Source organism: Canis lupus, chromosome 14 (genome assembly GCF_048164855.1).
Source record: "Canis lupus baileyi chromosome 14, mCanLup2.hap1, whole genome shotgun sequence".
Lineage (NCBI taxonomy): Eukaryota > Metazoa > Chordata > Mammalia > Carnivora > Canidae > Canis > Canis lupus.
In genome coordinates this window covers 43,228,855-43,373,033 of record NC_132851.1, presented here as the reverse complement: position 1 = coordinate 43,373,033, position 144,179 = coordinate 43,228,855, and the positions used below count along the sequence as shown (strand labels likewise).

At 39.6% G+C, this 144,179-nt stretch overlaps 3 protein-coding genes and 1 pseudogene across 12 annotated transcripts; 3 read left to right on the top strand and 1 right to left on the bottom strand.

Moving 5' to 3' along the window:
- The first annotated feature begins 32,803 nt into the window (after positions 1-32,803).
- On the top strand, positions 32,804-57,702 carry GNPDA2 (glucosamine-6-phosphate deaminase 2). 2 transcript variants are annotated; one of them, XM_072774921.1, is made up of 7 exons: positions 32,804-32,961; positions 36,318-36,479; positions 39,809-39,910; positions 40,966-41,148; positions 46,485-46,669; positions 50,600-50,774; positions 56,387-57,702. In XM_072774921.1, exons 2-7 carry the CDS (start codon positions 36,356-36,358, stop codon positions 56,446-56,448), a joined length of 831 nt encoding a protein of 276 aa, XP_072631022.1. In that variant the 5' UTR covers positions 32,804-32,961; positions 36,318-36,355; the 3' UTR covers positions 56,449-57,702. The 2 variants fall into 2 exon arrangements, with proteins under 2 accessions (XP_072631022.1, XP_072631023.1); XM_072774922.1 differs by having other exon boundaries at positions 53,165-56,431.
- Positions 57,703-58,766: 1,064 nt separating this feature from the next.
- Positions 58,767-82,105, bottom strand: GUF1 (GTP binding elongation factor GUF1). The gene is made up of 17 exons (XM_072774920.1): positions 81,926-82,105; positions 81,045-81,156; positions 80,730-80,878; positions 80,183-80,263; positions 79,234-79,311; positions 78,191-78,274; positions 73,798-73,862; positions 73,102-73,305; positions 71,610-71,749; positions 70,328-70,451; positions 69,427-69,559; positions 68,474-68,617; positions 67,446-67,579; positions 64,193-64,294; positions 63,253-63,372; positions 61,383-61,419; positions 58,767-60,607 (listed from the first exon to the last, which is right to left on the bottom strand). Exons 1-17 carry the CDS (start codon positions 82,088-82,090, stop codon positions 60,470-60,472), a joined length of 2,010 nt encoding a protein of 669 aa, XP_072631021.1. The 5' UTR covers positions 82,091-82,105; the 3' UTR covers positions 58,767-60,469.
- Positions 82,106-82,711: 606 nt separating this feature from the next.
- On the top strand, positions 82,712-126,194 carry YIPF7 (Yip1 domain family member 7). 9 transcript variants are annotated; one of them, XM_072774915.1, is made up of 8 exons: positions 82,712-83,183; positions 84,680-84,911; positions 96,206-96,304; positions 101,651-101,767; positions 111,120-111,280; positions 117,871-118,016; positions 122,417-122,598; positions 125,696-126,194. In XM_072774915.1, the coding sequence occupies exons 4-8, from the start codon at positions 101,652-101,654 to the stop codon at positions 125,856-125,858; spliced, it is 768 nt and encodes a 255-aa protein (XP_072631016.1). In that variant the 5' UTR covers positions 82,712-83,183; positions 84,680-84,911; positions 96,206-96,304; position 101,651; the 3' UTR covers positions 125,859-126,194. The 9 variants fall into 9 exon arrangements, 8 of the variants coding, with proteins under 8 accessions (XP_072631016.1, XP_072631015.1, XP_072631014.1 ...); XM_072774914.1 differs by having other exon boundaries at positions 82,712-83,603; XM_072774913.1 differs by having other exon boundaries at positions 82,712-84,516.
- Positions 126,195-133,241: 7,047 nt separating this feature from the next.
- LOC140603539 (protein phosphatase 1 regulatory subunit 14B pseudogene) lies at positions 133,242-135,300 on the top strand (annotated as a pseudogene).
- The last annotated feature ends 8,879 nt before the right edge of the window (positions 135,301-144,179 follow it).

The window sequence follows — 144,179 nt, the reverse complement described above, 5'->3', positions numbered from 1 at the left end:
ATTAATTAATAATTATATTTTTATATTAAATTATTATTATTATTTTATTTTATACCTCCTCTAGAGATATAATAATTGCTATCTATGACGGAGTTAGTCATGCATTAGGTACTCTACTATTAACAAAACTGGAACCGCCTAGGGATTTATTTAAAAGGCTAAAATCATGATGAGAAAAGGGTTCATGGAATCAGAGACCTAAATGGGTATTATTAATATAATATATAAACATATTATAATAATTATTAACATAATAATTAATAATATATTGATATTAACTATTTTGATATTGTTATATATTATATTACAATGTTACTATATATTATTGTGTTATATTAACATATGATATAATGTTATTATTAATAACTTTCACTGTTCTTCAAGTTACCATCTCGGTGCTCATCTCTACCTCTACCCCATTTTAACTTAGGCTAAGACAAAAATCTCCTTCTCTGAAACATTCATGTGAAAAAAAAAAAAAATATATATATATATATCCCCATGTTCACTGCAGCATGATTTACAATTCGCAAGACATGGAAACAACATATGTGTCCATCAATGGATGAATGATAAAGAAAATATGTCATATATATATATCTTACTACAGTCATAAAAAAAAATTGAAATCTTGACATTTGTGACAACATGGATGGATCTCAAGAACATTATGCTGAAGGAAATAAATCAGAGAAAGACAAATACATGATCTTTCTTATATGTGAAATCTAAAAACGACAACAACAAAAATAAACTTATAGATACAGAAAACAGGTGGTTGCAAGAGACAGAGGGTGGAGGATGGGAGAAATCAGTGAACTATTTTTTTTTTTTTAGTTTAAATAAAATGAATAAATTCTTTGTTTAAAGTCTCCTTCTGGGTACTCCCATGATTCTCTGCATCCCCGATGAAAGCTCAGCACAGTTATCCTAAGGTATTACCCATTTGCCTTGCCCTCCCCCGCCAGGTCAGCACCACAAGCACACATAATACTAGATTGTGAGGGCCTTCAAAACATGGACTATATTTTTTCATGTCTGTAACCCAAAGATCAACACAGTCCTGGGCACATGTTAGATACTAAGTCGTGGATAGTGGATGGATGGACGGTGTCCTAATGAGCGAGGGCCCTCATAACAAAATACCACAGTCTGAGTGGCTTAAACAGTAGAACTTAATTTTCTCACCATTTTGGAGGCTTGAAATCCAAGATTAAGGTGTCAGCAGGTTTGTTTTCTTCTCATGCCTGTCTTCTTGGCTTGCAGGTGGTTATTCTCTTTTTATGTCCTCACATAGTTTTTCTTCTGTGCAAGATTTAGACGTATGTCCAAATTTCCTCTTCCTATAAAGACACCAGTCAAATTGGGTTAGAGCCCATCCTAATAAACTCATTTTGACTTAATCATGTCTCTAAAGGCTGAATCTCTGAATATAGCCACATTCTGAGCTACTAGGGGTTAGGGCTTCAACAGATGAACTTTGGTGGAGACACGCTTCAGCCCATAATCAATGGCACGGTAAGAACACCTACCAGTCCAGAGTCTCAAACACAAGAAAACATGGCAGAACAGAGGTCTGAACTGAACTTTAGCATAAAATGTAAGCTGAGTGTTAAAAAAAAAAAAAAAAGAGAGAGAGAGAAAAGGGAATATGAAATTTGGAGACTGAAGATCAGGGTTCACATCGTAGTCAGCTTACAAACTGGACAAAGCACTTGGATAAACCTGGATTGTGATTTCATGAACTAAAAAAAAGGGGTTGGTAATACTACTTGCTTTGCTTCACAGGGTTGTTATGAAAGTAAAATAAAATATGTGAAATTCTTGGGATCCCTGGGTGGTTCAGCCGGGTAAGTGTCTGTCTTCAGCTCATGATCTCAGAGTCCTGGAATCAAGTCCCGACTCAGGCTCCCTGCTCAGAGGGGAGCCTGCTTCTCCCTCTATCTCTGTGCCCCCCCCCCCACCTCATGCTCTCTCCCTCTCTCTCAAATAAATAAACAGTTTTAACAACGTGTGAAATTCTTTATGGAATTCTCTATAGACTTTCTACTACAAACACTAGTTTTTTGAGGTTTTGTTTTGTTTTTGGTTTTTTGGTTTTTGTTTTTTTTTTTTTTTTTTTTTTTTTTTTGCATCATTGACAGATCTTAGAAACAAGATCAGGGGATACCTGACTTAGAATTACTGCTGGAGACTGAAACAGCACCAAGCCTGAAGGTGAGGGATCAAGGGTCAGGGAATCTAAAAGTGAATCTTCCTTAACCAAAGGAATCTTGCAGCTCCTGGGCCAGGAATCTTTCATCCTTTGGATCAATTAGTTGGAAAAATAGGCATTAATAACATAAATTCTTTAGGCAAAACTGCTTAGAAGCATGTTAACCTGACCTAAAATGTGATAAAAAAAAAAGAATTTCCAAGGCATAGGTTCCCCTTTGTACTTTATATCGCTACAAAAGAATACTTCTCAAAACAGTACTTCATTCTGCTGTCATAAAATGTTCAATACAGCAACAACAACAAAAATAGTGCTTTTTCTGGTTGTTGCTGTCTTGTCTTTGTCTATCATGGTGATGAAAGAGCAAAAACAGTTTAGTTCCCTTTCATCCAAAATTTCAAATCCAGACAGAAACTGACAAGTATTTTTAAAAAGACAGGACTTAGAAAGAAATACTGAAATCATGGACATTTCCACCCTCATGTTAACAAAGGAAAAAGCTGAGAGAAGCTGGAGCAGGTCCCTAGCAGGTGAGGGATGGAGCGAGCCAGGCCCTCCTTCCCACGGAGTCCAGGGCACACGGGCCCATTCCTTACACCACGCCTCCCGGGGGCCCTGGGAAAGCATTCAGTCCCAAACTGCCTCAACCTGATGAAGCATTTTTAACTTCTAAAAATACATATCTGGGTATTTTGAGCATAATTACTAGTTATCTCTGAATAAAATCTCTAGAAAAATCATTGGCACTGTGGAATCCTTTAATTTACCAAGGATGGTATTTTAGTCTCTAGGAACCTCCATCTAAATTTAGTTTTTTTTCCTGCAGGAATGTTTCTTTAAAATGTAAACCCCATACTACAAGTTAGCCAATTACATCACTTCACCTTTTAGGCGGCTGATTTTTCCAAATATAGATAAATAGTGACTCCCAGTGGCAAAAACTTGTTAGTATCTGCAAACTAAACAAATAAAAATGGCATGCTCTCCTAGAACAATGTTGACTACTTGTGGAATGTTAGCGTCCAGTAAATATACCTTTATTAAAATAAAAAAAGAAAAAGACTGCATGATTCTCTCCTGAATTTTCATACAATATCTCTAATAAGGAGTGAAGTGTTATTGTCTAATTATTTTGCTGTTAAATGGTGCCGTTTAATTCTAAGACAGAGACACTTTTTTCACGTTCACTATATTCTAAAAATTAATTGGAAAATTGATTTAAAAGCTGTAAGTACGAACATGAACTTTTAAACTATGATCACAATAAAGTTTTTTTTTAAATAGCTGACCTTAAACTATATTTTAATGTTAGTGCAACTTCAGCAAAACCCAGACAGAACACGATCCATATATCTAGAAAATTGTCTCGTATGTATGTGTTCAGTGAGTGAGAGCCCAGTAGTGAATTCAACATTATTTCTGTGCTAAATAAATATTGCCATACAGGCTGAGCCTATGAAGACACCTCAAATTCTTGAATATTATAACACATATACTTTCCTTCGTAATGTGTAATAACTAAATGTAAACATTTAGTGTCTTTTCACACTTTTTTTGATTTTATAAGATAGCTCCAAAGTTTTCCACTTAAAAAGCTATAAAAATTGATTCTCTCTGGGGCACTTAACTGAAATAATATGATGATTCATATTTTTATATTTTTTTTAAGATTGTATTAATTTATTCATGAGAGAGGCAGAGACACAGGCAGAGGGAGAAGGAGGCTCCCTGCAGGGGACCCAATGAGGGACTCATCCCAGGACTCCGGGGTCACGCCCTGGGTCTAAGGCAGATGCTCAACCACTGAGCCACCCAGGCGTCCCGAGCTTCTATTTTCTAATAAGTCATTGTGTAAGACATTTTATATGGCTATTATTTCCATCACCAGCAGAAACCTTCATTTCTTTTCAGATTTATTTTCAACATAATAGAAATTCACTAAATCCTTGTGTGTGTGTGTGTGTGTGTGTGTGTGTGCGCACTGCATGCATACATTCATGCATATGGATAATTTGCAAATATCAAGGATCTTCTGTATTCTATAAAACTTTGAATTATTGCTGAGGTTTAAAGTATACATCAAAACATGCACATGAAAATGACACTGTCCCTGTGGTTAACAACAACTATGAACTCTCATTTAGAGTAACGGAGGTCTCAACGCACTTTGAAAGGGAACTCTTGGTAATATAAACATAAACTGATTTAGAGAAAAGCAAGCTAACATCATTTGAAGCTGAATATTTAAAATGTTTGCTCTGATGTCTATGAAACACAGAAAAACTAATTCTGATTTTGACAATAATTTGTTTACTCCATTTAGTTTGTAAGGACTCTTCAATTATCCAAATTATTTTGCTGTGTGTGGGAAGGGACAGGTCATTCACATGTGAGTATATTTTTATAAATTTAACAGAATTTTATTTCAGAAAATCTGACAAACTGCTACTTGGGATTTTTACTTTGGGACTTCTATTTCCAACTAAATGGTTTATTCATTGAGCTAATTATCATTAGAGTCACTTAGTTTCCCTGAGATGTTAGCATAACAAAAGGATGAACAAAATACATCAATGGTTGATTTAATTCTATGAATATATTTGGAATAAATTATCTCACTTTGGAAATTCTAATTTCCCCTATAGGACTAATACCCAATAAACAAGTCCTTGAATTTTATAACTGGCATATAGAATCAGAATACACAAATCTGTTGTTCTCCCATTTAACCTGAGACTATGAATACTACATACTGTTAAAGTAGGTTGATTAAATGCTTGTCAATGCAATATTATGTGGATTATAACTTTCTACTTGGGAGCATTTCCATGGTTAGCAATAACTAACCTGGATGCCCTGGAACATTCCCCTATATGATCAATGAAAAATTAATTAGAATGCTTATTAGTTTTGGGGTGCCTGGGTGGCTCAGTCAGTTAAGCATCTGACTTCATTTTGGCTCAGGTCATGATCTCAGGGTTCTGGAATCAAGCCCGCCTTGGGCTCTACTCTTAGCAGAGAATATGCTTGAGATTCTCTCTCTCTCTCTCTCTCTCTCTTTCTCTCTCTCTCCCTTTCTCTCTCTCTCAATCTGCCTCTGTACACACCCTCCTCAAATAAATAAATAAATCTCTTTAAAAATAAAGACTGTTTATTAGCTTTCTGTTACCTAGATAACAAAAACAGCAGTAACATGAGTAACCATGATAGTAACAGCAGCAACAGCAGCTTCCATTTATTGAGTGCTATGTGCTAGTCATTGTTTGAATGTCTTTCTGTTACTAGTCTTGGCTAACACAATCCTATGAGGTAAAGCAGAGGAAAAAGAAAATTCTTAGCAAGGTTATAGACCAAGGTCATATAAGTGTAAAGTGCTAAAGATTAGAAGTCAAAGGTCACAAAGGTATTTATGGATGTCATGAGTCTAAGTCATGCAGACAGTAAGTGGTAAAGATTATGTGTCCAAAGTCACATAGGCAATAAATGACAGAGGTTAGGTATTCAAGGTCAGATAGGTGGTCAGTGGTAGAGGCTGTAGGTCTGATAGGTCAAGATGACATGGGTGGTAAATAATCATGTTTCTGTAGCCTCCCTTCTCTCACTGGTAAACTGAGGGCTTTGGCCTGGGTGATTGTGGAGGACATTACTAGTTACTTGAAATTTATTTTTCCTTTTCTGTGTAGTCAGAGAGCTATCACTGACATGACTCCCTAACCAGTGCCCCTTGTAGACAGGTGTGGCCTACTGACCGATGTCACCAACGGAACGTCAGTAAAAGTGACACCACTTCCAGGTGTGGCCTACAAAACCCTGTACCGAGGGGGGAAAAATTAACTTTTATTTTCTTTAAGCCACTAAACTATTGTTAGTTCTCTCTGCTGCAGCAAACTTTACCTAAACTAATATGGTGAACATTCAGATACCTTAGATTCTGAAATTCTAAAATTTAATCAGAAAAATTAAAAGATGGTATATGCTATGCCCATAAATTTGAAAACAAACAAGTATTGATTTAAGAAACTAGGATCCCCAGCACTAGACTTCTTTTCCTCAGATGACTTACACATCACTTCCGAAAGTCACTTCCCTGGATTCTAATTGCTTTGTCTTTCTGTATATCATGGCGTTGCTAAATATCACATCCCCTTCATATTTCCCACTTAACATCCCCTATCATATTTTCCTAGACTTTTAATCCATACCATAACGTCAACTGCAAACTGTAATAAAGAGATCGTGCTATTTTCTACGGATAAGAAAATCCTGTCAGATCAATTTTCTAGCATTTGAAAAACTTTATGCTCAGAATCCATGACTAAATTGAAAGATATTTTTCCTTCTGTAATACCAATCACCTGAATTTTAATGAACATAAAAGAGGGCAAAACATTGTGAGAATAAATCAATTCTTTCCTTACCAGAATAGCAGCTTCCAATAAGTAGTACATGGAATAACTTATATTACGAAAAATATGTTTAATATTTTCTTGTTGAAAATAGTTCTGTGGAAATTATTTTAGGTTTGGCAAGAAAAGAGTACATTACAGAATAGTAGCAGTTTCATCATTAAATCTACAAGTATTTGGGAGTATCTGTGAGGTGCTCCCAGGGATCAATGTGTCACAAAGATGTATAAGGCGCTTAGAACAAAGCTGTAGGACTTATATGTCCTGGGTTCAAAATTTATTACAAAGCTACCATAATCAAAACAGTGTGATCCTAGTATAATGACAGACTGAGAAGCCAATGGAACAGAGAGCCCAGAAATAAACCCTAGCATATATATCTAAATGATTTTCAACAAGGAGGCCCAGACCATTCAATGGGGAAAGGGCAATATTTTCAAAAACTGGTTGGATATCCACATGCAAAAGAATGAAGTTGGACCCTCATCTGATAGCATGTACAAAAAAGTACCTTAGGATGTACCTAAACACAAGACCGTAAACTGTAAAACCCTTGGGGGTGGGGGGAGAACAGGGCAAAAGATACACAGAAATAGATCTGGTAATAATTTCTTGGATATAATGCCAAAGGCAGAGACAACAAAAGAAAAAAAATAGACTGGACTTTGTGAAAATTTTTAAATTCTGTGCATCAAAAGACACTATCAACAGAGACAAAGGACAACCCACAGAATGGGAGAAAACATTTGTAAGTCATATTTCTGATAAGGGAATTCATATCCAGAATAGAGAACTCCTAAAACTCAACAATTAAAAATAAATGATTCAATAAAGGGCAATAGACATTCAGGAGACAATTCATAAAAGGATAATAGAAAAAAAAAGGGTAATATTTCTCTAAAGATATACAGATGGCAATAAGCCCATGAAAATATACTTAATATCACTAAGCATTAGGTAAATGCAAATCAAAATTTCATTGAAATTCTACTTCATAGATACCACAATGTGACACAGCTTCACACCCATTAGGAGCGCCACTATTAAAACAAACAAACAAGCAAACAAACAAAAACAAGTAGTGTTGAGGATACAGAGAAATTAGAACCCTTGAACATCATTGGTGGGAATATAGAATGGTGCAAGTGCTGTGGAAACAGTGTGGTAAAAAGCTAGAAATATAATTACCATACTGCCTAGCAATTCTACTTCTAAGTATTTAACCGAAAGAAGCAAAAGTAGACTCAAAAAGAGATATCTGAGTACCCATGTTTATAAAGTGTTATTCACAACAGCGAAGCCGCAGACTCAACCCAAGTGTCTATTGATGGATAAATGGATAAGCAAGTGTTTTATATACACACAATGGAATATGTTTAAGTCTTAGGAAAGGAAGGCTAACATATGCCACGACATGGGGTGAAACTTGAAGACACTAAGTTAAAAAAACCAATCACCAAAAAAATATATATATAAATATTACATGCTTCCCTTTATATGAGGCACTTGTAGGAGTCAAAAATCAGGGACAGAAAGGAAATGATGGTTTCAGCTGTAGGAAGGGTTATGGGGAATTATTGTGTCATTGATATACAATCACACCTCTCTCCATTGAGATATATGATATTTGATTTACAAACAACGATTATTTTGGGGTGCTTTTTAAATTTTTAAATTTGTTTTAAAGATTTTATTATTTAAGAACGAGAGAGACAGAGAGAATGAGCAGAGAGGAGGCACAAAGCAAGAGGAAGAAGCAGGCTCCCTGCGGGGAGCCCGATGAGAGACTGGGTCCCAGGACCCCGGGATCATGACCTGAGCCAAAGGCAGACGCTCAACCACTGAGCCACCCAGGAGTCCCTCAAAGATCCTAAATTTTAAATTGTGCTTGTATTGTGCTTCTTTTGGCAGCGGATATACTGAAATTGTGCTTGTATTCATTCATAGTGGTTAAAGTAGCAGAAACCCTTCTATTCTGACCAAACTAGGCAATTTCTACGTGCCTTTGGAGTTGCCGGCTCCTGAAATTTGACTTCTTCCTGGGGTTGTAGTAATACCATCACCCTCCAAGTTCTTCAAGATCCATGTAGATCTGCAGTGTTACTCACACGAGCCATACCTCCACCCTGTGCCTCCATTCAGCCCGACCCCACTGGCGTCTTCAGCCCCAGTTACCTGCAATCATTCCAACAGCTCCCAGCTTTCCAGCGTGAGCATTTGGGAAACAGCAAATTAAAGCCTGATCAGTTTCTTCTGTTACTTCCTTTGTCTCCCTTTATAATGTCCTGAATCTGTAATCAGCATTTATAAGGTTCAGAATATATGTCAAATATTGTTCTGGATGATGGAGAAATAAGAAGACATAGGACACAATTTCTTCCCAAAAGACACCGACAGCCTGGAGCACATAAGCCAACACATGCCATACAAGAAGTATGGGCAGGATATTCAAGGGGCATAAATCATGGCATGACTGACTATACCAGCGGAGCCTAGAAAAGACTTTAAGGATGGCACTGCATAAGGAACATATTGGAAGAGCAGTAGTCATATGGGCAGAGAGGGGGACTGCAAGCAGGAGATAAGAGGGGCGGGGGCCAGGTACAGAAGAACTGAAGCAACGTGAATAAAAATATGGAGACTTTAAACAATATGGTACAAACTGGAAAAATTGAGGGCTTTGGCTGGCATTGTAAAGAAGTCATAGTGAAATATGACTTTAGAGAGAGAATAAAAGGGCCAGTTCCTACTAAGCAGTAAACATTGTAGTACAGACATTTGAGTAATTCTGATGCATCGGGTTCTATTCTAGACTCAACCTGCATAACCTCATTTGAGTCTCACAAAGCCCATCAGTTTGCTAGTATTCTTATTTGATTTCAAGCATGAGGAAACTGAGGCACAGAGTGGTCTAGTAACTTGTGGAAGGTCACAGAGCTAGAAAATGGAAGATTAAAGAAGTCTGACATGAAAAATTGACCTCTTAGAAGGTCATGACATGAAAATTGACTCCCTTCAGCAGTGTATATTACATTATATTGAAAATGATGGGCCAATAAAAGGATTTAAGAAGAATAATCCTATGACTATTCTAATAGTAGGATGATACAGGATTAAAATTGAGATAGACGGCAGTAAAGGAAAAAATGAAATGCGAAGAAATTATGTTAAGGAAGTAGAGCTATGATACTCAGAGACTGATTACTGCATAATTAGCCACTCGAAAATTTAATGGCTTAAAACAACAAGCATTCATTTAAATCATAAATTTATGGATTAGCTAACACCAGAAGGTTTTAAAGGGCCTTGCTCGTGTATCTAAGTCAACTGGCAGGTGAGGGGTAAGATCGTTATGCTAGTCTTGGCTGGGCTCTCATCTCTAGGGCCTCAGCTGGGATGAATCAGTAGATTCAGCCCCACTCCATGTGGTCCTTTGCCCCCCCCCCCCCCCCCCAGTGGCTAGCCCATGCTTGTTCTCAAGGCGGGAGAACAGAGGTCTTAGTGAGAATAGCAGAAGTATGCAAGGTTGCTTGATGCGTGGGCTTGGAAAGAGCTCCAACATCTATTAATCAAAATAAGTTTAAAGGCATTTCTCCAAAAATATACAAATGTACAAATGGCCAAAAGAACATGAAAAGAAAGATGCCAGGGTCATTAGCCATCAGGGAAAGGCGAATCGAAACCATAATGAGATACTGCTTCAAACCCACTAGTTAGGCTATGCTCAGTAAGACAGATCCTAACACGTGTTGGTGGGAATGTGGAGAAAGTGCAATTCTCATATACGGCAAGGGTGGGAATCTAAAATGGTAAACCACTTTAGAAAACCATCTGGCATCTCCTCAGAAAGTCAAACGCAGAGTTACCATATGACCCCGTGACATGAGTGTTCGTGGCAGTATTATTCGTAACAGCCAAAAAGTGGAAACACTCAAATAAATACCTACCAAATGACAAACAGACAAATAAAAAGTGGTAAACCTATACAACAGAATATGAGTTGGCAATGAAAAACAGCAACATCCTAAGACATCATGGACAACCTTCAAAACAGTATACGCCAAACCAAAGAAGCCAGACCCAGCAGACCACATGCTACGTGAGTCCATTTATATGGAATATCCAGAACAGGCAAAGCTATAAAGATAAAAGTCAGATTAGTGGTTGCCTAGCATCCAGGGGTTGGGGGGCTATGGGCAGTAAAGACAGTCACATGGCTACGTGAATATATTAAAAATTCTTGAATTGTACATTTTGAATGGTTGAATTTCATAATATGTAATTGTATCCCAATAAAGTTGTTAGGTTAAACAAGAAGATTTATTGTGCTCAAGACAAAGGGAAACTTGGATGACCTTGGAACTATAGATTTGCAAATATGTCTATTGTACTCGATACTAGAAAAAATTTCTATGCATAAAGTATAAATACGTGGAACAAGGGAAAATACATATTGTCATGTTTATTATATAATAAAGACTCTCTATCTATCACACATACACACATAAAAAATGTCATAGATTCAAGGAGAAAGGATGGCGATCCATCTCTTGATGGGAGAAGCTGCAAAGTCACCTTGTGGAGGGTATGGAGACAGAGAAGAGCGGATAATTGTGGGAAACAGAAGTGATGGGAAAGAGGGAAAGAGAAACTCAATGATGACTCCCTGGCTTCTTGCCTAAGAAACTGAGATGACAGTGGTGTCATCTATAGATGAAGCTAGTAGGACCCCCGCCCTGGTTTTCCCCAGAAAGTGAAGACAACATCCAGGCATGTTTCCAGGGGTCCGAAAGATAAATCCATACAAACAACAGAGTGAGAACGCCTGAGATACCAAGGTAAAATAGTCAACATAAGACTCAATTCTTTTTTTTTAAGAAGTTGTCATTGAAGAGTACATGTCGTATGATGGAGCAGCATGATCTACTGAACAGCGACAGGGTGTGTGGAAGCAGGCCCTGATTTCCTCTGAGGTCTGAGGCAATATGAAGTCCACTCACAGCTGCCAAATCCTACTTCTTGTGGGAATTCACCGAAATGAAACCATTGTCAGGGATGCTATATAAATAGGCTTTATATTCACTGAGTTCTGCTGTTTAAATAGAGTTAAAGGCCCTTCTAGGAATAGGAAAATTTCAGATGTGCTGTTATAGAAACGAGAGGAGTGGGTTGGGAGAGGGAAAGTCTTTGGGGCCAGGAAAACGGCTGAGGGCATTCTCTGTCGTGAACTAGGACACACTAGCACACAACAGAAAGGAAGGCATGGTTGTGGTCATGGGTCATAAACACTCACTTTTTTTTTTTTTTTTTAGCTCAAAGGAGACTTGTCATACTATCAATGATGTTTATGATTGAGGTTCATTTTTTTGTTTAAACACAATCTGCTTCTAATTCCTGATTCCAATGTTCAGTGCAAGTGTACCAGGAACGAATAAAAGAAACTCAGTTTTTTAACACCCTGGTATGTCAGGCTTTCCCCCAGCCTTGCCCCATTCCATATCTTGACCCATATTTCTCAATCCTCTCTTAAGTTTAGCCCATGCTGGTATCCAAGTGATCTACATCCTGTCCACAAATGTACCCTGTCCTCTCGTTTCTTCACCCTCACTCATCTCTGCCATCTGCCTATGCTTCTTCCTCATCATCTCAACTCTTCCAAGATCTTGCTTGTCATGACTTGCCATGACTAACACATGTTGGTGGTCATGGCAAGTCATGACTCCTAAACCAACCAATTCCGTAAGTCATGACTCCTAAACCAACCAATTCCAGAAATTTACTGTGATTTTTCTGTTTTCTGAACTTCCACCACATGGTACCTCACTCTTGTCACTTATTCCACTCTGCCTTCTTCTAAAGTTTTCATTTGTTGCTTAAGGTGGGGAATTGGAGGTAAGGGAAGCTTTCAGTTACAAGACAAATTCTGGGGGTGTGAGGTACGGTATGGTGACTATGATACCACAGGGAAATTAAGGATACTGCATCATATATTTTGAAGTCGCTGAGAGTGAATTTTAAAAGTTCTGACCACACACACCAAATTCACAACTATGCGAGGTGACAGGTGTGTTAACTAACCTTAATGTGCTAATCACTTTGCACCATATAAATATATCGTCATCATATTGTATCCCTTAAACGTATATACGATGTTATATGTCAATTATATTTCACTAGAGCTGGAGAAAACATTTTTAATGAAAAAATAAAAGGTTTTACCTGTTTTACCCACAATTTCCTTATACATTTCCTTTGGACACATGAATTCAATCTCTTTCAATATGGAATTGCCAGGAGTAGGAAGTAGAGGAATGAGTTTACAGCTTCCCTCTGCAAACAAAAAAAGTTCCATTTTTATCTGCTTTATGTAAAAGTCTATAGACTTCCACAGAATATAGCATTTGAAGAAAAGTTCCTGTCAATTTAAAAAATGTTCAAAACTTAGCGGCACCTGGGTGGCTCAGCTGGTGGAGCATCTGATTCTTGATTTCCTCTCAAGTCATGATCTCGGGGTTCTGAGATCAAGCCCTGCATTGGGCTCCAGCTGTCCATGGGGCCTGCTTGGGGTTCTCTCTCCTTCTCTTCCTGCCCTTACCCCTCCCACTTGCTCATTCTCTCTTTCTCTCTCTAAAAAAAAAATAATGATGTTCAAAAATTATACTTATTTTGGCATTCACCCCATTCCAAACATTATCCCTTTCTCTTGGTGGTGGGTAGCAATATATATGAGCTAAAATTCGTTAGATGATTAAAATTGTCCTCTCCCTGCCAAAAGGTGACAATAAAGGGATAACAAGTAAGCGAAAGCTCGCATCAAATCAACTGGCATAGATTATTGATTGCAAAATCATTTGCTAAAAAAAATAGAAGTGGCAAACCATCAGAAAAGCAAGTGCTTAAGGTAATTGCATGAGCTCAACTTGGGTCAAACAGTCATAGAAAAGCACGGTCAGAACTTCCTAAAATGATAGGAACTTCTTAAAATATGTAGCAACCTGGTAGGTGGCCAAATTTTAAATTGTAGTGCTTATTCATCCCTCAACTCCCTACCTAAGCAAACAACCATAACTATATGGTATGATCTTAGACCATTTTAGTCTATTTCTTTGCTTTACCCACCCTGGTAGGCAAAATAATGTGCCCCCAAAGATGTTCATATCCTTATCCCTAGGGCCTGGGAATTTGTTACATTAGATGGCAAGGGGGAGATACAGTTGTAGATAGATTTAAGATTGTCTTTTTAAAGATTTTATTTATTTATTCAGAGAGAGAGAGAGAGAGAGACATAGGCAGAGGGAGAAGCAGGCTCCAAGCAGGGAGCCCGACATGGGATTCGATCCTGGGACTCCAGGATCAGGCCCTGGCTGAAGGCGGCGCTAAACCACTGAGCACCCAGGCTGCCCAGATTTAAGATTGTTAATCAGCCAAAATTAGAATAAGGAAATTATACTGGTTATCCAGGTGGGTCAATGCAATCATAAGGGTCCCTCAAATGGGGAAGAGGGAAGCAGTGGAGTCAGAACCAAAGATCTGGCATCATGAAACTTTGCTGGCTTTGAAGACTGAAGGGGGCCAAGGGCTAAGGAATCCAGGAAGCCTCTAGAAGTTGAGAAACTCAAGAAAATAGATTTTCCTTTGGAACCTCCAAGGAGAAATGCAACCCTGTCAACACCTTAATTTTAAGCCCACGGGACCCACTTGAGCATTTGGAAGACCAGACCTGTAAGATAGTAAGTCTATGTTGTTTGAAGATATTAATTTTATGGTAATTTTTAACAGCAGCAATAGGAAACTAATATACCTACAAAAATAGTTTCAAACTTCCCCAAATGTCCAGAAGCTGCTCTCCTATCAAATATCCTTTCCTATTTCAACCACCTGTCAGCACTCCCAAACTATCTTTGTAAGATGATAATTATAATCTGATAAGGTAGTGATGTTTTCTATAAATTTCTTTGTCAAAACAATTACTTGGAAAGATATTACTGAAGACTTGATGAATATTTAAGTCATGATTATACAGCTATTTTAATTAATGTCATTTAGACACCAATTTAGTAGCAAAATATATTTTTAAATCCTCAAATAGCACACAACAATTTTTATGAGGTATTTTATTTCTGAGAAGACAAATCTGCTATTTGTGTTATGAGTTGATCTCTTCTTAAAAACAGACTACTTAAGAAAACTAGTCATTGCGTATTCGATTTTCCAATAATAGGTACATAAGTGACACATAAGAGAACAAGGAGAATAAAGGTGTTATCTCACTTCTAATGCAATTTCGCAAAGATAGTAAAAATGTGTTTAGATGCCTATGAAAGTCAAACACAACTGGGAATTGCAGAACTCAAATTAATATTCAGGGGTGTACAGATTGCTTCTGTTTAAAAAAATGCTTTCATTTCAGTACCTTTTAGAAAAGTATGAGACTCTTCTTATCTAAACAATGAAGAAATCGTTACTGGATAAGATTCGGCAATGTACTACCAACCTTTGTAAACCTCAGTTTTTTATATATGATTTTACCAGATTACTCTCCCTCCATGGGTTAGTTCTGAGGATCAGATGAGATAATGTATTTAAAACACCTTGTAACCTGCCAAATCACTTGTTTTCTCCTTAGTTTCTACTATAGGTCAGACACCAAAATAGCCACACAAATAAGAATTAAACAAGAGTACAATATAAGACACAGAATGCTATGAGGATCCATGTCTAACACAAATCAGAAGGGAGATGGTGAGGTATTTCCACTCCTAGGAAATCAGAGTACCTACTATTTGCCAGGCACTATGCATAATCCTAAATGTTTAATGCATGTTGTCTCATTTAACCCTCACAATAAACCAAGGAGACAGTGATTTTACTTGATAGATAGATATTTTACTTGATGAGAAAGATGATGCTTATATAAAGATATGCTAACTAATTTTTCCAAGGCCTGAGAAAAATAAGAAATAAAACCAAAGCTCATTCATTTTTTTCATGGATTTATTACTGAGCACCTACTTTGTGTGAGGCATGTTCCAGATCCTGAGGTTGCAGTACTGAAGACAACAGATAAAAATACCTACCTTTGAGAAACTTATATTCTAGAGAGGAATATAGAATATATGCAAAATATTTATATACATAATTTATAATAATTATTATATATTAATAATTATATTATATATTAATTATTATATATTATGTATTGTATTACATAATATTATTAATATTATATTATATATTAATATTATTATTAATTGCTGATTATATATATATATAAAACAGTAGATCATGACAATACCCACTAAAACAAGTGAAATATGGAAGTGAAATAGGAGGTGAGATTGAAATTTTAATGAAGATGGTTAGCAAACTCCTCATGTTGAACATGTTAAGTTTGATATACTTGATAGGCATCCAAGTGTATTTGTTAAGTAGGCGGTGAATGTATGAAGGAAGGTGACATTTGAATAATTGCTTAAAGGTAGTGGGAGAGTTAGACATGCAGACATTGAAGGGAAAAGTATTTGAGGAAGAATAAACAGCAGTCAGAAAAGTCCTGAGATGGGAGGTTGGTGCGGCTAAAGCCCAGCGAGAGAAGGGAAGAACAGCAGAAGGTGAGATATGGATGGTCATAGTGGAGGGGGGCAGCCCTTGTACTTCAGTCAGGTCTTTGGCATTTGCTCTTGATTAAGAAACAAAAACAAAAGGCAAACAAACCATTTGGGTTTTGATTCTAGGAGGACGTGCTTTAACAGGATCACTTTGGCTGCTAAGCCAAAAACAATCTGAAGAGAGGAAACAGGGAGACAGGTTAGAACACGTCTTCAGTAGCCTAGACCTTAGAATGTAGGGCCTCGGGTTAACAACAGAGTTACCCCAACATATTTGAAAGTAGAGTCAACGGGATTTGCAGATAGACTGAATTCAGGGTATAAGAAGAAGAGAGGAATCAAAAATGGCAGCAAGATTGGAAGCTTGAGCAGCCAAAAAGATAAACTGCCATTAATCTCTGGGAAGAGGAGGTTTGCTGGGAAATACCAGGAGCTTTGATTTGGATATGGGAAGTTTGATATCTTTATCAGATAATCATGAGTACTCGTGGAATAGGACGTGGGATATATCAGATTGTTGTTTACTGGAAAGACTCTGGGCTGGACAGGAAGATTTAGAAGCCATTGACATTAAAATGTAATTCCAGATCTGTTTGATTCCCAAACTCAGCTCCTAACAGTTGAGAACAGTTCTCCAGTGCATTCCTACAAGTCTCAGATTACCTTTTCAAGGATGTTTACACACCAAACATCCTCAGAAACTGGAGAGAGTGTCTCCCTTCAGGTTGAAAGGCTGATTTGTTTCCTGATCAAGATAATTAAGGTAACCTCTCCCTTGGAAGGAAAGACTGAACAGATTGGCTTGCAGCTTACAACTCCCTCATAAGACTGGTTTCCTAAACTCAGGGTTCCTCAGCTATGGTACAAACCCGTTGTGTGTGATGTCTACTAGGACCCACTCTGCATCATCCACAGATGATGAAGGGGAAACAAGAGGGACCAATGCAATCATAAAACTCATGCTGCCTGATGTCCCACGAGTAATAAACTATCTAGATCCACTTGAAACTCATTGCTTCTTTACTGACTAAATTTATGGAAATGTCTAGCAGCTGAAGTAGTAGCTGCTGCTTGGGGACTGTTTGACCACTTAACCATAACTACTATGTAAGAAAAACCATTGAAAATTTTGTAACAAGGGCAGAAGCATGATCTGACTTCAAGTTTGAAGATAAAATCCCTCTGATGCCAGAGGGAAAGTTGGACTGGAAAAGGAGAAATGAGTAGAAGAAGATAAACCAGTCAGATCAGACTGTTGTTGCAATAATCCACATAAGAAATGACAAAGGCCCAAACAAAGGTATTAACAAAGGGAACTGAAAAGAAAAGACAGATTTAAAAGATATTTTGGAACTAAAATCAATTGGCTTCCAAGTTGTGTCTTTACAACTTTTAAGTCAGAAAAAATTTAACTTTAGGTAAGAGAATTACTTGGGGTCACTTTCTTATAGGAGAAGAATGGAATGGAATGAAGAGTGTATCCTTGCTACGTCCCTGTCAGAACTGTTGACTTCTCTGTGCATTGTTCTCAAGCAACAGCCTACAGGACCACACCCTCAGACAACAATGTTCCTTATAGGAAGGATGGAAATGTCTTTCCCAGAAGCTTTGGGAAGGTTTCCCCTCATGTTGCATTAACCATATTAGACCAAATGCCCATGCCTTAAATGCACATAAAATTGAGAAAATGAAATCTAGCCCTTTCAGGTCTAGATTTGGTAATGGTACAGAGGTTCTAATAGCAGTGAAAAGATGGTTGGGACTGCCTGTTGGGAAGACAACCAATAGTGTCTCCCCGAGTAGCTGTGGAGGCAGAGAAAGAAGAGGTCAAAATAACTGCTTAGACAAGTGGCTTGGACCATTGTCCAGATGGCATTGACATTCACTGAGCTAAGCAATGCAAGAGGGGAAGAGAGCCAAAGAGGGAATCTTGGAAAGAGAAGCCCATTTGAGAAATTGAAAAGGAAAGACCATGAAGGTAATAAAGAAAATAGCAGAGGGGCGCCTGAGTGGCTCAGCCAGTTAAGCATCCAACTCTTGATTTTGGCTCAGGTCATGATCTCAGGGTTGTGAGATGGAGCCTACTTGACATTCTTTCTCTCTCTCTCCTGCTCCCTCTGCCCCACTCTCTCCTTCTCTGGATTAAAAAAAAAAAAAAAAAGGCAGGAGAGAGCAATATTTTAAGATGGATGAGAGGTCAGTGGTACTAAATGCTTCCCAGAAATCAAATAAGATGAAGAACACCCATCAATTTTAGCAACAAATATGTCACAGTAACAATTGCCAAGAAAGAAAAATAGATAGGGAAGCAGTTATAGATATATTTTTAAATTATTTGTTATGCTGTTTATTTTCTTATGAGGGCAATGTGAGCCCATAGGGGAAGAGCTGAAAGATAGGGGAGTAAGAATGATCAATAATGGTGATGCAGTGTGGTGGAAGGGGAGGAGGGCAGGGGGTAGGGGTGAATGGGTGACGGGCACTGAGGGGGGCACTTGACAGGATGAGCACTGGGTGTTATTCTGTATGTTGGCAAATTGAACACCAATAAAAAATAAGTTTATTATTAAAAAAAATGGTGATGCAATTGTACCTACAACTGCCAGGAAATAGCAGCACAGCCCTCAGACCTAGCACAGCCACCTACCAAGAATCTAGGATGGTCGGTAGAGCTCCTGCCTTCTCCCCACATGTAAAATATTGGGAGCCACTTCTCATTTCTAGCCTTTGGGGTCTTTTTATCGCTATTGTATATTCTAAAGAATAAATTTTCTTTATCAAGGTTAATTTTCTTACACTAATTTTCTTCGGTTTCCTGCTCACACAGATGGAGAGAAATAGAAGCACAATTCCTGTGGCAGTGATCTAAGACAGGAGAGTCCCAGTTCATGTGGAAAAGTGGCTGTTAGCGAAAAAAGATCCTAAAATTTTATATCACTCTATTTTCTCTTTTTCTTTTCCCATTCCCTGGTAAATCTTTTAAATGTCATAAATGAAAGTAGATAGTAAGTTGTATATTATAGCACATTTCAGTTTAATGCCTTTTTTAATAGTCTCTATTGTCTGTTATGGCTGTTCTGTAGAAGGCCGGCCGGAATGAACTACCGTCTATAAAGAACAATTGGAAAAACGAAAAAACAAAAAAATCCCACAGTTCATAAGAAAAGACTATACTAAGAGCACAGCCTGTTCTACTTCAGGTTCAATCATGCCCTCTTGTGTGTAAGTGTAGCACAGCAGCTCCCGTTTTGAAATACAGTGAAAACTAGCACCTACACTGTTCCAGGTTCTGTGCTGGGTGCTGGGGATACACCTGCGGGTAAGACCTACAAGGTCCTTATCTTCACGGAAATGATTTAGGACTTACTTTAGTTATCACAGAAGTTTAAATTCTTTTTGAAAATCTGCGTGCAAAGATTAAACATTTCATTATACGGTACAAATAGTTTTACCGGTTACAAAAGAAACAGTGTCAATAATTCCCTTAGTCTTATAAACCTAAACTATTGATTGTTTGCCCCTAAACTTTTCTCCCTAACTCCTCCTGGTAAAAATTTCATAATATGCTGATTTAGTATTACAGATATTATTTACAAAGATATAACCTTCAATAAAGTGCATTGTGATGTTTAATTTTAAAGCTCTTATTTAATCTCAGTGTTAGTTGTCACTGAGAAGCCTCCCAGGCTATAATTGCATAGTTTACACTCCCAGGAAAACTTTCTTTATTCAAATAGCAACAAGAGACAATGCTTTAGCCTACGTTATTAAAATTGAAATTTCCTAAATCTCATTATATGTTCTTACCATCTGCATTTTTATGATTCTTATCAAAAAAAAAATCTTGTGGAAAATCTCAGTGCTGATAAAAATGCCTCAAATTTTACTACCTGGTTTTTGTGGCTTTCAAAAAAAAAAAAGTTCTTGTTTTGATTTAAAGGAATGGCAAATCAGTTGTGATGGCCGATATTGATGACTTATTATGTAGCTCAGAGTGAACTTTTCTATAATGAATACAAATACAAGATATAAACCATGGTAGGCATATTTGGGAGAATTTGACTTTAATGAAATATCTAAATCAATACTTACCCATTCTAGCCTTTAATTACACAAAGACTATTGTTTCACCTATTATAGATCATCATGTGTTTCTTATCAGGAGATTGTGCAGTCATTCCTAAGTATGAAGACCCACGGAGTATTTCTCATTTAATCAATTGCCCAATCCCTCTTATTTTTACTATAAGAGTGTCTCTCATTCTCCTCTAGTATTTGGGGGGAGTATCCAGCTAAGGTTAGTCCTATGTGTAGAGACTTTAACTCCTCCTCTAAGTATATCAAATCCCAAATAAACCTCATTACTAGTTTAAAACACTAAGCCTGCTATGGACATGTAGCTTCAAATCAAGTTCCTCAGTCTCTCATTACAACTAAATGACTGATTCAAAACCCCACTTACATTAAAAATCCAAATGCCCCCATTGCCTTCTCAGACTGTATATCATATTTTCTCCAAGAGATGAATGATCTGAGCATTTTCCACTTTCCCCTAGGAATCCTTTTGCCCCATCTTAGAGTGTATATTTAAATATCTGGCTAAAATTATAAATGAAAGCTTGTCAAATTTTAATGCTCCTACAATGTCTGTTTTGTCTATGGAGGCCTAGGTCATGAACCAAGAACCTAAACTGACCAACGTTTACTCCTGTGTGATGCAAAAAAGGTAAGACAACATCTGAGGAATCATGAAACCCACCTCAGCAGATAGCTGCAATATCTGTATGAGCTCATGTTTGAGTGTGGAGGGATCCATACGTGATCACAGTCTATCTCTAATGCATTACAGCAGACGTGTATTAGTTAACAACTGCTCTAATGATGATGTGAAATAAGCCATCACCAACCTTTTTTTTAATATAAATTTATTTTTTATTGGTGTTCAATTTGCCAACATATAGAATAACACACAATGCTCATCCCATCAAGTGCCCACCTCAGTGCCCGTCACCCAGTCACCACCCCACCACCACCAAGCTTGATCATGATAGAAGGGGTGTAGGCCTAAGGAAAGAGAAAGAATTGAAGCCATTTCTGCAATCAGTATGCCACATGATGTCCAGTAATAATGACTATCAGATTATCTCCTTTGTGGATCAAATCAGATCTTACTTTTGCTTGTATTATAAACTCTAAAATTAAAACACACATGGAGGCATACACAAACTTTCGGGTCCCTCCCACCGACACTCAGCTCAATCATGCTAAGTTGGGATCCCTGGGTGGCACAGCAGTTTAGCGCCTGCCTTTGGCCCAGGGCGAGATCCTGGAGACCCGGGATCGAATCCCACGTCGGGCTCCCGGTGCATGGAGCCTGCTTCTCCCTCTGGCTATGTCTCTGCCTCTCTCTCTCTCTCTCTCTCTCTCTGTGTGACTATCATAAATAAATAAAAATTTTTAAAAAATCATGCTAAGTTGTTACAGAAAAAAGTCACTCAAGATTTAAACTCACTTTTCATATAAGGGCTTACAAATGTCTTCCTGTAATGTGACATATATCAAAAAAGATCAGGGACACCGGGGTGGCTCAGAGGTTGAGCATCTGCCTTCGGCTCAGGACATGATCCTGGGATCCGGGATCGAGTCCCACATTGTGCTCCCTGCATGGAGCCTGCTTATCCCTCTGCCTCTGTCTCTGTCTCTGTCTCTGTCTCACTGTTGTTCATGAATAAATAAGTAAATTCTCAAAAAAATAATAAAACAAAATTTTAAAAAAAAGAACATATACATACAGCACACCTAAGTAAATCCGAGGAGTTTTGAGGGCATCTATGTCAGGCTAGTGGAAAGTTGTATTAACTTCTTCATATTACATAATTCAGAAAAGAAAAATGATATGTAAAGTATTAAGAAAGCTGTTAAGTTTTGATTTGTACAAAACTTCCAAATAAAATATCTTTTATTTTTATTGGCTGAAAAATTTGAACTCATTTCCATGAACATAACATGTTTTTCTATTGACTTTTATGTTTGACATAGCTATAAGTAATCCCTGGTAAGTAAGGACTTCTGTTTTTTTTGTTTTGTTTTGTTTTGTTTTTTAAGATTTTATTTATTTGAGAGAGAGAATGAGTTGGGCGGGGTGTGCAGAGAGAGGAGCAGACTGCCCACTGAGCAGGAAGCCCGATGAAGGGCTAGATCCCAGGACCCTGAGACCATGACCTGAGAGCCTAAGGCAGCCACTCAACTGACTGAGCCACCCAGGTGCCCCTGATAAGGACTTCTTAATGAAGTCTCTTAGGTTGTAACATGGACGGGAGAAAATATATTACTTTTCCACTAACCACATCAACTCACTTCTCAGCACTGGACAGAATTGGGGTAGTAAAATTTCATTAAATGTTATTTTGAGGATCCAACCATTCTTTAAATCTAGCTGAGATGGAGTCAGGGAGATCTCATTCACCTTTCTGACTTAAATAAAAAATTGAACAAAATATATGAAACAACAACTCTCAAGAAACTGTACATTAGGCAGTGAAGGACAATGACCCCTGCATAATGGGGAATGAAAAGCAAGCCCTATGATTATCCCAGCTTAATGCCTAGAGAAAGTTCGACAATGTAGCAAGGGAACAGAACTAAGGTTGAGACCCACGGTTTCTCTGTGTTGAGGAAAGAAAGTTGGGAGTCCAAGAAGCCCTGGTACCACAGAACCGCAAGATTACAGACAACCTGAAAGATCTAAAGGGTGTTCCCCTGGAGGACTCAGCTAAGTACTGGTCAGTACAAACATAGTAGGAAACTACCTGCGGCTGAGAACCACCTGAAAGAATTAGAGGGAACCACACCTGAGGAGCACATAGGGACAGACATAGTTCCTGTTCCCACAACTAGAATAGAAACATCGTAATTCATGAGGTAACGTTATAATATTAACAATAAGGTTCTTGTTTTACAAGTAGGGGAAATTAGCTCTAGAAAAATCCCTACTCTATTCCCACCTTAGAAAGCCCAAAGGAAGCAAGCCATTTCGAAGTGGCTTAGCCATGTCCCAGAACAAATCTCAAGGATATTTTCAGAAAACAGTAATATCCAGCACACAAGAAAGTAAAATTCATGATGTGAAAGTCAAATAAAAATTACTAGGAATGCAAATAAGCTGGATAAGTTGAACCATAATGAGAAAAGATTCATCACCTGAAAGATAACCAGATACAACACAAAGTGATAAACGCAGACAAGGAAATTAAAGAAGTTATTATACTTATATTGCATATGTTCAAGAAGCTAAAGGAAAGATTGAAGATGTTAAGGAGAAACATGGACAATTAAAAAAAAAAAAACAAAAAAAACAAAAGTTTAGGGATGAAAACTATAATATCCAAACTAGGAAATATTCTGTATTTTGTTAGGTCATTATACATGTTTTAACAGATTTAAGAAGGTTAAAAACATATTAAGTATTTCTTCGAACCATAATGGAATAAAAAGTAGAAATCATAACAGAGGAAAAACACACAAATATGTGGACATTAAACAACACTCTCTTGAATAACAAGTCAAAAAAGAAGCAAAAGGAGAAATCAGAAAATATCTTGAGAAAAAATGAAAATGAAAACACAACACAACAACTTAAATGGGATGCAACAAAAATATTCCTAAGAAGGAAGTTTATAGCCATAAATGCCTACATTAGAAAAGAAGATGGGATTCCAGGGTGGCTCAGCAGTTGAACATCTGCCTTCGGCCCAGGGCGTGATCCTGGAGACCCGGGATCAAGTCCCACATTGGGCTCCCAGCATCGGGCTCCCCGCAGGGAGCCTGCTTCTTCCTCTGCCTGTGTCTCTGCCTCTATCTCGGCGTCTCTCATAAATAAATAAAAAATAAAATTTAAAAAAAATTAGAAAAGAAGAAAGGTCTCAAACAAACAACCTAACTTTACAGATCAAGGAACTAGGAAAAGAAGAAAAAATCAAGCACAAAGTTAGCAGAAGGAAGGAAATAATAAAGATTAGAGCAGAAATAAACAAAATAGACAATGGAAAACTATAGGCCAATATCCCTGATGAACACAGACGCAAAAACCTTCAACAAAATACTAGCAAAATGAATTGAGTAACATAATGAAAGGATCCTGTACCATGACCAAATGGTATTTATTCCTGAGATTCAAGGATGGTGCAACTTGGGACACCTGGATGGCTCAGTGAGCATCTGCCTTCTGCTCAGGGTGTGATCCCTACCCAGGGATAGAGTCTGGCTCCCCCCGGGGAGTCTGCTTCTCCCTCTGTCTGTGTCTCTGCCTCTCTCTCTGTGTCTCTCATGAATAAAGAAAATCTTGAAAAAAAAAACAAAAAGGATGGCACGACATGACTCAATCAACCAATGTAATATACATTAACAAGATAGAGGGTAAAAATCATGTGACCATCTTAATAGATACAGGAAAAGGTATTTGACAAAATTCTATACCCTTTCATGATAAAAACTCTCAACAAACTGGGTATAGAAAGAATTTACCTGAGCATAATAAAGGCCATATATGACAAGCCCAAAGCTAACATCATATTCAATGTGAAAGGCTGAAAGTTTTTTTCTAAGAAACAAAAGAAATATATCTACTTCTAAACATAATACTGGAAGTCCTAGCAAGAGCAATTAGGCAAGACAAGAAAAACAAATGAAAGGCATCCAAATTTTAAAGGAAAAGCAAATTATCCGTTTGCAGATTACCTCATTTTAAATGCAGAAAACCCTAAAGATCCCACAAACTGTTAGAACTAGTAGATGGATTCGGTAAAGTTGCAGGATATAATACCAATATATAAAATTTAGTTTCATTTCTTTACAGTAACAAAGAACTATCTACACAGGGAAATTAAGAAAACAATCACATTCACAATATTATCAAAAAGAATAAAATACTTAGGAATAAACTTAACCAAGCAGGTGAAAGAATACATTTTAAACTATAAAACATTGATGAAAGAAATTAAAGACCTGGAGGGTATTATGCTGAGTGAAATAAGTCAATCGGAGAAGGACAGACATTATATGGTCTCATTCATTTGGGGAATATAAAAATTAGTGAAAGGGAATAAAGGAAAAGGAGAGAAAATGGGTGAAAATATCAGTGAGGGTGACAAAACATGAGACTCCTAACTCTGGGAAATGAACAAGGGGCAGTGGAAGGGGAAGTGGGCGGGGGGTTGGGGTGACTGGGTGAGGGGCACTGAGGGGGGCACTTGATGGGATGAGCACTGGGTGTTATTCTATATGTTGGCAAATTGAACGCCAATAAAAAATTAAAAAAAAATTAAAGAAAACTAAATGGAAAGACATCTCATGTTAACGGATTGGAAGACTTAACATTGTTAAAATGTCCATACAACCCATAAGCAAATCTACAGGTTCAATGCTACTCCCCATCAAAATCTCAATGGCATTTTTTACAGAAATAGAAAAGACAATTCTAAAATTCATATTTAACCACAAACACTCCAAATAGCCAGAGTAATCAGAGAAAGAACGAACCCGGAGGCATCACACCTCCCAATTTCAAAATATAAAACTGTAGTAATTAAAACAGTATGGAGCTGGTATAAAGATAGATATATGGGCAAATGGAACAGAATAGAGTCGAGAAAAAAACAAACACATGCATACATCACACAGTCAACTGATCTTTGACAAGGGAACCAAAAATGCACAATGGGGAAAGGATAGTCTCTTCAACAAATGATGCTGAGAAAGCTGGATATCCACATGCAAAATAATGAAATTGGACACAACACTCAACTCCAAAGAGATTCGAGACTTAAATGTAAAACTGGAAATTATAAAACTCCTAGAAGAAAATATATGGGAAGAGTTTCTTGACATTAGTTTGACAATGATTTCTTGAATATACCGAAAGCACATGCAGAAAAACAGAATTAAACAAGCAGGAGTAGTAGGAGTTCCTTACACATTTTGGGTATTAGCCTCCTAGCAGCTATACGGTTTGCAAATATTTTCCCCCATATGTAGGTTGCCTTTTCATTCTGTTGAAACTGAAACTTTTGAACACGGTTGGTGTGAATGTAAAATAGTGCAGCCACTATGGAACACAGTATGGGGATTCTTCAAAAAAATTAAAATATATAAAACTACCATATAATCCAGCAATCTCATTTCTTGGATATATATCCCAAAGAACTGAAATCAGAATCTCAAAAAGATATCTGCAGTCCCATGTTGATCGCAGCACTCTTTAGAATACTCTGAATATGGAAACAACCTAAATATCCATCAGCAGATGCATGGATTAAAAATGTGATACAGGGCAGCCCTGGTGGCTCAGTGGTTTAGCGCCTGCCTTCAGCCCAGAGTGTGATCCTGGAGACCCCGGATGGAGTCCCACATCGGGCTCCCTGCATGGAGCCTGCTTCTCCCTCTGCCTGTGTCTCTGCCTCACTTTCTCTGTGTGTGTCTCTCATGAATAAATAAAATTTAAAAAAAACTTAAAAAAAATAAAATAAAAATGTGATACACACATACAAAGGAGTAACATTGAGTAATATGCCTCTGCAATGAACCTGGGGCACATGATGCTAAAAAATTTTTTAAAAAATAAGCCAGTCACGGAAGGACAAATAATGCATGATTCTACTTTATACGAGGCATCTAAAAATAGCCAAACTAAGAGTAGCAGAGAATAGGCTGTTGCTTGCCAAAGGCCAGGGATTGGAGAAAATGGCAATCTGTCGCTTAATGTACATAAGGTTTCAGTTATACAAGATAAATAAGTTCTAGAGATTTACTGGATAATATACTATTACGTTAACAAAACTGTACTATATGCTTAAAAAATTGTTAAGAGCGTAGATCTCATGTTAACTTCTAACCACACAGAGTAGGGGACAGGGAAGCAACTTTGGGAGGTGACAGGAATGTCTATTTCCTTGACTGTGATGGTGACTGTGATGGTGGTTTAATGGGCGTATGCACATGCCCAAACTTATCAAGCTGTATGCATGAAATATGGGCAGTTCTTATGTATCAATCATACTTCCATCAATCTAGGTTTTTTTTTTTTGTTTTTTTTTTTTTTGGAAAGAAACAAAGACATGGATAGGTTCCAAGTGAAGAGTGGAAAATATATATACCATTTGAAAACTAATCAAAAGTTAGAACGATGATAATAATATCAAAGAGATATCAGAGCAAAGAAGATTACTGAGGATAAAGAATGATAAAGTGGTCAAGTCACACTTTTCCCTGTAAGCATTTTCACCACGTAACTAATTGGCCACAGGCAGCTTTCCTATAAAAGATAATATCATAAAAAATAAAAAGGCATTCATTAAAAAAGACATAAACATAAAAAGAAGAATAACACACACACACACAAAAAAGAATGACAAAATTAAAAAGACTCCTGTGAAATACAAAACATTTGAATATATTTGAAACGTGTGTAATTCAGGTCAATGCTGTGCAAATAAAAGATTTTATTTTTGTGGATTGTAACTAAGCACTAGTCTTCCAAGTCTTTCATTCATAGTATTATTTATTTATTTATTTATTTATTTATTTATTTATTTATTTATTTATTTATTATTTGTTTATTATCTCCTCATTCAGCATCAAACTTGTCTTTTTTTGGCTCAAATTTCTGCCTTCATTAAGTGAGGTCTCCGTTTCCAAATGCTGAGATGCTTATTTGTAACTGAGTTTTGTATTGCATCGTGAAAGCCTCAGTGTTCTTGTTTGTTTTTGGCACATCGTCACATATCCACTGATGGATGTTCCAAAGGTCTAGGGAAAATGTGAGTTCAACACCCTGTGCCACCAAAAAAAAAAAAAAAAGAAAGAAAGAAAAAAACACTACGAGGGCTAAGATTTCTGTAATATAAAAATGTGCCAATGGAGAAATGAAACCTAACTTCAACCGGTTGATGAAACCAAACTGTCAACCAGTTTTCTTGTTGTTTTGACTTTTATAGAAAAATTACCTTATGGCCAATTAAATATGCAGCGGCAGACCTGGGTGGCTGGGTGGTTGAGCATCTGCCTTTGGCTCAGGTCGTGATCCCAGGGTCCTGGGATCGAGTCCCACATCGGGGAACCTGCTTCTCCCTCTGCCTCTGCCTCTCTCTCTCTCTCTGTGTCTCCCATGAATAAATAAATAAAATTTTCCAAAAAAGAAAGGAAGGAAGGAAGGAAGGAAGGAAGGAAGGAAGGAAGGAAGGAAGGAAGGAAGGAAGGAAGAAAGAAAAGAAAGAAAGAAAGAAAGAAAGAAAGAAAGAAAGAAAGAAAGAAAGAAAGAAAGAAAGAAAGAAAGAAAGAAAGAGAAAGAAAATGCTTGCGGCAGGTCTATGGAAAAGATGTTACTATGAAAATTCTGGACATATCTTCAAAGAAGCCACCAAAAATAAAAAAATAAAAATAAATAAAATAAAAAAACAAAGAAGCCACCAAAAGGCTTGTCTCTTATTTTGTCAAACTCAGAACTTTCATCTAGTGCTACAGCCAGCCCTGGGGAAAAGGAGCATTTGTCAAAAACTTCACAGTCAAGTGTTAGTCACTTCTGGTTGAGAGACGATGGCCAACCCAAATCTCTGCCCCGTTCAGGGGTGTCTCAGCAATGCAAGGTATATTTGACATTTAAAAATCAATCGCTGTGACTCGCTAACAGACTAAATGGAAAAACCAAACTATAATAGATGCAGGGAGTCTCTGATAAAACCTAAGGTCCATTCTTGCTTTTAAAAAAAATAATAAAAGTGATCACCCATTGGTGAAAGGTCTGATATTAGGGCTGGGGCAGGAAACATACAGAATGAGCCTAAAGTCTTTCTGCATCTGGGTCTCTGCTTCTATAATCCAATCCTCACCCATCTACCTCCTTCCTAAAACACAACCTGCTTAGTCTCTTGGCACGTTCAGCAAGTTTTTAAGTGGCTCCCCATTGCTGACAATAAAAGTCTTAAGTTCAACGCATCATCTAAAGGGGACTTCGTTTCACCTCTGGCTCTCTCTCTCTCCAGGTTCAATCTCTGCTAGTTTTTGAAATATATTGTACTCTTAGCTACACGGCAGCTGTTCAGAATGGGTGATGGGCACTGAGGGGGGCACTTGACGGGATGAGCACTGGATGTTATTCTGTGTGTTGGTAAATTGAACACCAATAGAAAATAAATTTATTATAAAAAAAAAGAATTCCATCTGCATACTTTTTCCTTTCCTGGCTGCATACTTTGTGCAAGCTATTTCCTGGGCGTAGAGGGCCCCCCCTCTGTATTCTCTTTCTCGAAAAAAATCCAGCTTACCGTGGTCCACTCCTGACCCACCTCCAATCTCTTGGGGTTTAGCTTTGTTTTGACAAACAAGTTGGATCATGGCACATACACCTGCTAAAACATCCTGGAGCAGCAGAAATCTCACAGGCCACGAATTCCAATACGTCATCTTATGTTTCTGTGATCGCTCTAGATCATTTCCATCTTTAATATTGGCTTTTACTGAAATCTTTCCCCCAGGCCCCATTCTCATGAGAGCAGGAACCTGCGGTCAATTATTTTCAGGTTCATCAAATTGTTTTAGAGTTTTCTCAGTCATCTCAAATATAAATCCTGCCCTTTCTGAGCATCTCCCCCCACCCACCCCCACCCCTTGCCTACCTTCGACTCAGAATGGAATCTAAGGTAGAGAGACTACTGGTGTTTGGAGGCACCAGTGGAGGCACCTCTACTGGTGCCATTTTCCCTTCCCTGCCATCCACTAAGATGATAGGCATCTCTTCATGCATATTTTGAGTCTCTGGCGCAGGGCCCCATTGGTATCTGCGGAAATATTTCTTGCCCACTGGTCTCCACTTGCATGCCCCATGCTGACTAAAACACCACCCCTGGTGCCTGTCAGCTACCTTCAGCTAGGTGGGCCCCTCAGGATGGCAGGGTATGACTGTTGTCTAATGCTTCTCTCAGTGCCCTGCGGTCGACAGGGGCTGTCATCAGGCATGTTTTCCTGTCACCCACACAGCCACCTCTATTACAGCGCTCCTATGCCACTGTGAATCGGTCACCTTCTCTGGGTGACAGCCTATTAAAACTTTTCTTCCAAACTGTCCATCCAAAGCCTTGGTCCGGATGACCTTTCTGTTAACCCTGCCATTCCTCGGGGCTTCATTTGGAGAAACGAGACACACGTCCTTTCTATGCTCAAATCATCTCCAGATTTAAAGGAAAACCTTAATTAGAGTCTTACGACTGAGAATAGTTGGCCTTTTTAGGATTTGCTGGGTGATTTCTATATCCCCACAAGATTTAGTTTACTGCAAGCAAGGACCGTGTGTCTTTTTTACTCATGTTGGTGTCTGGCACATAATAGGATCTTGGCAAGTATTTTTTGTTTTTTTTTTGTTTTTTTTTTTTGTTTTCTTTTTTTTGTTTTTGGCAAGTGTTTTTTGATTGGACAAATGAATAACTCACATGTCACTACCTTTGTCAAAAACAATTTTTCTGTTTAGTACTAGGTATTTTTCTTTTAAGGACAGTAACCCCTTGCTGTAATCACGGTGCAAAGAGAATGGCATATGGGTTGCAGGAGGTGAAAAAACGTCAGTCAACTTGAAAGAAGAGGAAGACAGGATATGATAAAGAGCAATGAAGGCAGATTAACCATAGTCAGTACTTGGAGTAGGGGCAGGACTTCTATTTCTAGTGTCAGAAACACAGAAAGAAGTAAAACCACTGGGCAAAAACACAAATATCCTTCTATGCTCCGATAATATCCCCTGCAAAGCTCTTTTTTATTAGCGTCGGGTCTTTTTGACCACGGTAGATGTATAATAGACCATTGTTAGGTGATAAGTCCTAACGCTGGGAAGGCATTAAAAATTGCTTTTGTAAAGTGAACTCAAGCCCTACAGTGCAAAGAAATCTTGTCCTCTAATCAGTTCAGGAGAAAAACGTGGCCCTGTGAAGTCTTATCATTGACAACGGATCATTCCACTCTTGCCTGAAAAATTCCAGAATCTGACCCCAAGAAATATCCAGGATTTACATCCCATGAGGGGAACTTCAAAGAAAGATTAAGGACGTAGCATTTTTCCATTTGCCTTAACCTTGTCGTGTTCAAGGAAATGGTACCTTGAGTCTGCTTGTCACCGCATGTTGGTGGCCAGATGGTATTGTTCCTAAATGCTGGTTTTCATGGGAACATTAGTGAGGCTGAACGACCCTTATTTGAGTGACTTTTTTTTTTTTTAAGATTTTATCTATTTATTCAGGAGACACAGAGAGAGAGAGAGGCAGAGACCCAGGCAGAGGGAGAAGCAGGCCCCATGCAGGGAGCCGGATGCCGGGACCTGAGGTCACGCCCTGGGCCCGAGGGCCCGCTGCTCTAACAAGCACCTCCCAGTCCTGCTTCCTTCCTCCCCCATCCCGAACAGGGATCTGTGCTGCCCGACTGGTGGCTGACTCTGCTTCCTCTACCTCTTCTGACAGTTGTTCCACACACGTCCCCGTCCTACCAAGTCCCGAGCCCGGGGCCAGCTGCCCCGAAACGCACGCACTGACCTATCAATCATCTTGAGTTGAGGCTAATTGAGGAAAACCCGGTGCGAGGATACTGAGACCCTCCTCGGTCACCCAGAAAGCAGGAAACCGAGGTGCCGTATGAAAGACGTCCTTCCCGGGCAGCCCGGGGGCCCGCAGGGTTAGCGCCGCCTTCGGCCCAGGGCGTGACCCCGGAGACCCGGGATCGAGCCCCACGTCGGGTCCCTGCATGGGGCCTGCTCCTCCCTCTACCTGGGGCTCCGCCTCTCTCTGTCTTTCATGCATAAATAAGTAAAATCTTAAAAAAGAAAAGAAAGACATCTGTGCTAGGAAAAGAGGTGCTTAGGTGGCTCGGTAGGCTAGGCCCCGACTCCTAATGGGGGGCGGGGGGGGGTCATGGTCTCCGGGTCCTGAGATGCAGCCCTGCCAGCGGCTCTGAGCTCAGCACCGATCCGCCTGGGGTTCTTTCCCTCTCCCCCTGCACCCCCTGCCGGTGTGCATGCTGTCAATCTTTCCAAAAAAAAAAAAAAAAACACCCTCTTATCATTAGAAATAGAGACTTTCAGGTTGAGAAAACTGTAGAAATCAGCCTGCTGCATTCCTGCTAACGTCCCTCTGCCCAAGCCCCCCCAGTAAACTCCCAAGGGCCGTCCGCCTTGTAATCCGGTGCCGACACCCTCCTTGTGTGCAGCTGCTTCGGGCCCCGCATCTCCGGGATGCCCTGCACCCTGCGCCCCGCCCCGGACCCCCCGGAGTCAGACCCTGAGCTGCGCGCGCCGCTGGGACCCCGACACGGACCAGCGGCCCCAGGTGATGCTTCCGCAGGTGCGCGGCCCCGCCCCGTGCCCGGCTCCGCCCCGCCCTCGCCCCGCACGCCCCGCCCCCGACCAGGCCCCGCCCCGCCCCCGCGCCGGCCCCGCCCCCGCCCCGCCCCGCCCCGCCCCGCACCGGCCCCCGGCAGCCTCTGAGGGCTGGTCCTCGCCGCGACCGCGAGCTGGAGCCGGTCCTCGGGCTGGGCCCGCGCATGCGCACCAGCCGCGGGCTGCGCCGCCTGCCCCGCGCGCCTCGGGCGGGAGCACATCCGGGTCTTCGGGCCTGGACGCCGCTCGCCGGCCGGGGTCGCTCGGGGTCGCCCGGCGCTGCAGGCCTCCGCGGTTCCCACGCGGGAAGTGCCGGGGGGTCGGCAGGTGAGGCCCGGGTCGGGGCCCGGCGGGGGGCGCGGGGGGCGCGGGGCGGGCCTGCGGGGGGGCTCGCTGCGGCGCTGTCGGGGATCGGCCGCCGCCGCCCTGGATGCGGGCCTTCCAGCGGCGGGGGGGGGGGGGGGGGGCGCTGCAGCCACCCAGACACCGCCAGGTCGGGGGCAGGGGGAGGAAAGGAAGCTCAGAGCTGCAGTTCTGCAAGTCGGGGTGCCCGCGTGGATCCCCTCGGCCGGGCGTGCAGCCCGAGTCGTGTGCAAGTTGGGGTGCCGTGTGCAAATTGGGGTGCCGTGTGCAAGTCGGGGTGCCCGCGTGGATCCCCCTGGGCCGAGCGTGCAGCCTGAGTCGTGTGCAAGTTGGGGTGCCGTGTGCAAGTTGGGGTGCCCGGGTGGATCCCCGAGTCGTGTGCACCTCGGGGTGCCCGCGTGGATTCCCCGAGTCGTGTGCAAGTCGGGGTGCCCTGTGGATCCCTCTGAGTCGTGTGCAAGTCGGGGTGCCCGTGTGGATCCCCGAGTCGTGTGCAAGTCGGGGTGCCCGTGTGGGTTCCTCTGAGTCGTGTGCAAGTCGGGGTGCCCGTGTGGATCCCCGAGTCGTGTGCAAGTCGGGGTGCCCGTGTGGGTCCCTCTGAGTCGTGTGCAAGTTGGGGTGCCCGTGTGGATCCCCGAGTCGTGTGCAAGTCGGGGTGCCCGTGTGGGTCCCTCTGAGTCGTGTGCAAGTCGGGGTGCCCGTGTGGATCCCCGAGTCGTGTGCAAGTTGGGGTGCCCTGTGGATCCCCCTGGGCCGAGGGTGCAGCCCGGGTCGTGTGCAAGTTGCCGTCCTGCTCTGAAGTCGTGGGGTCCGGGCGCAGCGGCGGGCACTGGAGTGAACGCGCGCCGGAGCAGGGTGCCGAGCTGGGTGACCGAGTGGGGCGCGGGGGGCGCGGTCACGGGTGGGTGCCGGCGGGGGGTGACGCCGGGGAACTGCCCGGGCCGCCCGCCCCGGCCTGCGTCTGCGAACACCGGCACACACTGGCAGGGACACGCTTTTGTGATCCGAGTGAACGGGCGCACGACATTCCGCTTTCCTGGGTGTGGGGCTGCGCCCCGCACCCGGGTCCGCAGGGGGCTCCCCTCGAGCCTGCCCGCACCTGCGCCAGGTGCCCAGGGCCTTGACCTGAACCCTGCGCACAGGCCCCTCCTAGCGGCGCCCCTATCCTAGTCATTCTTGTGACTGCAGAGCTTGGGTGCCTGGCCCAGGTGCGGCCCTCCCAGGTGTGTTGAGTTGGGAAAGGGACCTAATGTGGCCAGAACGGGAGACACTTGGAAGCCCTGATGTTTGGCCTCCCCACCCGACAGGGTTGGGTGGGGCTTGTTTGTTTGTTTGTTTGTTTTTCTTTGTACCAGTGATCAGGGCGCTGAATATTCTCGTGAGAAGTAAGCACATCTCTCAGGGACATGCCCTGTAGAAGCAGCTGCATCTGTTTTGCTGCCGGTTGTAGCGTTGAAATCCTTGCTGGCATTGGATCATTTAAATGAATTTAAATAGAGGCCAAAGTGCATTGTGTTGCAGTGAATTTGTGACTTGCTATGTAGGTTATTGTCTGGAAATGCCGTTTGTCTCCCGTTACTGTGCCAGACCCTAAGTCGTGATGGTCCTGACTTCTTAGGGTTTGGGCACCTGGGTGGCTCAGCCGGGCGCTTGAGCATCTGCCTTGTGCCCAGGTCATCACCCTGGAGTCTAGGATCAGGCCCCACACCAGGCTCCTTGCTCCGCAGCGGGTCTGCTTCTCCCTCTGCCTCTGCTCCCCCTGCCTGTCACCCCTCACCCCCTAAATCAAATACAATGTTGAAACATATTTTTTTAAAGATTTTATTTATTTATTCATGAGAGACACACAGAGAGAGGCAGAGACACAGGCAGAGGGAGAAGTAGGCTCCATGCAGGGAGCCCTATTTGGGACTTGATCCCAGGACCTCGGGGTCACGCCCTGGGCGGAAGGCAGGCGCTGAACCGCTGAGCCACCTGGGTTGCCCATGTTGAAACATTTTTAAAAAATAATAAAATAATTTCTTATTGTTATGCCTGAGTTCTAAATCATTATGTTCTCAAGGATATCAGTGAGGTTTCATATGTTCCTTGTAAGAAGACCTACAATTCCCATTAATGTCAGGAATTTGACTTATTTTTGCATGTAAAGTGTGGGAACTCAGGACTGCTGAAGCCATTTGTAAAAGGTTGGTGTGGGTGACAGATCCATTTAAATATGAAACTAAGAATTAAAACATGGGAATTAAGACCATAGAACACAATGTAAATGTTATGAATCTTGTCGATATAAAAGTAGTATATTTCACAGAAATCTGAGTTTACGAGACTTTATATCTTTTGTGGTAGTGGGTCAGTCCACATTGTCTGAAATGGAATCATAGTTTTTTAAAAGACTGATTTCTTAATATTAGTGCAATATTATGTCTTAACCTTAGAGTATGCTTTTTAGGAACTAAAACTGCTTTTTATGAATGATTTCTTTTTTTTTTTTTTTCCTTCAGAGGCTAGCAGTTTTAGTTCACTTTAAACTCAGGAAGAATAAATATTACGCTTTTTATTAAAAACAGCATGTCTGATATGATCTCATTGTTAAAAATGATTTCTATACATTGTTTTTATATGTGCACATTAGATAGACCTCTGGGATGTTGTATGCCTAAAAACAGTATTTTATTTATTTATTTATCAGTCTTTATTTTTGAGCGTAGAAATTTTGATTTTTTTCTTCCTATTATACCTTTCTGTATAAACTTTTAAGAAGTGCAAGTATCGTTTTTATAAAAACCCTTAACAAAGGGGAGGTCTGGTTTTTATAGTACTTATAGAGAGAGTTCTGGATTTCCATGACTAACCCAGAGGTGGGAAGTGATCCTTGCTACCAAACACTTGGATTCAAGATACGAAATCCTGCTTTGTTCGCCTTTAGGTTTATGTTGCTCCACGTACCGTCCCTGTCAAGACCGTGCAGTGCAGTGTGGTGTCTCACAAAGACTTTAAGGGTGCCTTGGTGTTACTTCTGGCTTTGTCGTTTAGTAACCGCGTGACCTCAAATTATGTGAGTCCTTCTCACCTACAACCGGGTGTTATATTTACTTCCGAAGACTGTTGTAGGCACTTGCATTACCTAGCCCGCTGCCCGGAGCCCGAGGGCTGTTCAAAAGAGGAAGGCCGTGACTGCCACTCTGAGAGTACAGCTTGCATTTGTGCGTGTGCGTGTCTTTGAGAAGTAACGTCCTTCTTGAAGTCATGAGTGTTCAGACACTTAGGTTTGCGTGTCTGTCCGTTACCTAACGCGCTCTGCAATGGAATCTTCTTCTCAGGTTTGAACCTCTTGTCCTGGAAGCTGTGCGTCCCCACAATGAGGCTTGTAATTCTTGACAACTATGACTTGGCCAGTGAGTGGGCGGCCAAATACATCTGTAACCGCATCATTCAGTTCAAACCTGGACAGGACAGGTATTTCACGTTGGGATTGCCAACAGGTAATACACCATTTTGTTTCCATTCTAGACACGTAAAGTCATGGGATGAGAGTTTCCCCTTTTTTCTTGCCACATCACTGATTGAGCATGTCCGTATATAGAGCCAGAAATGTCTATCTAGTGTGTACATTTCATTACTGTTTTCTTGTATTAAAATTGCAGATCAAAAATAAATAAATAAATAAAATAAATAAAATAAATAAAATAAATAAAAAATAAAATAAAATAAAATTGCAGATCACTTAACCAAATGTACAAGGAAATGTCCTAACTTAAGTTCTGGTCATAATATTTTTGTACCTTTTTCTAGCAGTCTTTTTTTTTTTTTAGGGATGCTACTTTCATTATTCATATAACTAGTTAGTAGATTAGCCTTCCTAATGATCAATAAGAGGTGCCTGACGTAGGTACTCTTGCCTTTTCATTTCACCTCCCCCGCCTCCTATGTTTTCATGATCTTACTAGCCCTTTACTATTTCTGTATTCATTTTCTTCTTTTAGAAATACTGTGAGTGAAAAATCAAAGACTGGTCTGTCTTCATAACAGAATAAACATAAGTGTGAATTGCATGTTTTAATGTACTTAGTTCCCTGTTAATTTTTTTCTTTAAAGTTAACCAACTGGCGTCCTTGATCTCATGGCACTTAATTTGATATTGTTGACTTGCCCAGGAAAGAGTATTGGACCTGGAATCAGAGCTGCCACTTTCTCGGTGATCGCAAGGCAGTTATTTATTCTACCTCCCTGATCTTTGGTTTCCTTACCTTTAAGAAGGATAAGGATAATGGTAGCTGATAATGTTGTTTGAGGCTCAAATAAGGCAATGTTTGTGCTACTCCTTTGTCTACTGTAAATACTGCATAAATTTAAGGTTCCCATAAGTGTATCTTATTCAAACAGTATTTTTTTTCTTCTGCTCCTACCCTCATATGTGCTAACGGCATAAAAACGACACACTTTTTTTCCACTGGTGTAATTTCCATAAAAGCTATTATTTAGCTCATCAAGTTGTTTGTTTGCTATTTTGCTTTTTGTCTTTTGGTCCAAGGAAGTAGATTTTTAAAAACTGTATGCGCCAGAAAATTGTATACACCAACAATTGTATACTGGCATCCTCAACACCCACATTTTGGAGACATGAGCCCCAGTGGTTGGACATAGTATCTCTGTATCACTTTGCCTGGGTTGCATCCAGGCTATGCTTTGATCATGCTCTTAAATATGATATAGAAATAAATAGTAATGTTAGTTTGGGAGCGGGAAATCTTCCCCCAGTCTGCAGGCAGTCCTAAACATGCTTTTGTGTGTTTAGATCTACAACTTTTGCTTTGTTTTTGGATAGTTTAGCTGCTAATAATATACCTGCCGATGGGGTATCTTGGAAGACCTTTGCTGGTTTTCCACTTTCCTCCTTCCTTGACCATTAACATGTTAACCATGCTCTCTCCTCTTCCTTGGTTTTGAGGGTTGCACATACACTTCTGCAACTGCATGTTGCATGCTATATTGTCCCTCCAACCAGGCACGGTTTCTGGGGAGTATCTGTTCCGTGTTTATTGACATGACCTTAACAAGCTTCACATGTAAGGGCCTGCATGCGTCCTTCCTCCCAAACTTACTCCCTGATTCCCTTAGTCTGAGGCACAATAGGAAAATTAGACTGCTTGTAGTTCAAACAATAGACCTGAACATGCTGGCTTTACTTACACTCACGTTGCTATAGTTCATATATACTGAAAACTATATGATCCTTGGAACCGAAAGGATCTCTCAGATCCCTGGCTCCTTAATCTTCAATCTTTTTGACCCGATCCTTTCATTCTCAAAATGGGAAAGATAATGCCAATTTCCCGAGGTTGTGACATTTACAGGAGCTAATGTGTAGAGATACCAGTGTAGCATCTGGCACCTGGGAAGCATACAGGTGTCATCTCTGCCCGCCGCCCCAATCTTATTTCTGTTCTCAACCACAACCCAACCCTAACTTTTACTATTGGAATCTACCCCTTTTTCAAGACTCAGTTGAAATGTCATCTTCATGAATCCTTCCTCCAACAAACTAGACTATACTCTTTTCTTCTTTGATTTACAACAGTTCTCCAGACTTTTTATAGGTTATTTACAATATTTTCCTTTGTTCCAGTTGTTTTATATTTGCCTATTCCTGTCCTGTGAGGTTTAAGGATAGAAACAGTTTTCATCTTTGTTTTATCTGAATCATACTGAGCACTTGGTAATAGCTATTACAGTAAATGAGTTTTACAAAGCAGATACTAAAATGAGGTTTCTTTAACCAGTGCACCATGTACTATATCTTTCATTATTTTATTTTCTTCAGTGACTTTGATTAAAAAGTAGAAAATGAATGTGGGTTTTGTTTTTTTTCTCATCACCATTGTGACTTCTCCCTTTTTTAAATCATATGTTCTTAAGTTGAAGGAGTCCCATAAATAGTATTCTTCGACATTGAAACAAACACAGATTTGTTTATGTTTCTAGAAAGGAAGAAGGAAAAGCACATTTGTCCATCTTTTGAACAGGTTTTATGTTAGTGGGCTATAGTTCTTTGAGATGGAATTGTTAAATTTGATGTATAAATTATTAATTGCAATTTAAAACGTTATGTTTGCTTTAACTTTAAGAAAATCTCTTAGTCTTCACTTCTCTGAACCAACATTTATTATTTATAGCCACTTGCATTATTCTTTCATCTCAAATGAAAGGCATTTAACTTTATACATTTTAGCAGATATATGCTGAAGATAACAGAAAATAAGAAACAGAATCTCCAGTTAAAATCATAAAGGCTAATGTTCCTCAATCAGTCCTTGCCAATTTCTGAGTCTATTTTGAAAGTAGAGGCGATATTTAAATTTAGCTCTGGTTTCCCTTTTGATTTCATTAAATCATCAACTTGACTTTTCTCTGTTATCACTTATATGATACAAATCCTTCTCTAAATCAGCTTTTTCTCAAAGGTGGGGTGTGCGTGTTTATTTTAATTCAAATGTGCTTTCTAGAAGTTTCTAATCTTAGAATATACAGCATTAATTCCAAATGCTAGACAACTTCTAGAATAATTTTCCAAACTATAATCTATTGACAGATTTCCAGTTTCATTCAACAAATTCTAAGAGTTCAAGGTATCTTGCAAATGTCTGTATAATTTGTAATACATGTGTTTATTGAATATGTATTTAAATTAATAATTGTTTCCCTAGTAAATTAGAAATAGAGAAGATCATTGAGAGTAAAGTAAATAGAAACATTTTTTTAAAAAATAGATTTTTCATGTTATATTAGAAAATGGAATCTCTATCTGTTTTAGGGAGTACACCTTTAGGATGTTATAAAAAACTAATAGAATATCACAAGAATGGAGACCTTTCTTTTAAATATGTGAAGACCTTTAACATGGATGAATATGTAGGTAAGCTATATTATTTGAATATATTATTTGGATATGTTATGTTTTAAATGAATATAGTTTAAGAATTAATATATTGTATTTATGTTTTGAATGTAGTAGGATTATTTTTAGAAGATAATGTACTGCCTTGTGATGAGAGTTGGGAGTTTATATTTAATAAAAATCTGTATTTTTGTGATGCTAGCACAATATAGTGGGAGGAATACGGGACTAGAAAACAGCTCTGTTCATTCTTGGGCTCGGCCAGTTACCAATCATGCAACTTTGAGCCAGTCCCTCAATTCTTATTTTTATTTTTTTCTTAAGGCAAAGTTAAAACTAGTGTGGTGGGGATAAATTGAGTACCACGTATGTAAAACTAATTAATAAAGATTTTTCAAATATAAGTGCATTTATATTTGTGGCTATGAAGCTATTAACATTATTGATTTCTAACTTAACAGGAAAGATCTGTGATGTGAATTAACTCTGTTTTAAACTTGGAACATAGGAATACATTTTTAACGGTAGCCTAAATGATAGCTAAACAATTTTTGTGATTCAGTATACTTTGCATGCATATAGGAAAAATGGAGAAACCTGGACCAACTTTTCAGATGTGTGGCTAATTAATTTATGTTGAGTTTAACACATATATCAGTTCCTTTGGTAAAATTTTTGTGTGTTTTAGAAGTGAAATATGATGATTGAATGCATGTGAACTAGACTTCTGTGTTTGAGTTCCAGTCTTTCTCTGAGAAATGTGACCTTAGGAAAGTTACTTAACTTTTCTGTGCTTTGTTGTTTATCTATAAAATGAGAATGATAAAAGTAATTCTGTAGATGTTGTATAAATTATTTGAATTAATGCATACATGTAAAGTGATTAAAATAACATCTGTCATATGAAGCATATATTCCACATAAAAATGCCTTGAAAAAAAATGCCTTGAAGTTGGATATGGAATTATAAAGGTTATATATTCGTAAATAGCATTTATGGCTTAATCGGGAAAGTAAACTTTGGATTTATTCCTGGAAATACTTAAATTTTTATTGATTAACTTTTTATTTAGGACTTCCCAGAAATCATCCTGAAAGCTACCATTCTTATATGTGGAATAACTTTTTTAAGCATATTGATATAGATCCTAATAATGCTCATATCCTTGATGGGAATGCTACAGATTTACAAGCAGAATGTGATGCTTTTGAAAAGAAAATAAAAGAAGCTGGAGGAATTGACCTTTTTGTTGGAGGTACGTAAAACATTTTGTCATTAATCTTTACCTTTGTTTAATATAGGGAACACCCGTAACTGTCTATATAATATCCATTTATTAAGCTACTGATTCTTATTTTACTTTATTTTCATCAAAAAAAATATTAAGATTACAAGTTAAAATTGTTTAAATTATGTCTTGAGAAGTAAGTTCTAATACCTGCTAAACTTTTATATTAATCTCTTTAGAATTAACAGTTTACCCACCTTACAAAATGACTGATGTTTCTTTTCCTAAATGATAATTCATATATTTTATGATTCCTTTAAAATCCTAACCCATCAAGAATTTCTTTACCAAATTACAAGGTTAAATCTCTAAAAGTTCGCATGAGGAACAGGTGGATTTTAGCATGTCAGTTAAGAATGATAAAGACTTATCATCACCCTGTAGTGAATGTGAACTAAGCTGTATAACTGTCTTCATAAACTCCACATGAATAAATGTTTAATTGGCTAAATTCCACATAAAATTTATGTATATCTGTAGGCACAGGTTCATAATGTACCATTGAAAATAGGAAGTTTATTTCTTTGTAATGACAACATGGTTTTCTGTCTTCATTATGAAGCCTCTGAAACAGCTGCTTAATTGCCCTAAGGATAGTATAGCATCAACTAAACTGAAACCAAACTTTGCTTTTTTGCCAGAAGTTTTAGTATTAAACTAAACGTACTAAAGCTCTAAGTTAAGTTCTCCAGATATATCTTATATTTGATTTAGTAAAAGACTGAAGACTGCTTAAAAGTACATGAGTTAGATGTTCAGGGGAGCTGTTTTGAAGCTACTTGATGGCTGAGGTGGCCCAGTATGGTTGTGGTGGTTGGTTGCCCTTGGGGAAAATTGGGTATTACATACGGTCAGACGTGAATTCACATTCTGTGTTGGTCACTTATCATCTGTATGACCTTGGGAAGTTTCTTTTGAAATCCAGTATAGCTATGTTATTTGTAAAAGAGGATTAATATTGACCATTCCAAAAATAGTGAGCATTAACCATGGTATAATGTATAAAATGCTTTGCACAGTGGCTGGTGTATAATTGGTACTCCATTAAGTGTTACTTCAGTCTTCCCTTTCTGAACTGTAGAATCTGAAATAATTGTTGCTTAGTTCATTGAATTTCCTGGGTTTTTTTTGTTTGTTTGTTTGTTTGTTTTTGTTTTTTTTGTTTGTTTTGTTTTTAACTGAACTATCTCTAATGGTATCCAGTGAGATTGAAATTTTCCCTTTGAGGAAATTTTTTTCTCTACCTCGCACTGCCAGTGTCATTTACTTTATTTTGTAGATAGGATGGTTTTTATCTCAGCAAGAATCTAAGCTAAGATACTTGGCCTCTCAAAATAGAAAGTTACCTGTGTTTTAAATAAAATTCGCTAATAATATTACTTCAGTATTCCTGGAAAACATTTGTATTACAATATTGTCCATATGGTTCAGTTCTGAGATAATTACTATTTGTACTTGCCCATATCAAGGGTATTTGAATCCATGTTTGGGAACATTTAAGGAACGCATTACCCATACATTCTCTAGATTTTCTAAACTCCATAGCAAAATCAAGTAAGATTATTACAATGTATACCTAATTACTGTAACGTAATTGTATCTAATGTATCTGTATTTCAGTTATATTGAGAAATATTTTCACTCATTACCATTATACAAAAAGGCATGGTGGTTATTAGACGTAGCCATTATTAAAAATGCCTTAATGAAAAATATCTTTTTTACTTCTTCATTTGAATGTCTTTTTTTTTTCTTTCCTGTTAATTTATTTGCCTTATATAAGAATCCTTGTGACAAATCCTTTGGGGATTCCATGCCAGAAAATAGAATTTGCAAGGGGGGTTGTTGGGGGGGTACCTAAGAACTCTTGAATTCCATTTTCTCCCTTTGTCTGCTTCCCAGAAAGTATTTACAGCTTAAGGTAATGTTGAAGCCTGACTATCCCTTATCATAGATTTCCCCTAGAACTTTCTTCTTTTCCTATAGCTTTAAGTCACTTTCCATTTCTTTTTAGCTAAAGTTTTTTGGTTTATTTCCTCACGATAGGTCGTCTTAGTTTTCCCTTTGAAACACATGAAGTACAAATTATAATTATTTATGTGTATCACTGACACTTACCACTAGAAAGAACTTTGCTTTGTCTTCTAACCAATTTTTGTCTTAAGGTTCCTGTAGACATCCTTCCCTGACCAAAAATAAATCAATTAAGACAATTTCCTTGCCTCTTCATTAACATCTTCACTGTAGTCATGTCATGCCATTTTATATTCACCGTCCAAAGGACATGATTAGCCTGTGTATCAGGGGAGAGGGGCTAGCTTATTGCATTTTCGCTGAACTTTCTCCTATTTGGGGTCCCCGTTATTGGATGTACACTCATGGAGGAATCTCATTTGATTCTTTTCCTTTGTTGATCTAGGTTTGTTATTGGATTTTTCAAGATGAGGCTTGGTATTTGGGTCTTATCACTTACCCTTCTTTTGTTCCAGGATTTGTTGGTTAATAAAAACACTAAGAACTGAGCCAAATGGGATCAAAATATCAGCCTTATTAAAGGTAAAGTTGGGTTAGAGATTTCAGGTTGGGCTTGAGGCCAAAATGGGGTTTCCTATTCCTCCCCTCTGAGCTGGAAAGAGTAGAAGGAGAAGAGCTCAAGACTATGAATCCGTCCTGTCTTACTCTGGGAAATAGAAGAATTCCCTTTTCTCAGTAGAAAAGAAAAAGGAAATATGTACTGCCAAAAGTTGTCATTCTTCCTGTGATGACAATTGTTAAGAGGAAGGGTAAATGTAACATGCAATCCCTGACCCAACCCCAGCAATAAAATATTCAAGTATGACAGTTTACAAATAAACTCTATAAAGATTTTACTAACTTTACCATTATTTTAAGGTACTGTTTTTAAAAAAATAAAGATAAGACAGCAGGGAAAACTTTAACCCTCTCCAGTAGTTACATGATTAGAATCTTTGGTTTGCAAGTAACTGTAATCTACTTTGGGACCAAAAGTGAATTAACTGGAATGATGCTGGGCTAACTCACAGAATTGTTAGAAGAACTGAAACAGCCAACTCTGTGGAAGAACAAGAACCAAGGAGCCTCAGTCTCCAACGCAGGAACCTACGGATGCTTTCCTGCTGTGCTGCCCTCAGATACCACAGCTGCAGATGCCTGCCTTCTTTTCTGCATCCCTGCTCGAGTTTCAGGATTTCTCTCAGGAAAGCTTGAGACAAGTATTTACCACTAGACCACACTCCTCCCGCCTCAGATACAGAGCAGACCAAGGCCCCCTAGTTGTGAGGGAAGCAGAGCGGGGCAGGAGGAGGAGAGGGAAACCATATCGAGCATACCAAAGAACAGTAGCCATTATTCGTTTATTGAGCCACTGGTTATTGAGGGCCTCCTGCGTGGCATGGATTGCTCTAAGAGGTAAGCGTAGAGTAATTAAGAGAAAGTCCTTATTCCAGTGAAATCTGCACTCTGCCCCACAGAACTGTGGGAACACAGGGAAGGCATGCAATCCAGACTCTGAGGTTTTAGAGATGTTTCCTAAGGGGGTGACTGATTAGTCTAGACTTCAAGACTGAATGAGGATTTGGCATGGTTTTTAGATTTCATGATTATTTCAATGAAAGTTTTGTAAAACTTTGTGAAACATTCTGAATGCTTTTAAAATAGTTTTATATCAGGAAGCTCAACCTCTGATGATTATTCACTGGGTGGGCGAGGGACTGCATTGACCTGTGCCGTCATGAACCGCTGCTGATACTTCCAGCCTTACTGTACACTTCTGGTGCACGTCACCAGGTAGAACGGAGGATCTTCCTATTTTTTCTGGAACTTGTACTTTCCTGGTTCCAGGCTTTCTTCTTTATACATACATAGAGAAATAAAATATTTGTACAGATTTATACTTAAGAGGAGAAACAATAGTTTTCTAAATCTAGCAAGAAATGCCCATCTATGATCTAAAGACTATATTTACAAGCGTATAAAAAATAAAAAAAAAAAATCCATACATAGTAAGCACAGGCTTTTTATGTCACCACATTAAAAGTTCCTAGAATGGGGTGCTTTGGTAGCTTATAATATGCTCCCCAAGATTTTCATTTCTCTTTTATTCCATCAAAACCAGGTTATTCTTTGTCATAGTTTGTTATGATCTGAGAGAAACTGGTTCAGAGTCAGTAAAAGACACATATCTGTCATTAAAGTAAATATATCAGTGTAACAGGTATTTTGACTCAGAACTTGTGGGTTTACTTTTTCATCGAGGTGGTCAGAGCTCTGGACTAGCTGGTAGGGCATACGTATGTAAGACTTGCTCTATTTATACCATAGAAAGTTTCTTCATTTTATGAAAAGGTTTGCTTCCAATTCCATTCAAATAAGGAATGTCATTTTTTTTTTTTTTTTACCTATATTCTTAGAGGCAGTCCTAGAATATCAGAGCTGGTAGTAGGTCTCCTTAAAGCAGTTTTTCCAGGTTGTGGTCGTCACCCATGAGTAGGTCACAAAATCAATATAGTCCTTCACATTCTGCATTTCCCTTTTGTAAGTTTTGCTAATGAAATAGAAAGGCTCCTCGCAGGGGTAGGTATTGTTTCATGCCGTTCTTGTCCTTAATTACGTTGTAGGTGTAGTTGTGTGTACTAGACTGCAGCGTCAGGTAGATCGCTTGCAGTAGGCCACGGCCAAAGGGTCTGAAGAAAACTACTGCCCTATACTGTCCAAGCTACAGGGAGGTCCACTAGGAATTGCACCCTGTAGACTAGGACCAAGTGAGAGAGTGTTGGCCATAAATACTGATGCGTAGGCATCCGAAGATTGGGGTTTGAGTCTTTTGTCTCTGTATTTAACTTAGTAAGCTTAAATTGTTACCTCGAATAGTCCTGTATTCTCCTTGCATGTCAGTCAGAGTTCCCTTTTGAGCTCACGAAAGCTTGAGGTGATGAGGGAAATAGATATTCCCAATAAGACTGTCTCACAAGATTGTTAAGTGTATGTGGTGTTGAGATGCGAAAAGGCTTTATCAACTGTAAAGCACGGTGCTAATATAAGCTAATATGCTAAATTTTACTGCTGTTGCGATCATGCTAGCGTAGTGCTGAGCATATGGAGAACCTTGGAATGCTCGTTGAATTGAAGACAGGAACAAATGTTTTAATGCAGGATTAGACGCCCGGTTATCAAAATAAACAAGGTGAGCCGTGTTTATGACTGTTTGCTCTTAAAAACAAGTTGAACCCTGAGAAATCTTATTTACTTTATGTGTCTATGTGTGTGTATACTTCTTTTAAAAGGAATCGGTCCAGATGGTCATATCGCTTTCAATGAGCCAGGATCCAGTTTAGTATCAAGGACAAGATTAAAGACTCTAGCAATGGACACCATTTTGGCAAATGCTAAATATTTTGATGGAGATTTATCGAAGGTGCCAACCATGGCTCTGACGGTTGGTGTGGGGACAGTGATGGACGCAAGAGAAGTAAGAATTCAGTATTCTTCGATGTCTATAGATTTTGGAGGAATTATGGCACCAAGTAATTTTGGTTACATCCTGTTCACAATGTAAATTGTTGTCTAGCTTTTAATGACCTATGTCAGTCTCACTGCCATGTTTAGAATCCAACCAAATTAAGGCTTTTGGGGCATATGTAAACTAGGAATTGTGCACCACCCCTTTGGGAACACTGCTACCTTTGCCTGTTCCTGCCTCACAATTTGAGTTCCTAAAATCCTACTGATCCGATGGTCTGTTTATAAGTGAAATAGGCTGGTGAAAGGTCTGTTCGAACAAAGATGCCATGCTGGTTAGCACTAAACTCTTTCGGGAGGCTCGGGATAATTTAGTGTAAAGTACATTAAAAGAAAATGTTTTATTAACTTAGAGAGAGAGAAAGAGAGCCCAAGCACGAGCTGGGGAGGAGCAGAGGGAGAGGGAGAAGCAGACCACCCGGTGAGCAGGGAGGGGGGCCTGACAACAGGGCTCGATCCCGGGGCTCTGGGATCATGACCCTTACCGAAAGCCGACTCCCAACCAGCTGAGCCACCCAGCGCCCCAGCACAGTGTACAATACTTCTTGACTGTGAGAGGGTAGCCAGTTTCTAGCAGAAAAAGAACCCATCTAAGTCCGGCTGGATGTGTCCCAAAATGGATGTACCTAAGAAGGCAGGGACTCCGAATAGCAGATCCTACCTAATTTTTAAATTTTTAATTGGGCTTTGATTTCCTTCCCTGAGAATAGCAGAACAAATTGCAGCCAGCTCATGATTCTGTGGTTCAGTTCTACAGAAACTTCCTTCCTGGTAACAAGATGGGGCAGGTTCGGAGGAAAGCAGACCGACAATACGTCTGGGCTGGGACACACAGATACAACTGTCATTCAAAATGTAGTTTTTTTTTCATCTAAAAATCATCCTTATGTGAAGAAAGAGCTTTGAAGGATTGAAATTCCATAGTAATTACATCGAAAAAAAGATTTTAGAGCCTGAAAAACTGAAAGTTCTGCAAATAGATTTGTTACATTTAACAAGATTTAAGTTGTGATAGAACAGGCTAATTGTTAGAATGAACGGTTACTCAGATCTGATTTTTTTTTCTTTTGGTCATTTTTTTCCAAAAAGATTTTGCGATGCTACTCACCTTAGAGTATTAGCTCCCGGCGTGACTACAGAGAAAACCATTATGGCAGAACTATTCTAGGACTTCATTGTTCTCCCAGGGGCCTTCGTGCTTTGATTTTTTTTTATAGCGTTGTTTTGACACAGGCATCACCCTCCATGGTCTTCGTTCTTTAACTGCGAGGAGCTTAACGTGTACAGATGTTCATTTGCCAGTGATTTTAACTGTGGCGTGAGCTGTTCTTCAACTTTAGTTTTATTAGGAACAAAGACAATAAAACCTGAAACAACGTGGGGAGATGCTCCTGTTAGGGGGAAGATGCACGTGAGTGGTTCGTGCATCAGGAAGCAGCTTCGTAATTAGGCGGCCCTGCTAGCGACCGGCCCTGAGGCCTTGGGAGTGACGCCTGGGAGTGTCACGGTTCCCCTGGGCTTGGGCATGGTCAGCCCGTAAGGAACCCCTTGGGTGGGCCCGAGGCCTCTGTGCTCCCGGGCCTCCCCCCGCCCCCCGAAACTCCCCTCCTTGACCGCACTCCCCATGGTCAGAGTGACTGTCTTCTGTTCTCTCAGACCACTCTGTTCTTTGCCTTTGTAGCACTTTCCACAGCTCCTGGTTGTTCTTGTAGGTGGACCGGTTTAACCTTACAGTCTACGCTGCCTGCACATAACAGGGGCTTACGAACTGCGGGGCGTAGTGTGAATGGACTATGTTGAGACGTCACGTTGGACACAGTTCTGTCCGCAGTTTGCTCATTTATTTGAACCAGCAAATCCGATTCTTGTCGACCTTTGGCTCTGCCAAAAGCTAAATGTACCTCCAAAGGATTACAGTTTTGTTTTTACTGAGGTATATTTAAAGGTGATATCATATATTTTAAAGGCAATTTTGAAAGAGAAAACAAATTGTTTTCCACTATTGCAACATCTTTAGAATTGCTTTATATAATTAAAATACTTTGGATACTTATTCCTAAGGTGACGTAGGAAAAAACCAATAAAATCTAAAAATCTGCTTTTGATTTTGCTACCTTACTGAAAGTCCCCAAAGTCGGGGGTGACCGCTTCATTTCTGACACGCAGCATCTTTCCAGGCCTGTCCTCCTGGGCCTCTTCATCATCTGCACTACGGACCCCCCCCCACCCCTCCCATCATAAAACTCTTGCCATTACTCCTCTTGCGGAGCTCAGCGTTCCTTCCCAGTCTGCCTCCCAAGCTGTTCTCCCTTCACCAGCCCTTTGAATATGGTTGTTCCCTCGGGTCTCAACCTGGAGGCGCACATGGTCTCAACCTCTGCAGTGCTTCTGGGGATGCCTTTTTTTTTTTTTTAAAGTTTTTTTTTTTTTTTAATTTTTATTTATTTATGATAGTCAGAGAGAGAGAGAAAGAGGCAGAGACATAGGCAGAGGGAGAAGCAGGCTCCATGCACCGGGAGCCGACGTGGGATTCGATCCCAGATCTCCAGGATCGCGCCCTGGGCCAAAGGCAGGCGCCAAACCGCTGCGCCACCCAGGGATCCCCTTTTTTTTTTTTTAATAAGTCAATAGCAGTCACTCTTTGGAGCATTCTTTCAGTAATCTTGTCACCATTCCAAAAAGATAAAGTACTCTCAGTACAGTGGTAATACCACGTATCTTGTGCTCTTCCTGAAGCTGCACACTGTGTATTTCCACCTTCCAGCTGAGATCTAGATACCTAAAGGCGTATCCAAAATTTATGGTGTCCAAAATTTAAATTTCTCTTTCCGCCAAATTTGCCTTTCTTCTGAATATTATCTCCCTTGGTGAATAGCGGCACTCACCATGAAAATTCTCTGAGCTTGATACATGTCATCATCAGTTTCTTCTCTACATCTAATCAGTCACCAAATCCCAGCCATTTAACAAATAACTTAGAGGCAAATAAGGATCCCACCCTGCATCACCACTGCCTGTTAGTCTATTATCAGTTTTTTCAAACATTATTGCAAACCCCTTCTAAATCATAAAAATGGTGAAGATTCATTCTGACACATACATTTATATTTGCAACATGTTCTTTGAATCATAGGCTATTAGGAACTTGGGACCAAGAGCTTGGATTTTCTATAGTTTGTAAGACTTGTGTGCTAAAAAAAAAAAAAAAAAAAAAAAAAGACTTGTGTGCTTTTTATTTTTTTATTTTTATTTGTTTATTTTCTATTTTATTTTATTTCTTTTTTGACTTGTGTGCTTTTTAAAGGGCGGTTCTTGCATTTAAGTAGATCCCTAATGCTTCTTTAAATCTAGTTTTTGTTTCAACTTTAGATAACAATCTGTTCAACAAAATAGTCTTAGGCTTCTTTCTTTTACTTTCACTGTACTATCTGTTGTATCGATTGTCTGGATTAGAGCAATTTGGTTTATCATTCCTGGTTATATATTCTTTGTTGACCTGCAGTTCTGCTTTTGCAAAACAGCCTTTTCTTTTTCTTCATTTTCCCGGGTCACTTCTGCACATCAGTATCTCATGTATTTTTTTTTTTTTTGTCTCATGTATTAATAAGTACACACGTTATGGAATATTCAGTAATACTCCATAACAAGATACTATTTTACTTTAAACCAGAGAGAGTTTCAATATATGCTTGCCTTTTACCTTGAAGAACAAAAATAAATACCTTGATCTGTGAAGAAATATGTAGCTATTCATTTTTATTTTACCTTCAGAGGAATATTGGTGCTAATAACATATTTTTTCTTAAAAAAAATGAAGCTTTTTAGTCATTTGAAACATGTTTTAAGAATTAACTAACATGTAATGGTCATGACTTTTCAGGTAATGATCCTCATAACAGGTGCACACAAGGCATTCGCTCTCTACAAAGCAATAGAAGAAGGAGTAAATCACATGTGGACCGTTTCTGCTTTCCAGCAGCATCCCCGAACTATCTTTGTGTGTGACGAAGATGCTACATTAGAATTAAGAGTTAAAACTGTGAAATACTTTAAAGGTGAGCATTGAAATTGCAGAAGCAGACGGTGAGAATGTCCCATTGTAGAGGATCGGTAAGACCTCATGAGACTATGGAGTGACATCCTGCCCTGCGCCTGTTGAAACCGGCATCTTGCCAACACAGTAGCCAGTTCTTTTTAAGGAATAGAAGCCTCCACCTCAGATAATGGTAGCTTTCAGAATAGTTTCCTATTATTTTCATGAAGAGAAAGTCTTCCGTTTTCAGTAAACAAGATTTTTCTTGAAATCCAAAATTTAATAAAATATTTTACTTTCATACTGTATATTCAAGATTAAATAGCCCAAAAGGAAACGTATATTTGTTCTTTCTGATTTTCTTGTCATGGTTCCCCTGTCCCACCTTCCTCACCAAGTTGGGTTAAAATCTCATCAGCAGATACATTGGGTTGCCCACTATATCATTGAATCTTCACGACTTCACATTATCTCCATATATCAGTTACAAGGGTTTGGTGTCAGCAGTTTGGAGTCTGCAGGTAAGCAGGGGTTTGGCTGACCAGCCTTCTGCACGTAGCTTTTCCTTGTGGCTCTTCGTGCAGTCTAGTTCAGTAATTCTTAAACCTTACCATACCAGGTTGTAAATAAAAAAAAAACCCACATGGTCTTGATGTAATGGGTGATTTAAGAGATTTTTCAAGGAAAATTTGACAATACCATTTGGAACCCATTCCCTGCTTAAGAGTGAATTCCACAGCTTTATAAATAGGTGCTTTATAAAGTACTTGTATTTTATATAGCAGATATGAAAATATTACATAACTGGTCTTTTATATATATTTATATATATATATATATATAGGTAATTCACAGGGTGGTATGTATACTGTTGATCTTACATGAATGATTTTGTATTTTTAATTTTTTTACTCTAGTTACTAGCTATTAATTTATATTAGAAAAAAATATACTGAACCAATCAAACCTGTATTCCAGGAATATTATTGTTTTAACAGGGTTAAAGAAGTTACCATATTTTATTGCTTCTAAGACACATCTTTTTTCACATCTATCTTGTCTGAAATTGGAATGTGTTTACATTATCTGTTATCTAGTAGCATTGTTTCTTAATGGTCCATAAAATACTGTGTGTTTTATATAGTTTTCAGTGTCTCATTCATGAAATAATTATATAAATTTAAGTTATAAGTCATTTTAAAGGAAATCTTTAACTCCTGTAAATGTGTGAATGTAGCAAAAATCTTGAAGATGATACACAAATGGTTGAGGTTTGATTAACAGTGAACGAGTTTGATGTATGTAGTTTTATATTTGCACTTAGTTGTGAGCATTTTCCTGTTTCACTATTCTTCAAGAGCATTTTTAATGGCTATATAAGTCAAGTAGATGTATCATAATTTACTTAAACCTTTCCCTTACTGTTAAATGCTTCGATTATGTCCAGTCATATTTTTATCAAAAATATTTTTTTTTCTTACCAAGCCATAAAAGTATCAAATTAAACTGAAATATTGGCAAGTTTTAAATAAGTTAACAGGTAAAAGAGAAATGTCTGTGATGAGTTGTGAATAAGACCCTTCCTATGGAGTTTTACCCATATATTCCCAAGGAGTCTTTCAGGTACATTACAAATACTAGACTCCTTGAACAAACTAATAGAAGGAATCCCCATTATCCACATATTTTATTTTATTTTTTAAAGATTGTATTTATTTACTCTTGAGAGACCCAGAGAGAGAGGCAGAGACCCAGGCAGAGGGAGACGCGGGTGCCCTGTGGGGAGCCCGATGCAGGACTCGATCCCAGGACCCCGGGGCACGCCCTGGGCCCGAGGCAGACGCTCCACCGCTGAGCCTCCCCGGCGCCCCATCCACATAGTTTAATGCCAGACATTCATTTAACTTTCCCATATTCTGGTACCAGCAATCCTCAGGTAAACCCCTGGTGCTCATCAGGATGTCCCTTTGGTTCCTGTCATAACATGTCTGCATTTCAGGGAAGTGACCGCTTCAGCTACACGGTAACAGCCGGTCCGCCGATGACCAGGCTCAGTTCTCCACGGCTTGTTCTTGGGGTGCGCAGGTCTCACCGCCCAGGGAGGCGGATGTTCTCGTAGTCCCATTTCCAGAGGCGTTCACAGGCCCAGTAGGGCCGCAGTCGCCAGGGCCGCAGGCTCCGCGCGGGCGGAGCTGGGGAGGGAGCCCGGGGGAGGGGAGGCCGCCTCTGGCCTCCCGGTGCTCGCTCAGGAGGAGGAAGGGACTCTGGCTAATGGTGGTTGAGCTTGTGTGGGTCGTTCTCACGCCGGGTAATTGCTGCCCGGGAGGCCCTAGGCAAAGGTTAAGGACAGCGTGAGACAGGAGGAGGGCAGGTGATTACATGTGCTTTGTTCTTTTTAATTCATCTGCCCAGATCTAAGCGGTTCTGAACTCTGTTGAGGTGTAGACCCTCCATGAGAGGAGCGCTGCTCTGCGGAGGCCGTTGTGTGTCCACTGTGGAGCTGCATGTATTCTGAAGAGGTTGGGGTGTCCGCCCCAGTCAGGGTGCCTCCCTTCAGGACGGAGGAAAGTGGAGCGGAGACGCTGTTCTGGGCCACGTGCAGCCCCCACTGACGGCAGGTGCTTCGCTTCAGGGTAGAGTCCTGACTGTTCTAAACCCGCTCGGCGACCGGCGCAGGGTCGTACCCACGGACTTACCTACCACTTCAGGATGCACTGGAGGCCGTGACCCCTGTAGTCCCCCAGGGTCTACTCACGTTCCTACCCTTTCTTCGGTCGTCCCTAAAAAGTGCATGAAAGGGCTCTAATTCTGTAGGTCCTGAACTGCACCTCAAACAGTAGAAGTCATTGGAAGTTCATTTCAGGATATACCTTTTGGAAGCTAGAAGTAAATCACAGGAAAGCAGCCTAATATTTCATGTTTTATTCGGATTTGTTTGATTTTGCTGATTTTATATAAAGCCTGTGTTTCACGTCCTTGAGAATATATTTTCAGGACCTCATCATCATGGTGAACATTTTTTTTTGTTTGTTTATTCCTTTGTAAGCCCTACTCCAGTAGCTTGAGACGGAGACCGAATGAGTTCAGATTGAGCCAAAACCTTAAAAGTGACGTTTAGGATCTATGACATTTAACATCTTCCAGCAACATGACAGGAAGTCTCCACATTTGAGTACTCAGAATTTATTTTTTTTTTTCTGTTAATGATTTAAGTAGCAATGTTTTGCTTCAATCGAATTCTTGTGTAAAAAATGTCAGTTTTACCTTAAGTCAATATAAATTCTTTATGTATCATCCAAAATGTAAGTAATAAAATTTTCAAAATAATTTCTAGTTTGGAAACAGCTTACATGTAAAAGTGACAGCCAATGTGTAAACTTGATAGAGTTGAATTTTTAATTATTCTGATGTTTTGTGTTTTCAAGCTCTAATGTATTATTTCCATGATCAGAGCTGTCAGCAAATGAGAGAGGAATTGTTTCAGGTAGAACGATCCTAATTCTAGAAGACGCAGGTCTTCTAAACCGAGTATCTAACATGACCATTGTGTGTGTCGTCCCCTCTCCTCCTGGGTGTCTCCAGTCCCCATTTTACTGCCCTACATACTGGTTGTTGAAATGGACCAGGCTTTTCAGTTAAATTCTGTTTTAAATAGTATTGGTTCTGTTCAGATGGATCATCTGGTAAATCATTTCCATTAGCAAGTATTTTTTTCTTTGCTATAAAAATTACCCTTAAATGTTTATTTTTGGTAAATATAAATTGTATTTTCCAGTTAGTGTCATTAGCCGAGAAAACAGGCTGAAGTGCCTTCAAGTACATAGTCTAACGTGGTGTCAGTTAAAGAAGTGTAAGAAGTATCTCTGTCTGAAAGTAGTTGACTCAGCATCATAAAAAGTGGACTGATTAAGTGATTTGAGAAACTTTCATGAAAATAAAAGCTTCACAAAGGGACTTAAGTTTTGCTCACTGCATTATTTCAGCATCTAGAAGTTTGCCTGGCACATTAGAGGCATTTGATAAATTGTGGGTAGTTGGACAGGTACGTGGATGAGAGAACAAAGGACTATGAAACCACCTGAGTCCACGCGCTGAATTATATACAGTCACCCTGTGGAGCCCAAAGGCTATTAAATAGTAGTTGAAGAAAACTTTTTGAGTTGAAAGGATGGAAAGCCCTAGAAAACAGATAGTAGCACTCAGGTTGGAAGGAAATAGCACAGGCAACATCACGGATGTAAGGAAGAGCGAACACAGGAGCAACAAAGTTCCTGTTAATAGACTAGAGAACAGTTAAAGTATATTGATAAAGTGGGGTTATGTTGTATTTTTTTAAGTTTATTTTTTTTTTTTTAAGTAATCTCTACACTCAACATGGGGCTTGAATTTACCAACCTTCAGGAGTGGCATGCTCTTCTGAGCCAGCAGGGCGACCCTGGGCTGCATTATACTTTTAAAAAGGGAACGTAGAAGTTAAGGTCAAAAAGGAAGACCAGGGGATCCCTGGGTGGCGCAGCAGTTTAGCGCCTGCCTTTGGCCCAGGGCGAGATCCTGGAGACCCGGGATCGAATCCCACATCGGGCTCCCAGTGCATGGAGCCTGCTTCTCCCTCTGCCTATGTCTCTGCCTCTCTCTCTGTGTGACTATTATAAATAAATAAAAATTAAAAAAAAAAAAAAAAAAGGAAGACCAGGAAAAAAAATAAAAGTAAGTAAGTAAATAAATAAATAAATAAATAGGAAAACCAGGGCTCCAATGTTGTGACTCTTCCCTTCTTTTGAGTCATGGACCATTATGAAAACCTGGTGAAGAGATGGTCCTCCGAACAAAACCCACACATGCACTCACACTTGCATACAGAACTTTGTATATTAATGCAGGAAATTCAAAGACTCCTTGAACCATCTCAAGTTCTATTCTATCCTAAGAGTTGAGGCTATATTTGATTTCTGCTTCCAGTTGTCATCACTTTGGGAGTCAGAAATGATCCAGTATTAACTTATTTGCATACTAAGTTTAACTCTTTTGTTATGTTTAAATATGGAGTGTTCAACTTTTTTAATGACACCTTGGTTTTTTTTTGTTTTTGCTTTTTTTGTTGTTGTTGTTGGTTGTTTTTAGCTTCCTTCAGTATAGTTTATTACCACCCCTGTTGTAAATACACGTCATTAGTAGTAAAAAATAATTGCCAGATGAATGGATAGGGTAATACTTTGGAGAACTAAAGCTACCTTAGTTTAACAACAGTTCTGAGACCCTGGGCTGGAGGCTGGAAGAGAAGTGCCAGAGGATCAAACTTAACCAACTCATAGATGTAATTAAAATATATTAACCAAGTCAGTATTCAAATTTATTATTTCGTTGAAGCTTTGAAGGGAAGAACTGCTTCTACTCTTTAGGGATCTCTACTCATTCTAGATCTACAGCTTCATAAATAATTACAAATTGCTATTTGCTAGGTAGTTACAGCTAAACATTATGAAACGTGTATCTGCATTTTTCAATAAAATTTATTTTCTATCAGATGGGAACCAATGTATTTATTGTATCTTATAAACTCTTCTATTTTCTAAGGTAAATGAGGTATAATTCAAAATTAAAAATAAAACTAGAATTGTGTTTTTCTTCTTTAAGGTTTAATGCATGTGCACAATAAACTTGTGGATCCACTATACAGTATGAAAGAAGGAAATTGAAGGAGATTGGAGCAAAACTCTGCTTGAATGAACAGAACACTTTTATAAGTAGTAGATGAATTTTCAGCTATGCAATATGCTAAAACATGGGAATTTTTTGAAGATCGTCATTTTTGAAGTCCAATATCTGTTAAACATTCCATATTTAGAATGTGTCCATTTTATACTAAGATTTAGGAGAAATAGTTGGCTCTCACAAACAGCTGTTTATTATAAAGTACAGAAGCCACAGAGCCACTCTGTAAAACATCACAGAAATGAAATGTTTAAAAGATTTCAAGTCATTTTACATACGAAGAATCTACACATCAAATATCGTTCGTATGAATCCGGTGGCTTTCTCAGAGTTTTATTTTTTAATTACATTAAGACACTCCAAGCCTTTCAGATATCTTAACAAGCATTGCAGACCTTTACTTTTGGAATGTAATCTTTGTATTTTCTGTACATTACACACAAGCTTTTCTGCACGTGGTTGCCTTAGTCATCTTTCTGCAGTAGCATCTGGACATCAAAAGTCCTGCTAGATATTGTTGGAACAGAAAATCTGAAGAGAGGACAGTGCCTAAAAGTACAGTTTACGTCCTTTGGGAAAGTCTGTATAAGTGCATGATTTTTGTGCACCACCTTCTTCTATAGCACTTTTTTACAAATGTGCTTTTATTTTTATTTAATGACTTGGGTTCATGCTTTTAATATAAGTATTTTGGCAATTATGAACTTTATACCTAGCAACACACTTAAATTCTTTTGAAGACAATTTTCTGATTGTTAAACTTCATAAATGATTAGCTTTATTCCTTATGTCTAAAAGGATTACATGAAGTATATATAAAAGGAATTACTGTAAACTTTGCCATTAACAACTTGCATCATTAAATTGCAAATAAGAGTATATTGTTTTCTATCTTTAACTCAAATAAAGCTTATAATAAACAAATGTTACCTAAATTTTATTTCCAGAAGTAAAAACGAATACATGTATCTGATATATTCCAACATTATTAGTAGTATTGATTCTGCATTTACTTTGTTTGTTGCCATCATGCATTTAGGAGATATAAGTTAAAAAGACAATAATTTTACCTATGATTTCTTAGACACTCCTTGGGCAGTAAAAAAATTCTCCCTTCAGCATATTTTGCATCTTACAAGCCCATCCAGAAGGATTACTTTAACTGAAATGTGATTGAAATGTATTTACAATTAAGTTCCTTGACATATTTAAATAACAAATAAAAATTAAAAATGAAACTGTTGGTATAAAATGTTCCTTTAATTCCAAATAATGTAGTTCTAATTGCCTGGTTATAAATGGTCTTTAAATGACTATTAAGTCATATCGTCTTCCAGTCACACAGCTGGTAATAAAGAACTGGCTACCGGGCAATGCCCTATTTATCTTAGGAAGTCACAGTGTGATCCTAAAAATGCTAAACATAACTTTTGGTGCATGATTCACTGTATTTCTGTGCTTTAAATGTGCTAGCTCAAACACAGTTGAGCAGATTTCCCATCACTACCCTTCATGTCAGGGGGCTAGTTGTAGGTCCAAGTGCCCGAGCTCCTCGGCAAACTGATCTCCGGTCACGCTAGTCCCTAGCTCAGAGGCTTCTGGATTTCCACACGGCAATGAAGCCTGGTAGCTAAGAACGGGTATGGTTTGGATTAAAAACAGCGAATCCCAGCTTTGTCAGTAACTGGCACTGGCCACGTGTTAAGTCTGCGCTGCCCGCCCAGGTGACAGATGGTGGTGGTACCTTGACGCCTGGGAGCTCAGGACGGCGGCTGTCACGTGGTATACACCCCAGAAGTGGTGGCTACTCGGGTCCTCGTGTAAATTACTGTAGTGTTGGCAAAAGTGTTAGTATTGGTCCTCGGGGAATATACTTAGCACACAACTCTAAATCATGAAAATCATCTGTCTGGGAGCGTGGTTCAGGGGGAGAACTTAAACTCCTACTACAAAGTCTGAAAACTACATTTATCACTACAAGTAAAACTGCTTCCTACAAAGTCAGGATAAAGGAAAGAGAACTAAATCTGTCCCAATTCTACACACGCTAATAGAGCACAAAGCTTTAACAGCAGAAACGTGGTCCATACTTAGTGCCAGGTACCAACTACAACCCTCTCCTGACAGTCACAGAACAGAACATCCTGTCTTAGACGTGATCTGTAAATGCTCTTCTGGTTTCAAATATACCACACAAAATACAAATATTGTTATGAAATCTCCTATTTTAACTATTACAGCTAGGGGGGGATAGGGAAGGTACCCGAGATCAGAGGTAGGATGAAATCACGGGTTAACACAATTTTTTTCAAAGATTTTATTTATTTATTTGACACAGCACGCGCACAAGCAGGGGGAGCGGCAGGGAGAGGGCGAAGCAGGCTCAGGGAGCCTGATGTGGAGCTTGATCCCGGGGTCCTGGGATCATGACCTGAGCTGAAGGCAGACACTTCACCACTTAACCACCACTCAGGAGCCCCTTCTGTACACAATTTTAAGTAAATCCCACTATCTTATAGTTACAATATTCACAATGTAATTACCTTTGTATAAAATGCATTGTAGGGAAGCCTGGGCGGCTCAGGGATTGAGCATCTGCTTTCGGCTCAGGGTGTGGTCCCAGGGACCTGGGATCGAGTCCCACATCCGGCTCCCTGTACAGAGCCTGCTTCTCCCTCTGCCTGTGTCTCTCACAAATATTTTTTTAAAAATGCATTGATAATCTTATCTCTAAAAGACATTTACTTAATTCATTCAAGGTAGAGGACAAAATTCAATGGCTAAATTACGTATCTTCTGGTAATACAACCTGCCATCTGGTTTGTTCACTAACCGGGTGAATGGAGTGAAGAGTACATACATGCTTTGAAACATGACAGCCATTTACGGGTTGTGTGATATCAAGTAACTTAATACTTAAAGCTCAGTCTCAATTACAACATCTGGAAATAATTATTAAACTGCCATTAATAACAGCTGCTGCTAATACCAGACACCTATCACTTTGCACCAAATGTACCTTAATTATCAAAATTAAGACAGCCCCTATCCTTAATTTAGATGTGAATATAATAAACTCTTTCAGACATTTATAAAAATTTAAACAAAAACTAGACAGCACATGTCCAGCTAGTATGGTATTTGACTTTAATAACTGACTCGTGAGGCACCTGGGGGGCTCAGTGGTTGAGCGTCTGCCTTCAGCCCAGCACGTGATCAGCCCGGGCGTGCCTCTCTGTGTCTCTCTGGAATAAAATCTTTAAAAAAAAATCACTGACTCCCTATAAATCTGATTTTATCCAGCTAACAACAAACTGATACTTAAGATGATTTTGAAAATACTTTATCTTAGGCTTGAACTAGATAGAATCTTAAGTATGCTGAGCCTCTTAGTGTAAGAAAAAAAATGTGTGAAAACAAAATAGTTAAAATTCACTCAGCACTTACTATTGTGTCATACTCTTCAGAGTATTTATTTTTTTAAAGATTTTATTTATCCATGAGAGACACAAAGAGAGACAAAGAGAGGGGGGGAGGGGGGCAGAGACACAGGCAGAGGGAGAAACAAGCTCCACGCAGGGATCCTGACGTGGGACTCGATCCCGGGTCTCCAGGATCAGGCCCTGGGCTGAAGGTGGCGCTAAACCACTGAGCCACCTGGGCTGCCCTCTTCTGAGTATTTTAAACATACTACCTGATACAATCTTCACAGCAGCCTTGGGAGGTAAATTACAGTATAATCCTGATTTCACTAAGGAGTAAAGTAATAATTTACCTTGGGGAGTGATTGGAATAGAAATTTAAAACCAGGCAATATGGTTTCAGAATCCAAGCTCATATCCTGCCACCTCTTCCTTTTCAAAGAGCTAATTGATTATTTAAACCTAAAAATACTGAAACCAACAAATTTTATACTTTTCATTCTGTTGTCAACATATAGATTACTAAGTAAAATGAAAAGATACACAAGTTTTAATTTATGAAAATTCATTTTTTTCCCCACAATTATTTATCAGATTGTGTTCTCAGGACTTTTATAAAAGCATCTTTTGGAACTTCAATGTTGCCAATTTTCCTCAGTTTTTTCTTTCCTTCTGCTTGTCTCTTCAAAAGTTTCATTTTTCGGGTAATATCACCACCATACTGAAAAATATTTTTAAAAATTGGAAGTCCAAATCACTCCACAGAAAATTAATCATGTAAGAGACATAATACGATTATAATGACCTTACAATTATTACCCACGAGGCAGACGTCTGCAAAGTCACCTTTCTAACCTCCTCCAGAGCAGATCATAATTTAACATCTTCTCAAAGAATGATAAAGACTTTTATTTTTTGGGTGGAGAGGTAGATCACGAGGAAACCCCATGACATGTTATCATGTCAAAAAGAATTATCAATCTTCTTACTGATTCCAGTCTTAAGATTCTGGATTATGTAGCTATAGACTAATAAACTCACACAGCCCTAAGTGTGCCAGTCCCTACAATAAAGATTTAGAAAAAGCATCTACCATTTATTTCTCATAAGTGAGTTAAGAACTATGAGACCACAAATTCAACAAAGCAACGTAGGAGAGGTGGATTTCAAACTGCCATACTCTTCACACTTAAGACACAGTCATTGTCTTCAAAATGTCTCCTCATAAATTACATCAATGACACATGTTATCCTGGTCGTAACCATTATACTTCACTGGGTAGTACTTCATATAAGGACATTTTTATAAAGATGGAAAAACAAGAATTTATCAAAATGAGTATGTTATCAGCCAAGCTGAGATTTACCTATTCAAAAGAAAACTAGAGATGAAATGGTTATTTAAAAAAAAAAAAAACATGGAAACCGATTTATTTATGCACCCTTTGATTTTAAACTCTTGAAATAAATATATTATTACAAAGTAGAATACATACACATTTTGCCAAAACGTTTTTCCTATAGGCTTTCACACTGTAAAAAAAAAAAAAAAAAGAGATTTACATAAAAATTACATAATTTCAACACTCTTTAAAAGAATTTTATTTTCAAAAACAATTTCCACTTTACTAAAGATTTAAATGATCATGCCATACTGAGTAAAACGGATATAAACAAATAATTAGGTAGCTCAAATGCTCTTGTATCTATTTTCATGTATTTGACATAAAAGAGAAAATGAATTCAACATGAATATCAACATAAATTTAAGAATAAAAAAAGGTCAAGGCTTGTGGGTAGTCTTGATTAGGCCAAATTCAATAGTATGATCTTAATTTTAAGAATTATACAAGGTCATGTCTGGCTCAGCCTAAAACTGTTCCTACCACTCACTACTACTTCCAAAAAGTTTAAACACGGTTATCATCACATTACCAGCTCTACCAAATATGCATTAAGACTGACTGGGAAAAAAAAAAAAAAAAAAAGACTGACTGGGAAATAATGTATTACTTTTGTAAAACCCTTTTCAGGGCATATGAAATAATTCTAACAAATCCACCAAGCAAATGCAAGCTAATCTATTTCTATGGGTGTTTCTAAGAAATTTGGAAGAAATTTGAAAAAAGTTCCTTTTATATGTATTCCATAAGAAAAGATAAAAATCTATTTTTTTTCTGTAAGGATTCTTCTACCTCCACACGCTGAGGTTAGAGTCATTTGCTACTTTCAACTGCACCTTCCAGGATGTTCCCTGGTGATCCGTTCCAGTCTGCCTAAGCTCTGGATATTCATGCAACTCAAAACCATTAACTAAAGCAAAATCGTGCTAAGAAATGAAAGTCACTGCAAACATAGGCATAAAATTTATTCCAAAACTATGTAAAAACGGTGGTTGTAATTTCACCGTTACTGATACGTGTAGGTTTGGGTTTAAACTACACTAAATGGCAGTTTCCAGCAAAGGAACACTTCCGACTTCCCAGAAATCAAGGAAACATGATACAAGGTATTTCCTGCACTTAACTGTTACCGGTAGAGCAGCTTGTGTTCTGATTTATACATATCACATCTCTCATAAAAAAGACCAGGGTCCTACTTGAATCAGCCTATCTTCTATTTCTACTATATGTCACACAATCAATGTACAATGCAAAGCTCAACATATTAGCATTCCTCTGCCCGTCATCTTTCCGATTTCTAATTTGGCTACTTCTGAGAAGTGATATTAAGTGCTTTAAGTAAAAATCGTAATTTAGGGGCCCTTGGATGGCTCAGCTGATCAAAAGTTAGGCTCAGGTCATGACCCTGGGGTCCTGCTCAGCGGGGAGCCTTTTCCTCTGCCTGAAGCTCTTCCAGCTTGTGCTCCCTCTCTGATAAACAAATAAAATCTTTAAAAAAAATAACTAATTTAGTTTTGTCTTTTGGAAGAGTAGCTCCAAAAGTTTTTTCTAAAGCTTAAAAAGTTTCAGTTGCTATTAGCTATACTTACCTAGGAAATTCAGTGGTCATGAAATAAAATGAGTGGAAATAAAGCAATTCTTCAAACCCATGTCCATTATATCAATAATTCTAAAAAATACCACTCAGTGTAATTTAAGTAAATAACAATTATTAAAATAATTTATATTTTAATATAAAATATTTTATATTTTAATATATTATTAAAATAACAGTGCAGTTTAAGTAAATAACAATTATCACTTAAGTGGAATTAAAATCAGATTAGTGTTTCTACAAGTAGGAATAAGGCTTAAACCAATGTGAAGTTAAATTTTTTAATATCACACTTCATAATATAGTTCTACTCCTATCATTTCCAACCATTTATTCTAAAACAGAAAACAAAAATAAATTTCAACTCACGTTTCTCTTGCAATGATTTTACTTCCAATAGCAGCTTGAATTGCTATCTCAAACAGCTGCCTAGGAAGAGAATCCTTAAGACGTTCACATATGACTTTGCCAACAGAGTGTGCTTTGTCTCTGAGAGAGAAAATGTAACTATTTACACATATCCTAAATACAAATATTTACAGTATTTTTCTAGTACATACACATAATAGATGTAAAGGTGATTTCTTAAAGAGGTTCAAATGGGAACTCAACTGCCATAAATATCCCTTACTTTGAATCATGACTTTTCTGATTGTAAAAATATACCTATTACAGGAAATGTAGGAAAACAAACCATTCTTGCTACCTTTCCCCTCACCATAGAAAGCCAATGTTAAACATTTTAGAATGTGTGTTAAACATATATATGTCCTTCCAGTTACTTTCCTGCATAAGTTTGTTATTTACAGTTTGAATCATAGCATATGTCTATTTTTTATTGAATAGGCATTTTAATGTCATTAATATTACTGTACAATATAATTTTAATACCTTAAGATTATTAAATAGGTGCTCCATTATTTATTTTTATCAATCTATTTGTTGAATATGTAGGATATTATATTTTTCATTATCAATTTATGAATATAAAATTTTTTTTTGTTTTCAATTTTAAATCTAACACAAAGTTTAAAACCATTTCTTCTACTTTGCCTTACCCTGATGTGGGAAACATTTCTTTCCATGACATTATTCTTTTTGGCTATTATAATTCTATTCTTTCATATTTAACAGTTTGGAAAGAGAAGCATGGGAAAAGAATGGAAGGAAAAACTAGCACAAGGAAATTTAATTACTTTTAAGTGTTTAAACTGTAGCTCTCAAATAAAAATAAGCAAGCAATGATTAAATAAAAACATGTCAAAACTGGTTCCTTTCACATTCCATGATTAGTTTCTATTCAACTTACTTGTGTACAATAGTCACTAGCTCCTCTACAATATTTCCATTCAGTAGAATATCCATTTTTACAAGCTCTGCAGTCTGGTAGCCTGCATCTTCATAATCAAAACTAACAAGGAAAAACATCCAAGTGATAGATAAACATACTTCCCAAGAGACTATTATTTTTCTTTGCAAAGTAGATTTTTTCTACCCATTCCCATACCCCCCCACCCAAAGATACAACTTTCTATCAAAATATTAAATATACATTTCACATGAACAGATCTAGATGACCACAGTGAGGAAGTCCCTCAACGTTTTACATTTATGAAATGAAAGGCAAAAGCAAGAGGAAAATAAAATGGTAAGCAAGTCTAGGAAAATGGGACACTGAAGACAAATGTCACCTTCTTCCCAATGTTTCCTCCCAAGAACTGGCGGGCTGTAGACAACAGCATATATTCATAGCTCATTCGCAGAGATTACGTGTGGGCTTCTGTTTAGCTTTCTATTACCAGTTAAATAAATACTATGCCCTGTTAAAGGGTCACTATAAATAAGACTTTCGGATTTCACCTACTACTCTTCAGTTTGAATCTTCACAGAGCTTTTTTGGGGATGAAATGAGTGAATACATGTAAAGCACTGAAACAGTACCTGATACAAAAAAAGTGTTCAGAACACAGCCTCACAAGCAAATAGCACTTCATTAGCATCAGCTATTAAACAATATAGTCAAAGCTTAGAATGCTAATCAAAACAGGTTTAACTTACAAAACTGAAGTCTAGTGAGAAGGAAAACTTCATGCTTACATGTTTTTTCAATTATGGATTAGACATGTATGGCCTAAATTGTCTTAAATTTTAAAACAAACTGATGCCAGAGCACCTGGGTGGCTCCGTGGTTGAGCAGCTGCCTTCAGCCCAGGTCGTGACCCCAGGGTCCTGGGATCGAGTCCCACATTGGAGCCTGTGTCTCCGTCTGACTCTGTCTCTGCCTCTCTGTTTCTCTCATGAATAAATAAAATATTTTTTAAAAAAAAGAACAACAAAAAAAAAAACCCTGATGCCTAGAGCTGGAAATGTTTGGTTTCTAAGCTTTTATAGCAGGAAGGTCACAAGTTGATACTAATACTCTTTAAAGCCAGCCTACCTAAAGTTTTGCTAAAATCCTTTCTTTCTTCCAACAAACATTAGAATTTACTATATGAAAGATATCTTAAGTACTACGCAGAACACGAAGATAAAATCTACACATAGGACCTAGATTTCACCTGTTGACAATGTTAAAATCTTGTGTGCTCCAAAATTTTAGAATTTCTTCACTCATTTTTTTCAAAGGAAACCATTATACAAATGTTGTCTGTGTTTCCAAGCTGGCTAAATGGAAACCTAAGCTCATTCAAAAGTTATTCATTCCAGTGTACAACACATTGAGGAATGCAGGAAACACATTTAGGAGTCTGAAAGGCTACCTGGGGGTTTAAGGACAAACAGCTCCATCAAACTTCTGACCCAGCAGCACAAGAGTCTTGAAACTTGGTCTAAGAGAAAATGTTCCTTATCTCAGTCCAGGAAGGCTGACTATGGCCACAGACTATGATGCATTTTTATTAAGTTAGGAACTGACTACTTAACAGAAAGATCCATCCTGAACATAAGAATCACATTAATCCTGGAAGCTGGCATTCTTTTATTGTTACAGAGTTCAAACTTAAGCATGCTCTCTCATTTACTCTGAAGTACTCTTAAGTTTCTAAGCTAAAAGATTTTAGGACCACTTAATTCATAAAGTGGTATCTAAATGCGAATATGACTGACAGACTTGGTTACAAATGTTTGTAAACATTTAGCTTAGTCATTGTTCTTTCAACTACAACTGCTTTTTTTTTAAATTTTTTTTTAATTTTTATTTATTTATGATAGTCACAGAGAGAGAGAGAGAGAGAGGCAGAGACACAGGCAGAGGGAGAAGCAGGCTCCATGCACCGGGAGCCCGACGTGGGATTCGATCCCTTGTCTCCAGGATCGCGCCCTGGGCCAAAGGCAGGTGCCAAACCGCTGCACCACCCAGGGATCCCCTACAACTGCTTTTTAACAACAATTCATCTTCCTCTAAATCCCACTGCCACTTATTTGCTTACGTTATCGGAAAGAAGACATGGGAGAAAAAAAAAGGGGTGACAAAGTAGAAAAACTAATTCCTCAACACAAACACAAAGGATACTCCTTTGTAAACAGTTAGGATGACTCTTTCATTATAAAGCTCATTTTATAAAGCTGAATTTCCAGGTCACTGTAGCCCAGTCTCTGAACACCGGAATTTTTCTTTGAATATTAATATTAAATATGCCTGCACATGTGTGCAGATGCACGTGTATTTTATAGATGGGAATGGTCATTTTCCCATCTACTTCCCCAGCATATTTCATATTTTCTTTATATTCTAATATATGCTATCCATTAACGTAAGATTTTAGGACACTGTGGGCAGCTAGAGTTATTTATCCCAACATAAAATACTCCCCAAATGCTGTTTTGAGTTGTTACTTAGTATTACACCTTCCTCCACTTCTATCAGGCAGTTCCCCCCATGTACTCCTGGTTTTCATAATGTGGACCACTTATTCTGGAGAAGATCAAGGTATTAAAGTGCTCACAGATCCAGGGGCACACCTCACATTTTTTACAGACTAAATATGTACATCTGTTTTCCAAATATATTCTGGTGCTCCTAGGAATACAGAAGCACAAATACATTTCAAATGTGCCACTGAGACCACAGCAGCTTTCTGAAATCACATATAATTTTTAACAGGGGAGTATACTCTTTCATGAAGAAGACACTATAACTTTTTTATTAAAAGAAGGGTTAAGGGGCAGCCAGGTGGCTCAGCGGTTTAGCGCCACCTTCAGCCCAGGGCGTGATCCTGGAGACCCGGGATCGAGTCCCACGTCAGGCTCCCTGCATGGAGCCTGTTCTCCCTCTGCCTGTGTCTCTGCCTCTCTGTGTGTGTCTCTCATGAAGAAGTAAATAAATTCTTAAAAAAAAAAAAAAGGGTAATGGTTTGATGAGTTGAAGAAGCTTGTTCTTCCAAAGCAAATTATGAACACTCTAACACTTACAAGGTTGTTCTAAGCCTTTCTATCCTTAGAGTTGTTTCTCTACTATTTTTAAGAGAACAGAGATTATTAAATGAGCTGAGAATTAGTATACTCATGTTGGTCAATATTTCAAAAGAATTGTCCAAGTATCTGAACTTCTTGTTAAATTTTACCTAGCATATCCAGAAGACAGGGATTTCAAGGAATCATAAAAATCCACCACAATTTCATTCAAAGGGAAGAGGTATTTAAGCATAACTCTATTTTGATCAATATACATCATATTCTTCTGAACTGCTCTTCGAGCCTAAAAAAGAAAAAAAAAGTGTACTTAATGATGAACCTATTTAAATGATTTATAATGAACATAGAAAGCTGTCAATTACCAACTTAAAAATTCCCTTACAGATCCTAATAAAGAGTGGGCAAAATGAAGGAATATTTACTGGTCTACTAAGAACTTGCAGACAATACTTGTAATACAGAGAGAACTATTTCATACTTCAATTGTAACATATTTAATAACAAAGCTTTAAATCTTTTATCTTTAACAATTTTATCTTTTTTAAATTATATAGTATTTAATGATAAACCAAATACAATTACAGATAATGTCAAAGTTCTAATTTCTTGTTTTACAAATACTTAGGTCCGAAGATATTAAGTAAATGGCCAAAGTTTTCTAGTTTGTGATTACAGAATTAAAATGCAAATCCACTAATACTCACTTAACAGTTCTTTCCTATATGCATCGGAATATTTCAAATAGTTTTGAGGATGATTTGTGGATTAAGTCATTTATTACATCATGGCAAAACTAAGACAAAAGGGAGAATATCCACCCTTTAGTCAAAAGTCTCAAATATTACAGTTATCTTTAAAACTATCTTCAATTCCAAAAAAATCATTCTTTTAGCTAGTCAGTACAAATAAGCATCAAACTTTTCTTTGGGCTAACATGTCAACTCAGTAAATTAACACAGATGATAAAAATTCTGGTTCTATTTTTCTTATTAAACTCAAACTGATTTTAAAAGTATCTATTTCATATAATAAATATACACGTGTGTAGACGTAGATCTTTATGGAAACTTCTTACAAATTTAATGTGCTTTACAGAGAGAAAACTTTCAAAACCTCAGTGGGAAACCACTGTTGGAACTAAAATTTACTTTTATATTAAATTGTATTACACTTATACCTGGCAAAGCATCATTACTTTTCCAATATATTCATCTGGTGTGATGATGGTACCCAAAACAACCGGCTCCAAATATTCTGTAACTTTTGATTTATCAGGGAATTGTGCAGGATTGATGATCGTAATTTCCTTTTCTCTGTATTCCTAAAAATAAGAAAAATCATCAAAAGCTTAAAAAAAAAACTTAATTACCCTGTTTTAAAATTGGCTTTTAATTTATAGTAAATATTAGAATTTATAATAATTGCATCTGTTGAATAAAAACAAAAGAATTCCTAAAGGTTAGACTATTATCTTAACAAGCTTATATTTTAAAAACCATACAACTATAACCACTTAATAGCAATTTTATTAAATAACATCTGCTGGACATTTACTAAACACATCTCATGTACCACTCAGAAAAAAATACGTAAAAGGACATTTTAATCTGCCTTTTATAGGGCATTAGCATAGTTTCCTAAGTTAACTTTGATAGAAAATATTTAGATGTTAAAGTTAAAATTTGTTTAAACTGAATTCACTGCAATTCAGATGCAATACAATACTGTCTCTGTCATTAGCTTGAAATTTGAAATTTCCTATATCCAGGTAGCAATGACTGCTTCACTTTTCGTAAGATAAATTATTTATGACCAAAATTATATTCTTCATTTTTGTACTGGGTTTAGAACAGCATTTTAATTACTAATTCTGTTTTTTTATTCTCAGTAACAGGTTAGTTTTGACAATATACAGGTTTCTATCAGGTTAAGAAAAATACTGCATTAATTAGTTCTCAAGTGGCTTCTCCATTATTATTCATAAAGTAATTCAATTCAATGCTACTAATCAAGAAATATTTCATGTAATAACTAAGTTAATGGTGTATAAAAGTTTCTCTTGCATTTTGCATACATACACACACACACACACTTTTTGGTTTTCCCTTGTATGTTGGTTGACAACAGTACCTTTATCAATTTTGCTGATGAAAGAACAGCTTTATATGGAACAGTAGGGGTTGTCAAAATTACAGAAGCATTATATTCTTGCTCCAGTCGCTGGTTGAAAACTTCCATATGCAAAAGTCCAAGAAATCCCAACCTGGGGGGAGAAAACGTCAAACTCCAAAATGTATATTTCATGGGCCCTGGTTTCTTTGATGAACATAGTGTTACTTTGTGGGGAGGGGTGGGATTAAGTCATTCCAAATAAAAAAAGTCTGGGCACCTCGGTGGCGTAGTCGGTTAAGCGTTTGCCTCATTCAGCTCAGGTCATGATGGTGCCCCCCTGGGACCAAATGGGGCTCCTGGCTCAGCGAGGAGTCTATTTCTACCCCCTCCCTGACTGCTGCTCATGCTCTCTCGCTGTCTCTCTCAACTAAATAAAATCTTTTAAAAATCCAAATAAAAACAAAAAGTCATTCAAGCAATTCACGTCATAATTAAATGCTAGGCAGCCCGGGTGGCTCAGCGGTTTAGCACCACCTTCATCCCGGGGTGTGACCCCAGGGTCCCGGGATTGAGTCCCATGCTGGGCTCCCCACAGGGAGCCTGCTTCTCCCTCTGCCTGTGTCCCTGCCTCTCTCTCTGTCTCATGAATAAATAAAATCTTTAAAATAATAATAATTAAATGCTAGCAAAACTTCATTAAATAAGATTCAAAATTAAAAAAAAAAAAAAAAAAAACTTCTTTTGGAGTTCTACTTAAAACTGCTGTAAAGCTTTTCCATAGAACATGAATAGAGTATGAAACAGGCAGACGTTTGTTTTGGTGTGCTTTACACTAACCAAATATTCAGGAACAACGAACCACTTAAATTTCACTTTTCAATAAAAATTTGGTCCTACAGGGAGGGTAAAAGAATCTTACCTCCAGCCAGCACCTAAGGCAAGGCTACTATCGCGATGAACTGTCACACTGGAATCATTTATAGTCAGTTTTTCTACAGCACTCTTCAAGTTATTATATTCAGATTGGTCTATAGGATACATTCCTGAGAACACAATAATTTCTAATTATCACATGTGAAAATCTGCCTAAAAACCGAATATATAATGCTTCCAAGACCAAAATTAAACATTTAGCTTTTAAATTACTTCCCTATATTACAACGACCGCAATAATTGGTTTACTAAGAAAACCTGAATATTAAGTTACACTGGCTTCAAAGTATATTGCAAGTTTTAAAGCCTTAATGAATTTACAACTGTATTCACACTCCAAGTGATGTTTTTATCCTTTTGCAAAAATATAAGAAAAATAAAAAAGAACCACGGAATTAGGCCTATTAGAAAAATGCATTATTTCAAGAAACAAAAGTTGAAGACATCCCACAACCACAAATGAAATTCCCTGAGATGAAAAGCGGAACTAGAAATGAAAACTACACTGAACCCTTCACTCTGTACGGCAGATAATCTATTAAAATCAAAGATATGTTTTGCTTTTCTCAATTCATTGACAAAAACCATCAAGTTAGTGATTCATCAGATCCTTTTTCATCTGATCCTCAAGTCCTCATCTCTCAAATCCTCCAAAATCCAAATGATTGGCTTTGCCTAATCAAAGACAAACTTCCTAATTCCCAGGGACAGATACAAGGGGAGAAAAGCAGGTGCTGGATACCAGCACGGAGTAACCTGATGACCTCCGATCAGGCCTTCCTTCCTCAAGTATGTATCACACCACACAGAAGCGAAAGGCTGTGAAGTCCTGCACCGGAGGAGACGCACCGTCCTCTGCCGCTTACACTGGTACTATACAATGTTAAAGGAAGTCCAACTAACAGGAAGGCAGCAATAAATGTCTCCTGAGAATTAGTCATGAATGCATGCTAACTCAAGAAATATTCCAAATGCAATGGCCTACACCCCCAGGGAAACAAAAAGGAAATCCATGTCACTATGTTCTTTTACATATCAGAGAGCCCATATTTTCCAAGAAGTCCTAAAAGAAAAAAAAAGTGTAGGAAATGATCTCCCACATAAAGCTTCAATATACATATGAAATTGACACATAAATAGCACTCAAAAAATGAAAACAAAAAGAGTATTCTGGAATTAGCTGTTATTGAAAACGATTATTTCTGGTAATTATTATTTCAATTTACAGAATAAATTGTCCCTCATCCTTGAATTTGTGAGCTCCTCACCTGCAAATACCATTGGTTTCGCGGATTTAAACCCAGGCAAGGGCTCCACTGGTTGTTTATGTAAATATAATGTATCTCCTATTTGTGCTTCAGTGACATCTTTCATCCCAGCAATCAGATAGCCCACCTGTCCTGCATATCTAAATAAAATTATTATATGGAAATATTTACTGCTTTAATGTTTCAAGTGCATACTCACAATTAGCTCTACCTTTCCTGGAAATTATAACATTTTCCAAATAAAACCTCATCTAATTCAGAGTAAGTGCTTCCTATCAATTCTTAACGCTAAACGGTCAGTAAAAGATCATGACCATGCCTTACAATCCATTATCAAAGACCTCTCCCACACAAGCCTATGGCCTTCTTCAGGACTCTGCCTGCCTTTGCAAATTAAATAACAGCTTCTAAAATATAATAGAAACATAGTGAAACTAAGTGCAGAAACATAAGATATTTCTTGTACTGTAAAACACTATTTTATTAATGAATTGTGTCATTGATGCACTTAAAAAAAAAAAAAAGATTTTTAACCAAGCAGAGAAGTGTGAACTCTAAATGAATCTGAAACCAATTTAATTCTCCTTAGGAAAAGAGCACATCTGAAAATTTCAGAGTTTTAGCTTAGTTTTTGTTGTTGGTTTTAAAGCAAATTTCCTACATAGTAACAAACAACATTTAGGATATCAGAATCTTAAGTGAAGATACGATAACTGTCAATACATGATCTACATGATGGAACACAGATAAGAAATATTTGAGTAAAATTAAAATAGACTTAATGCCTCAAATAAAAAATGCAATGAGCAAAATAGTGCTAGTTTTAGACATTAAACTATCAAGTGTGACCTACACAGTCGCCTGATTCACTACCTTGGTTTTCACCTATGAGGAAACAAAGACCTTAGGTTGCCCCACGTACGTGCCAGGTGATTAAATTCCTCAGTACCTGGTGTAATGCTGGAGTAGGCACTCAAATATTCGTTAACAAATTCAGAATTCAGTTTTTCCAACGCACACTACCTTCCTAACCATGGATTCTAGTTAGTCAAAGTCTTCCCATACTAAAGGAAAAATTACCGAATTTTTCTTCACTTTTACATCGAATGATCTACTTATAATGTACTTATAAATACATATAAATATACTTATAAAAAATCAAATACCAAACTGATGCCCAGTATAGTACGGATATGGGTGAAGAGAACTCTCTCTTTCACGGTCTCTTCAAATACATCAATATAGGGCCCAGTGTGCACCAGATCATTAAATTTGTTATGACTAGTCAAAAGGAATAAAAATATATCAAATTTATACCGTCCTTCACATGAGATTCCTTTTGCAAGAGCATTTAATATTTAGTCTCATTAAAGAATCCATTTGGGTTTTTTCTGAGTCACCCAACTGGGATCACCCTAAGCACAGCAAGCTGAGAAAGGCAGAGGTAGAAACACACACAAAGGTATTTTAATTACTACTGCAGATTACTTACAGTTTATGTGTTGGCTGCTCATTAGGATTCAGAACTCCTACTTCATTAACTTCATATGTCTTTTTAGTATGTGCAGATACAATTTTATCTCCTTTGGAAACCATTCCATCAAATAATGCTACATTGGCTATCACACCCCTATACTGGTCAAAGGTGGAATCAAATACCAAGGCTTTCAGAGAATTTTTGCGATGCACTTTGGGACTATTTAAAAATAAGTGAGAAGAAAATATATACATGATAAATTAAAATCTTAATAAAATGCTTATTTTTAAATTCAAATGTTATGCTTAATTTATTCTAGTACCTGAAAAAGGCTGATAACTGACAGCCAAAATAAAAAGATCTTCCTATGAAGTATAATGCCTATTTTTATATTAGTTTTAATTCAATCTTGAGTGTTAAATAAATGACTTTTAAGATCTACGAAACTGATGAAATACATTGATTCAGTATTAAAACACAGTAATTGCTAATGTATTCAAGTCTCCATATTCAAGGATTATTAGGAAGAGATCCATCCTTACCACCCTTGTTTGCTTTCTTTTTCTGTACTGTACTTGATTTCTATTTATTACTAAAAGTAAAAAAAGACTGTATTTTCACTCACAAGAATGATCTAATCTAAAATTACAGATCAGACTGATGGCCTTTGTCTGCTAAAGACAAACAGTAGAAAAACAGCAAAGTACTCACGGGGGTATTCTTTCAATGACTGCCTGAAGAACTCTTTCAACATTTGTTCCAAGTTTCGCAGAAATCTAAAAAAGAATACACAAAAAAAATAAGCATTTAAAGACTATTTTTCTATTCAGGTGACTGAGCTTTATAATTAGAAAAAAAGAAAGAATTCTAACAGTCATTAATTTGAAGAAAGCAGTAAAAAGAAGCACAAACCATATAATAACACTGACAAAACTCTTCCATTACAGTAGAGGAGTCTATGGTTCTTGGATTAAATTACAAAAGTATTCTGATTACCGTATGAAAAGTGGTCTAAGAGTTAAAAAAAAATCTGAGTAACAGTTACAACTCTGTATGCAATGTATGACTTTATATTTTTCCTAAACCTCAAGATTATTGCATATAAAGAGAATAAACAATATACATGCATGGTACACATATAGTTATAAAGCATATTACTACTTTCGTTCTCCAGAGAGCGAGCGAGCGTGAGCGAGCCTGAAGACTCAAAAAAAAAAAAAAAAAGGACACAACTCACCTTTGTTATTAGTAACTGGATTGCCTCTGAAATCCTCATTTCAAAGCCCATTCCCTAAAAACTACCTCTTAACCTTTAAGCTGTCTCTAGATCAGTTTCCCAAGTCAGCACTAATGACGGTTTGGGATGATAATTGTTTTAGGGACTGTTCCATGCATTTTAGGATGTTTAACAGAATCTACGGAATGTCATCAACCCACAAGACGACAGTAGCACCCATTCCCCAGAATGACAACGAAAATGTCGGGATCCCTGGGTGGCGCAGCGGTTTAGTGCCTGCCTTTGGCCCAGGGTGCGATCCTGGAGACCCGGGATCGAATCCCACGTCAGGCTCCCGGTGCATGGAGCCTGCTTCTCCTTCTGCCTATGTCTCTGCCTCTCTCTCTCTCTGTGTGTGTGACTATCATAAATAAATTAAAAAAAAGAAAAAAAAAAGAAAGAAAAAAAAAGAAAAAGAAAATGTCTCCAGACGGTGCCAAATGGTTCCTAGGGGGCAAAACTACCCTCTAAGGAGAACCGCTGCTCTAGGCTCTAGTACCTTCTTTGCAAGGATCCTTTTAAGTTCCCGTGTCTACACCATTGAATAGACTACCTTTTCTCATTATCCATTAGCTCCCTGCCCCCTCCTTTCCCAGCTGAGACTCCAAGGTCCACTATTTATAATCACTCTGTTCAACCACTATCTATTCTCTCCCTATCTTAAGGTTGGTAAAACTCAACCGTGACTGCTTCCAACTATGTTTTGTCTTTTTCTTAAGGTTTTATTAATTTGAGAAGGGGGGGGAGCGAGCGAGCACACGTGAGAACAGAGGGAGAGGGAGAAGCAGACTCCCTGTGGAGCATGGAGCCCAAAGCGGGGCTCAATCCCAGGACCCCGAGATCATGACCTTAGCTGAAGGCAACACCTAACTGAGCTACCCAGGCACCCCAACAATGTGTCTTTTTAGGCCTACAATATAATCAGAGGGTTCAACATTACTGAGAAAAATCAAGTAACTGGTCTGGTTGGTTTCTTGTGAATTTATGACCACGCATCTCAACATGCAGTTAAACTTCCAACTTCCCAGGACGCGTCCTATAGTAAATTCACATTATCATTCAGTAGGGCATTTCACAACACCTTCCTTTCAATCACACATTTCCCCCTTTGGCCAATTCACTCTTGGTTGATGACTCCACCTATTATTTCATTTAAGAAAACAGAAAATATCACAAACTCCCTTACCCAAAAGATATAAATACACTTGTATTTATATTCACAACCTCTTTGCTGTCTCCCATTACATTTGAAAATTATTCCTTCTCTGAATACTCAATCCGTCCACTTCCTATTCTAAATCCTACTGTGATCCTTCTCAAGTTCTTACTCATAAATACCCTCAAACTGATAAGAACATAGTTTGGCTTCTGGACCTTATCTCTACACTCGTCCTTAGGAAATGATATTCATCTGTAAGACCTCAATACCACATATATGGCTAATAACTCCTAAATATCTATCTCTGACCCCACTCTCTACATGAATGTCTGAATTGTAGATTTACGCAGTATCTCTACTTGGACGTCTAATAGATATTTCAAACCCATTACATCCGAAGCAAAGCTTTTGTCTTCTCCTGTATCTTCTCCTCATATCGGTATCAACTACTACTATCAACTACTTGCTTTAAATCCAAAGCTACCTCATTCTTTTATCACTTCCTTACACGTAGCCTACGAGCAAATCTATCCTATCTACGAATATACATCAAATTTGCCCACTTCTGCAACATCACCATCACATACTTAGCCACCTCCCCAGCCCCTGAGCTATTACTGCAAGCTGGCTTCCCCTAGCTCTTCTTATTCTTTCCTAATGAATTCTCTATAAAGCACCTGAACGATCAATTTATTTTCCTCACTTGCTTTAAAATCCTTTATCTTAGAATAGTTTACAAACCTCAGCACAGCAAGTCTCAGCATGACTTGATTCCTGCCTACCTCTACAAAGCCATCTTACCTAACTTGCCTCCTTTCTGTTCCTTAAACGTGCCAAACCTTGCCAAACATGCAAGCCTTTACACTTGCTCTTTCCTCCTCCTGGAATGCGTTTCCCCCAACTCTTCATTTCTTCAGTCTCAGTTCATCAGAGATGCCCTACCTAACATACTCTGCATCTGAGAAAAAAGGATTTTTTTCTATGATACTCCACCTACAATTTCTTTTCTTTTTTTTTAATTTATTTATTCATGATAGACATAGAGAGAGAGAGAGAGAGAGGGGCAGAGACACAGGCAGAGGGAGAAGCAGGCTCCATGCAGGGAGCCCGACGTGGGACTCAATCCCGGGACTCCAGGATCACGCCCTGGGCCGAAGGCAGGCGCTAAACCGCTGAGCCACCCAGGGATCCCCTAAAACACAATTTCTTGAATGAATTTTCTTAACACCTCTCTTACTCAATAATTACTACACTTACTTCTTTCTTTACTTATTTAATGACTGCCTCCCTGAGGAGAATATAAACACAATGATTCAGGGGCTTCATCTATCCTGTTGATGCTGTGTGCCTAGCTGGCACATACCAGATTAGTATCTGAATGAATTTTATAAAGATACATTAAAATCAGAATGTTAATTATACTTTAATATGACCCAAGTTATGAAACCATAATTCCAGGACTGCCTTATGAGGTTTCTCTTTATAATAAGAACCACTGAATTCTGTATGTATCTATCCCCAAGAAAAAAATACTGCTTTTTCGGTTACTACCATGTTGTATATAATCATCCATCGTGTTAAGGTTAAACAAACAAAAATCACTCCGTCACCTCAAACTTGCTCCTTCAAAAATCAAACGAGATGGAAAGTGGAAGGTGAACATTGTATTGTTGCACTGACATACTTTCTATACAAACATACAGCTACACAAGGCTCAGGCTATTCAACACCTACATCATCATTGAAAGGTACATAAAATCCCAATTTAAAATAGTACCAACTTTGATATAAATAAAAATTTATTGTTTCTTAAGATTATTACTATAACAAGGTCTTTTGCAAAAAAAAAAAAAAGCTTTGTCAATTCAAAAACAAATACATACAAATGCCTTTAAATTATTTTGAACCTGCTATTTAAAGAACAGTATTTCCAGGGGCACCCAAGTGACTTAGTTAGGCATCCAGCTCAGGTCATGATTTCAGGGTCCTGGGATGGAGTCCTGAGTGAGGCTCCTCGCTCAGCAAGGAGTAGGATTCTCTTCCCCTCCTCTCAGCCTCTCCCCTGCTCATGCGCACACTGTGTGTAAAATAAATCTTTGACTGAATGAATGAATGAATGAATGGAGTAATTCCATGGAGGCAAAATAGTAACAAGCAATACTGTCATCAGCTGTAGAAGACCTGTTTCTTTGTCCTGACACATTAGCTAACTAGATCTGTAATCTTAGGCGATAAAATTTGTGAGCCTTAGTTCTTTTAAGTGGATCACAAGAATAATTCCTGTCTATCCTAACAAAGATTTCTGATGAAGATCAAATGAAATATTAGTAAAATATTACAAATATTAGTAAATATTTGTAAAATTATGAAAACTTTATATACCAATGGGCCATCAAATACTATAAAATTTCACTGAGGCCAATCCCCGAGATTTTTTTTTTTAGGATTTTATTTATTTATTCATGAGAGACACAGAGAGAGAGAGGTAGACACAGGCAGAGGAAGAATCATGCTCCATGCAGGAGCCTGATGTGGGGCCCGATCCCAGGATTCCGGGATCACACCCTGATCCAAAGGCAGATGCTCAACCGCTGACCCACCCAGACATCCCAATCCCTGAGATTTTTTAAAAGTGTAAATATGTCTTCAAAAAAAAGAGGATATTTTACCTTAATACATTCATTTCTTGGAATATCAAACACTTTTTCAATTTGCTTTTCCACTCTTTCAGGATCAGCATTCTTCAGATCTATCTTAAAAAAAAAAATTCATTATGTGTTAATACAGTAAAAAAAGATGTATTACATATTAATAGTATTCAGAGATAGTTAAGAGCATACCTACGATAACTGATACCTCTATTTTTCTTTTCAAAAGTGTTAAGATAATCCAGACATAGGCAATATAATTTTAAGAAATACATCCACTGAAAAACAGAGGGCAGACAACAGAGCATGCAATAACTTTACGCAGCTGGCAACTCAAGGTAGTAAAAGAGTTCAATAACAATTTATCAACCAAGATCATATAAACTGATTTTATAAATTAGATATAACTTATGACAGCGAACTGTCCTACCTATAAGCAACTTTGCATCTTTTAATCTTAACTCTAATAATGTAAACAAAATTCAACTGAATGCAATTCAGATTTTTTTTAAGTAGGCTCCACACCCAACAGATCCCAACTCAGAACTTGAACTCACAACCCCGAGTCCAAGACCTGAGCTGAGATCGAGCTGGACGCTTTACCAACTGAGCCACCTAGCATCCTGCAAAGTGGATTTTTAAATTAAGACTGTTAATTTTAAAATATAAAAGTTAAGGTTTATCAACAGTGCTCAGCTTAGGACTTCACTGTTATGTTCCATGTGTTATACTATTTCCCCCCAATTAAGGGCTTTTTCTTTTCCTATATGTGTTTTAGCGTAATAAACGTACTTTGGCTGCCCTGCATGTTGTTCCTTTCCTCCACAAATAGCCCTCAATTATTCCATGTCAATCCAGGGAGATGATCTTCTCAACTACATGTAAGGATTAGGAGATTGAGTTGCAATTCTATTACGTGCAATTCAAAGAAATAAATCTTACCAATATATTTAATATGCAGTTGAAGATTCCTCACATAAAAAATAGTATACTTAATAGTCAAACACTAAATTCACTTTTAGAAAGTAAAATACTAAAGGGTATTATTGTCTCATTAGAATTACCTTGTTTATAACTGGAATTACCGACAGCTGTGCTTCAAAGGCAAGAAAGAAGTTTGCTACAGTTTGGGCTTGAATACCCTAGAAAAATCAAGACAAAGGTACCGATATGAGCATTCTACCATCTATCACAAAAGCTAGGATTTAAAACCATTCCACACATCTTCACCAAAAGCAGAGTTATAAAAAAAGTATGGTATCTCACTCCCAGAAATCCGGATTGTTCCTTGTGAAAATTCCTTTCATATCAGGAAATGTTACTGGAGACAAAAGACGTGAAACATGAGCCCTCAAGGTCATGAAAGCCTACTGAAGGACACAGTCATGTGATACGGTTCTTAGAGCCCCGTATCCAATGTACCTAAGGCAGACACTGACTGTTCCTCAGTTCCCTGAGGAGCAAGGAAGGTTTAATACAACAAATACCCTGGGTTTTGAATGAAAACTTTGTGAGAAAATGAAACATATCAAAGACTTACTTTAATAGTACATCATAGCTCCTGAATATGTTTTTATGGTTATCTTCACACCACAAAATAACTTGGTAATGTTACTGACATATTTCCTTACCGGTAATATTTCCCAAATCACCTTAAAATCACCCAAAATGACCTGCGATATATTCATTTTCAAGTTCTGCTAAAAATTAATATTAAAACCCCAAATTAAGAACTCCAAAAATTGAGGTTTTGGTGGGATGAATGTAGTATATACTCCAACAATCCTTCATTCTTCTAGAAGATTAAAGTCTTTAAAATATGAACGAGTCAACCTCAGACTGCTTCAGTGCAATAAAATTGAAATCAACAGGACCAAAGCATATGATTTGGTCTAATACAATAAATCTTATTATTTTCAAACATAAAAATTCTATTTCCAAAATATATTTTTAGGAAAACTTCTTGAAACAACCAAATAGCATGTCACACCACATAAAATTGCAAGTACCTACCTCATTTGCATCCACCACAAGTAAAACGCCCTGGCAAGCAGACAGTGACCTGGATACCTCGTAACTAAAATCAACATGGCCCTGAAGAACAGAAAATATCCATACTTCTCAAGTGAGCTGAATTTTTTTTTTAAGATTTTTCTTAGATTTATTCAATCATGAGAGACACAGACAGAGAGGCAGAGAGAGACACAGGCAGAGGGAGAAGCAGGCTTCCTGCAGGGAGCCTGGCGCGGGACTTGATCCCGGGTCTCCAGGATCCTGCCCTGGGCGGAAGGAAGACGCTAAACTGCTGAGCCACCAGGGCTGCCCATGAGCTGTAATTTTTTAGGGAGAGGAATTACGGTCAATCTACTGAATCCCCTTGATAAAAAATTAATACCTTTTTTTTTTTAGACAATACTTGTGAAACAACTGACTCAAACATAAAAACACTGAGAAAACCAAAAGCAAAATGTTTAATGCTCAGTTCAAAAACTGAACAGGGATTTGTTTGCAGAATCAATCCAAGGCTGACTCAACAATAGAGACAAAATATTACATGTACCGGTGTATCGATGAGATTTAGAAGGTACTGCTTTCCTTCACAATTATAGAAAAGAGACGCTGTCTGTGCTTTAACAGTGATTCCTCTTTCTCGTTCCACTTGCAACTTATCAAGAACCTGTTTATTATTTTTTGTTTTATCAATTGCGCCTACAAGGAGAAAAACACTTACTGAGATTTCTATGGGCTTAAAAAAAAAAAAAAAAAGACACAACACTGCATATAAAATCAAAACCAAAATTTTAAAAGGCACAGTAAAGATGATGATTAAGCACTCGTGGATGTCAATTAACTATAGAACATAAAATGAAAATACCTGTTAGTTCCAGGAGCCGGTCAGCCAAAGTACTTTTGCCATGATCCACATGCGCAATGATGCTGAAATTTCTGGTATTTTCAACAGAGAATCTAGACATGTCGATTTTTTCCTAGAAAGGGAAGAAAAATAAAACATTTATGAGCATACATTTTGCGGGATATGAAACAAGTATACCAATTCCAAGAACATTCCTATAGTCTTCTTGGAATAATTTTATTTATAGGGCAGCCCGGGGGACTCCGCGGTTGAGCATCAGCCTTGGGCCCAGGACGTGACCCCGGGTCCTGGGATCGAGTCCTGCGCCGGGCTCCCTGCAAGGAGCCTGCTTCTCCCTCTGCCTGGGTATCTGCTTCTCTCTCTCTCTCTTTCAGGAATAAATAAAATCTTAAAAAAAAAAAAAAAAAAAAAAAGTAACTCCAGATTTTTAGTTGTAGGCATCCTCTTTAGGGTTTTACGAGGACCCACGCCCACGACTACTCCTGGGCCCAGCGTCACGAACTGCTCACCTCCCTCGCCGGCGCCAGGCCTCGAGATGCCCCGGAACAGCGCGAAGCACACCCGGGCCCAGCCCGCGCTGCCCACGCCCTGGACGCCGTCGGCCGCCTCCAGACACGGTGCACGGAAGCCACAGGACAGGGGAATCCCGGCAGGCTTCTAGGAGGCGGCGAAGCCTGCCAGGCCCCGCCCCCGAGCGCAGCCCAGCCCCCGGCCCGCCCCCAGCCCCCGCCCCGCCCACAGGCCCCGCCCCCGCCCAGCGCAAGCCCCGCCCTGCCCCGCCCCGAGGCAGACCCCGCCCCCCGCCGAGAGACAACCCCCCTCCCGTCGCGCCTGCGCAATGAACGCCGCCCCGCTCCGAGGCGCGGTCGCGCGGGGCTCACCTTGCGGTCGGCCGGGCCGTCGGGGCTGCGCGGAGTCCCGGCCGCGGCAGCAGCCGCCCGGGTGGGCGCGGGGCCGGACTCCGGGGGCCCCCGCCGTGCGGTCGCCGCCGCCCACAGCCTGAGCGCGCGCCCGTGCCACCGGCCGCGCCCCGCGGGCGTCCACATGCTGCGCGCTCCCGGGCCTCAGGGGCGGGTCTCCACGCGGCTCGCCGCCATCGCGCGCCCGTTCGCCCCGGTTAAGGTCCGGCGGGTCCCGGCGCGTCACGCGAGACGCCGCGCGGCTCCCGGCGTCGGCACGTCGCACGCGTGGTGACGTCAGCGCGCCCGCCCGCGAGGCCGCTCGGAAGGCGGGGCGGAGCGCTCGGCCCGGCCGCGGCGCGGGGAGTCGGCTTCGCCCGGGGCGGAGAGGGCAGCGCGGCTCCGAGGCCCGAGGCCGGGTCCTGCGTCCGGGAGGGCCCGAGCAGGGGTGCGCCCCGCGGAAGGCGGCCGAGCCTGCCCCCCAGCTCCCGCCCGGCTCCCGGCCCCTCGGCCTCGGCGTCCGGGACGCTGGCCTCCGCCGGGATGGAGAGTGCGAGGCCCCGGGGTCGAGCCCCGCGTCGGGCCCCCTGCAGGGAGCGTGGAGCCTGCTCCTCCCTCTGCCTCGGTCTCTCCTCTCGCTATGAATGAATGAATGAATGAATGAATGAATGAATGAATGAATGAATAAATAAATAAATAAATAAATAAATAAATAAAGTGCTGAGGCCGGCGTAGCGCGTCAGTGCCCGTCCCCCCCGACGTCCCCACGTGTCCCACGCCGGTGGCTGACAGTCCCCTCGACAGCCCTCATGACGTCCCCACGCCGGTGGCTGACAGTCCCCTCAACATCCCCATGACGTCCCCACGTCGTCCCTCTCAACATCCCCATGACTTTCTCACGCTGTCCCCCTCGACGTCCCCATGACGTCCCCACGCTGTCCCCATGACGTCCCCACACCGTCCCTCTCGACATCCCCATGACGTCCCCACGACGTCCCCCGCGGTCCCCCGCCGTCCCCCTTGCTCTTCTCTGGACCGCGGAAAGGTGGGTGCAGACCGACGGGGCAGCAGCCGAGCAGAGCCCAGGGTCGCGCCTGGTCCCGGCCGCCGTCGGGCTGCGGTCACCGCGGTCCCGGCCCCGCCGATGCCTGCCGTCGCCTCTGCCCCGGGGCCCGCGTCACAGCGGCCTGAAGGGACAACGTCATCCACGGGCTCCAGCAGTGACGGGCAGACCGCAGCGGTCAGTGTCCTCCCCGGTTCACACACGCTCCCGCCACACACTCGGGGGTTCTTTACCGGAAATTACCTTTTATGCGTAATTTATTCTTTTTTTTAAAAAAAAGCTCTTATTTATTCATGAGAGAGGCAGAGACCCAGGCAGAGGGAGGAGCAGGCTGCATGCGGGGAGCCCAACGCAGGACTCGATCCCGGGACCCCGGGGTCATGACCTGGGCTGAAGGCAGGTGCATTTATTTTTTTTAATTAAATTAAATTTAACTTAATTTAATTTTACTTTATTTTTTATTTTATTTTTTATTTTATTTTATTTTTTATTTTATTACTTTTTATTTTTATTTCTTTTTATCTTTTATTGGAGTTCTATTTGGCAATACACAGCATAACACCAACGTGATTTAAGAGAAAGATTTGCATCATCACTGTAAGTCGAAAAAGCATCACGAGCTGTCATACGTTAAAAGTTAGTGGAATCAATAGATTTAAAAAAAAATGGGATTCAATGCTAAGATTTCACCTGTGAAAGGCTCTGAATCCGTATTGATGAAAAGCGTGGAGCAGCGGGGCCCCTGAGCGGCTGGGACAGCTGCGCATCTGCCTTGGGCGCAGGCTGGGAGGTGGCCCTGCCATCAGGGTCAGGCTCCCGTCCCCTCCTGCCTGTCCCCCCGTTCATGCTCAAACCATGGGCACTCTCCCTCTCTCTCTCTCTCTCTCTCTCAAAAAAACAAAACAAAAAACATAGATTAACAGGCATCAGACAAAAATTTAAAAACATTGCACCAAAGATTTTTGGCCTTGACCTCATTAGCTGCTTTGAAATAAAATGGAGAGCAGAAATTTCCCTGCAGGACTGAGTGCCCTTGATGTCATGCTTCTCTCCCCTGAAACCACCTCCTTATTTCCATCAGTCCCACGCTTCGGTCACCCTGCAGGGTCTTACCTGGCCGACGTTGCATTCACAAACCCACGGATGAGACATGCACTCAGTAGAAAAACATACATAATTTATTTTATTTTATTTTATTTTATTTTTTAAAGATTTTATTTATTTATTCATGAGAGACAGAGAGAGGCAGAGTCACAGGCAGAGGGAGAAGCAGGCTCCATGCAGGGAGCCCGACGTGAGACTCGATCCCGGGTCTCCAGGATCACACCCTGGGCTGAAGGCAACACTAAACCGCTGAGCCACCAGGGCTGCCCCGTAATTTATTTTAAAAGAAAAATTTGCATCGTCCCTGTAAGCTGAAAAAGCATCAGCGAGCGTTCCTTCATCAGGTACTGTCCTGGATCCGGAAATGCAAAGAAAACGAGCAAATTGTCTGAAATCGCACAAAAAGGTGAATGGAAAAGGGCTGCATCTGAAACCAAAGCTGAACCCTTTGCGATGATCTTCACCAGCCCAGGTTTATTTAGTGTTCAGTCTGGGAAGGAAGGAGAGGTTGAGCCACCAGAGTTTCTTTCTTTCTTTCTTTCTTTTTTCTAATTTTTCTTTGCCACCAGAGTTTCAAGGTGCAGGTGTGCCTCCCTAAGGCCCTTGAAAGATGACAAGTTTTGCTCAAGGAGCCAAGCAGGGCCTGACCAAGCAGAGGAACCACAGGTGAGGTGACGGCTCACCATGTCCCAGGATGACCCTGCACGCTCCTGCCTGCCACGCTTGATGCTTCCTGCCACCTGCTGGCGCAGGGGTTCCTGTGGCTGTTCCCGCACAGACCTCGGAGGAGAAGGCGGCTCTGTAAGTAACTGCCCACAGTTAGTGACCCGGTGGCTGGGAGCCCAAGCAGTGCGGCTCCAGCGTCCCCACCTGTAACCCTTCCGTTCAAGTCCACTGGGCGAGGGCAAAGGGGTACAAACCTAGGACTTCACGAGTTACTTGTCCGTTAATGGTCACTGGAGGCAAATGGGCAAGATCCGGGACAGGTACATTTCACTCGAGGCAGGGATTCCCGAAGAGCTCATGTGATTGAAAACTCCCAGAAATCGAGAATCGTGTCCCCCGCCCCCGGCCCCATGAATCACCGTGTAGTAGAGAAGTTACCGCCTTACACGCTGCATCAATCCACAGCAGCCCTATTTGCATGTATCATGTGTACGAATATTAGGACATCGGAAGGGCTTGCAGGTGGCTGGGGCTGCTCTAACAGAGGGCCACAGGCTGTGTGTCTTCAGCATTTATCTTCCCACAGCTGTGGAGTCTAGAGGGCCAAGACCAAGGTGTCCGCGGGGCTGGTTTCTCCCGAGGCCTCTCTCCTTGGCTAGTAGGTGATGGTCCTCTCCCTGTGCCTTTATATGATCTTCCCTCTGTGCTCATGTCCTAGGCCCCTTTTACAAGCATGTGAGTCATTTTAGGTTTGGGGCAGCCCCAGAAACCTCACTCTAACCCAGGCACCTCTTTAGAGACCTCATCTTCAAATACAGCCGTGTTCTGAAGTGTACGGGGGTTAGGAGCACCAATATGAATTTGGAGCGGGGCGGGGGACACAACGTAGCCCATAACGAAGTGAATGATAAATAAAAATACATAAAACGATTTTAGCACCTCTAAGTTTGTTTCAAAGTTGGTCACGGAGCATTTTAACACTAGCATACTCTCAATAATGTTTAACGTTACAGTAGTGCTCACAAGCACGTGAACAAATTGATAAGCAGCACATGCGTGGATGTTAACTGAGGGTCTCCAGGACTGCTGTTAGGCAGCTAGAGTGCTGCCACCACGTGTCTCCAGTGGAAAATACAGCTTAGAATTCATTTTTTTTTTCTTTTCTTTCTTTCTTTCTTTTTTTTTTTAGGATTCATTTTCTTTTTTTTCTTTTTTTAAATTTAAATTTTTGTTTTTATTTTTAGAATTAATTTTCTAAGTCTGTTTTTAAAATCTGCAATTTGGGACTTAGGGACACCTGGGTGGCTCAGCAGTGGAGCATCTGCCTTCGGCCCAGGGCGTGACCCCAGGATCACGAGATCGAATCCCGTGTCGGGCTCCCTGCATGCAGCCTGCTTCTCCCTCTGCCTGTGTCTCTGCCTCTCTCTGTGTGTCTCTCACGAATAAATAAATACAATCTTTTAAAAAAAATAAAATGTGGGATTATTTTCAGAGTTTCATGTATTTTCAGGTGAGGGCTGCACAGGTATTTTTGTATCACAAAGCAGAAGGTACGTGGAGAAAGAAGGAGAAAAGTGGCAGGAGTTCTATATGAAGGAAGCAGTTTCAGTCAAGTCTGTGAAGAGCCTTGAACAGGGTCTTGCTAGTTGGCGTCGTACTGTACGCAAGGAAATAACACATCTGGTTTTTGTCTTAGGGAGCTTGCTCTAACGATGGTGTGTAAAGAGGTAGAAGAGGAACACAGGAGAAGTGACGAGGCAGAAATGGGGCCAAAAGAGGAGAGGCTCCTATTTTTCTCCCCTAGATGAGACACAGTAAGGGCCTGAATGAGTTGCTGGCAGAGAAGAGGGATGAAAGAGTAATTGGTAGATATTTTGGAGCTACAATTAGGATTAATTGGATGTAAGAGGGAGGGAGGAGTCCAGGAGAACTTTCTATTTTCTAGCTTTGATATATTGGAGAATCTGATTGATGTTTACTAGAATGTGAAACTTCAATACTCCGTATCCAGTGGGGTTTTATAAATGGAGCCCAGGGGAAAAAAGCTCAGGGCTAAAATTTTGGAAACCACATATAAAAAAGACAATGACAAAAACCGTGGGAGATTTTGAGGTCAGAGAGTAGGAAATAAAACAGTTGAGAAGAGAACCCGACACACTAAGTAGGATGCCCTTTCATGGAACGACACAGTTCACAGACTGGCATGTATGATGCGTGTCTACATTTTTTTTTTTTTTAGAAATTCCAGTAATTATCCAAGAGCGCAGTACAAAGCAAGGGATGCAAAAATGAAATAGATAACGGATGTGGTACTGAAAGGATTCGCAAAAAAGGGAAGAGCGCCATCAAGTATTACAGTGTCGTATTTGATAGGTTAGAATACGGGCCAGTTGTTATAGGAGAAGAGAAAGAAGACACCCTCCACACTCGGGGTGGAGGTATACGAAAAATCTTCATGTGGCAAGTGAATTTATACACACTTATAAGGACTTAGTACGTGCCACATACTCACCTAAGCCCTTTATGAATCTTACCTCAATTTTTGAAGCAACCGTGTAATTAGTATTATACCCCCTATGTTAAAGATGGGGAAACCGAGGCTTCGGCAGGTTAGTTTGTTTGCATTCACATACATGGCACGTGGCGAAGGGACATTCAGACACTCCTATGCTAGATTTCAAAACCATTCCACTGGACGTGAAGTGATGCCCCCTAAGTTGGGTGTAAAGTTTTAACCAGGCTGAGAATCGGAAGTGGTGGGTGGCATTCCAGGTCCTATGTGAGCAAAGGCATGACACATATGGGGAACTTCTAGCAGCTTCTAGCTTGCAGGAATTTCGAGTTCAGGAGGAGAGGAAGCTGGAAATCAGAAGTCAGACTTGGAAGGAAGAGCCTGGAGTTTATGTTGTAGGTAATTTCAGCCCCACTGCAACATTAGGAGGTATCAGGCAAGGGGGGGAATGTGGCAAGTCAGTGCTCGTGTAGGTCTCTCTGACAGCTGCTTGAAGGCAGGGGATAAGTTAGGTTTAGGAGATAAATGATGATAGCTTATTAGGGCAGTGGTAGTGTGGATGGAGAAGAAATACGCTTGACTAGAAAGTAAAATTGGCCTGCCTTGTAAAGGGAACTGAATGTGGAAAAGGCAACTTTTACAAAACCAAAGTAAAAAAAAAAAAAAAAAAAAAAAGAAAAAGAAGAAAAAAAATTTCTACTATTTAATCCTTGAAATGTGTCAACTGGTCTGTGATTTTCATTCATCTGAAATAACATCCCTTGGTTTAAAAGATTAAGAATACAGAAGAGGGAGCATTTTGCTTTGTTTTGCCCCAGTGAGACTCTTGTGACAACCTTTCCAGGTGAAGACCAAGTCAACTACTTTCTAACTTCATGGGATATTAGTCTTTATTATGAAAGAAAAGAGAAAAGAAAAGAAAAGAAAAGAAAGAAAAGAAAAGAAAAGAAAAGAGAAAAGAAAGAAGAAAGAAAGAAAGGAGAGAGAGAGAGAAAGAAAGAAGAAAGGAAGGAAGGAAGGAAGGAAGGAAGGAAGGAAGGAAGGAAGGAAAGAAGGAAGGAGAGAGAAAAGAAAAAAAAGAAAAGAAAAAAGAGAAAAAGAAAAAAACCTTTAAAGCAAAGCCTCTGCTTCACAAATTCCTCCACGAAACTTCTTGATTCAGGGATTTAGAAATGACTGAAATGACTTGCCTTTGGCATTCTCACTATTTTATTTTATTTATTTTATTTTATTTTATTTTATTTTATTTTATTTTATTTTATTTTTATTTTATTTTTTATAAATTTATTTTTTATTGGTGTTCAATTTGCCAACATATAGCATAACACCCAGTGCTCATCCCGTCAAGTGCCCCCCTCAGTGCCCGTCACCCAGTCACCCCCACCCCCCGCCCACCTCCCCTTCCACCACCCCTAGTTCGTTTCCCAGAGTTAGGAGTCTTCATGTTCTGTCTCCCTCTCTGATATTTCCTACCCATTTTTTCTCCTTTCCCCTTCATTCCCTTTCACTATTTTTTATATTCCCCAAATGAATGAGACCATATAATGTTTGTCCTTCTCCGATTGACTTACTTCACTCAGCATCATACCCTCCAGGCATTCTCACGTTTGTTGTTTGGGTATAGAGAAGCCTGTTTGATGACCTCAGAGCTTAGAGTCTCTGACCTGCTGAAACGACAGGCTCCTCACACACCAGATTATGTCACACGTGAACGGCCCAGCCGCTGCGTTCAGCAGTCAGGTAAAGTAACTTCCAGAACCACAAGGGAATGCCCAGCATGGGCTGTGCCCCTTGAAATGTGTGTTTGAAGGCACAAATCTTCCCTAGGAAAACCATGAAAGTGGTGTCTTCTTCCAAATGCAATGTCAACGAGCGTTTGTATTTCATTTAAGAATACACAACTTAAAGGTTTTAAGTGGTTCGTTATAAAAAACTAAATTTCCAAATAAGTAATCCAATATGAATGTCAACGTGTGGTCTTTATCGTCTTAAAATATGGGGAAGCATAAGATTGGAAGTGGGGTTTTGTTTTTGTGGTTTTGTTGTTTCATTGGGTTTTTGTTTTTGTGGTTCTGTTGTCCCATTTTGTTTTTAAGTAGGCCGCACACCCAACATGCGGCTTGAACTCACAACCCTGACATAGAAGGCTGTGTGCTCCCGGGGCTGAGCCAGCAGGCACCGCAAGCCTGGAAGCATCTAAACTGAGAGCATATCTGAGCCCAACGTGTACAACAATAGCCACGGAAGGAGCAGCAGTAAGATTCTTGGTGATTGCAGTGTTTCTACCAGAAGACGAGCTGTCGTTCTGCTCCGAACCACACGGCTCGCTCGCCTCGGCAGGTGTTCTCCACAGGAAAAACTAGGTCCTGACAACCGGTGGAAGCCTGTGGCAGGAAATGTCCACTATAGAGATTGAAGGATTCATAAACAATCCAGAAGAGTGGGTTTCTAAGAGCAAAAATGCCAAGGAAAATAGATCTTTATTCCTTAAGGGAATTCATGTTTTGTTGACTCCATCTGTCTTTGGAAAATCACTTTGGCATCTACTTCTTACTTATTTACTTATTTATCTTTATCTTCTCTGTTTTTTTTATTTTTTATTATTTTTATTTTTATTTTTTTTTTAGAATCACTATTTGTACAGTTGCTGATCATTTTTTTTTCCTCTTCCAATTGCTCTGCTTTTTGTCATTAGTTTTAGATTCATGAAGCCCCTCACTAGTATTAATTTATTGGAAAGGGCGTTACCTTACGGCGTGTCATTCCATTTTGTGCTTATTTCTCTCTGGTGGTTGTGGGACTTACTTCTTTATTGCTCTGAAGGAAAGAAATTGCCACACCCAGGGTAAAGGACATGAGGAATGAATACTTTTGAAATTGCGCTAAGAATATGAAAAAAGTAAACAGCTGTCAAAAACAAAGAAAGGCCTAGAGCCTCTACTGAAAAGATCTCTGCGGATTGCAGTGGATTTAAGTTTGCAGTAAAGATGCGTGAGCAGAAATTGTTGGCACGTTCAGGCTGCCCGCCAAGCAGCTTTGCATCACAAATTAGCGTCTATCAGAAGCTTCTGCTGTGGCCACATCAAGAGGGCAGCTTTTTTCCTCAATGTGCTTATCCTCAGTGTTTCAGTAGGGATAGGAGGTGTTTTTATACTTTAAAGTCCCAAAAATTCATTTTTAAAAAGATCGTATGTACGTATGTATTTGAGGGAATGAGAGAGAAGCCCATTCCCTGCGGAGCAGAGAGCCCAGCTCAACCCGGGGCTTGATCCTAGGGCCCTAAGATCAGGACCCGGGCAGAAGGCGGAAGCTTAACCCACTGAACTGTCCAGGCACCCCTCCACACACTTCATTTTATCGATGAGAGAATGGAGATCCAGAAAAGCTAAGTAAGTTGCCTGATGTCCAATGGGGAAGAAGACCTCTTTCCTTATTCGACGTAAGCCTCCTTATTTGCAGGAAATAATGCCTAGGGAAACCTCTGAGACAACACTCAGTGGCTGTCTAAGTGGGGAAAGTTGAGACCATTCTTCCCTCTGGAAAAGGGTGAGCTGTAGATCCTCTGGTATCGTGTAAGTGTTGTTGAATGAATCTAATGTCTCCCATTTCCTTTCTTTGTCATAAATGATTGAGGGAGAAATCATGTACGTGTCTCACATCTACAGGAGATGTTATAATGGCTATTGGTTTGGTTTACTGGATAAATTATCTGACTTTCTCAGGACAGGAGAGTTGCATAATATTGGCATGACATTTTTGAAGATGAGTTTTTGTTCATTTAATTATTATTATTTTTTATTTTTATTTTTTTAATTTTTATTTATTTATGAGAGTCACACAGAGAGAGAAAGAGGCAGAGACATAGGCAGAGGGAGAAGCAGGCTCCATGCACCGGGAGCCCGACGTGGGATTCGATCCCAGGTCTCCAGGATCGCGCCCTGGGCCAAAGGCAGGCGCTAAACCGCTGCGCCACCCAGGGATCCCTTTTTTTTTTTTTTTTTTAAGAACTTACACAAAGGCAGTTTTACTGACAAGGCTCTTTTATGAGATCTGTTGTCACAAAGCAACATACATTCATCATCTCTGGTCAAGAAACTTCCCATGCTTCACTGGGCCCTGTGTATCACAGCCTATCACAAGGCTGGAATTAAGGTGTTGAACTTGGAAGGTCATGTGACCCAGAGTCTCCTCTGAACTTGCAGCCAGACAAGGGTCCATGACTAAAGTCACTCGGTGATTATTGGCAGCATTCAAATCGTGTTGACTCAGGATCCCATTTCCTCCCTGTCTGCTGGAGCCCTCCCGATTCTGTGCCACCCGGGCCTCTGCCACCCTGCAGCCTGCATCATTGGAGTGTGCAAGCCACGAGGACAATAGAGACAAGTCACGATCACTTGTAACTTGCTCGTGGTCATAGCACCCCACCACTTTTGCCGTGTTTTACTGATTAGAACCAAGGTAGTTGGGGCACCCGGGTGGCTCAGTGGTTGAGCGTCTGCCCTTGGCTCAGGGCATGATCCCGGGGTCCTGGGATCGAGTCCTCCATCAGTCTTGACTTTGAAGCTATGTGTGCATATTGTGCAGGAAACTTAAGTCTAAAAAAAAAAAATCCATTGCATCACTATGTTTAGTGGGCATGTGTAAGGCACAATACGTTGTGGGCCTACATAAGAGAAGGGATGAAAACGGACACTACCAGAAACCACTTCAAGGTGTGGGAGCCCATGTTTCCCTCAGGAGCTCACCAACACTACAGATAAACCCTGGAAAACGGCGAGGGCACTGTATAAATCTGTACACTAAGTGCTGGAAAAGCTTCATTTTTTTCCTCATTATTAGATAAGAATAAACACATATAGTAATTCTTCTGTTGGTTTCTGTCATCAGACAGATGTTTCACTTGATCAGGTCATCAAGTGAAAGTATCATAGGACACGGAAAGCTCTATTCTCTCAATACACGTTGTCCCTGAATACCTCCTGCCTTTGACCCTACCCACAGCGGCAGAGATGGGAGGCAGTAGCTCCAGGACGCATCAGGCCATGAATAGCAAGAACTTCCACCCCAGTCGCACTGTGGAAACTCCCCTTCCTATTTCCTGACACCAGTGCTCCTTCTCGGTAGAAGTATCTTCTCTAAATACCTATGGGCCCTGGAGCAGATGGCAGGGTTTTTCCACTGGCACTTTGAAAAGCAGAATCCTTGGGTGTCTGGGTGGCTCAGCCCCTTAAGAGTCCACCTTCAGCTCAGGTCCTGATCTCCAATCCTGGGATCCAGCCTGCACCGGGCTCCCTCGGCATCGCCCCCTCTCCCTCTGTCTTTCCTCCCTGCTTGTGCTCTTTGCCCTTCCCCTCCCCCCTCTCTCTCTGTCTCAAATAAATAAATTCTTTGAAAAAAAAACAGAATCCTTACAGTAGTGGCATGGCTGCTTTTTCTTCTATTTTGTCTAGAATCTAAGACTCCAGGGACCTCAGGAATCTATCTGCTTCTTTTCATGTGAATGACTGTTCTGCAGGACAGAAAGAATGCAGCAATAGTCAAAAGTCATTTTTCTCACTGTAGACTCATCAACTTTATCATAGAAATTCTTCCCAGATTCTGGCAGTAGGATGATTCCAAGCATCAGTTTTTTGAGATTGTGGAGTATTTATCTCTTTCTAAATCCCCATGAGTATTTTTCCTGGGGATGGTGAGGCAACTTTCTAACCCAGTGCCATTTTAAACCAGAGATCCAGAACATTTTTTAAAAATAAATGAAAAAAAAGGGATCCCTGGGTGGCGCAGCGGTTTGGCGCCTGCCTTCGGCCCAGGGCGTGATCCTGGAGACCCGGGATCGAGTCCCACATCGGGCCCCTGGTGCATGGAGCCTGCTTCTCCCTCTGTCTGTGTCTCTGCCCCTCTCTCTCTCTCTGTGGCTATCATAAATAAATAAAAATTTAAAAAAAAAAATAAATGAAAAAAAATGAAATTTTATTCAAAATATTGATTTGCTACTCTGTACACTACTTTCCCTACTTCTTGTTTGTGAATGAAAATATAAACACTTCAAAGTACAGAGTCGTTTGTAAAAGGATGCGTCTGTATCAAGACAATGTTTGAGTAAATGTCCATTAAATTAAAATTTTGAAGCATAAGTAATTAGTGAGGTCCTAGTGCCAAAGCTGGAGATACTGTTTTCTGAAATAAAATCTTTTTTTTTTAAAGATTTATTTATTTATTCATGAGAGACACACAGAGAGAGAAGCAGAGACACAGGCAGAGGGAGAAGCAGGCTCCCTGCAGAGATCCCAATGTGGGACTCGATCCCAGGACCCCGGGGTCATGACCTGGGCCAAAGGCAGGCGCCCAACCTCTGAGCCACCCAGGTGTCCCTGAAATAAAATTTCTATGTTAGCAATTGTATTTAAATACATATAATATTTGGTCATTTTTTTTCAAACTACTGTAACTACTTTCACCCACTTGATATAATAAAATGCTCAAGCTTAGAATACCTTGGAAAAAATCTAATGGCACAATTGCAAAGGTATAATTATGGCAGAACATGGGAAAGCTTTTGCCTTTCATTACTGAAGGAAATATAGACAATGTATGCTTGCAACATTACTGATTAGTATCTAAGAGAGCTTAACCAAAATAATAAGTGGTACATTTATAAGAAAATCCATTCTTAGTGTTTATGTTATTAAAAATTCTATTTCTTTCAATTAGCAATCGCGCCTTGGGTAAACCTCATTGGCTATGATGCTGCCACTGTGCAAAGCTAAAATTTTATTTCTTTATAAAAAATAAGAGATTAATGTTGAAGTTATGTTTTATGTCTAATCGTTATGTCTACATAACAGATACCCATCACCTTCTTTTGCTGCAGTGGATTTTTTCATGTGGATCTATGTCATAGCAAAATAGAATTCATAAGAAATATTTCTGTGGTGAGTGCCTGTAGATTGAGGGAATGGAAATACCTGCTCTTTTCCAACTTTATTTCTACTTAGAAGCATAATCATAACAGATAACATTTACTGAGCATTTACTATTTGCCCCACACTGTATTAATTATTCCTGTTATAAAAGCCTGTATAATCCTGTTTTATACACAAATCTATTTATGCTTATCTATTTATCTACATTGCTTATTGATTAATAATTTAGGCATATTATGAAACATGGAAAAATAAAATTAAGTAGATGAGAGAAGTATAAAATAGTCCCCAAGAGGTAGGTATAAATTTTATTCTTGTTTTACAGGTGAGAGAACTGAGGATCCATGTAGTTACAGAAGTTGTGGAGGAATTTATGTAATTCCCAGGAAAGAATTCCTATAAAAATTCTCTTGGTGTACTAAATGTATATAAATTGGATTCTGAGGGATGCCTGGTGGCTCAGTGGTTGAACGACTGCCTTCGGCCCAGGGCGTGACTCCAGGGTCCTGGGATCGAGTCCTGCATTGGGCTCCCTGCATGGAGCCTGCTGCTCTCTCTGCCTGTGTCTCTGCCTCTCCCTCTGTGTCTCTCATGAATAAATAAATAAAATCTGAAAGAAAGAGGAAAGAAAAGAAAGAAAGAAAGAAAGAAAGAAAGAAAGAAAGAAAGAAAGAAAGAAAGAAAGAAAAAGAGAAAGAAGAAAGAAAGAAAGAAAGAAAGAAAGAAAGAAAGAAAGAAAGAAAGAAGAAAGAAAGAAAGAAAGAAAGAAAGAAAGAAAGAAAGAAAGAAAGAAAGAATTAGATTTTGTTACTACATTTTAAAATGATTTTTATAGTAGTATGTTTACTAAGAATGGATAACTCACCTACTACTCATATCAACTTTCATAATTTCAGATGCAATTTATATTTTTGCTAATTAAGTCATTACCAAACTAAAAACTTCATGTGTTCAGTAATAATTCTGCTAGATTCCTTTTTTTTCCCTCAGATAAAAGTGCAAGCTAACAAGAGATAGCTAAATTGGAATTCAGTGATAAATTATGACAACATTAATGAGGGACAACCCTGTAATTCATTTTCTTACCATAGAACACATTGAGCTCTTTAAAATTCATGCATTGAAACAATTTTATGCCCATTTTCATGTTACTATGTAATATTCAGGGCTGCAGTTTCAGGCTTATAAAATGGAAGCAGCATGGTCTTTAAAGGCGGATGATCAGGAGCAGATCTTACATGGTATTAACAAAGGAACATGTAGAGAATACTGACCAAAAAATATATATATATATGTTTTAAAGTAATGGAACACGGATTGTCTTGTATTCTTTCTGCCTTACCAAGAGTAGTAATTGATAGTCACAATGGAATCATTGTACATTAAACTTCAATACAGACAGCCCCAATAAAATAATTACTGATAAACACTGGTAACAATCCATTTCTCTGTCGGCAGAGATAGAAAGTCATGACACATTTTTTCTCAAGGATCATTGGCAACTGCTCGGCAGAAAAATATTTTTTGCAGGTTGCGCATAAATATTTAGTGTTTCCAAACAGGTACATCCCCAACAGCAGTATTTTTGACAGCGACAGACAGTCTTTTGGGAGAAACAGTTTGAGTAATGAAAGAAAACAGGGCTGGATGTGGGAATTGATATTCCAAGTTAAGTCGGGCCCCATACTAGGGGGGTGGCTTTGCACAAGTCACTTAGCTTTCTGAGCCTCCATTTCTATATCAAAGGATTACAGTAGAGATGTCATAATGTTATGGGATTCCTAGATCAATACACAGCAATTAGATCAATTAGAAATACTGGGCTTTAAATATGCAATATTAAAAGTAGTGATCATCCATCTAAGCATTCATCTTTTTTTTTAAGCATTCATTTTTTAATTTAACATGTGTATGTTTGCCTAATTGTCAGATAAAGGGCGAATTGTTTCAGATAAAGCTGTTGATCAACTCACAATCTCTTCAACACCCGACAGATCACCGGAGAGAATAAGAAATTATGTGGATGGAAATTCTTCTCATGACCACTGCTAATTATAGTCAGCAACAACAGATTTTTTCTTTTCCTGATTTCGGTAAGTCACTATGCCATTAAAGGTACAGTTTTTATAGTCTTCCTTGTGTAAACTTTGTTATCATCTACCAATCTGCTACTTTGAAAGGGACATCTTACTTTCTTGAGTAATTAGAAACAGAAGTCTAAGAAGAACATGGTAGCTTAACCCAGGGTGACAGCAGTGGAGATGGAGAGACTTGGTTAGTGAAAGATGCATTTTTTTAAAAGATTTTATTTATTTATTCATGAGAGACACACAGAGAGAGGCAGAGACACAGGCAGAGGGAGAAGCAAGCTCCCTGCAGGGAGCCTGATGTGGGACTCGATCCCAGGTCTCCAAGATCACACCCTGGGCCCAAGACAGGCACTAGACCACTGAGTCATCCAGGGGTCCCAGAAGATGCATTTTAGAGGTAGAGTCTGTAGTATTCATTGAAGAATTAGATGATTTCTTATAGGAGTGAGTGAGTGGTTTGCAACACCCTTTCTTGGAACAGACAAGAGAGCGTTAGGTTGGATAGCATAGAGATTTTTAGAAACCACTTTGGGTAAAATCAGTTACGATAAGCTCAAAATGTCTATGAAATACCGAATAGTCTGGAGCTGTGGGGAAAGGTGAGGGCTATGTGTGTGACTTCAGGACCTGTCTATACATGGACAGCGTATGGAGCCAGGAGAATGGATGACATCACCGTAGGAGAGAATTTATTTATTTATTTATATTTTTAAAAAATATTTTTATTTATTCATTTATGATAGAGAGAGAGAGAGGCAGAGACACAGGCAGAGGGAGAATCAGGCTCCATGCCGGGAGCCCGACGCGGGACTCGATCCCGGGACTCCAGGATTGCGCCCTGGGCCAAAGGCTGGCGCCAAACCGCTGAGCCACCCAGGGATCCCCCATAGGAGAGAATTTAGAGAGGGAACAGAAGGATGGGAGGAAGGACAGGAGGTAGGGAGAAAGGGAAAAGAGAAAGGAAAGAAGGATTGTGAACAGAACATAGTGAGTGCACTTTGTATCAGATGAGAATCCTTACTCATATTATCCAGTCTTTGATCATTCAGAACCCAGAAATATTTATTTGTGTAGTTGATCCAAAATAATTGATGAAACTGACTGTTTATAATATTGGTTTAAACTTTCTTTATTGGAGACATATATATCTCCACTATATACAAACATTATGTATATAAGAGGCTATTCGTTCATGGAAAAGAAATTTAAATGCATATTTTATTCACATACAATGTTACATGTATAAGATTAGCTCAAAGTATTCGGATGCATATATTAATGTTCATTAATGCACTTATCAGCAGAATGAAGTCCTTTTGTTTTTCAGTGTTTCATGGCTTATAGTTCACTTGAGGTTTAGATTAATTTCATTCTTATATGCCATTTTTGGACCATGTATTTCTGCAATTCATTTGGTCAAGCTTGTTTTTCATAAAGGAAAACTAAGTTGAAAAGCACGAAATCACAAAATGAGTTTAAAATTTAAATAGGAAAAAATAAAAAATACTAAAATTTAAATGGAAAAAAATAAATTTTAAATGGAGTAAAATTGAACATATTATTTGTGGTAAACTTTTCAGTGAATTTGTAGGTCAGAAAAAAAGAATGCACTCTGCGTCCTTGCTGTTACAGGAACGAACTTAACATTCTCACACAAAGAACTTTGAAAGAAAGAATGGAAAGTATGATGATCCAAATATGGCTACTATATAACAATTTGGCCTTTTCTTATGACATTAATATATGAGGACAAGGAAGTTGTCAGAATTCTAGAGATCATCCTCAACAGTTGCCCCTCTCTTTTTCCCTCCTATTCAGTAGAAGTTGAATCCTACCCTATCTTCTTTCCACGTATCTTTTTTTACCTGTTCAATACTAGCTCCATGGTTCCTCATCCACTTAAAACAACTTACCATCATTTGCCCAGAATGAACCTCTTACTTTTACACCTGCCCCGGGCTTGACCCTTCCAAGGCATCCTTTCCTCAGCTGCCCAGATTCTTCCACCAGTTCTCCTGCTTCCATTGCTGTCCTAGTCTAAGCCACCTGTGTCTCATCCTCCTAACCAATTTCTGCAAAAACTGAGCATGTCATCCCATTGCTTAAAATCCTGCAATGACATCTCGTTCAATTATAATAGAATGTAGACCCCTTACCATGTCCTTTACTCTGGCCTCCGTCTATGCCACCAACCTCCATCTCCTTCAGCTTTTCCCTGATTCAGAACCACTACTGCATGATTTCTCTCTAAGCCACAAACTGCAAAATTCATGAGAATTTGCTTTAAATCCTCTTTACATAGCCTTTCAAGTGGCTTCTTTCTCAACAGTCAAGTCTCAGTCCAAGTGACCTTCTTACGAGGCCTTCACTGAATGCCTCCCCCCCTTTGTATTCTACCTCTTAATAGCATATGCCAACTACTTGATAGATTTCAGTTGATTCCTGAAATTATCTAGAATAATAATGTGGGCCCTGGACTTAGCTTACAGGTTTCAAACACTGGCTCTTTCACCTACTAGCTTCCACCTCTGAAAGTTATTTAATCTCTATTTCTTTTCCTCTAAAATGAGATAATCGTACTTCATAAGGTCGTTGCAAAACTTAAAATGATTTAAACCTAAAGTTCATAGAACAATGCCTTGCTAGTCATTATTATTTGCTGTAGATATAGTTGAATCGATAATAAAATATCTCTCTTTATAATTTTGTCCACACTTCTGTAAGTATGACATCTAGAACACAGTCTGGCACTCAATAGTAGATCCTCAGTACACACATAAGCCACTATTATCTGACTGACAGCTCTGATCAGAGAAATTCAAATTCCAAATGTTTTAAAATAATGTGGGAAAAACTGTAATTTATCGTTCTTGCCTTTGGCTCTAGTTGAAAATTTCTAACTGCCAAATATATTCACCCTTGAATAGCAGATTTCAGTTACTGAGATCTGGATACATGGGAAATCTCAGTCCTATAGAGGGGAATTTACATGAAGGAGATCACAGAGGAAATGGGCTTTCAGCCATGAGGTGGATATTGGCAGGTCCTGGTAGGATTGGGGAGTATTAGCCAGGATACCTGGGTCAGAACTAGGGAGATGACTCCTGGAAATGACCCACAGATACAAGAGGGAACCAACTCAGGTAGCTTCTAGGGGTGGAAATTGGTCAAGATTGGCTTGAAAACAGAACAGAACATGCCCTACCAATAAGCTCTACTAGATCAGATCACAGAAGTATACCCGTCTTGGGCTCTGCTGGAGAAGAAAGAAAGGAAAAAAAAAAATCAGAGGTAGATTATAGGTACCTTTCCTAAATGTTGCTTATGTAAGTTGGTTCAGATTTGGATAAAATTGGCAGTACCCCATTATCAGATTGTTGATAAAATCATTATGTTAAGGTCATGTACTATATATTGATTTTGGCTGCATGTTATTAGGAAATCTTGTCTAGGTTAAATATATTCTTATAGATTATGAAGCAAAAGGAAGATTAAGGCCTCTTGCTCTCCATTGCTTGCCTCAAATGAGTGATCTTAAATCAGAGTTTAATGGGAGATGCACACAGAGAAACTCAATCTACCATTTCACTTTATCAAATTATATGTCTCTATACCATTTACTGTGTTTGTAAACTTTAACAAGTCCTGTACAATATTGGATATCCCAGCTTTTAGCAGGGTTGGTTTGTTGTTGTTGTTCGCCTTGGCCTTTTTTTTTTTTTTTTTTTTTTGGCTGTAGCATCTGTTCAGGGTGTCAGATTACAAATTTAGAAACTTATGTGGAGAGCCAGCAGGTCATCATTTCACGAACTGATTTGTTATATATTTCTCAAGTAAAGCTACAAAGCTACATTGCTTGGAACATCTTTTGACATAAAAACTATAAAGGTATGTGTCTCATCCTTCTAAAAAACTTGGCATTTAAACAAAACATGAAACTGAATTATGTAAGGACTCCATTACCGATAGTCATGTTACATAAAGTGTTGCATATTACTGTATTCTCCCTTGAAATTACTCACTATGCTTTATAACAACATGTTTTCATGGACTGAGAAAGTTATGCTATTAAATTTTAAATTCTTTAAACTATAAATTGTTAAAAAAAACTTACATTCTCCTAGTCCAGATTTTAATTTGCATAATTCATCATAATTCATAGCTACTTTCATACACATTACTAATGAAAAGTCTTGATTTACTAAGTCAGATATATGAATTGCTGCATCTAATTTTAGAAAAACTTCCTATATTTCTACTGAACTGAAAAAACTTGATATATTTGGCAATTACTCGAATATTTCTGATTAATGAAGATCTTAGAGCTAAGGCTGTTAATGCAATTTCATTTGAAACTTATTATTAGCAGTATTCCATAAATTATTGTATTATGTGGATTGATCCTCATGATTTTTAAATTCATTCCTTTGAAATAAAATTTTTTCAAAGAAAAATAAAGATTAAAATGTTGAGTTGAATAACCATATCTGTCCACTTGAAAAAAATTCTCCATTCTGTAATTTTCATCCAAAGAGCCACTATCACCTTTTATTTTCTTCCCCAACTTCTTCTCTCAAAACTTTCTTCCTCCTTTTAGTATTTCTAGCCAAGTAGATCTAAGTCAAGATCACACTCTTCTTCGCTCCTAGTTAGTAGAACTTATGTAGAGTTTGTATAGAAAGAGTCCTCCATTAGCTGAACTGAGCCTTTCTCCCTCTGACTTAGCCAGAAGCCTAGGAGCAGCAGGCAAGGAATGAGAAAAAGGAAAATGTTCCAAATACATTTTAGGAATTGGAGAGTAAAACTAGGAGATTGGTATGTAGGATTTGGGGATTTTGTGTGTGTGTGGGGGGCGGGGGGCAGGGGAGGCTGTTAGCATATTTTAAAGCTCTAGGAAAAATGAAACTCAAATAAGATTATCATCAGCCATTTGCTTTCTGGCTTCTCAACATGTGTCCACACATTCAAAGTGAGGAGCTAATATTTTTCAAGGGAAAATAATCTACATGTATACTAATTTTAAACTTTTTCTCTTAAACTGCTGAGAATAAGGAATTTGGTGGAAAATGTTAGTTCTTTCTCATCAGTTAAAGCCAATTTAGTTAAAGTCACAGTCCTCGTGAGTGAAAACTTCAGAAAAGTTAATTTTGAAGATATACATTTTATAGATGACTTTCTAGATACATTTCTATACCCTTTCTTAATACTTAGTTTAACCCATCCAAAGAATACTTTGTTCTCTAATAGGAATCCACCCATAATCACATCACCAATTAATCCTTGGAAATACCTCAAAAGAGGTTTTATTGACTCATAAAGTTCTCAGTAAAAAACATTCTTATTTTTCAGGATGTCAAACTTGGGACAATTTGACTCTGATTTTTACCAATCTAATTATACTATTGATAATCAGGAGCTGAGTTCTGAAGATTCTAATGCCTATGGACATCTTTATGTATCTGGAAAGTAAGTACTTTGAAAAAATGTGCTTTTATTTTAAGAAGTCATAATATTTTAGCAAGGGTTTCTACATAGGGAAGGCTTCCCTGGGGGAAAGCAAAAGCTCTCCCCAGCATATCTTGGTAAAGTACCCAAGAAGAAATATCAGGAAAGGTGAGAGAAGTTAATTCAGTTCACCTCAGGCCCATCTCTAGGTGGGTAGCTCGTCTCCTCTTCAAAATATCACTTAACAGGAAGCCTGAATACAGGCGCTGGATAGAACAGAACGTGTTTTCATTTTACATGATATTTTCTGGGACACTGCTCAAGAGATAGATTTTATTTAACTAGTAAACATTTCTTGAATGCCTGCTGTGTGTTGGGTATTAGAAGGGAGCTACAAACCCAAAGATAAAAAAGAAGTCTATCATCTTTTCCCTCATAAAATTTAAGAATTTATGTTAGTGGGTAATTAAATATGCAATTGTAATACAGTGTGAAAACTTTTTTTAAAAAAAAGATTTTATTTATTTATGAGAGACACAGGCAGAGGGAGAAGCAGGCTCCATACAGGGAGCCTGATGTAAGACTCCATCCCGGGACCCTGGGGTCATGCCCTGGGCCAAAGGCAGCGCTAAACCACTGAGCACCCCCCCCGCCGCCCCCAGGCGTCCCAATGTGAAAACTCTTAAATGGAATTGAAATAAACATATTTCAGAATGTGTTGGTTATTTTGCGTTGACAATTCAACTTGAGTTGAAAGTGAAAACGACTAAGAATTTAATATTTACCCTTTACTACAGGAAACGGGGCATTTAGGGTAAGAAGAATTGGTTCAAGTTCTGGCTCTAGCTTTTGTGATATTGGGAAAGACTTTCAGGCAGCCCGGGTGGCTCAGTGGTTTAGCGCTGCCTTCAGTCCAGGGCCTAATCCTGGAGTCCTGGGATCGAGTCCCATGTCGGGCTCCCTGCATGGAGCCTGCTTCTCCCTCTGCCTGGGTCTCTGCCTCTCTCTCTCTCATGAATAAATGGATAAAATCAAAGAAAGAAAGAAAGAAAGAAAGAAAGAAAGAAAGAAAGAAAGAAAGAAAGAAAGAAAGAAAGAAAGAAAGAAAGAAAGAAAGAAAGAAAGAAAGAAGGAAGGAAAGAAGGAAGGAAGGAAGGAAGGAAGGAAAGAAAGAAAGAAAGAAAGAAAGAAAGAAAGAAAGAAAGAAAGAAAGAAAGAAAGAAAGAAAGAAAGAAAACAGACTTTCAACTTCCCTGAGTGTCTTACACTGATAAATAAGGACATAAATAATACCTACCTTATGGAATTATGAAGAGCAGTTGGTGAAAATGTGTAGGAAACTGTGTTTTAAAGTTAAACTATTATTTAAATGTTATTTTTTCCTATAGCTATACCTTGCCATAGCAATGGACATTTTGTTGTCTAACGTCACTTAAACGGACTATATTTGTTCATACAGTTGCTGCTGCTTTGGATGTTCTTTTGTGGATCCAGATTAGTGAACTGTGGGAAGCGTCAGACCTTTTGACTTTTGAGAGAAATGTTACTGACCTCTTACTGTGTGTTGGATGCACTTGTAAACTTTATGTCAGTTAACTCATTGGTTCCCCACATAATCCTCAGATGAGGGCCATTATTTTTCCCTGTTTTAGTTATGAGAAGGCAGGGAGTCAGAGAAATTAAGGAACCTCTTCAGGGACACACAGTAATAAGAAATGGGGGTTGGATTTTAATTCAAAATTGTTTTATTAGACTCATTACTAGAGTGGGCATATAATTTATTGTAAACCTGAGACATTTTTAATAGTAAAATGCCTACTAGTAATAATGATGTTGGTATAATAGGAATAAAAAATTGGACCATCCTAGGAAAACTGGGATGTGTGGTTACTGTTTCTCATTCCAAGAAGTTTAAGCCAAAAAAAACACATAACAAATATTTCAAACTTATTAATTCTTGGAGTTTTGGTTTTCTAAGCACAGGTAAGTACCCTGGAAATTCCAGGTAAAGGAGGAAAAATTAGAATAAACACGACAGGTAGTGGGAACCCTTCTGTTCCAGCTATGCAAAGGATAACTAACTGGGAAATGGTTTCCACCAGCTGATCACTCCTGAAGACACGGCCAGATAGGTGCTGTTTCCTAGCTACTCCTGCTGAGCCATTCCTCTATGGTGGTAGGGAAACGTATTGGTATCAACTTTTTTTTTAAACTATAAAAGTTAAATATCTGGAGTTTAATCCCGTTCATGAACCTAGTCTATGTTGTCCAGCGCCAGCCAGGTTCCTATAAAAATCTCCTAAAATGAAAACCTATATGCTCCTTTCTTCCCTTGCTCTCTCTCTGAGTATTATCATTAGATAAATTAAGATACTTTTAAAAATATTTATTAAAAAATAAGACAAAAGGGTAAGGCTGTAGAGACTTGGCTCAATCCATTGCAGACTCTAACTACCAAAAAAGACCTTAATTTTATTTCATTTATGATTTACCGCTTTGGAAGTTCAAGATAAAGTGTCTGCTGCCAGGAAAGTGTTAATCAAGCAGGAGTAGTTTGAGCATTAAGGTGTTACAGGATGTAGCTCAAAACAGGCAATCGGCAATGAGAGTGATCTAATAAGATTTTTCTGCTCAGTTCTCCTGTTGTAGTGAAGGAAACTCGTCACCTTCTGTTTCTTTTCTCCAGATGGAATAAACACCTGGGTTGCATCTATAATCTACATTTTCAGAGTAAATTAAACTAACATGTCCAATAAGAGAGAAACAAGGCTCTATCCTCATACAGGGACTCACAGACCACAGCTTTCTCCCCCCGCCAAGCTGCCACCCAATTTTCTTTCTCCGTTTGATTACGCATATCAACATTGTCCAGAAATCAAGATGACGAAGAGATGGAAATTAACATCATCAAGTGGGGAAAATTCAAGATTATATTGTATTAAGGTGGTGGCCCAGCCTGCTTCAGTTGCTTAGCATTTAAATCCAAGTCATGATTTGGACACAGTAACATTTAAATTCCAATCCACACTGCAAGTCTCAGGAATTAGAAAAGGGCATATTAGCTGTGGTAGTTTTATGAGGTACATAAAACACAGAGTCAAGTCAGTGACTTACCCGGGTACATGGAACACCAGAGATTTGATCCTTTATTCATATGGTGAATAGTGAGTGCAATTAAAATACACCTAAAATCAAAATAAGATGTTGACCATCCTGGCAAAAGACACAGGGATCCAGGGGATAGTTATAAGCAATTAGTCTCCTCCTCTCTGTCTCTGTCCACCCCCATCCCTGTAGATAGGAGCTTATTTTAAAGAATGAATGAATGAATGAATGAATTTATTTATTTATTTGTTTATTTATTTATGAGTGTGAGACCACACACACACACACACACACACACACACACACTCATGCATGAGTAGGGGCAAGGGCAGAGGGAGAAAATCTCAAATAGACCCCATGCTGAGCATGGAGCCTGACCTGGGCCTCAATCCCATAACCCTGAGATCATGACCCTGTGCTGAAATCAAGAGTCAGACGCTCAAGCAACTGAGCCACCCAGGTCCCCCTATTGGAGCTTGCTTAAAAATCTTTCTCAGTGGCATACTGATCTGAAAGCTGATTGTGCTTACTAAAACAATAAAAATATTTATTTTTATACAAATATTTAAAAATATATATATTTTTAAAAATATATATATTTTATATATATATAAATATGTTACTTATTTGAGAGAGCAAGAGAGAGAGCACGAGCGGCGTGAAGGTCAGAGAGAGAAGCACACTCGCCGCTGAGCAGAGCCTCGTGCTGGGCTTGATCCCAGGACTCCCGGGATGCTGACCTGAGCCAAAGGCAGACAGGCACTTCAGCGACTGAGCCACCCAGGCGCCCCTAAAAATATTTATATTTATTTATTTTTTAATTTTTAATTAATTATTTATTTATTAAATATTTATATTTAAAAACAAGTTTTCTTGTTTTAGAATAAATAAAGGAGTTTCCTCATTTTATTTATTTATTTATTTTTTAAAGATTTTATTTATTTATTTATTCATGAAAGACTGAGAGACAGAGAGAGCCAGAAACAAAGGCAGAGGGAGAAGCAGGCTCCATGCACCAGGAGCCCGATGTGGGATTCGATCCCGGGTCTCCAGGGTCACGCCCTGGGCCAAAGGCAGGCGCCAAACCGCTGCGCCACCCAGGGATCCCAAGTTTCCTCATTTTAAATAACTATCCAGTCATGCAGACAGGCATTATTTCCAATCACCTGTAGTCAGTTGTCGAGGCTGTATTTTCCAACTATATTTTTCTGCTATTTATTTATTTATGTATTTATTTATTTATAAATTGACTTTGCTATTTTTTTTTAAGATTTTATTTATTTATTCATGAGACACACACACAGAGAGGCAGAGACACAGGCAGAGGGAGATGCAGGCTCCATGCAGGGAGCCTGATGTGGGACTCGATCCCGGGTCTCCTGGATCAGGCCTTGGGCTGAAGGCAGGCACTAAACCTTTAGCTGAGCCACCCGGGCTGCCCTTTTTCTGTTTTTTTAAAATGGGAAATCTATTCAAATGATTTGGAGAAAGACATAGATATTTTTGCAGAAAAGGGGACAACTGTAAAACTCCCTTTGAATGTTTTAGTAGGACCTGGACAGACCGATACCGGATCCCCACCTTTTCTGAATCCCCCAGACCTGATCTTCCTCTAGTGTTCCACACATAGTACATGGCATGTAGTCACCCAGAATCTGGAAACGTAGAAGTCAACTCCCCTGCCACTGTTCCCTAAAACACACCACCGTTCAACTGAGCCTGTACATTTTTTTTTTTCTTACTGAAGATATTTAAAATGTCTGATTTTACTGACTCACCTGGAGACGTCTATAAATAAAATGTTTCTGGGAGTACAGACTAAATTTTTTTAAGTCCACAGGGTATTTTGGTTGTAGATCAGTCATATTGCTGTGTCAGGCCGTTGGAGGTAATGGTGTTGCAAATTCGGAAACCCTTCCTAGTTTGAGGTTCGGGAGCCACGCTCCTGTCACCTGGCCACGTGAAATATACCCACACTTTAATATTAGTTAAGATGTGCAGGTAAACTTTCAATGAACTGTACATATCTGTACGTATCTTTCAGTGAACTGTACGTACATTTCTTACCGCCGATTTACACCCTAGCTGTCCACGTGACCCTGGGAGTCAGCTCATCACCTACATGCCTCCTGGATCAGATTGACGGTGGAAAGGAGCATCAGGGGACCGTCAGGATGGAAGTCCAAACCTACAGTTTTGGAAGAAGAAAACTTTCAATAAAGTGTGCAGCTAGTGACTCTATGATAGGACACAGAAAACATATTTCCGTAATCATAAAAACTATTACCGAGTCTTTTAAAAATGATCTTCTATATTTGCCTTAAGATGAATGTGAGGTCCTGTTGCCTCAGAGCCAGGCAAAAAAAGTGTCCCCAGCTGGAGACTATGCCTTACCTTAACATCATCCGTCTGGAGACTTGCTGGAACTTTATAAACCCAGGTATGGGTGGTGAAGAGGGAAATGCTGAAGAATTGGTGAACATACAGAGTGTTTTCTTTACAGACCAGGCATATGGCTATTGCCTTTATTGCTCAGAGACCGACGTCCTGAATGAGTGTAGTGGAGATTCTCCTGGTAGGAAAACGCAAGACTGGTGGGATGTGGTCAGAGTCTGTTTGGGTGTTGCAAGGAAACCAAAATGATAAAAAGCTAAAGATGAACAGCACAGAAGGCATATAAACTCCTGGCCTCCTATTAATGTCGTTTTCTTTGAGGAAGAGACAATTCTATTAACAAATATAGAAGATGCCGTTCCAGGGCGTGTGGAGGGGTCTAGAATGCTTTAGTGTAAGTCTCAGGAAGAGAAGGCCATACAAATACATAGCTAATGCTCATTGATCATTTTTTGAATGCCCAACACCAGTCTAGGTGCTTTTTACTTAAGCTAATTTAATTTACAATAATCTTATGAGTTCCATTATTATTATTAATTATTATGTAAGAGACTTTTTTAATGGCTTGGGCATATTGGTAGAAGAACCTCAAGCCCTTATTCTACTTTGCTACTGACTAGTACATTTTTTATTTGGTTTATTTTTTATTTGGTTCTTATTGGTTCATATCTTTTGAGGTATAGTTGACGAATAAAATTATATAAGTTTCAGGGTAGTGATCAGACAATTCTCGACATTAACGTATGCTCCTCACCATCTGTCACTGTGCATTATTATTATGGTGTGATCGGCTATATTCCCTATGCTGTACTTGTCATCCCCGCAATTTGTCTTATAACTAGAAGCTTGTACTTTTTAATCTCCATCACCTATTTTGCCCATCCCCCCCCAAACTTGTAAACCTCAAGTTGCCTCTAGTAACCACAAGTTGTTGTTCTGTGAATTCTATTATGATCCTCCTTCTACAGATGAGAAAATCGAGGCACAGATGTGAGGTGATTAGCCTGAGATTATAACACTGGGATTGGAACACAGGCAGTCTAACTCCAGAGGCATGTTTGCTAACCACTATGCTTGGTTTAAGATAAATTCTATCACTGGGCTGTTTTTACAAGCAGAAGTATAACCCCTGCAGAGCCAGGAAGCAGATGAAGAGCCGTATGACCACAATGTTGCCACTTGTCCTAAAGGAATCTTTTGCAGTCCTCTCACAGTTGTTTTGAGTAATGCTTACAGGGAGAGGAGATGCCTACTAACAAAATTAACGTTTCAACTCTACCAGCCAGAGTCGTTTCTTTTGGTCTAATTCGGTTGACACTTGTTTCACATGGAATAATGTGTGGAGTTAGAAATTGTCAAAATATCAAAAAGCGCCTTCTCCTAGAGCTAATTAAGATGCTCTGTAATCAAGGAAAAGAGGAATATTTCATTGATAAAACTCTGCAAAATTCCCGTTGCTATACAAAATACTGATATGATATAACCTTACCGTCTAAAGTACTGGGGACACCAATCTAACTCATGCAATTGCCTTTAATAGGTTAATAAGTCAGGGCTATGTGCTTGACAAAGCAATTAGTAAAGTATCCAAGATACAAGGTTAAGAGAGCACTTAGCACAGCGAGTACTGAGTAATGCATAGAATTGTTGAGTCACTATATGGTACACCTGAAATTATTATAATGCTGTATGTTAAGTATATTGGAATTAAAAAAAATTTAAAAGATACATAGTTAAGTAAAACTATAGTTATTCATCGCAATTTTCAGAAAAAGGCCTAAAACCTGAGAACTGGGTTATTTTACAGAGTTTGTTGGGTAGAACTGTGTACTAACCATGTGACTATATCAGTTTTGCTTAGATTTCATTTATTGACACGTAGTGCAAGATGTTAGCGTCAACATGTACAAAATTATAAGATACAAAGAGAGAATTTTAATTCAGACACTGATAGCAGGGGACCGTGGTAATTTTCGTAGATAAAACCTTTGGGGGTTTCCTTTGTTAGACAAATTTTGAAATTATACTTTCTTAAATACATGGTGGGGGAATTTTAATATTACATCTCCATTATGATAAGGACAACCAGAGGCCGAGCTCCTGATATAGAAGTTTTGCTGGATGAAGGAGCACAGAGAGAGGAAAGAAAGGGAAAGGGATGGGATCTAGCTGGAAATGTGCACAATTTGTTTTTCCATTGTGTTTTTCTGTTCTCAGAGGTTGGCTCAAGGCAGCCAACTATGCTAAATTCCCCCATACGTGGAAACTGCTTGGCAGGGAGTAATCGTGAAAGTTCCCTCTCCGCAAGCCTGATTAGCCACACCAGGGCCTGAGTTATGGCGAGGCCAGGACAGTTGTCAGTGAAGTAGCTTTCGTTAGATGCTGGCCCATTGAGTCAACTTTATTTCCCCCCTTTAAGCTTCTAGAAATGCTTATATTTAAAAAAAAATGTATATATAGATCAAGAGGGGGCTTTTATCAGCCAACAGGCCATTCAGGTTCTTAGTTATAATTCATTTTTCATTTCTACCAGTACTTTTGATAGTGGTTCTATTTCGCTGGGAAAAGAAAAAAAAAAAAGAAAAAGAAAAAAAAAGGCTATGTCCCATGGCTAAGTGAGCAATCACAATAATCAACACTTGCTGTGGGGGAATCCAAGAAGTATCACCAGGTCCCTGAGCCTAATGAGCTTACGGTTGAGTTAGTGAATGATTAAATGCATATCTCTATCTCGGTAGCTTTATTTTGCAGAAAAGATGATTTTCTCTGTCAGGCTTACTCATATAAGGGAAGTTGAGTGTGTTACCCTTAGACTTCATATTAAGATTAATGTTGGAGGGAAAGTATGAAAAGCCATTTTGTAAATATTTTAACACAGATCACAGGGAGCTGCAAAGTTCAGAATCCTGGGCTGAATTTTTAGCTCAGCCTAAGGGGCTCTGATGAAAGAAACTTAAATGTGTTAATAAGGACAAGGCCTTAGGTGTCTCCCCCTTCCTTCAAGTAAAAATAATTTAAAATGACAAGAGTCTCATATACTTTCCTTCTTCCTTCCTTTTCTCTAGCTCTAGTAAGAAATTACGTACTCAGTGTTGTTTTCCAACTTGATCACGCAAATGGTGGAATAAAAAAAAACAAATTAAAAAGCACCGTCAAGGAAGTATGGAAACATCATGTTTCAACACCACTAAACTGCATGTTTCCAAAGAAGGACGTTAGGCCAGCCAGAGAATCGTCTTAGGTCTCAGAGATCACTCACTGGGCAGGAACTGTCTGGGAATGGCCAGAGCCAGAAAGGCAGTTGATGTATTTGGTTTGTTTCCTGTGAATTGACTCTACTATTAAAATTGTGATTTTTACTTGTTGCTTCCATAGGTTTATAAGGGTTGTCATGTCTGGTGATGCCCCTGAAAATCAGTTAAAAGAAAAACAACATTGTATAGTCTGAGCACTGCTCAGACAGCTTCTCTCAGGACTCCAACCCCTGAAATATTACTCTGTGACACCGGGCAAGTCCTTACAGTCTCCATGAACCTTCATTTCTTTATCTGTCAAATGGGATTAAAACCACAGTTTTAACCTTCCAGAGTATTCATCATATGACAAAACATGAGGGAAAGTGTCCAGCACATTGCACGTAATCAAATAAATGTTAGTTGGTATGGATCTTTCTTCTAAAACCTTCTCACGACCAGTGACTTCATTTTTTTAATTAAAGGTAAATTTTAAGCAAGTTCTTTCTTCCACGGGTACATCCTCATAAACACTAAGAGAACTCATAGAAACTCATAGAAACTCATAGAAGTTTCCTTCCGTGATTTGTCACGCTGTCCCTTTCTGAGATGAATAAAAATTGGTATTTTCCTTTCTTCAGACAGCCAGCCGGTGACCAGCGTCAGCCTGCCTTCATCCCCCCGGAGATGCTCCTGCCCTCAGGTGGCGAGGCCCAACTTTTCCAGCCAGCGTCCAGCCCAGATTATTATTCACAGTCTTCCTACGTGGACAGTTTTGAGGAAGAGCCTCCTTTGCTAGAAGGTACACTAAGGAAGTGCTGTTCGTGTGTGCACAGCTGGGAGGCTGAGAGCAAGAGTCAGCACGTGGCCTGCACGTGCGTCTGGGCCGCATGCATCACACCTCGGTGCAGAGCCGGGTGTGCCAGGCTGAGGGGCTTCAGCGTTGGGGTTTGTCTCCTGTGAGTGGGGAGACAACGGGCGGCAGCGGGGGGCCCGGCAGTTACTGAGGGTGTCTTCAGTGTCTTCAAGTGCTCATCTTTCAGCAGAGTGGCTATACCAAGGGAACGACCCTTCCCACCCCAGGGAGCGGAGCCACTTCCCAATAGCAGGTCGTATCTTCTGCTATGATGCCTGGGAGCCCAGGGAGTCGTTTCTCAATATTTCTTTATCATGGAGACAAGCCAGTTTTTGTTTTTGTTTTTGTTTTTTTCTTCCCTGGCTCTTCCCTGAGGCCCCCTCATCTCAGCTACATGTGGCCAAATGGGAAGGAATATAGGATTGCAGTAAATGGGAAGGGATGTAGGATTGCAGTAAATAGCACTGCTGGTGGCAAGGAAACCACTGGACCCGTGCAGCTGAAGGTCCTTCAGGGATTTCAGGGGTCTTCTAACCATTGATTTTTATTTTTATTTTATTTTTTTAAATCCAGCCCCCCTCATCTGCTGTGTTTGCTGTTAAAGAAAATCAGCATTGATGCTAGAAGCAGAGGGACCGGGAAACTAAAATTCAAGTAGACGTAAATTTAAGAGCCACGGAGAAATAGTAATAGGTTAACTATTATGTTCTAACCCCTTTATAGGTGTTCAAGTGAGAAGGGATACATTAGGACTCCCAATATTCTACATCAGAAGACCAGTGTTTGCCTCATATGAACACAGCCAACCGCTTGGCATTAAAACATTCTCTTTTTTTTTGTGAAAGATGTAAACCACTTAGAGAAGCACAGAAAATTATGTAATAGATTTGTTGGCTTTTTAGAAGCCAGTTAGATTTTGGGATCAGTTATGTTTAACCAATTCATTCTAGTTTGCCTCTGCAGTGATAATCAATACCTGAAAATTATAAGCTGTCCTCATTAAACATTCTCCTTGATTCCACCAACATCTCTATTTAAAAAAAAAACAAAACAAAACATACACACACACACACCAGCTGGGGCTCCTGGGCGGCTCAGTCAGTCCAGCGTCCACCTTGGGCTCAGGTCACGACCGCAGGGTCCTGGGATCGAGTCCCACTGGGGGCTCCCTGCTCAGCGGGGAGCCTGCTATTCCCTCTCTCACTCGCTCATAGTAGAATAGGAGAGGTCTTGGTGAATCGGGTGGGCATAAAGCAATACTCTGTAGTTCTTGGCTACTAGGAAAGTCACATTTTTTTCATGTTGATTGACTATTCTTCTTGCTTTTTTTTTTTTTCAGATTTTCTTCTTGGAATCTTAAGATTTTTCCTTTCCTTGTTTATTTTTAGAGATATTTTATGGTAATGATATTTAATGATGGCCTGGAATATGTATGGCAAGCATTTTTTTCCTAGATGGTGTTTGCCATCTAATTTTTTAATAGAGCGTTAAAGCGTATAGAAATTTTAATATTTATGTTTTCAACTCTACAATATTTTTCTTAGTAAATTTCCTTCCTGATTGCTCTTTTGTTTAGAATGTACTTCTCTAGTTCTAGGTACTCTTTATATCCTCTTGTGTATTCTTAAATTTTTGAATTATCTTTCTGTTTTGCACTTAAATTTTTGATTCATTAAAAAATTATTTTACGTTAGTATGTGAGGTAGGATTTTTTTTTTCTTTAATGATTAACAAACTTGTCCTATAACATTTATTGAAAACAATCTTTTTGGCTTGTCTAAATGTCTCTACTGTGATATTCTAAACTTTAAAGCATCTTCCTCTAATATCTTATTAAATTCAAATAAGAAATATACTGGATTTCCCCTCCCATTTTATATAGCTTAGAGAAAATTCTCAGACTTTTTTTTTTTTTTCTGTGATTGTCCCCAGCAAATTGCTAGTGTATTAGGGATACAAGAGATTGCACCTAATATTGCATTTTGAATCTATGAAACTCTTGGGTGCTGATTCAATATGCTCTTCAGAGTGGGTGGCTTTGTGGAAGCCTCAAGCATCATCTGTTTCAAAGATATGAAAAAGCCATAGGCAGGGTGTCTAGGATAAGGTGATAAATGGCATTTGCTAGTTTTTATTGAGCACACGCCAAACAGGCTATCACATTATGAAGCTGTAATAATTAACATCCCTCACACCAAAATATGTTATTTGAAAATGTGCTTGTTTATTCCTTAAACACCTTGTTGTCTAAAAGACTCGTATGGTAGTTTTATAGAAGCATGATAACTTTTGCTATTTGATAATATACAATCAATATGTTAACAAATATATATCTTGAAGAATAATAGTCAATTCAAGTCTGTCAAACCAGCAAAATTACTCTGATACTCAGTACTTATATTTGTAGCACAGCCTGATGTTTATATTTAAAAGGCCAGTGCCACAATTTGCATAGAAAACAAAGATATTAATTCATTTTTATAGCATATATATCATATACTTTACTACCACTAGATGACAGCAAAACAATAAATTTTACATTCACATTTCACAGCAGTTTCCTCTTTTATCTCACACAATAAGGTGTTATATTAGGATATCTGCAATTAACAAATACTTTAATCTTATTTGCGTATCGTAATGAATTCGAAAACAAAATATTGTGAAGGTGTATTTTGGTAGAAAACACATAAAATCTTTTTTGGGGTGATGATGGTTAGTAGGTCTTAACGTTCACTCAACGGTTTCACGACTCGATGTTGAAACATGTGCAGAAGTTAATTATGCCGTCAAATAAATGTTTGAAATCAGTAATAATGTCTCATAAGGCATTTTTCATCTGAATTTCTTCAGGAAATCATTATTATGTTTTTTTGAGGGGAAAAAAGGTATTTTGAATGAAAGGCCACTTTCTCGTGGTAAATACTGAAAACATATTGCTAGCCTAAATGTCTTAATTGAAAATAAAGTTTGAAAACAACATAAGGCTTAGGCGAAATTAATTTAAACCACAATATTTCTCATTTTTAAAGATCTCCGGCTTTTTAAAAATCACATTGACATTCTAACTTCATTTTAAGTGTGATGAACCGCTCATCTTCTCTAAAGTGTATATTCATTAAGAAATATGTAAATATGCTGATAATAAAAAGGACGCAGCGTGGAAATTGACATAGGCATGATTTCCTCGCTATTAACTAGTCGCATTCTTTCTTTTCAAGCTAGGGATAGCGGTTGTCGGCCTGGATATGAACCGAGTGAAAAAATACCTTTATCAATGTCTGGCAAAAGCTTTTGGAAATGTCTAGGTCCCTGACAGAGGAGGGCCCCTCTAGGTCACGGCAGTCCCAAGCATCCGTCTGGTATTCTGTGTCGGATATGCAGGATATCAGGTGTCGGGGTCTCCTGTAGAAGCAGACCCCATACCAGACCCCATACCCGACCAAAGACCATTCCTAAGTCCTGGGAAGGGAAGCAGAATGCCTTGTATGAATGATTGAGGGGGAGAATTGGGCTCAATCAAAAAAAAAAAAATACAACCATTATGAGATTAGATATACACTGGCATCCGTAGCTACGTGATTGAAAGCAGGGTTTTTGTTCCTGTTGTTGGCGTTATTTTGTTCTGCGTAGACGGTGTGTGTGCACCTTCATGTCAACCTCTTCCTGCTTCTCCCACCCTCAGCTAACCACTCTTCCTCTCTGTTTCTATGAATTTGACTTTTCTTTTTTTCCTCCATGATTTTAGGTCCCACATACGACACTACACAGTATTTGTCATTCTCTGTTTTATTTCGATTAACATAATGCTCTCAAGGTCGATCCATGTTGCTGCAACTGGGAGAATTTCCTTCTGTCTCACGCATGAATATCCCATTGTGTGTAAACACCGTGTCTTCTTGATCTGTTCATGCACTGACACACATGGAAGCTGTTTCCATGTCTTGGCTGTTGTGAAAGATGCTGCGTTGAACGTGGGAGCACACATATCTCTTCAGCATCCTGTTTCTGCTGCCTTTGGGTATTTATATACAGAAGTGGGATCATGTAGTAGTACTATGTTTTTTTTCTTTTTTTAAACTGGCCAGGTTCAGGGCTCAGGTCATAGTCCCTGGGGACTGACCCGCAGGGCTCCGAGCCGAAGCCACCACCTCCAGGAGCCCACGTCCTCAGCTGCAGGTGGACATGTTGCCAGCCTGGCCTGGTGACAGACCACAGTGGGCATGCTGGGAATGTGAGAGCCCTTTTATTTATTTATTTTTCAATTTTTGAGGAACTTCCATACAGTTTTCCACAGTGGCTGCATGAATTTACATTCCCATCAACAGTGCACAAGGGTTGCCCTTTCTCCACATCCTAACCAATGTGTGTTGTTTCTCGTCTCTTGGATAATAGCATTCTAATGGAGGTGAGGTGGTGTCTCATTGTGGTTTGGTTTGGTTTTGTTTTAGATTTTATTTATTTATTTGACAGCACAAGCAGGGGAAATGGCAGAGAAAGAGAAAAGCAGGCTGATCCCAGGACCCTCTGTTCACCACCTGAGCCCCAGGCAGATGCTCAACCCAACTGACTGAGCCACCCAGGCGCCCCTGATTGTGGTTTTGATTTGCATTTCCCTGAGGATTAGTGATGTTGAGCACCTTCTCACGTACCTGTTGGCCATTTGCAGGTCTTCTTTGGAAAAAATGTCTATTCACGTCCTCTGCCCAGTTCGTAATTGGATTGCTTGTCTTAGAGGGGAAAGCTTGGGTTCTTGAGTCAGATCCTCTAGCGTTGAAACCTAGACTTTCTGTTACTAGTTCTGTGACTTTGGACAAATCCTTTTTTTTTTTTTTAAAAGATTTTATTTATGTATTTATGAGAGACACAGAGAGAGAGACGGGCTCCCCACAGGGAGCCTGATGTGGGACTCAATCCCTGGACCTGGGATCATGCCCTGAGCCAAAGGCAGACACTCAACCACTGAGCCACCCAGGTGTCCCTGGACAAATTCTTAGTATGTCAAAACCTCAGCCATCTGATGCATAAAATAAGAATAAAATAACAGTCCTAGCCTTATTACAGGTCTGTGAAATGAATTCATACAAATCTTGTAGAGCTCACAGCAAAATTCAGGGGAAACAGCAAAGAAAAAAAAAGCCTATTCGATTCTTTTTTGTTGAAATGTATGTTCTTTATAGTAGTATATCTCTAATTATTCTGGGCCTCTGCGTTACTCTTATTCAAATTTAAAATAATAGAGGGAGGGTAGCCAGCTTGATTATTGATTCCTAAATAGTAAACCCATGTTCTCTCTTTTGAGTGTTCCTTTCTCTACTCAAGATACATCTTAACATTTATCTTTATAGAAGTGGTGGGAAAAGAAACTGATGTGTTAATACTTATTTCTGTATTCAGTGGGTGTCAGATGGCTGGTTTTTTAATGTTTTAAATAAAAAAGATGTAAGGGGGCAGGATCTAGCAGAAGGATCTTTGAGGTGGCAGTCAGAATTACTTAAAAGCAAGGTATTGGGAGATTTTATTTAAGATTTTATTTATTTTAAGATTTTATTTATTTGACAGAAAGAGAACGCACAAGAGAGAGTGCACACACTCATGAGCAGAGAGAGAGCATGAGCAGAGGGAGAGGGAGAAGCACACTCCCCACTGAGCCGGGAGCCTAGTGCTGGCTCCATCCCAAGGTTCTGGGATCATGACCTGAGCTGAAGGCAGATGTTTAACCGACTGAGCCCACCCGGGCGCCCTCTCAAATTAGGTATTTTTAAATGAGTTTGGATTCATGGACACTGAGCCCCACTGATTTTGGATATTTTATTCTACTCACAAAAGGGAAAAGTTAAATTGTCTCAAGAATTTAATCTTTGAGCACACAGACTCAACTACAGTAGCACTGACCTTCTTCAAACATGGGTGCAAGAAAGGGCCATCCTCTTTTCTCCTCTGCAGAGTTTCAGGCAGTTAGCATAGAACTGCTTTTCTCATCAGGCAGAGTAGAAATAATATCCCTGATCTGGGCTAAATATGTTTGGTTTAAATAATACTGCTAATTGAACAAATTATACCATGTTTGATATAAGTATAATATGATTTCAAAAGTGTTATTAAGGAAAAGTGGGGGAGAAGGAAATATCTAAATAAACAATAGGATGGGATTTTTGGTCTGTTAGCTACCATTTTACATTTTACTGTTTGAATGTAGAGTGTCTATATCTCAATTTTCTTTTCTTTTTTTTTTTTTTTATATCTCAATTTTCAACTCCATTTTAAGCTTATATTTGATGCCCTAAGGGAGGGAAATTTTTCCTCGATGTAATTATTTCTCTAAAGTATTTGTTTGGAAACAAACAAAAAATTTGTTTTTGATTTTTTTTTTCAAATTACTATATGTTACATAGAACTTTAGATTTTGAAGGAGTGACAATCAATCAAGTGCTAAGTAAATTAACTAGATATGTTAATTGTAAGTAAACATTATTCGTGTTGATTTTTTTATATATATTTATATTATTCCCTCCCCTTCTTTTTCCTTTTTGCAGAACTTGGGATTAATTTTAATCACATATGGCAAAAAACCTTGACCGTGTTAAACCCACTGAAGCCAGCAGACGGCAGTATCATGAATGAAACGGACCTCACTGGGCCCATCCTGTTTTGTGTGACTCTAGGAGCCACCTTGCTTCTGGTAATAGCAGCAAGCACCTGATTTTAACCTGTGTCCTTTCAAGCGTCATTTTTTGAAGAAGTCTTTGTTAGTACAGAAGAAACTGTGTTACTTTATAAAGTGTCACTTGTTTAACTGATAACTACTTTTTTTTTTTTTTTTTTTTTTTTTGGTGAGTGAGACATAGTTGACCATAGGGACAAAGAGATGCAGCCCTCAAATATTACAACAGATAAAATATAAATGTGAACAGAATTTTAAAAATCAAATTACCAAGCAAGTTTTCCACAAAACAGGATCCTTTATGTCTTTCTTGTTATTTAGAAAAGATCCTCCATCTGAAAGAGTTGAAAAACACATGAATTTGGGAAACATAGGCCCAAATTTTATTTCTTGTTTTCTGTGACATTTCTCATCACACCAGAGAGATCCCTTCTCTTTGCTCATCATTTTCTTTGCTGGAGTGCACCTATAAAATATTTCAAATACCCTGTGAGGTATGAGTATGAGATGAGTTTCCTTGTTTCTATTTAGGTTATTATAAACACATTAATTTGCAATGATAACCAATGGCTTGATGTATTCAACCTATATATTTCTCTATTATTTTAGTTTTCTGCTTTTTATGAAGGCATTTTCCCCCTGACTTTACCATTTGTCTTGTGTATGGGCCTCTTTCATTTTTTAAACCTGGGAGTAATGAGATTGAGTACCAAAGAAGTAAAGAAAAACATTTCCGTGTAAGTTAAGTTTTGAAGAAATTCTAGCTCATACTTTACAAAATATTTCATTTAAAAAAAAGGAAGAAAAAGAGAAAATGAAGAAAGGTCTATGGTTTTAAACCAAATGCAGAAAACAGAGGATGAAAAAGATGGTCAGGCCAGTCTGAAAAGTATAGTTTGATTAAGGTGCAAAGAGATAAACTTGACGGGAGAAAGAATACAGGAAATTAAACATTCTAGGAAAATCCCTTAAAATAATTATTAGTCCAATTCTCCATCTCAACAGCTCTTCACTTTCCATAAGTCTGTTTTCCCCAGTGTAGCTACAGTTTTCAAAAGCAGATGTAAAATGTATTTGCAACTAAATATTCACTTTTTACTTTTTTATTCACTTTATACCAATCAAAATACTGATAGTAATCTAGTTTCTGCATGGTAATATGGTTAAAAATCACATCACATTTATCCAATACAATAGTATTTAGTGATAACATCTTATTTTTTCCTTTGAACTAGAGCAAATGCAAATACTCTGTAAATCAAACACTATATCAACTAGAGTTTTAATTTAATCTCTAATATCCCTTCTGTCTTTGTCACAGTAATTTGATTATCTTAGCTATATACTAAGTAAAATCATGTCAATTAATCAAATATAAACAATTTAATATTTTAACCCATATTTCTTTTTCAAGTGACTTCTAATATAACAGCTGTTTGTTTTCCTATACAAAACATTACTATTACCGTCCCGTAAAGGAAAACATTAATCCAAGTAAAATCTCTTTTGGGTATATCCTGTTAGTTGGAATTATTTAAATATCTTCTTTTTTGTTTTAAGTATAAAGCAATATAGGCAAAGAACCCAACTGGAAGTGAGAAAATTGGATGCACCCCTAACTTTGCCTCTAGGTATGATCTTGACATTTTTGTTTTCTATTTCTTCATTTCGAAGACAAATAAAGGTCTATGTAAGTGGTATTAAGTGGTATTCTTGAAGTTCCTTCAGTTCTAAAATTTAGGGAAAGATGTGAAAATGCATATTTTCTGAAATATTTTAGGCAGACATTCTTCAGGTTAATTTTACCATCAGATGTGGTTACTTCAGAACTGACTCCAATAAACATTGAGCAAGAAGGACCAAAAGCAACAAAAAGTCACCCAAATATATACTAATGAAGTCAGATTTCACTCAGAGTCCATTTGAAGTTAAGCTGACCATGCCCTGGACATCTGGAATTAAAATGTAACAGAAAAGTTTATAGGCTGCTGTATGCATTGTACTAGAGAAAGCAAAACTAAATCCAAAACAATATTCAATTAGTTCATTTTCTCCAGACCTATAAGACTCATAGTCACATACTTATTTTTCTGATTTCTGAAGACATAAGGCGTGACACCATATCTTTTAGTGGCCCTTATTCATAGTGAAGGAGGCAGACCAAAAAGGACAGCTTCAAACAGCATAAACTGAGTTTTATTCTTGCTCTCAAAATTATTCTCACCCCCAAAACGAGGAGGATAAGTGGTTTAAAAGTGTGACTCCATTTAATTTTTCTGGTAGATCTAAGAATACAATCTGGAAAAGGATCATGCATGACTATGTGAAAACATAGTCAGAAGAATAATAAGTATTTCAAATCCAGATACAGTAATGAGGTTTGTACAAGGAAGGCCCGTAAAGTTTTGAGGTTAAAAAGAAATGGAACATTTGCTTTCCATTTCAGTTACAAGCCCTTTTTAGAATTTAACAGATTAAAAATGGTGGTGGCCCCTTCCAAATGGAATTACAGCTTAAGTTGGATAGACTAACAAGGAAGGAGATGAAGAGAGAGGTCACCGATTGATATTGAAAGGAACAGTTTTCCTATTAAATTAGTTTTGTCTAGCCTCTGTATACCCCAGTCTGTTCAAAAAACTACTTGGGATTGGGAAAGTCTAACTCTGTGTCCTTTGGTTGTGGGGAAGTTGCCTTTCACCATTACAACTTTTGCTTCCTCACAATTCTCCCGTCCAATTAAAATATCAAGTAGACTGTTTCTCTAATACATATAAGTGATTTGAAATGGTCACTATTTTCCAAGTGGAGCAAACTCACCCAATAGAACAATAGCTGATGGGCTTCTTAAGGATGTCCGTTAGCATTATTAATATTATTTCACAAACTAGCCATGAGACTACGGAAGTTAGTTGCTGAGAACATTTATGGCTAATGCCAGAGAGAATTCTGCAAGCATAGCCCAGGGACATTTTGTGAAAGGACTTGATAGTGACCAACCTCCCCCTCTGTACAGAGGAAGAAGAACCCAAAATGGCTAGGCAATTTGGAACATCAAAATGATCATAATATTCTCCATTAATTAACTGCAAAGTAAATCTCTCTTTATTCTGTAAGACATAAAAACTATAGATAACAGCCATGGAGAAGAAAACATGACGGCTAAAAAGCTCACTCTCTGAGTTTACCAGATCCTTCATTGTCTTGCATAATTTCTGTGAAAAACAGTCAGCCTGTTCAATATTTATCTAGAATTCCTAATCAGCTTATGCAAATAGAAACACCAAAAGCGTTCTTTACCGGAGCTTTGGCATCCTCAGGTAACAGACGTGAGAATATCCTCAGTTGAATCAATAGTAGATTGTGACTTTCCCTGGGTGGGTTTAATGGGACTATGTCAGCTCCCATCCCAAGGGCCTTGTGGGGGATGGTTCTGATTATGAGTCCTCAGAAAGTCAGTGTTGTCTCCTGAGCACCAGTGATTTCCCTTTAGCAGTACTTTTTTAAATTTTTTGATTCATTACCATTTGGCTTATATAAACCAGCTTTTCATAAGGTATGTTCAGTTAAATTGGTAATATGTGTTATGAAAACAGAGGATTGTTTGGGATATGCCAGGTTAGATAAGGTCGAGTAAGTTTGGGATATGCCAGGTTAGATAAGGTCGAGTAAGTTTGGGATATGCCAGGTTAGATAAGGCTAAGTAAATCCCATTATTTTAAGACCTGTGAGAGACCCTGTAGACATCCACGATCTAATTTTAGAGCCAGACTGGCTAGGTTCAAAGCCAAGTTCCACCACTTAACATTATTTTACTTTGGACAAGTTACATATTCTCTGCACCTTCATTTGCTCATGGGCAGAATGAGTATCATAATGGTACCTATCTCATCAGGCTGTTGTGTGGATTAAATAATTTAATACACGTGAAGTGCTCAGAATAGGACCTAACAGTACATCCTATAGATATTTGCTAACATTACTAATCTGCCTTATAAAGTCTTCAAAGCTAAAGTGGAGATTTCATTCATTCATTCATTCATTCATTCAATTATTAACAAATAGGGGGAGAACAAGCATATTCCTACTTATGTCTTGTACATCTAATAGATGATCTCTGCTAAAAACAAACAAAAACAAACAAAACAAAACAAAAAAAAACGACCTAGAAAATTTTCATCTTTTTTGTGGCATGCACATGCCACCCCAAATACAATAAGGAGGGTTTATTTTCAGGACCTGAATTCATAGGACAGCCAGTGTTTTTTCTCCCCAGAACTCCCAGCCTTCTGATGACCATCCTGGAAACACATGACACAGTGTTGAGCTGATTGGTTCTCAAATGCTCTCTGCCTTGTTGACATTTCAGTGTCCTCTTGATGTTGGCTACGTGTCCAGCTGTTTTCTTCCCGTTGTTGCAGGCAGGAAAGGTTCAGTTTGGTTACGTGTACGGCCTGAGCGCCGTGGGCTGCCTGGGGATTCACACTTTGCTGAGCTTGATGAGCTCCCCGGGGCTGTCCTGTGGCTGCGTGGCGAGCGTGCTGGGCTACTGCCTGCTACCCATGGTCATCCTGTCCGGCTGCGGCCTCGTCTTCTCACTGCAGTGAGTGTCTGCGACACCAGGTGCCCCTCGTGCAGTCTTCCCTTCCCTCAGGCTTGCCACACCAGGGCCGCAGTTAAAGCCTTCCTTATCTTTTGGGTCGTGGGATTGGGGGAACGTTGGCTATTAAAAGCCACACACAGATTCAGGGAAGTAGGTCCATTTTGGCTCAGGTACTGTTCCCATTTGGAGGATTTCAATGATAAAATAAACCAAGCACATTGGAAGTCGTTGCATTCTTCAGTATGGACTATTGTCCAGGGTGACATAATGACTGTAGAAAATTCATTTGTTTGATTTTGGAAGAGTAAGCACCTGGTGAAGGCTGACAGATTGGTTCAGCTCCCAGGCCCTCTCCCTTCCAGGCAGCAAGCACATGTCCTCCTCAGCTGGGCTCCTTGCAGTGAATTCCCAGGACCCCTGATGAGGACGTTAATGTCAGAGAACTCTATAGCCTATATGCTCAGCCAATAGATTTTTTTTTTTTTCTTTTTTACTTCCCGGGCAGTTAGCATTTGCGATTCATGACTATTAGTGAGGATCCAGTAGACCTGTTACTGTTGGACAGTTTCCCAGGGCACATCCCCCACTGTTTGGGGAGAGCAAAGACTGACACAGTCCTTCATCCCCTACATTCTCTGAACCCAGTAGACATTTGCCATCAGTGCTCATCCTTCCACATCCAAAGGAGGCATAATTTGTATTTTTTTCTTGGATGATCCATATTTTAAGTTATTAGCATTAATAATTGATCCATATTTTAAGTCATTAGCACTAATAATTGCTAATCGGACAATATATTATATAAAGAACTTACCAATGCCAAAGGTAGACATTTAAGGAGAGCCTTTAAAGATTTTGTTTAGATACCTCCTATAGTTTTTTTTTCATGACGTTATTGAGATGTCTTAGTTGGAAATGTTTCTTTGTCTTAACATGGTCTCATATTTATTTAGTTAGTTATTTAGCTCGAGTGGGAGGGGCAGAGGGAGAGGTGGAAAGAGAATCCCAAGCAGGCTCCATATCCAGTGCAGAGCCTGCCATAAGATCATGACCGGAGCCAAAATCAAGAGTCGGCTGCGTACCTGAGCCACCCAGATGCCCCAGTATGGTTTCATTTTAAAGGTGACATTCTTGAGCAAACCCTTACTTTATCAGCAAGTACTCAACATTTTAAAAAGAGAAATAAAACAGAAAATGGATGCCTTGAATATGGAATACAATGTCAGTTATATTTCTTGAGTCTTATCCATGGAAAAATACTACTTTTTGTATATCATGTTCTTCAGCAAGCTTTTCTATTTACTAAGTTGTTTGGTACAGACATTTGACATGTTAATACAGAGTTTAGTTCTACAAATTCTATTTTGTTAAATGCTTTTGCCAAAGGATGCTATAATGACTTACCATTTAAAAACTTTAAAAGATTATTTCCAGCAGAGTTAAGGTTTGGGGCACCTCAAGTGACTCCAGATTATTAGGGGAAGAAAATAAAAAACTAAAATGAGATGTTGAGAATCATTAGAAGTCTGGACCTTTTTTCATTAGATTTTCATTCTTTTTATTTTAAGATGTTATTTGTTTATTCACGAGAGACATACAGAGAGAGGCAGAGGCATAGGGAGAAGCAGGCTCCCTGCAGGGAGTAGGACTGATGTGGGACTCGGTCCCGGACCCTGGGGTCATGACCTGAGCTGAAGGCAGATGCTCAACCACTGAGCCCCCCATGCATCCCTAGATTTTCATTCTCAAATGATAAAGGATGACTTTGAAATCTCTTAAATTATGTTAAAGGAGAGTAAATTATCCAACCCTGAAAAATATTACACTGAAATTTCCTTTTGGGGCATATTACTATATCATTCAAATAAATTAGACATAATTTTACATTTTTGTTCATAAAAACCTGTGTATTAAACAAAACAAAAAAAGACCTTGTGTATTAGATCAACCCACAAATTATTTCTAATAGATATTGAACCAATGAATATAATCCTTATTAGAATGCATTTTAGATATTTTTGGTTTATTTATAATCCAAAGCATTATAAGCTATACTATATAGTTTTCCACTTGTTTTTCTTTGGTTCAGTTATTAAAAGTAAATATTTTTGTCATTACCACAAATAATAAACATAATTCTCAACTTCAGATTATACCAGGATCAAGTGAGACAGTGTCGCTTGATGGTGAAAGGAGTAGTGTGCCTTTGTAAAAAATACAAATTGTGCCTCCTTTAGAATTAGCTCTTGACCTAATAATGCCCGTTTTACTATGCAATTTTCCACGTGTCACCTCACTGATCCAAAGCTGTGGAGTAGATATCTTGTGATCTTTCCTAAATCTTACAGCTTATTTTTCCAAATAAAGCATTCTGTTTTGCACATAAGGAGAGAAATTCACTCTTTGCTACGCGCATCTCCTCTTTTTATCCTCATGGTAGCTAGACTTCACTACCGTATTTGCCCATTTCTTCTTAGAGAGCCAGGTGCCTCCACAGTTGTCTTTGAAGATATCAATTTGAACAAATCCATTCCAGTATTCTGAAAAATCCACAATACACTTATAAAAGGAATCTTCAGCAATGAGATGGGAAGCCACACACATGTCTGTGTTCCCTCCTTGAGCTGTGTCAGGCTTTGCCATCTCAGAAACCTGAAAAGTGGACCTGGGAGCAGTAGGGACGAGGCCCCTACTGGAATGCGAGGCCATTTATCTTTCTGCTCATACCATGCATACATTTGAGAAGACCGTGTGGGGAAACGAATCTGTAACTATAAAAGAAGACCCTAGTTTCTATAAAAGTTTTTCTGGAGTTGGGATTTGAGTGTTGACAGATGGGGGTAACTGCAAAAATTTGCATTTCTACTAGTTCACATTTTTACTGAAGTATAAAACGTTTACCTCTGATGAGGGGAATTTGGCTCACAGATTTTCAAGATGGCCAAGGCCTTTGAGTTTGTAGGGTTCCCCACCCTCATTTTACAAACGGAGGAAGTATTTAAAAATATTGTACCAAGGATGTTTCAGAGGCAGCTCTGACTCAATAATGTCTTTTTCCCTTGACAGAAGGTAATCATCTCTTTTGTCTTTGCCGTAGGGGCACCTTTGGAACTGTGTTGGCACTGGTCATCATTGGCTGGTGTAGTCTCTCCGCTTCCAAAATCTTCATTTCGGCCTTGGACATGAAAGGACAACAGCTTCTCGTCGCCTACCCTTGTGCCTTATTTTATGGACTTTTTGCCCTCCTAACAGTTTTCTGAAGAGTATTTGAAATGCTGTTTCAAGATTCTATTTGTTTCCTGTTCACATTACCCTGAAAATGCGTTAGCATTCAAATTTGGTAACATGATTTCTGCTTTATGGCTGTTGGGAGAATAATAAGCAAAGAGACAAAACAGCACTTAAGGATGGTACTCTAATAACTTGTTTGGTTTGAATGATGTTTTGCTTTTTGGTTTGGTGCATTAAAACATTTTAAAATATTTTAAAATAAAAGGGAATACAGTTGTTGTACTGATGGACCCTGCTTCTCTCAATGGATCTATTTTTAAGAAATTGTAGGTAAATAAAATCATATGATGACTGTGTAAAGTAAAGCAATGGTGAGTCTTTTGAGAAAAGTCCGTGACAATTTAAGCTGTGTTCACATGGTTAAGGTCACACCATCCAGCACCTTTGGAGAATTGAAGAGGAGGGTCATATGGGTTTTACTTACCTAAGAATTCAAAGAATCTCCTGTTTTTTAGTTCATTTACTGTAACAGCTGCACCTTTGTCCCAACAATGCATTGACTCACCACTTTTCAAGCCTTTTTCTTGGTTTAGATGCCATGGTTCATTATTATAATTTCTTTCTCTCATTTGTCCTCAGTAACCTTAACCATTTGCTCTCTAAATAGACAAATGTGATGAGAGGATATTCTACTTGTTTCACTTTGATTATATTACTATATCTTAAATGGCTCCACAATTCTGTCTTGTGAATCCTAGGACATTACCCTACTGAATTTGCTTTCCCACCTTCCAAGAGGATCATATCACACCACTCCTTCACTGCTCAGATCTCCCAGCACACCTACCACATTTCTCACTGTTGGTTGATGACCTTTCTTTGCATTTTATTGAAAAATTAAAACAGCCAGAAGAAAAGTGCTACGTTTTCCCACCAACAAATCTACCGGACTATATGCAGCTTTCCACGTACCTGTATGTATATGTGTATGTGTGTATGGACACACACAAGAATGTTCTGCATTCCCTCCTGACACTGTGTCTTCACAGCCAGCCCTTCCACCTATACAACTAACGTTTTCCTCTTGATCTGCATAAATTCTAATTCTGGTTCCAACGTGTAGGGGTTTTTCCCACACCACCAAGCAATGCTCCAACACTAGCTGGATGCCTTCCAGTTTGACTTAGTTCCGATACTATCTACCTGGAGATAGTTCAGATTCCACAAGTTAAGGGCTCAGTCCACAAGTCTGCTCTCCATCCCCATTTCAGATGATAATTGCAAGTCCAGGTTGTCACCTGTCCATCTGACCAACCGGTTATAGATTGAAGGTTCCAATGACCTCTTCTTTGGGTTTAATTCATTTGCTAGGGCAGCTCATAGAACTCAGAGAAACATTTTACATACTAGATTGCAAGTTTATTATAAAAAGATATAACTGAGGAACAGCCAGAGGGAAGAGGTGCGAGGTATGGGGAAAGGGTACTGAGCTCCTGTGCCCTCCTTAGGTGCATCATTCTTCCAAGGACTCCCCATGTTCCCCTGGCCGGGCCGGAAGCTCCCTGGTCCTTTAGAGTTGTTATGGAGGGTTCATCAGATAAGCACAATTGTTTAAATCACTGGCTATTGCTGATTGAATTCAATCTCCAGCCTCTCTCTCCTTCTAGGAGGTTGGGGACTGAAAGTTCAACAGTTGGTTCCCTAAGCACCCAGCCCCCAGCCTTGGGGCTTTCTAGAGGTCACCTCATCAACATAACAAAAGACATTTTAAAAAAGTTTCAAGGGTTTTAGGAGTTTTGTGCCAGGAAGGGTGAAGGCCAAATGTATATTTCATACTATAAATCCCAATATCACACCTGTCACTCATCAGAACATAAATATGGTTCATTATTTCCTATCTTAAAATAAAAATCCTTTGATTCACTACCACTTCCCAGTTAGGCCTATTTCTATAACACAAATCTTTGAAACAGGTGTCTGTTGTCTCTGCCTCCACTTTATCACCACCCATTCTCTCTTTCTTACAATCCAGCCAAGATTCATTACCCTGTTTATCAAGGCCACCTTTGTCATATCAGCAAATCCTCCGCATCTGGCTAAGTCCAATGGTCAATTCTCAGTCATTCATTTTAGTTGAACTCCTAGAAATTTGATTACCCTCTTCACCAACTCCTTTGCTGAACCACTTCACTAGACTTGTGGGGCACCACACTTTTTTTTTTTTTTTTCCTATCTCACTGATGGCTTTTTCTCAATTCTTTGGGTTTTCTTCCCCTTCTCAATCTCAAATCTCTTCTGTATATACTCACTTGCTAGATGAGCTCATGTAATTGCATAGCTTTAAAATCTAATGACTTCCAAATTTCCATCTCCCATCCAGCAATCTCCCCTAAACTCTGGACAGGAACCACAAATCACCCAACTGCTCGGTCTAAAAACTAGTAGTTTGTCTTTATCACTCTTATTTTCACTTCCGACATCTAATCCATCAGAACATCCTGTTGACTCTGTAATCAAAATGTACTCCAAATTTGAGTATGTCTTATGAGCTCCTTCACTGCCAATGCTACATTAAGTCAGTATCATCTGTCATCTGATGAAAACAATCTTTTTACTGGTTTCCAGCTTCCATGCTTTCTCCCCAGTAGGTTTTTCTACACACACAACCTTCATGATCTTTTAAAAATGTAAATCACTTGTATTATCCCAAGTCCAGGGCCCTTTAATGACTTTCATTCATATTTACAATAAAATTCAACCACCTTTTCATAGCTCAAAAGCTTCTTATTCAGAGTGCTCCTCAGAACAATAGCAATAGCATCCTCATTAGAAATTCAGAATCCCGGGATCCCTGGGTGGCGCAGCGGTTTGGCGCCTGCCTTTGGCCCAGGGCGCGATCCTGGAGACCTGGGATCGAATCCCACGTCGGGCTCCTGGTGCATGGAGCCTGCTTCTCCCTCTGCCTGTGTCTCTGCCTCTCTCTCTCTCTCTCTCTCTCTGTGACTATCATAAATAAATAAAAAATTAAAAAAAAAAAAAAAAATTCAGAATCCCAACCCTCGCCCCAGACCAACTAAACCAGAGTCTGTGTTTTAACAAGATCCTAGATGATTTGTATACACAACAAAGCTTGAAAAGCACTACTGGAGAGAAGAAGGCTTAGCTTGCCTGATCTGACCATGTTTTGCCTTCCTGACCTCATCTTTCATTTTTGCCCCCATTCCCTGGTTTTATTGCTACGGCTTAGACCACCACGTTTAGCCACCTCAAGATCTTTATGACCGTTCAGTACCTGCAATATTCTCAATCTAAATCTTTCATATTAGTCAGGTCTCTGTTCATATTTTACCTCCTTAGATAGACCTTGACTGGCTATTCTTTCTGAAACAGAACCTCTCCTTGCTTTGCTCAGTCGGTTGAATTGCCTTACACTCCCAGAGTTCTTACGATACCTGAAATTATGTTATTGTTTCTTTCTTTTCTATCTCTAAATACGTGGAACCCAGAGACTTTGTCTAAATACAATATAGTTCATGACAAAAATAGCAGATTAAGACCTATTGAATGAATGAATGAATGAATAAGACTGTGGTTTGGTATTGATTGTTGTAGCAAACAAGACAACCAAGGCTACAGCCATAAGAGAAATTACAGTGGCAATGGTGGGGGTGGGGTGGGAGGTGGAGGATAGACAATAAACAATAAACAGTAAATAAACAAGACAATTAGAAAAGTATGAGAAAAATACTAAGGTAAGAATGTGTAGAAAAGAAGGCAGGACTTCAGTAAATGTTGGACTTCTGTAGCTAAAACCCATTAATGGACCTGTTAGTAGTCATGGAGTTTTCTTAAGTTCTTGCTTTTTCTACTTGGACTGAGATAGTCCTATGGACTCTTTATCTAAGAGACCTGAAGTACGAATGCTATTTGTTTAAGTGATTTATTTATATAATCATCCTATTGCTTAGTGGTGCATTTGCATGATAGACTTAAAATTTTTACCTTGCAAAAGTGCTTTTATTAAAATAAGTAATAGGTAAAAATTGCTCTAAATTCAGGATGTAAGCTGACATTTTTCTATGCATAGAAATAGGTCATACACAGAAAAGGTTTGATGTTTTTACTATGAAAAATTATAACCACCACATAAATATCCAGATAAACAAAGTACTAAATATTTCATAACAGCAAGAAGTAAGAATAAATTCTATTTAATAGTTCCTAATGGCAAAATTATGAAATACATAAGAATCAATGTAAAAATAGATAATCTCTATGAAAATAATTACAAAATACTAGATTCACTTGTTAGGAAGACTAGAACATGCAGATGGATATACTGTACCCCAGGACAAGAAACTGAACTTTGTAAAAGAATATCCCCAAAACAAATATATAGGTTTCATATAATTCCAATTAAAACTCCAGGGGTATTTTTCTTGGACGTTGCCAAAATGATTTTAAGGTTAATCTGAAAAAATAAGCAAATATATAGCCCTGAGAAATCAGAAATAACCTAAAAATTTATTACAATAGGCAGTGAGTTAAGTCAATTCTTACTCATCTCTATAGGTGAATGCTAGGTAATGATAGAAAAATCATCTTGAAGAATGATAACATGAGAAAATACATGTATTAAATTCTCATAATTTTGATATTTACTGAGGACTTACTGTGGGTTGACATAGATGCTCTACAGTAATAACTCAATCTTCACAGTAACGTTATGAAGTGTTTGTATCATCACCTCCATTTTACAGATGAGGCTACTGAGTTATGAGAAGGCTAAATTACTTGCTCAATGCTATTTAACCAACAACCAGGATTTGAATCGGTGAAGTGTGTCTCTGGGATCCATAACCACCACATAACACTGCCTATTACTGAGCAAAAACCCTCATTACATCTTCATGGCCCCCAACATGTCTACCATTTATTGTGCTCACATGTATCCTTTCCTCTCGACTTTGGCCCACACTAGACACCAAGAAGCTTTACGTGATGGAGAATAACAGTATAGAAGAAGAATCCAGAATGTCTAAAAGGACTAAAATGTTGCCTGCATGACTCCCGGGCACATTTCTGAACTCTGGTTGGAATAAGCTATGCATATTCAGATCTAGTTAGCATTTAGATAGGAAAATCTCACAAAATACGGGCCTCTTCTCCATTCCAAGTAATGATGAATGTGTCATAGATTTGTACGGAATGGAGATATTTTTCTTTTCTCATAAAGGTGAACTGTATTTATTTCAGTAGAGCATATTCCAGAAGAAATGATAAAGTGAAAGGAAGCATAATTAGGGTACACAACTAGAAATACATGTTTTTGGTTTAATGGACTCTGACTACTCTTTTCACTCTCCCTTTCCTCAAATGTTTTCAGATTCTTTTATCTGAGAATGTAACATCTTTCCACTTTTCTGTCTTTACTCGTTGGATAAAAGTTACAGATTGTGTGCTAAGGGTAAATGGCACATTTGGAGTCAAGAAATGGCCTTCATTTCTACAGGAATGATTGGGGACATGTGCTGAAAATAAAAGTCCTGAATTACTTAGACTCAAGTGCCCCAGTTCACAACAGTTTAACTAGAGCAGTGGCCTTTGCAACATTTGAGGACAGATGTTTTCCTACTCTGCTCTGGTTCCCAGTGAAGAATGCCAACTGCGAAACCACACTGACGGTCTCCTGCTCCGCTTTTTCTTAGAGCACAGTAGGTTCTATACTGTTTCTTGGTGCCACAGTCAACGATCCATAACTTTTCAAATCTGTTTTCATTTCTAAGTGGAAGTTTGGAATGATTTTTTTTTTTAAGTTTAAAAACCAACCAGGCTGTATCACAGAGAATCCATGATGATGGTGACCAAATACATATTTTCAGAAAAAAACAATAGATTTTTTTTCATGAAGGTAGGATTCATGGGCTTTTACGCTGCTAATTAGCCATACAAAGTGGTGAAAACACTATGTATAAGGACTTTGATGTCTAAGAAAGAAGAAGGAAGGAAAGCAGATAGACAGAAGGTAGGAAGGGGAGGAAAGTAGGGAAGGAAGGGAATGGGGGACGAAGAAGAGGAGAAGGAGAATCCTAGATTCTGGGCTTGGGTTCTGCACAGAGACAGCTTTGTGGCTTTTTCACACAGAAAATGAAGTCAATGGTGCAGAGTTTGTATGGTCTTTATGAGGTCTAAACAAGCTGCTGCATAGACAGGACGTAGCCTAGTGCCAGCCAGGAACACAGTAATTACTCAGTAAATGGAAACTTGCCCTGGCTCTAATAGATCCTCTAGGACGAGCTTTTAAGAAAGACTCTTTGCTTTTCCATTATATCATGAATAAAATTATGAGTAAAGGATAATGGCTCTAATTGATATCCATGTTTAGTGGAAAACAACTGTTTTGACATAGTAATGCAATCGGTGAGGGGACTATGTCAAGGCTAGCTAAACTTTTTTAGTGTTATTAGAAATATTAACACAGTTCTATGAATTTGAAATAAAGATCTCCACTGAAGTCTAACTATTTGTCCACCAGGCATCGACGCCTCTTATAGTCAAGGTATTACCCTCCATTGACCAGAGCAGACACCAAAGCAGGCACTTAATTTTTTTTTTAATTGAAAGAAAATAAATGTATTTATTTATTTGACAGAGAGGGAGAACACAAGGGTGGTGGGTGGTGGGTGGTGGGTGGGAGGCAGAGGGAGAGGGAGAAGCAGGCTCCCCTCTGAGCAAAGGAACCCAATAGACTGAGCCCCCAGGACCCCAGGATCATGGCCTGAGCCAAAAGCAGACACTTAACCGCCAGAGCCCCACAGGTGCCCCTAAAGCAGACAGTCCCAGCCTCCCTGGTCCCTGGCGGCCCGGGGCCAGTGAACCAGGGTCAGCCAGTCAGGGCCTGCTGGTTGGCTCCTGGAATCCTGGTGAACTGATACAAAGGCCCAGGGACAATTAAACCTGCTCATGGAAGCAGAAGATCAGATGCAAGCTGGGGCAGTGGGAGGGAGGCCTGGGTGGCTCAGTCGGTGAAGCAACTGCCATCGGCTCAGGACTTGATCCCACCCCTCCACCCATGATGTTGGGCTCCCTGCACTGGAGGGAGCCTGCTTCTCCCTCTCCCTCTGCTTCTGCTCGGTTGTGCTCTCTCTCTCTCTCTCAAATAAATAAATAAATAAATACACAAATAAATAAAATCTTTAAAAAGAAGGAAGAAAGCAAAGCAAGAAAGAGCAGAGGAGGCCGAGGCCCTTCCCGCGGCCTAGTGACCCCGTGGGCTGGGGCCGTGAGCTCACTGCTGAGCCCGGGCACCCTGGTCTGTCTTGCTTCTTAAAATGCGGAAAGAATGGAATTTATGCCTATTGAATAAGAAGTGTGAGCTCCCCTGGGCCTGGGGCTCTGAGGCCCTGGCCGTGATGGTTGTGCACGGGCCCCAAGGTACTGTTCCGGATTTGTATGTTTACTGTCCTTCATTTTCCCAGAGAGACCACTGGAGAGAGCCCACAACAATGCATAGAGTATGCAAGGGTATTTTTATTCCTCGCGTTACTTCTGGAAACAGTGCACAAAAGCATTTCTCTTGTCTCTTTTGGGGCTTGGCCCTAGGTATATCTCTGCAGAGCACCACAGGACCTGGTGAGACACTTTGCACACTTCTGACTTACACCCACCTTATTCATCTGCTTCGAGTCACGAGTGCCATTAAGAAACGATTCTTTAAAAAAAAAAAAAAAGATTCTTAATTAAAATGATAAATCAGAAATATAAATAACTCCTCCCTGATATGCGTTAACGCTTTACTTATCCTATCAGAAATACCACCTCCAGGAAGATTTCCCCATGGTAAATTCCCTTCGGCACAAACTATTTCATAAACCTTTGACCATGTATAAGCTTTGATAAAATACCTTCCTTCAATAGCCATTAGTATTTACTTAAACGTATTTTCATAGATTACTATTTTATAATAATGAAAGATTCTATTTACTGATGTTTGCTCTCAATCATAGTATAATCTTGAGAAGATTCTTCTTGAGGAGAATAAACTCATCCAAAAAAATTTTTTTTTTAATCCAGAATATTTTTAAATTGTCACCAGAGACACCCTGGATCATGTGCAAAGACCAACAGAACCATGGGCCCAGCAGTCATTCTCTCCTGCGTGACCTGCCAATGCCGGTCCTCCACCGCAGCTCGGAGCTCGGTGCGTGCAGCCTATAGGAGTTGACCACCAGAGTCATTTGCGGTTTTGGTTGAAGTTGTTTCAGATTCTTCCACTCTGGTTTTCTACTTTTTTCCCCCTTTGATGGGTAGAAAAAGGAAAAAAAAATATGTGTGTGTACAATATGCTGGAAGGAAGTATCTATAAGGAATGAACACCTGGTGAGCACCTACCCTAGTTCAGTGTTTTATATTAAGATCTCACTTTATCATCAGAAAAAGCAATGAGTAGGTGCCTGGGTGGCTCAGTTGGTTAAGCATCTGCCTTGGGCTCAGGTCATGACCTCAGGGTCCTGGGATTGAGCCCCATGTCGGGCTCCCCACTCAGCAGGGAGTCTGCTTGTCCCCCTCCCTCTGCTCTCTCCCCAACTGGCCTGCTTTCTCTCTCAAGTAAGTAAATAAATAAGATCTTTTAAAAAAATAAAGAAAGAAAAAGTGATGAGAATGTATGCTAACGGAAAACATAAAGGAAGAGAATATGGTGCCTTCTCTACGCATCCCCACGGCGTTGCGTGTCTCCTTCTGTTGTGGGTGTTAGAAGGGCCTGAGTTTGTCTACATCTTCAGTGGAGCTAAGCGTCTGGAGGACACTGATCGTTCTGCTGTGCTAGGGTTGCTGTCACAAAGTTCCACAGACTGGGTGTCTTAAGGCCAAGATCCAGGTGTTAACAAGTCTGGTTTCTTCTAAGGCCTCCCCAGTGAGCTCCTGGGGGCCACCTTCACCTATGCCCCCATGATTCTTTCCTTGGTCAGGTTTCTCTGTCCTAATAGCCACTTCTCATGAGGACATCCATCCATCCTACTGGATTACGGCCCACCCTAGGGCCTCATTTTACCCTAATTATCCCTTTAAAGGCCCTCTCCAGGCAGCCCCTGCCCCAGGACCAGGCAGCAGTGGCCCAGGGCCCCGTGTCTACTTTCAGAGCTCCCCTGGGGCTGGTGAGGGCCCAGGTGGGGCAGACGACGAGGGCTCAGTGAGGTGCCAAGGGAAAGTCACAGTCAAGTACGACCGCAAGTACGACTCCTGGAGGAGTGGATCCTGGAGCAGCTCACTCGCCTCTATGACTGCCAGGAAGAAGAGATCCCGGAATTGGAGATTGATGTGGATGAACTCCTGGACCTGGAAAGTGATGATACCCAGGCCGCCAGGGTCAAGGAGCTGCTGGTTGACTGTTACAAACCCACTGAGGCCTTCATCTCTGGCCTGCTGGACAAGATACAGGGCATGCAGAAGCTGGGCACACCCCAGAAGTAGGGTCCTCGGCCCAGGTGAAAGGTGGCTCCCACAGGACAATCGCTGCCCCCTGACCTCGTAGCAACAGCAATACTGGGGGCCCTGCAGCCAGGCCTGGTGCCATGAGCAGGGCTCCCCGTGCCTCTGGCTCAGGGGCCCCATCCCTGCCCTCCTCAGTTTTCCATTTTTGGGGTTTTTTATTGTTATTAAACTGATAGGACTTTTTGTGTTTTTATATTGACTCTGCGGTGCAGCCCTTTAATAAAGCGAGGGTATGCCTTTGGTGCAAAAATAAAAAATAAACAATAAAAATAAATAAAAAAATAAAAGCCCTCTCCAGCTATGCTCACATCGTGAAGCACTGGAGCTTAGCACTTCAATGTATGAATTGAGGAGAGGGGAGCACAGCTCGGTCTACAGTGTTCTCCAAGGCCCCTCATTTTTATCTCCTTTCACCATCCTCTACAAAGGTTAGCGCCTGTTTCTCTCATACCATCCATTTATCCAAGTAATTTCCTAATCTCTTCCTCAGGCTGCTAAGAACGATCTTCCATACCCCTCAGGACACCCCCTCCCCGTGTGTAGCATCTCCCAGGGAATACGGCCCCTGCCAGCAACTCCTGTCCCTCTGCACACACTCCTGTCCCTTCCTGACTCTGCTGTTCATGACCTACGGTGGGAATGACTGTCGAGGTTCTGGGCCCAACCCTTAGGAGGAGAGGCTGCTTCTGCCTCCTGGCTCTTGAAGCCTTGAACCCGCTTGTTTGAGAAGTTTCGGCCCCTCTGTTGGAATAAGACACTACACAGAGGAACGCTCAAGGCCAGAAACCTTGGTGACGAAGATGTTGTGGCCATCAGGCTCCTACCCTGAGAATACGTTGATGAGACCTCAAACAGAAGGCATGTCTCTCCCCGATCGCTGTCCTTCGAGACCACAGCCACCTCTGTGCTCACCTGACTTCACTGAAGCCCCTGCCCCCCGTTTACCACCTTTGGAAGGACTGGTACCCTAAGCTTAGAGCAGTATTTGCACTAGCCCAGTACCCAGAGGAGGCAAAGGAGGCGGTCTTGCCTTCTGTCCTTACCCAAGAAGTTGGCTAGCTCTGTCCAAAGGGAACTCCAACCCTCTAAACAATTTGATAAAATTAATGTATTTTTAGGACAAACTCTTGCACTCTTAACATAAAACCAATTTCACGTAATTTGAAATCTATTCACTGGAGCAACCAGCCACAGAATGGTTCTCAAATATTCTTAAACCTGAAATGCCTGTTAAGGTACAATTGGTACTGTCAACATCCCTTGCACAATTTTAATGAGAAAAAAAATTAAAAGCACACTCTTCTGTATGGCCAGTCATTAATCACTGTAATGATAGCGGGGAAGTAAATTAACTGATACTATAACCTCTTCCCCTTCAGAAGCTAAGTAATCATAAAGGTACCACAGGAAAATTGGTTACATCTGAGCACATTTTTATAAGGAGTGATGATAATTAAAAACGTTAAAAAATCAAAGTGTTGGGTTTTTGTTTTTGTTTTGGAGTTTTCGTTTTGTTTTTTAGCTGAAAACAGAAATCTGAGAACTCCAAATATGGAGGCGGTACAACAATTCTCATCTTTTCCCCACTGTCACTTCGTGCATGCTTCTCGGGCCAGGCCTTTACCCTCTTTCTTGTGGTGCCTCCTCCAGGGGACCCTTGTGTATCCACTGAGGATTTGGGATCCTTACTGGGCTGCTCTTTTCTCAAGGGACCTGCATATCCATGTAGATGGTGTGTCCTGCGCTCCACCTTCTGAGGGCCTCAATCACTGCCCTCGCCTTTATTTCTCCTCCATCGTCGTACTACTATAGCTGCTTTCTGGACTTTGCTGTTTGCTTGAATTATTCCATCTCGAAAGAAAAATTTCACTAGCATCATCTGTTCTTCAGTCCGTTCCTTTTTTTATTTCAGTATTCTTTTCCCGTCCCAAGACACTTCAGTTTTATTTCTATCCAGGCCAGATACAATGGTGTCTCACACTCAACTCCCATAGCCCAATGCACCTTCTGCCAACGGGCTTTGCTAAGCTGTAAACATCCTCGGATTAACATAAACTTCTGGTTTCCTAATTTTCTCCGTGGTCTTGTGGGAGAGGCTAGCAAACTGGAGAATTGCACAACGACTGATTAGTTTGATTTCAAGTTTATAAACTCAAATACCAAATGGGTTCTCAAAGCAACTCAATTTTTATAAGAGTAAAACATGTTTATTATACAACTCAGAAAAACAGACAAAAAACAAACTGGAGAGTAGAAAGGACCTACAACATCCTACGGAAAAATTGCCATTAAGATTTTGGTGCTGTTCCTCCCAATTTCATTTCTGTGTGTGTAAAACACAAAAGGTGCACATTATTTTCACAAAATGCCCCTTAACATTATAAAATGCACTTAGTCCAGAGTCCATGGGACTTATTTCCAGTATTTAACTTTTAATGAATTTCATAAATCCTCCCTTTTAGACACGTTACAATTTATGGCTAACTTTCCCCTGCTGGTGGATATTTAGGTTGTTAGTGACCAGCAACTCAAACTTTTTTTTTTTCTCTAGAATGAATGTCTAAAAATAGAACCTAGGAGCTAAAGAAAAAAACAATTCTGCGTTTCTCAATGTACTTTGACAAATCATCTTTGAGAAAATTGAGAACAGTAGATTTTGGTAACAGTGGAAGTAACAACTGTTTTGTCCTACATTCTAACTGAGCAGCATCTGAAGGGTTTTGTTAATTTAAGCGACCAGAATTTGTATGTATTTGTTTGATTTTGAGTAAGACTCAGATTTTTCATGCTATACATTTCTTGGTACCTGTGAATGAGCTCTTCACATCATCTAAGTAATTCTCTGGACCGTTCCTGACCATCCCACTGTCCCATCCTTTTTAGTCTCTCTCAGTGGTCACAGCTGTCGTCTGGTAGTCACACGCTCCAATTCCACACCTTCCCAATTTGGCTTCCAATATTTCAAATGAAATCGAATCTCTGTGGTAAAGATATTCCTACCCCCTCCCTTCCCATACCCTCTGTCTTGTGTGCTGTGTACTGACAACTCAGGATCATTTCTCCCTTGATGTGCGTGATTTTGAATCACGCGAGTCAGAAACCTTGAGATTGTGTTTACCAAACTTCCACCTTGAGTTGTCCAGGTAAGATTCCAGGAAGACTTTTATGCAGGAGGTGTGGCTGGAAAGAAGCAGAGATGGATCATCATTGATCCTAGGTAGTGGTGGGAACGCAGGGGCCTTGGCAGGAGGCAAATACAGATGGTCCCTGGCTTAGGATGGTTTGACTTACGATTTTTTCGACTTCAGGAGAGTGTGAAAGTGAGCCTCCTTCCACAGAAACCGTCCTTCACATTTTGAATCTTGACCTTCCCGGGCAAGCGATCCGCGTGCATCACGACAACCCACAATGGCATGGCCTGCAGCCTGCAGCTCCCAGTCAGCCACATGGCAGGGGTGAACACTCACAACTGTTCTGCACACATCCAGCCACTCCGGTGTCCACCTGCCCTGTGATGCCCAATGAGTCAGGTGAGGTATTCAGCACTGTTACACGATTTTGCACAACCACAGGCTACTGCAAGTGTTCTGAGCACATGTCAGGTACGCCAGGCAGAGCTGTGACATCAGACGGGCCAGGGGTAGTAAGTGCATTTTCAACTCATGCTCTTTTCATCTTATGAAGGGTTTCGTGGGGCCCTAAGTCCATCATAAGTGGAGGAAGATCTGTGTGAGGTTTTCCCACCTTTCAGGTATTCTCTCCTCACTCATCCAGTTTGATGCCACAGGCAGTGGAGATTACCACCGGCATTTTCCCACAATTCCCATATAACTTGAATTCTTGAGTTCTAGAGGCTTCACTGTTAGGCGCCCAGCTCCAGACCCAAATCCTGTGTGATTGTCCAGGCTGCACCAAAGGCAATCACAGGGTGTTACTGAGCAGGTGTCTAAGGGGGAAGCCGCCCTCATCATAGCAGACCTGTGGCATAACCAGGGCATTGAAACCCTCTGGAGGGAATGACAGTCAAGGAGTCAGGCTCCTCTGGGCCAGTCACATTCGTCTGCACATTGGAAACCACTTCATGAGGCGGCCAGGGTGGGGGGCCTCTGCATTTCCCAGACCTTTCCACTGCTAGCCCCCCTGCCCGAGTCCCGACCACCCACTGATGGATCCATAATGAGGTAGAGGCCTCTGTTCAGGACTCCTCCATAGTGATAGGACCCCCTGCCACCCTTACCACACCTGCCTGGGCCCTGGCCAGGGCCATCCCATGGGGAAAAACAGAACATGGGGAAGCCGGGGTCTCCTTTCGTCCCTTGCTGGCACTTGTGGCAACAAGTGAATAAACGCTTGACTTACTTTTCAGTTTGGCTTGTTGCCCTAATTGATGACATCACACCCGATCACCAGACCCCCTCATCTTTGCTCTTCTGGTCCTCACGCTCTGTGCTAAATCCCGTCCAACATCAAATACCTGGGGTTGTTTCTATTGTTTTGACAGAACCCTTACGGAGACGTGTAACTAGTGTCTCTTCTTTCTCTGCCACTTACCAGGAGGAAATGTCACATTTCCTGCTCAAAGTTAATAATTCATTTTCTCAGTCATTTATTCACCTATTCATGTAAACCTATTTATTAAATATCCGGTACTGTGTTATTATCACTGGCGCTGTGTTAGTTCCTGAGAATATAAAGTGAAGATGGTTTACGCCCTCAAGGAGTCCATTGTCTTGACTCTAAGACACAAGTGGACAGATGATTACGATTCAGACATGATCGCAGGGTGCCATGGGGAGACAGAGGAAGGTCACTCAATGCAGTCAGTGGTTACGTAGTTACACGGCAGGTGGTATCTCGGCCCAGAAAAATCATATAATAAAATTTGTTGAAGAATGCTGACCGGAAATGAGAGTTTGTCAGAGGGTATGAGGCTGAGGAAAGCAGGAAGGGGAGAAGCAGGTAAAGTTCCCATGGCCGGAGGAGTGGGGGTACTTCAGCCAAGAAATGGAAAGGAGAATCAAAGGAGAAAAGGAGAAGCAAAGGAGGAAAGGAGAAACTCTAGGCAGCCAGCCATGTTGTTCGATCTTGAGGGGGTGAAGGAGGGGGGAGGAGAGATGGCCCTGGACATCAGGAGATGGTCAGCACTATGAGGACTTATACACTGTGGAGGACCTTGTGCTTAATCTTGAAGGTAGTCAGGAGCTATCGAGAAATTCTCTGCAGACAAGCTGCTAACTAAAATATGAGTCCCTCGAGCAATTTTATCTCAATTAAGGTCTTTCTGTAACACGGTGCTGAAGGTTACCAGTTCTTGGAGGTCTCTAGGCAACTTCCTGTGAAGAAGCAGGGGCACATGGAGGCATGTAGACAAGACAGGGGTAGAGCCCACAGCCAAGGATCTTGCTTTCAGATTCATTGGTAACCAAATAAATTAAATTGGATAAATTAAAATTGCAGCTCTATACTACATTCGCCCTTAAAAATGAGCAAAGATAAAGATGAATGTTAATACTTATGAGGGTGTGGTAAAGTGGACACTGAATCGTAGTAGCTAAATTATTATAGATTTTTCTGAAACTCAGCTTAATATTTGCCAAGAGCCTAAAGATGTTTATGTGTCTTGAGCCAGTAATTCCACTTTTGTGGATAATAAATGCAGGTAAGGATTATCATTATGGCTAGGAAACAAAACTGCGACAACTTATGACGCTGTGAAGAATAAGAGATAATGCCTGCAAAACACCTGAAACTCTCCCAGGACATAGAGGAGCTGAGTGTTAGGAGTCATTCTTCTTTTGTATCTTGATTTAAAATATGCTTACACAGTAAATAAATGAGTGAGCAAACCACAATATGTGTTGACTGCTCAGTATGCGCCAGGCCCTATGCTTATTGCTGAACACATAGTTGCAGATACAGGGGCCTTGGTCCTTATCCTTATACTATTATCTATATCATAGACCTGAAAACTGACTCCAAATAAATAAGTAGTATATTTAAATAGATAAGCAGTGCACATTGAAGGAAAAGAACATGGTACAGTGAGAGAAAAACAGAAGAGATTAAATTTGGAGATGTGAGGTCAGGTCAGGACAGCACTTGCTGATCAACTGAGCCTTAACTGGGAACCTTATTATGATCTGAATTGTGCCCCTAGCCTTGCCGTTAAGATGGTGAAGCCCTAACCCCTAGTGTGATTGTATTTGGAGATCGGGCCTTTAAGGAGGTAGTTAAAATTAAATGAGTTCATGAATGTGGGGCCCCAATGCTCTAGGACTTCTGCCCTTATAAGAAGAGGAAGAAACAACAGAGAGGCAACTCTCTGTACACAGAGAAAAGGCCACGTGAGGACACAGAAAGAAGAAGCCAATTTCAAGTTGAGGAGCATAGTCTCACCAGACATGAACTCGGCTGTTACCTTGATCTTGGGCTTAGAGCCTCTAGAAATGTTGGCAAATCCATCTCCGTTGGTTAAGTCTTCTGGTCTATGGTATTTCGTTTTGGCAGCCTGAGCGTCTTACATAAATCTGAAGGATGGAGGAGGCGTCCCTGTGCACAGTGAGGAGCATCTCCAGGAAGACAGGACAATAGACGCGAAACCCACCCTGAAAAGAGCCTGATGTGCTTGGACAAACCAAGGAAGAGCTGTGTACCTGGGGTCCTTGGAGCCATCGTGAATATTTCTGAGCTATATTTGTGAAATGAGGCCAATAGGACCTGGCGACTAGTTATGGAAATAATAAATGGATTTTGGGTCTGGTGGACCTGAGTTCCAGTTCTGAGGAGTAGAATGTGTTCGACATTGGAGAAGAGACCAAAGTTGTCTCTGCTGGCAGTGACTGAGGCACTGGTTACCACTGGGTAGGTTCAACCCTTGCATCTTGCAGACGTCGGCACCTAAACACAGAGAGGTGACGAGTATTAAGGGGGATGAAACAGGCACACAAGATGCTAGCTGGCGTCAGGCACCCTGGATCTCTACGTCCCTTTCATAGGTTTTAAAACAGCCCATTAAACTAAGCACAATTTCTCACCCCAATTTGATGTCTCATAATTTGCCAATGGCACCAAACCTCGATTTCTACAAAAGCAGTCTCCACGGTATCTGAATAATCTTTTTAAGATTTATTTATTTATTTTAGAGAGAGAACAGAGAGCATGGATGCACGAGAAAGGGGAGGGGCAGAGGGAGAGGGAGAAGGAGAGAAAGAATCTTCAAGCCAACTCCCTGCTGAGCACGGAGCCCACCGAGGGGCCCCCTCCCGGAGCTCTGAGATCATGAACCCTGAAATCAAGAGCTCCTGCTTAAGCGACCAGGCCGTCCAGGCGCTCGGGTATCTGAATAAATTTAAGAAACACGGAAACTCCAACCTGGATGCATTAACTGTTACTGTTCTTTTCAAATGTATTTGCATCTATATTCTTCTTTGAAAATTTTATTTATTTATTTATTTATTTATTTATTTATTTATTTACATACACTGGAGTGGGGAGGGTCAGAGGGACAAGCAGACTCAGACTCCCTGCTGCTTCTGCAGGAAGCCAATGCAGGACTCGATCCCAGGACCCCAGAATCATGACCTGAGCCGAAGGCAGATGCCTAACTGACTAAGCCCTCCCAGGTGGCTTAATCATACTGACCAGGCACAGGTCAGAGGTGGAGGGTTTGCAGGGCCTGCATCCGTTGCACATGTTGCTTATTCACATTGCACTATGACCTTCAGCAAAAATCACTTCCACAGTCATAGTAATAATAATATAGTGCACATGTGTTGACTATTTATGATATCCCTAGCAGACAGCTCAATGTTTTACAAAACATACTTCGTCCATGAGGTAGGTACTTTCAGTTTCAACAGGTAAAGAAAATAAGGGAATACGTATAAAGGGCCAAGGTTATCTGGCTAAAAAAAATAAAAGAGCTGAAAATAACATGATTTGCCGATCAATGCTTAGCAACAGCTCTCCGCTCGAGAAGGAATCCTTGGCCTGTCACATGTGAGAATTTCTACGGTGTTAACGCCGTCACCACGGGTGAATTCAAGCTACACCGCACTACCACTGGGCTGCCAACACCCGGTAGCACACCATTCTATGGCACCTCTACCCTAACCCTCTATTTTCACAAGCTTGGGTGACCCAATCTCAAGACCCGGTACATCAGGAGTGTAACTCTAGAGGTTGTCCATCAAAGGACTGTGTTCTCTTTTCTCTCTTACCATTGGGCTTTAAAACTGGCACAATAGCTGAGACTTGCCAGGAGTATGGAGAAGACTGGTCTACAATAATCTTCTTTTTGATGTCCCATCTCTTCAACTTTACAGGGGTTGATCTAAGCATCTGTCTGCCTGGTTGGTCCACAAGTAGATCCTCTAGACACTGAATCCCTATGTTAATTCCCGTGTCTTCAGAGCGTCGATTGGGAAGTGGACTGACAAATGCCAATAATGATAGTTTTAGAAATGTCTGAGGGCTAGAACACTGCCTTCTTAGAGAGGATGTAGGTAAAACTGATACTTGCTCACCTAACACTTATTGCCAATCTTTGAGTGCTGAGACCAAATTTCATTCTGGTTTTATTTCCACCTTCCCCCATGGAATTTGATTAAACCCTTATGGGTCTAAGCCAATTACCAAGTCCCAGAACTTTTGCCAATGATGGATTTGTATTTGGACATGTCACCCATTTATGGCCAATGAGACATGAAGGGGTGTCTGAGAGCTTCTGAGAAGAGTTTCTAAATTTTTAAATGCAAACACAAAGAAAAGATAGTCACTTTTTTTCTGCCTCCTTTCAATGGCATTGGGATATTTGGTGCCAGGAGACCTAGTTGTATTACACAGTGACTAGCTGCTTA

Bases quoted from the DNA above. Each gene is read 5' to 3' on its own strand.
- YIPF7 (XM_072774911.1), top strand. From the start codon at position 101,055: ATGAGAAAAAGGAAAATGTTCCAAATACATTTTAGGAATTGGAGAGTA. The intron at 101,117-101,650 runs GTATGTAGGATT...CTTATTTTTCAG, and splicing joins AGAGTAAAACTAGGAGATTG to GATGTCAAACTTGGGACAAT. The intron at 101,768-111,119 runs GTAAGTACTTTG...TCCTTTCTTCAG, and splicing joins CATCTTTATGTATCTGGAAA to ACAGCCAGCCGGTGACCAGC.
- GUF1 (XM_072774920.1), bottom strand. From the start codon at position 82,090: ATGTGGACGCCCGCGGGGCGCGGCCGGTGGCACGGGCGCGCGCTCAGG. The intron at 81,157-81,925 runs GTGAGCCCCGCG...TTCCCTTTCTAG, and splicing joins ACGGCCCGGCCGACCGCAAG to GAAAAAATCGACATGTCTAG. The intron at 78,275-79,233 runs GTAATTCTAATG...TTTTTTTTTAAG, and splicing joins TAATTCCAGTTATAAACAAG to ATAGATCTGAAGAATGCTGA.
- GNPDA2 (XM_072774921.1), top strand. From the start codon at position 36,356: ATGAGGCTTGTAATTCTTGACAACTATGACTTGGCCAGTGAGTGGGCG. The intron at 36,480-39,808 runs GTAATACACCAT...TATCTGTTTTAG, and splicing joins CACGTTGGGATTGCCAACAG to GGAGTACACCTTTAGGATGT. The intron at 50,775-56,386 runs GTGAGCATTGAA...TTCTTCTTTAAG, and splicing joins AACTGTGAAATACTTTAAAG to GTTTAATGCATGTGCACAAT.